General features: G+C 43.6%; 3 protein-coding genes across 7 annotated transcripts; 2 read left to right on the top strand and 1 right to left on the bottom strand.

Moving 5' to 3' along the window:
- Positions 1-59,888: 59,888 nt before the first annotated feature.
- On the bottom strand, positions 59,889-96,696 carry SPATA18 (spermatogenesis associated 18). Of its 5 annotated transcripts, none has more exons than XM_036020451.1 (14): positions 96,205-96,691; positions 84,086-84,191; positions 83,853-83,968; positions 82,246-82,358; positions 77,756-77,851; positions 75,596-75,943; positions 73,611-73,953; positions 71,462-71,620; positions 70,183-70,358; positions 66,319-66,442; positions 64,340-64,423; positions 61,904-61,949; positions 61,593-61,639; positions 59,889-61,556 (listed from the first exon to the last, which is right to left on the bottom strand). In XM_036020451.1, exons 1-13 carry the CDS (start codon positions 96,289-96,291, stop codon positions 61,632-61,634), a joined length of 1,806 nt encoding a protein of 601 aa, XP_035876344.1. In that variant the 5' UTR covers positions 96,292-96,691; the 3' UTR covers positions 59,889-61,556; positions 61,593-61,631. The 5 variants fall into 5 exon arrangements, 4 of the variants coding, with proteins under 4 accessions (XP_035876344.1, XP_035876349.1, XP_035876359.1 ...); XM_036020456.1 differs by having other exon boundaries at positions 59,889-61,639; positions 75,596-75,742; positions 75,791-75,943; XM_036020466.1 differs by adding an exon at positions 90,456-90,493 and having other exon boundaries at positions 59,889-61,639; positions 96,205-96,329.
- An 8,192-nt stretch (positions 96,697-104,888) lies between these two features.
- Positions 104,889-122,140, top strand: SGCB (sarcoglycan beta). The gene is made up of 6 exons (XM_028506857.2): positions 104,889-104,970; positions 110,280-110,489; positions 113,720-113,905; positions 114,556-114,747; positions 115,320-115,451; positions 118,976-122,140. The coding sequence occupies exons 1-6, from the start codon at positions 104,935-104,937 to the stop codon at positions 119,177-119,179; spliced, it is 960 nt and encodes a 319-aa protein (XP_028362658.1). The 5' UTR covers positions 104,889-104,934; the 3' UTR covers positions 119,180-122,140.
- A 2,078-nt stretch (positions 122,141-124,218) lies between these two features.
- Positions 124,219-143,913, top strand: LRRC66 (leucine rich repeat containing 66). The gene is made up of 4 exons (XM_028506179.2): positions 124,219-125,392; positions 132,655-132,824; positions 140,290-140,479; positions 141,671-143,913. Exons 1-4 carry the CDS (start codon positions 124,903-124,905, stop codon positions 143,719-143,721), a joined length of 2,901 nt encoding a protein of 966 aa, XP_028361980.2. The 5' UTR covers positions 124,219-124,902; the 3' UTR covers positions 143,722-143,913.
- The last annotated feature ends 266 nt before the right edge of the window (positions 143,914-144,179 follow it).

Genomic DNA, 144,179 nt, shown 5'->3' with positions numbered 1-144,179 from the left:
AAATCATATGGTACATGTTTTTTTCTGACTGGCTTATCTCACTTGCATAGTACCCTCCAAGTCCACCCATGCTGTCACCAAGAATAAGATTTCCTTCTTTTATAGAGCCAGGTAGTATTCCATCGTGTAAATGCTTCTTTAGCCACTCATCTACTGATGGGCACTTGGACTGTTTCCAAATCTTGGCTATTATAAATAATGCTGCATTGAACGTCGGGGTGCATATATTCTTTCAAATTAGTGCTTTGGGTTTCTTCACATGTATTCCCAGAAATGGAATCGATGGGCCGTAAGGCAGCTTCATTTTTAATATTTTGAGGTATCTCCATACTGATTCCCACAGCGGCTGCACGGGTCCACATCCCCACCAACAGTGCACTGGGGTTCCCTTTTACCTGCGTCCTCTCCTCACCAACATTTGCTGTTTCTTGATTTATTAATGATAGCCATTCTTACAGGCATGAGGTAATATCTCATTGTGTTTAAGACTTTATTATTTATTTTTAGAGAGGGGGAAAGGGAGAGAAACGTTGATCGGTTGTTTCTCATAAACACCTTGGCTAGGACCAAACCTGCAACCCGGGCATGTGCCTTGACTGGGGACCAAACGGGAGACATTTCGCTTTGCAGGACGAGGCGCAGTCAACTGAGCCACACCAGTCAGGGCTCACTGTGGTTTGAATTTGCGTTTTTCTGATGATTAGTGACGTTGATCTTTTATTATGTCTATTGGCCATCTGTGTATCCTCTTTGGAAAAGTGTCTATTCAGGTCCTTCACCCGTTTTTTAATTGGATTTTGTGTGTGTTGAGTTTATAAATTCTTTATAAATTTTGGATATTAACCCCTTATCAGATGTATCATTGACGAATATGTTCTCCCATTCGGTGGGGTGTCTTTTCATTTTGTTGATGCTTTTCTCTGCAGTTCACTTGGAATAGTGGTCTTTTCCTGCAAAAATTTGTGTTAATTGCATTTCTAACTCCTAGGACCTCCCAGATTTATTCATAGCAAATACTCCAATACATGCAACTACTGAATATCTCTTTTCACCCTGAAATCCAAAATCTAAAAAACAACATGGTGTCAGACTGCAATGAACAATGTGACCTAATGACTGTCCTCTGTCATAACTGCATGTGCGGTAACTCTCCCTTCATTTCTTATGTCTACTTGTAAAACTCTATTCTATGGCAATAAATCCCCCTTTTTCAAGCAACTGAAAACATTGTGCAAACTAAGGACAAAAGCATCCAAAATTTATATCTGAAATGTAAAGATGGACTATTCCAATTTTTTAAAGGAACTGTTCACTTTTGATTATAGAAATAATATATTTTATGGTTAAAAAGTACTAAAGTAACCAAAAATAAAAACAAGAAAATAGTCACTAATGATACAGATATAGTCATTTTTTAATACTATGGTGTCTTTATTTTCTACACAAACACACACACATAAAATATATGTATTATTATTTTTTCTGTCTCTTTTCACCTCTCTCTATATACAGGATGGGGAGAAAGTAGGTTTACAGTTGTTCATGTGGAAAATAATATAAGAATTAATAAATAAATACCAGTTTGCCTTCTTTTTGCTAAATATTCACAAAGCCTTGCCAATGCTTAACCACTAATTAGTCACCTTCAACATGCATCTAAATATCAGATTTCTTCTTTTCTTTATGGAGTTTGTTCTGGGAACTCCAGAACAAACGCTACAAACTGGTTGTAGTGTCAACTGCTTTCTGAAATGCAAGGTAGGAAGCAAAATTCTTCTTGCTTTCTTTTTTTACATCCATCATTGTTAAACATTAAAAGTGAGAAACATTTCAGACCCCTCATTTAATAACCTTAGGGATATAAACACATCGATTAGGGAGGGAAATATAAGATATTATGTAATTATACTAATGCATTATAGAGTATCATAATGTACTATGGGAGAATAAGGATAATAAACTGAAATATGGGTTCAACATAAATTTAGAAATAAAAATAAGGAGCACACACACAAAAAAACCAAAAAACACATCGATTAGCTTTGTTGAACTCGTCACTTGTTTTTCAGCCCAAATCTGTGGCAGAGCTGGTCACTAAGTGTGTCCTGTTCAGATGCCCATCGCTGTCATGTTCTGACCAGCAAACACTGACACTCAAAGGCCAATGGCCCCGTCAGAAGAAATCAGCCGTGAGCCCATCTCAGCCACCTCCTCTTGGCACTTCCAGGGAGTCTTGAACAACTGCTGTTAGAGTCAGTCCTCTAAGTAATTTTAATTTGCATCTTCTCATGATCATTTTTAGATTGCCAAGTCTTTTTGCCTGGACTCCAGGGGAATTTTTAAGAGGAAGTAACTAAGCTTCCCCATATTTGGGCCAGTACTGGCCAGCAGGAGACCTGGGCTTTGGTCCCAGTTTGCCACTGAACAGCTGTGTGACCTTGGCCAACACTCTTCACCTCTCTAGTCCTCAATTTCCTGGAGCTGATCTCTGAATTTCCTTTCAGCTTTAAAAATTGTTTTGACAGTGTAATTCAATTATGCAATAAAGTCTCAAATCTAGTTCATCTCTCTTTAGACTTATCCAAAGGTAGGAGAGGCAGGATGCATGCTTCCATTCATTCACCAGCCATTCGCTGGGCTTCTGCCATGTGCCAGACACTCTGCCAAGTGCTGGGGGCACAACGGAATATAATACAGACCCTGCCTCGAAGACCTTGCAGCCTACTGGGAGTTGGGGGTGCAGCTACCACAAAATCAGCAAGTATGATACAAGACTATGTTAGAGGGCCGCAGAGAGCTCAAGCGAAGCCTAGGAAAGGCCATGCAACTAACCTGGGAAGAGTCAGGGAAGGGTCCCTTGAGGAAGCAGTAATTAAACTGAATCTGCCGAGTGAGCAGAAGTAGAAAGGCAAAGAAGAGAAGTAGTGGCACATGCAAAAAACACAAAGGAATAAAAACAGCCTGGAAAGTACATGGGGCTCAGAGAAGGGCCAATAAGTTCTAGTTGAATGAACAAAGTGTACCAACTATTGAACAGCATTCTTACCCATTCTTTCAAGGAATCTGATTCTCCAAATGTTGCTAAATGGACGTGAGCTAACAATCTTATTATTTATTGAAACCTAGGTAATGTCCACCGTCACAATGACTCACGAGGGAGAACTTTCATTTTTCACACACCTATTTATAAAACTTTAAATCCCTTGGGTGGAGAATAGACTCTCTACCATATTCCACCTCTTAAACTTTCGCTGTTTCATGACTCCACCACCCAAGTGCTCAAAAGAGTGCTTCCTGGGCCCTGGCTGGCGTAGCTCAGTGGATTGAGCATGGACTGCGAACCAAAGTGTCGCAGGTTCTATTCCCAGTCAGGGTACATGCCTGGGTTGCAGGCCATGACCCCCAGCAACCACACATTGATGTCTCTCTCTCTCTCTCTCACTCTCTCTCTCTCTCCCCCTCCCTCCTTTCCCTCTCTAAAAATAAATAAACAAAAGAAAAAGTGCTCTCTGCACCCACTCCTGTCTGCTTTTCCTTTGTCATTGCTGAAGAGGGGGATCTATCGTACCAGCTCTGTTTCTTTTTTAAAGAAAAAAGAGCACTTCCTATAAAAGAACAAACACTGTATTTCTGGGAAGGATGTGATCCTTCTAATTGGATGAGAATGAGAGTCATAGCAACATGACTAAAGTAAACAGTCAAAAGAGAAACACAAGACCTATAGACAATGGCCTCCCATATTCTAAAATGTCTTTACAAGTTGTTCCTAGAGCTGACACCTTCATTGGGCCATGGGAGAAAACTGTAAAAGTCTTAAGCAGTCCACAGCTCTTCAGGAACCAGTTAAACTGCTACAGAATTGACCTGTGTACAGGAACTGTCTGGAACTTCAAATTAAAGGACCTTACATGACCTTTTATTGAGAACTAATGTCTTTTCAGGAAATTCAGCTGTAAGAAGGTGTTAACATCTTGGGAGAAAGAAGGTTGAAAAATGCACGCCGTCTATATCCTGAAAGAATAAAATTGTCACCTATAGGTTATGTAAGCCTTTATTCCCAGCATGTTTATGCAACTGCTATTAGGCTCAGTTCAGTGATTTTATTTAGCAGGGGGGGGGGATAAAACCCTGGAGAACCCACCAGGACTTCCCTGTGACACTCCTTTAAATGTTAGAAGGCATATTGCTCAAAGCAGGCATTTGCCAACCGATGGAGACACAAAAGAATGGGAACAACCACCAACCAGTACAGAAAAATTCGCCTGGAGATGTAACAAAAAGCCACAAGCAGCAAGTACACTAACACACAGCCTGGCAGCCTCTGCCGTCTCTCTGCACCCACTCCTGTCTGCTTTTCCTTTATCATTGCTGAAGAGGAGGATCTATCGTACCAGCAGTCACAACACATTATAGTGTCTGAAAAGACTCTCAAATCATTTTCTTTTAAAAACTATTTGATCTCACCCAGCTCCCATAGTACCAAAAATATGTATGAGTCATTAAAAATACATAAAACAATGTGAAGCTCAGGCATGCTTTGTTGCCGGCGTGATCTGTGATTTAAACTATTTCATACACGAACCATGAACACTTGTCAAAAGCATAATGTTTTGCAAAACGAAACACTTTCCCAATACATGTTCCCTGATCTGCACCAGAATTAACTTGAGTCTATTTACCTTTAAAATTAATCAGTAAAATATGGGAATTTGAAAAACCAAATGTGAATCATAGTCTCATTCTTTGGGTTTTATCAGGTAGATCAGAAGTTAATGTTCTTTCTTTTTCAAGGGAAGCATTCAAAAATATTACCTCCTTATGCCATCATCTTTGGTTTGAGGGAGCTCTTTATTCTTTTCCAAGGGCAGTGCGGATTGTTCTAGGCCCAGGGGTTCTTCAGTTCTCAGGAATGTAAAGGACCGAACTTGTCCTGAATGGGGATTCAAAGCCGCCCTCACCTCCAGCCTGGAAGGTTCTGGCATTGGGTTCTGTTTACTGACCGTCACCTCCTTCAGGGTACAAGAAAATCTCATTTTCTTTGAGAAAATCTCACATCCAGATGTGTACATTAGCGGGTGTTCAGTAACCATTTGCTGAATTAATTAATTTAATGGCAAAAGGAACACAAAAGCTCCAAATAAATTGAGAACAAAATAGTAATAATAATAATAATAATAACAACTAACATTTTTTGAGAGTTGCTAATGCCAGGCCATATTTTAAGTACTTTACATAGATAAGTTTGTTAATTCTATACAATCACCAAAGGAGGCAGATCCAGCTTCTATCCCCCAGTTCTCAGACGAGGGCAAGGAGCGCAAATAGGTTAGTAATTTACCCATGATAGTCAGGTTCATGAGTGACGAGTCTGGGAACCACTCCCCCAGGCAATCTGACTCCTGTCCACGTGACTAATGATGACAGCTATTAATTGCCATGTTTCCATGGAGTCCTTGGGCTCTAGTAACTTCTTCTATAAACCATTGCCCAGACTTTGGGGCTCTCCCCCATGACAGACCATCATAAATTCCCATGCCCCACATTTCAACAGAAAAGTTCTGGAGGGCATCTGAGGCCTAAGGATGGTGAGGTGACCCCAATCTTCACTGTAGGCATCACAGATACTAAACCCAGACGGTGAGCCAGGAAACAAGAATGCTCAGAGGCAATGAGGTTTCCAATCAAGCTGACACATAAGATTAACAGACACTTAGAATTCCACAGATTTAAACAGGAGGGGCAGGGCAGAGCCTGGCTAGAATCCCTGGATGGTTCGTATGGCCTCCCTGACAAGTGTCCACAATCCTGGCTGAGAGTCAGGAGGGAACTATGGGAGTAGAAGGGGTGGTTGCAATTAAGCCCCCAAAACAAAAGGAGCACATGAGCTGGGAGAGCAGGAGGAATTAAACTTCTAATCAAAGGGTTTGATTCACTCCAAGGTGCTCTACCCAGAGCCCAGCCCACTCTGAGAGCCGCTGCCTTCCCTGTCCCCCACCTTCATGTCTGGAGGCCCCTCACCCACCAGAGAAGAGAGAGGATGGATAACTCTGGGCAGGGCTATGTGTCAGTAGAGGAGGAAGCAATGGGATGAGAAAGACCGAGGAAAGCTGTCATGGAGGGAGAGAAAAGAGGAAAGGGAGAGAGTCCAGAAGGAATGTTCTCTGCTGACAGCATTTAAGAAGAATCCAGGGTCTGTCAGAACCCCGGGGAGGCCGACAGGCCAGCATGCTGTGAGCAGGTTAACCCGTAAACCCGCAGTGAAGAATGAATGGAACATTCTCAAGGTTGCAGGCATGGCGTTGAGCACTAGCAGGAAGGCCACCGTGCCACAGAAGACACTGCCAGTGTCATGCGACAAAGGGCGTGGTGAAGGCAACTCTGCTTTAGAGGGAGGGTATCAAGGAGAAGACCAACGCCCCCACGCTTATCTGTTTCCAGAGTTCTGAGGCCTTGGCTAAGTAAACCTGGAAGGGACTTTAGGAGGGAACAATGGGAGAGTAGTGAGAGAAACGGGATCAGGGCTCCTTCCTGCTTGTTGGGTAACTGTGCTTTTGAGACGGGGCTCCTGCTTCTAGAGGCCACAGGAGTCCTGAAAGGGAAAGTAATATTTTATCCTTTTAAGCATCAATATTATAATTAATTTCATTTATAGTTATAAAAGGGAACAATTGCTTATGTTGAAAAGTTGAAGATGTACAAAAATATATATAATGATGAATAGGTCTTTTTCTCCCATTGTTTTTTTCCCATCACACATTTCTTGTGTATCCACACAGAGATGGTCTATACATGTGCAACTGTACACGCGCATGTATACACATGGACACACATGAATATCTACCAGTAGAATACAGGTCAACTAGAACACCACATATGTTTATGTATATACTTATATAACATGTATATATACGATTTTTCTTTTAATGTAGTATGCTTTGTATATTCTTCCATTCTTTCCTTTTGTGTTTCACAGTGTATCTTTCAGCTTCTCCATTTCATTACAAACATGCCTCCCTCAGTCTTTTTAATGGCTGCATAATAGTCAATTATATAAATGTACAAAAATTACAATAATTTTTTGACCCTTGTAATTATATTGTCGCTAACCTTTTACCATTAAAAAATGGTGCAATGAACATATTTACATGCACTATATATGACTCTAACTGGGATAAATTCCTGAAAAATGAAGTTGTTGAGTCAAAGGCTTCGTATGCTATTTATAGATATAGCATATTTAATTTTGATAGAGATTGTATCCATTTGCACTCCCACTATCAAATTCTCCATTGTCCTACACTAACAAGATTGCATAATTAAAGATTTTATCTTTATCAATCTGATTTTTGAAAGATATATCTCATTTGAGTTATAAGCAGTGTTTTTCATCATGAACAAAGGTTAGGTCTTTTTGTATTTTAGAAGTTGGGGAAACATTTTTCTCTGTGAATTATGTGTTAACCTGCCTGCCCAGTTTTCTACTGGATGATGTGCCTCCCTCGTACCGGTCTGCAGGAACACTGCATCGAGAGAATCAGCTTTTGTGATATGAGCTGTAAATATAGTTTGGTTTTGGTCTTCTGACTTTGTTTATGGTGATTTTGCCATTAAGATTTTTTCTCAAACAAGTTGTATCTTTATATTCTATTTTTCTCCTGAAAAAATGCTGATTAATCAAAGCTTCCTGAGTGCTCAAAAGTTTGTTTATGAAAACTTGGACTAAAACACCCAAATAATATAAAGTTAATAAGATGTTGCTTGGATCTGACCTAAGCATACAATCATAATTGGACACATTTCTCCAAAAATGTGTATATCCTGGGAACAGCTTGAAGGATTCCATAAATAAGTATTGGAGTAATATTTAAAAATGTCTAATTTGGGACCAAATTTCAGTGTTCTTAAAGTACCTAAGTATTGAATCAGAAAAAAGTATTAATTTAGCAACAATAAAATTCTTATTAGTATAAAAAAATTACTTATAGAAGAGTCACAAGCTACAAGGCACACTAACAACTCACAGGGAAAAAAATCCCAAACCCTCAAATCTGCAAACAGCCAACTCCAAGCTAGTCTCAGACATTCCAGAAAGCTGCACCTTCCCAGAAGCCCTCATCTGACGGGCTGTACAGAGAAGCTTCTACTGAGAAGGGAAGGAAAAACCACCTCCAGAAACCAGGGCATCAGGCCCATGTGGTGTTTGACTTCATAAAGGCGTCTCAGTGATCTGTCCCCTGAGATGGGAAGAAAATGGAGTAACTCTGTTCCCCGGTTGTGAAAGCTGAGTGCTGTCCCAAAGCCAAGCCGAGGGAGGATACAGGAAGAAAGATACAGGCACTCTGGGCGACACAGGAAGGGCAAGAGGATTCCACAGGCTTGAATGGACCGCAGACCAACGCAGCAGGTCTTCAGAAAGGGAAAACATCTCTCCCCTCGACAGAGCTGCTCTGTTATCCTGGGAAGGCAGCCATCACTTAGCAAGCGCCCTCTCTTCCCAGCCTCTCCTTAAAGAAGGGTCGGAGTTTCAGCAAGGGAGCCACGTGTCTGTGACCTCACAGACCTCCAACAATGGTTTCTTTTTGTGCTTGGTCTTGTCCCAGATGCTCCCGGTTCCCTGGATGCCTTCCTGCTCAAGGACGGACCTTTGCCATCCTCCACGTTGACTTCCCTGGGGAGTTCCTTTCTAGGTCCTGTCAACTCCAGCCCTTGAGACGGCCTTTTGGTTTGTAGTCTCCATTCCAGTAGCTGGAAGGTGACAGGAAATCATATTGTGAACGAGAGCTGCTTTTCTCTCCCCTCAGCCAGTGTGAGAGCAGAAATGCGTTCTTTTTATGGCTTCACTCTGGATCAACGTGTCTATAACGTGGGCCAGTGAAAAGGCCGTAGAGTAGGCTCTGCTGTGGCCAAGGAGAGAGGAAACTTTCCAGAATCAATATAGATGTCTCATACCACCGGTTCTCACTTTCAGTGTTTTAGCCAGACTTTCTGCCTCTCTCCCTCTCTGCCCGCCCATTCATCTGGGAAGCACCGTGAGCTTCACAGAAGCGCGAGCATCTGAGAAATATCGGACCTGAGGCAGAGATAAATTATGCAGATGCTGTTGATAAACTGGGTCTCTAAAACCAGCTGTCTGTAGATATGCCAAAGCCTTGACTGAAACAAATGCACAGGCATTCTTCTTACAGATAAGGCAGAGAGACAGGGATGGTTTAAGTTTTTTCCAGGGTCATTTAGTTGCAAGTGGTGGAGCCAGGATCCTGAGCCAGGCCTCTTGACTGGATGCCATTTCCACAGTCCACATACGCAATGGTTCTGCAGACCCAACGGCACCTGCAGCCGCGGGCAACTCACAGTCCACAGGGTGGGGTTCTGCGAAAGGACTGCAGTGCCCTTTCTTCAACCAGACTCGGCGAGGGAATCATCACAGACACACACAGATGCATGCAAAACATCAAAGCATCACACACACAGTGCCTTTTCGAACTTCAGGTAGGAACGCAAACCCTTAAGCCCCTGAACATCTAACAAGTTGCACATCACCCTCCATAGCCAGGCCTGGGATGCTTTCAACAATATCAAATCACAGAATTTCAACCATTCATTTGTCTAAGACAGTGAAAAATTTTCACCAATCCTAAGAAGTTACCTTCACAAATACCTCTATTATAATTGCTCAGAGGCGTTTTCAGTTTTTAAGAATTACAGGGAGTTTAATAAACACTTGTTGCTGTTTGTCTTTTGACTTTAGTGACTCCCAGATGAGGCTTATCTTAAAAAAAATCCAGGAAAGGAAACATTACGGACTTTCGACTGAAAGGCAGGATTGAAAAGTTTGCTTTGCCTCACATCAAGTCTGGCCTTGGGAAGCAAGAGCTTTCCCTTCATTCTACATCTCGGTTTACTGCATCTTGACTACATTATTTTTTCTTGTGCTTGATTTAATCTTGTGTCGTTCATGCAGTAACATGCCGTACAGGCTGGTAGCCTAGGAGCAGTAGGCTTTGCATCCAGCCTAGGTGTGTAGTGGGCTCCACCATCAAGGTTTGTGTAAGTGTACTCTATGTCATTTGTGCAACAGTGGTATCACCTAGTGAAGCATTTCTCAGAGCACACTCCCACCGCTAAGTGGCACATTATTGCACATGTGCATGTGTAACGCAGGTAACCTAGAGCTCCCTTAGCAGTCAGTGCTTCTGCCTTCCCAGAGGTTTCTGCACAGGTACCCCTGTCTGTAGCGCACCTCTCAGCTCCTTCACAGCACTGTAACCCTCTGAAGACCTCTTCCTCCCTACCCAGACTAAACTTCACCTCTTCTTCTCAAAGGCTGCATTTAAGGAACTGCTAGAATCTTGCTTCTATCAGCCATTTGGGACACCACCCTAAGACAACCCTAAGAACCCTCCTTAGGACACCCAGGGTTCCATGAACATGAACAGGCCCATCAGCAGCATGTCGCTCCTCCAGCTGCCTTCACCGAGGGCGTCGTTTCCTTTCGGGAGCACAGCCGGGCCATGTCTGGAGATGAACACACCGACTGCTTCTTCCAAAATGTAGATGCGGTAAGCCAAGCCCTGCTGGCGTTGCAACTGTGAGCCACCCCGGCGCGCCTGACATTTCTATCTCAGGAGGGGACAGGCTCCATGACTTCTGGTTGAGACTCCAGATGTTCCACAAGAAGAGAAAGGGAAAGAGCTCCAATGGGACAGCCGAGCTGGGAGTGGGGGCATCTCCCATCCTAATCTCTGGGAGCCCTGCATAAAGCAGACCTGGCCGTGGGAGCCGGTCAGGACGTGCGGGAAGCCCAGGAGAGGGGGACCGAAGCTAACAGAAAGCAAATGTCTGCTTTGGCAGGGTCCGCAGCTGACGTCAGTTTATTTTCCTCTCCATTGTTAATGAAAAGAAAAAGTTATAACAAGGCAGCTCTGTGGAACATGCTAAATACAAAGACATTCTGTTTGCCTTTGATCATGTGTGCTTCCTCTGATAAGCAACATATGGCAGCAGCCTTCGCTGGCGACTGCAGCCAATTATCAGTTAGCATATCTCTTCCACAGAAGTTCATCTCCTGGGGAAGGAAGGGTCAAAGGACCAAGACAAGAGAGGTTACTCCAGCAAAGCCACAAAAATATGTTTGAATGTAATGAGCTTGATTCCATTTGTAAGACTGATGTCCCCAGATTTCCTAGGTTTCTTGTGTTACCCTTTAACATCCAAATGCAACGGCTTGGACCCCCACCCCATGTCCCAGGAAGTCTTCCCCAACCCCCGCCAGGGATTACCGGGGAATAGGGGCAGATTCTCCTTCCCTGGACCAGGCCAGGCTGCAGCCTTCGTTCTGATCATGACATTCAGCTCAACAGATGTCACCCTCTCTTGCTGGCCTACTTTTACGCCACGTTAAACATTTCTAAACCCTCTTTTTCCCCAAAAGAATCGCTAACCCAGAGTTATTGTGGATCACATGGTTTAACTAAAAGTTGGGGAAATGGGTCCTGGCCGGGTGCTCAGATGGTTAGAGCAGTGGTCCCCAACTTTTCTAGCACCAGGAACTCATTTTGTGGAAGACATTCTTCTTCGGAAAGGAGATGGGCAGGGACAGAGACAGGAGGCGGGACTCAGGGAGTAATGCCAGTGAAGCTTCGCTTATCCACCCACCACTCCCCTCCTGTTGTGTGGCCCCTAACAGGCCACAGACCCAGGGGCTGGGGACCCCTGAGTTACAGCATCGTCCCCATATGCCAAGGTTGTGAGTTCAATCCTTGGTCAGGGCACATATAAGAATCAACCAAGAATCCATAAATAAGTGGAACAACAAGTCCATGACTCTCTCTCTCTTTTACTCTCTCTCTCTAAACATCAGTAAATAAAAGTTGGGGAAACAGAAGGAGGAGATTTACAACACAGCATGGTAAAAGCCAACAGTTAAAAGTGTGTATTACACATCGCTTAGTCATACCCTGGGATAAGGATTTTTTTTCCTCTGGTCATCTTCTCTCCCTTAGATCACAGCTTGTCACCAATTTCTTGGCTTCCTCACGAGACCCTTCTCTCAGCTCTAGCTCCCAGCCTTAAACCTCGTAACCAGTGTTGGCTTTCTTACATAGAGTCACGCAGATCTGTTACCGCATGCACACACCCACGCACACTACTGTTCTCTAGACGTAACTTTGCATTTCCAAACACCCCGTAACTTCAGCGTGCTCTGCTGAACCAGGGACCACCACACTCCACGGCTCCACTGTTTGACAGCAGGACACCCTCACAGAAGCTTCCAGTTTTCAGAATTTCCCTTATCATGGTCATATTGTTTTTATTTTTTGGTGGTAAAATAAATATAACATAAAATTTCCCACTTTAACCACTTTTAATTGTGCTGTTCAGTGGCGTTAAGTACACATTCACATTGTTGCGCAGCCATAACTACTGTCCATCTTCAGGACGTTTTTGTCCTTCCAGATGACACTACTGTAACAGTAACTCCCTGTTCCCCACCTCCGAGCCCATCCCTGGTCATCAAAACTCTGCTGTCGGTCTCTGGGACGTTGACTCTAAGTGAAATAACACAATAGTTTTCTTTTCCTGTCTGTGTTTATTCACTTGCACAGCTTCCAGTTTCATCCAGGTTGTAGCACCTATGAGAATTTTGTTCCTTTTCAGGGTTGAATAATATTTCATTGTGTGTTTATATCCTTTTTTTTAACCCATTTATCCGTCAACAGACATTTGGGTTGTTCCCACATTTTGGCTCTTGTGAATAATGCTGCTATGAACGTTTGTTATACAGATATCTGTTCGAGTCCCTGCCCTCATTTCTGCTGGGCATATACCCAAAGGTGGCATTGCTCATCATGGTAATTCTATCTAGCTTTTCTAAGGAGCCACCATACTGGTTTCCATAGCAGCTGCACCCTTTTACACTCCTGCCAGCAAAAGTGCTCTGATTTCTCCACATCCTCTTTAATGCGTGTTGGTATTTTTATTTTGCAATAGCCATCTTTCTGTGTGTGAAGTGATGTCTCACTGTGGTTTTGATTTGGAGTTCCCTGATTATTGGTTCTGTGAGGCATCTGTTCCATAAGCTGTTGGCCACTTGTGTGTCTTGTTTAGAAAAATATCTGCTCAGGTTCCTTTGCCCACTTCTGAATTGGGTTGTTTGATTGTTGAGTTATAGTTTTTATATGTTCTGGCTATTAACCTCTATCACTTATATGATTTATAAGCATTTTCTCCTGTTCTGTATATTGTCTTTTCACTCTCTTGATGGTGTCATTTGATGTAGAAAATTTTTACATTTGATAAAGTTCAATTTATCTATTTTTTTCTTTTGTCATCTGTCCTCTTGGTGTCAATCCAACAATCATTGCCATGTTCAATGTTATGAAGATCTCTCCCTACATTTTCTCCTAAGAGTTTTATAGTTTTAACTCTTGTGTTTATGTCTTTGATCCATTTTCAGTTATTTTTTGTATATGGTGTTAGGTAAGGTGTATCTTCATTCTTTTGCATGTGAATACCCAGAACCATTTATTGAAAGACCGCCTTGTCCCCTTGAATGGTCTTGACACCGTGTTGAAAATCATTTCCCACACACGTGAGGCTTTATTTCTGAGCTCTCTGCTCTATTCCCTCGGTCTGTATAGCAGTACTGCGTTGCTTCAATTACTGCAGCTTTGAGGTAAGTTTTTGAAATCAGGACATGTGAGGCCTCCTCCTTCGTTCTAGTTTTTTTCAGATTGTTTTGGCTATTTGGGGGTCTCAAGATTCCACATGAATTTAAGGATGGGTTTTTCTATTTCTGAAAAAAAATCATTGGGATTTCATAAGATGTCATTGAATCTATAGATGTCTTTGGGTGGTTACATCCTTTCATTAGTTAGAAAGCTATGGGCTACAAGTACAGAAGCCCATCTCCAACTCCAGGGAAAGGACAGGACCCAGGTTGGGACAATCAGCTTCCTTTATCCCAGAATTCCCTTGACTCCTCCCTTGTGTCCCTAGGCTCACTTCCCTCGCAGTCACAAGCCACTAGTCAGGAGCAATGGAACTACTTGCCTGTCCCTTTTGTCTAGCAAGTTGGAAAGAAAACATATCCTCCAACCACAGAAGAAAAATTCCTTTCTACAATCTAATTGCACCTACTTAGCTGAGCTGCACAGCCAATTACCAGTCATGGCAAAGACAGATATCGATTGCTCAGTTCCTAAAACAAGCACGGGCATGAAGTGAAATTACTGCAGTTGGCTTAAAATAATCATTACACCATTGGAGAGAGAGATAGGGCCGGCCTTCTGAACTGTGCAAGGAGAGGGAAGATGCCTAGTAAAAATTAAAGTTCTATTGGAGGTGGAAAAATAGGGTGGATACTAGGTAGGCAACCAGTAGCCTCCCCTAGATTTCTGCCCTCAGAGATCTCCACGAGTGGGGCTGGAATGTGTGACTAATAAATGATTTATTCCTCTTGGTTGGAACAAGTCGTGAAATATTGTGGGAGCATACAGCTGTGGAATCAAAGGAGATTTTATTTAGCAATAGCAATGAATTGTGTAAAAATATTAAGGAATCTCTTAATTGATTAAACAACATCCAAATCCCCTGAATCCAAAACAAGAAGAACAATGTTTATGCCTCAAACTTAAGAAACAACATTTTGTTTAACTCAGAATGGAGGGGAACAATGATCATTACAATAATGAATTGTGAATGTAAGAATTGTGCGAATGATAATGAGTTTGTAGTTTTTCAAAACTACCTTCTATTTTCTCATTTGATCATGCTTAAATGTGCCACAAGTAAGGGACCATTCTGCCCATCTGATTTTTTAAATATTGTGTTTTTGTTGTTTATGCAGCTACCATTTCATGGAGGTACCAGCCTCCCCAAGATCGTTCTGATTTCCGCAGGCTGGTTGAGAACGAGGACGGAAAAAGCAAGGGCCACTTCTTTCAACTTGAGAAAGAAAGATGACCCACTTTTGTAAATCTTCCTAGAGCAATCAAATAAAACTAAGTAGTCTCATGTGCGTACAGACAATTTCCCCTTTTCCTGAAATAGTGAGTGCTTCTAAATTGGGAAGAAATTCATGGAATCTTTTTAAATTAACTTTATTTTTAAACATGATTTAATCGCATCTGACTCCAAATGTAGCCAAGCCAGTGTTTTCCTGTTAGCAACAAAATTAGAATAAAATACATCAGAAGCCTTCAGCGGAACAGAAATTGGTCATGAATGTGCTGCTGCTGAAAATAGTGCCCTCAGAACCCTCCCACTGAAGGAGGCACGGGTCGGGAGCTCTATCTAACTTTCAACACAGCATTCGGTTTGTCAGAAAGAAATCCTCAGAATGCTCATTTATTCCTTGTGCACCACACACAGCAAACGTCTTTAGAGTGTGTACTGTCCTTGTTGAATGACATTTACATTAAAGCAGGCCCAAAAGTCTCAATTCGGAAAGTCAAAAACACCATGAATTTATAACAGCCCGAGACAAATTAGGCCACCTACAGTTCAGAGAGTGTGCTCTTCAAGTTATTTTCAAACCTGAGTGCACTGGGAACAAATTAAAATTCCCAGGAAAAGCAGGTAGTTTTTACATCTCCAATGCATGCATCCTCCTGAAAACTCATTTCTTCAGCAGATGCAAAGGGCGGAACCACTGAGGGAAGGACCGTAATCGTCGCAGGGAGGACATTTCACAGCTTATGTTTCATTTCAATTATCTCTTTGCTTCCTGTGGAAGTTTGATTTATTACTGCTGTCAAAAAAACTCCTCCGTTTCCAGTAAGAAGCTGAAAAAGGCTGAGCCAGCCGCATCCCCAGTGTCCAAGGCTCCAGCCACATGGCATCTGAGAACACAGGAGCGAGCAAGTTCTGCTTTCCAGCTCCAGTTGAGGAAAGTCAAGCCTTCAGATTTTCCTTCCATCTCGTGGTCAGGCCCCTTTAGAAGCTCATACTTTAAAGTAACAGCTCCAGGAATATTATAAACCAATCAGCCAGAGACTATTTGAAAAAAGAATAAAGAACTCCCTCAAACTAAAGATGATGGCATGAGGAGGTCATGTTTTTTAATGTGTTTTCCTTGAAAAAGAAAGAGAATTAACTTTGGCCTGACCTGCCTGATAAAACCCAAAGAGTGAGAGTATGAAGCAGATTTAGGAAAAGAATCCAAATCCAAAATGCCCTAGAGTTTCAAGAAATAAACACGTTTTTTTCCAGGTGGGGAAAGATAGACATGTAAGGAAGAAAATCCGTATGCACAAATTTTCAATCTGAAAGCATTCTGGCTAAATAACGCCTCAGAAGTTTGTTCAGGAGACTTTATATCCCCATGTAATTAGAGCTACCAAGTTTCCAGGACACCTACAATTTTGCATTTTGTCTGGAAGTTTAGATTTTTATGTGTTCTTGAGAATATTGAGAAATGGTCTTAGTTTGGGGGTGTTTAGAGGAGACCATTCTTGAAGACCAGTAAACAGAAACCCTCAAGGGTTGTACAGGTGGTTCCAGAATCTCCGCTGCGTGCCTTTAGCAGGCAGTTGCCTGCACAGAACCCTTTCCTCCTCCTCCCTTCCTACCAGCTGAGGTCGAGTTTCTCTGATAGCAGACCCTGAGGCAAGGGTTTGGGGGGAGGACAAGCAGTTTGTTTGAGAGGCAATACCAGGACGCGCTGGCAGGAAGAAGTGACGCGGGAAGGGGAGGAGGTCAATACAGGCTGTATTAATGAGCCAGTTATCACTGTGGGCAGCTGGAGCTCAGTACCACTGGGGACCTAAATGACATGGGGTGGCCCATACCTTACGGTTTTACCACCAAGGGGCAACTTCTATTCTCATTTATCACCGAGGGAGGGCTGCTTCCGGGGGCATCAGTTCCTCAGCACCTTCCAGTCTGCGCCACCCATGAGCCAAGGAAACTCCTGTGAGCGAAATCCCTAGAGAAAGGAAATCCCAGAGAAATCCCTGGAGAGAGAAGCAGACACTTGCATGAGGAAACTGTCAGTGCAGATCAGAAACAGTGGGCAACAAGAAGATGAGGGTGGGTACCAATAATCCCTGCCACACTAAACAGCTCCAATCTTGTCCAGGTATCTACTCCCCGATACAACTGTTGCCTCGAGGAAATGAGTCACCTCCAGCCCCAAGAATGAGGGAGATGGATATGAAATCATCTCATTTATATTCACAGTGATTTCAGAAATGGACATGCAACTTAAGTCTGGACAATAAGATATGGGCAGAGGTCATCAGGACAGAAAGATAATTCAGAGAACATTTATTTCTCCTAAAATAGATGACTAAAAACAATGTCTCCCTTTTTCCTGCAAAATTGTCATGCCTGGAGATGAGTGCTGGAGCTGCTGCAGCCATTTTGCTACCTGAGGATGAAGCCAGCATTGAGGAGACAGGTAAAGAACCTATATCCTGACATCACTGAGCCCCTGAATCAACCAAGCCTAAATCCTGTCTTACTTCTGTACATACAATAAGGTACTGAATTCTCTAATGCTTAGGACAATGTGTTTGCAGTAGGCTGTTACCTGCAGTAAAAAGCATCCTTAACAATATTATCTATAGACTGAATAGGTAATATCAATTATTCATATAATTTCTATTATTTCCAGCCCTGTCATGATTGAAAAATATTCATTCACAATTGTTACTGAAGTATTAAACTATCCATCCCATTTACATCCTCAATCAAAAGACAACAGAAATACCACCAAGGGTAGAGAGTTTGTGAACATTTTTTATCTTAAAGGAGGATTGTTGTACTTGAAAGAATTAAAAAGTATGGCTGAAGATAATGAGAAATAAACTCTTTTGTGATTACAATACCAATCCATGGTTACTATTTATATAGGATTTCATCATTTATAAAGCATTTTCATACTCATTCATTGTCTCATTGCTTTCATATATTTGAGCTAGTATTTCTACTATTCCTGACTTCTGTATGATGAAACTAGTGGCCTGTTCATAGTCTTACATCTACTAAGAACTTGCTCCAAGTCTCAAACCCAGTTTCTCTGACTACGGTTACCAGGGTGTCTTCTCCTTGTGAAACCTGGTATCTGGAAAAACCTTACACATTCCATCCACAGTCCATACTGCTTAGAAAATCACACACCCCTTTTAGGGCACAAGGTTGCAATTCTATTAAGAAAGAAGACACCCAAATAGGATGCACAAGTAAAGCTCTAAGTCATCCTGGTAAGCACTTACAATTAAAAGCCCTGCTCTGAGGAGCGCTGCGTGTCTGACAGCCGCCAACTTGCCGTCAGGAAACCACATGTAGAGGGGGAAATTCTGTAAAGTTTTCAAACAAGCCAAATGTTTAACTTAAAGAGGGATATTTCTTCCTGATTTAGGCTCACCCTGTGTTTACATTTCTGCATAATTCTGTAATACTTCCATTTATTTGATTTTATTTTTTATTTTGTAATTCAAAGAGTATTATATGTTTGAAACACACAAGATGGAAAACAAAGAAAATGGTATTTTGGGTTTATTTTAATGCTTCTATTGACATTAAAGAAGGTGTGAATAAGTGCAAGCAGGCAGCATGTGCATCGATAAGAAGACTATATTATTACAAAGTCAATTCTTGTAACATTAATATATGAATTTAATATAATTTCCATTAAAATTTCAATAGGTTTCGGTTGTGTCAAAAAATTCTAAAGTTTATATCAGTCAGGATTAAGTTGAGTTTTTAGTAATAGAAAATCCCAAACAATGGTGAATAAAAGCCTATTTCTCTTAAGCAAACCTGGCCCAGATGTAAGGGGAGTGGGGTGGGAACAGTCCTTCCTGCATCTGGAAGCTTGGCTCCTGTCCTTTAGACGCCGTGCCCTGCCCAGCACACGGCCTCCACCCCTGGTCCAAGGTGGCTGCCCCCCTTCCAACAAGGACATCTGCAGGAGGAGAGGGAAGAGGAGGAGAAAGGACCTGCTCCTTTCCTTAAAGAACTCTTTCCAGAAGTTGAGCACAGCACTCCTACTTAGAATCCATTGGCCAGATATCAATCACATAGCTGCACTTAATTTTCAGGGAGATTTGGAATCTTAGTCACCAGTCTTGGAAGCTGTTGCTCACCTAAAAACAGGGGTTATTAACATAAAAGAAGGTGAGAATGGGTTTTGAAGGACTACTAGCTATGTCCATCGTATCTTTGTCTTCCATATATTAAATAACTACACCTGTTAAAATATGCACATAACTACCCTAGAATAAAATAACAGATAAATAGATAAAAAATATAAAGCTCAGGAGTATGTATGAATTTAGTACATGATTCGAAAAGGCAGTTGAAATTATAATCGTGGATGTAACAGCAATGACAATGAAACACTGCTGCCTTTAATGATATAAACATTTTATTGCAAAATTTCTATACACAAAAAGATCATAAAATAAAACAATATAAAATTAAAATTCAGAGGAAAAAATATAACCTATGGGTTGGGAAAAAGGCTTACTACTTTTAATATTTAAATAACCCTTAAAAAGTAGTGATGACAGACCTCCGCTTCCAGCTACAATGGAGCAGTGAGAGTCAGATTCACCCTCCCACACGCAGCCACCAGAAACCTAGACAGATACGTGAAACAACAGTTATCAGGACATCGTGTGACAAAGGACAGTGTCCGCAGGATACGAGAAACAAAAAAGGTTAGCCTTCAAATTGCCCCAGTTTACTCCCTTGAAGTCTCCTTTCTTTCTCCTTTAAGTAGGATAATTGGGTTGGGCAATACCTGGAATGGAAAAGTTTTCTTTTCTTCTGGTGTTGACAAAAAAAAAAAAGTAGATGGCAAATGCCCCCAAAGTCTCAGGAATTGCAATAAAAACCTGTCTCCATGCCCAAGACAGCAGTTGAGTTAGCTTTGGCCTGGACTTGGCCCTCAGGGTTTGGTCCGGGATCTGGCATGGAGAGCACACCCTCAGTCTGCAAGCACCTCCCCCAGGCCCAGAAAGGGGCTACACACCGCCAGCTCTCTCCTACTTGGGAGCTGCACTGCCCTTCTACCCCTGCCCCTGTTCTCCTCCCTCCCTCGACCAGCCAGTGCAAAGGGAAAGGAAGAGACACAAAAGGCCCTTCCCAGGAGTAAAAGCCACAAGCTCTCACATTTACGTGAGTCGGAAAGAACGCCTTACTTTCCAACCTGGTTAACCACAGGGTCCAAAAACAACCAATAAACATGTTTATGAATATTTTCCCTTGGCCTTCAGTCTCTCATAAGTACCATTGATTTATGGTGGAGAGTAGAGCTCAGAATCAAAACACTAGCTGCTTCACCTTGGTTTTTCATTCACTCACTCCTCCAACAAAGATTTATTGAGTGCTTACTATGAATCAAAAACACTATTGGAAATTCAACGCATACAAAATCGGACGTGCTCTTTTTCCTCCTGGAGCTTGTAGCTTAGCGCAAGAAAAACGCATGAATCAAATGATTGCACAGAATAATGAACAGTGTCACCAGCGATGGGCACAATGAGAATGTGCACAGTGCTGTGGGAGGGGCTAACATGTGAGTGGGGCAGGACCAATACTGGTGTTTTGTGCTTCTTACAGATACGAACATTTTAGAATACACAGTTATTCCATTTATGTGGATATCAATGGCACATGTGGTTCATCCAAACCTCGTAACTTTTAGTTGTGTGTTAACGGGATAGTATAATAAGAGATTTGGAATCCGAAGACCTGGATATGTGTTCCAGCTCTGCTCTTTATTAGACATGTACTCACAGGCAAGCTTTGAAGTCCTTTTCCCTATGTATAAAATACAAATAATAATACTCTGTCCCTCTTAAGTCACAGGTTTGTTGAAGAAATAAATAAGATGACATATGTGAAACCACCTATAAACTCTATATGGTTACAGAAAGATTCTTTTTTAAGACATATTTTTAATAACGTAGGATTATAAAGTACATATTTTGCCATTTATGTTTTCACTTAACCATATGAGGTGAGCATAATATATATCTAAAACTGTATCAATAATGTATTTTGGTTAGCCCTTTAACATTTTATTGTTTTATAGAAAGATTCATTTTTGTTTTTATCAATAATGCTTATATCCCGTGGCTTTGTCACGATCCAGGTGCACGAAGGACAACGTGGCAAGAGGACAACCTGGGCTTTCCTTCCCCAGATGGGAGGACGCCAGTGCCAGCCCTGTGTCCTTTCAAGTGAATCTGCTTTTCCTTTATTTGCCCATAAAAGTGGCATCCTCGGGGGAGGCCTGACTTTACTGCGTGGAAAGAAACCAAAGCAAAGGGGAGAACGGGGCTAAATGCAGCCTGCGGGCTTGGAGACTTGACTGCTGGCCGAGGGGGTAGGTGTGGGGACCCCGGGGGCCCGGGAGAGCTGCCTGAGATCTCCAGGGAGGAGATGTGGGGGCAGAGGGGAACACGAACCCCCGGCAGATCCCAGCTGGGAAATAAAATGGGTCAAGCCGAGAGCACTGCTCACTCACAAATCAAAGGACAATTCTCCGTGGGGCTGTCATCAGGATCAACCTGGACCCTGGCCAAAGGGAAAACAGAGAGGACTGCAGGACTTCCATTAGAATAAATCCACACAAGGAAGCAGCTCCTTTTCCCTAATGAGAAGATGGGGGTAGCAGCGTGGCCTTGGCCCATTCGGAATCATCTCGCTCGTTGCAGCACATTTCACAGAGTGATGGGTCTCCTCACACGTGCCTGGCAGCACCGAGCACAAGGGCTCATATTTGTTGTGTGGGTTCGATGGACTCCAACAACTAAGGTCAACCAGAAAACAATTAACTAATAACTACTTTCTGAGCACATGCCACGCCCAGTGGGCTCTGCTGGGTGTGTACAAGGTGCAACCGTAAAGCAGAGAGGCAAGGTTCCTTGCGTAGTTGGTGGGAGCAGGCCGGTTACTTTACAGTGTCCCTTCGTGCTTTGTCCATATCAAGGTCATTCGTGTTACAAAAGTTGGGAACCTCATTCAAAGACAAAATTCTCAAGAGCATCAAGAACCCTCCTCAGCCACCTTGGACATCATTTGCCGTTCCGGACTAAAGATCATCCTATTTTACAAATGAGGAAACTGAGGCATGCAGCTGCTGATGGAAGGCGGGTTCAAACTCAAGTGGGTTGCACCCCAGGGTTACACTGACTACCAGGACATTGTCTCTGTCACTAGAGAGCAGAGGACCTGGGAAGGAGGGCCTCTGAGTCATGTCCTTTAGCCTGAGAGCTCCACCCAGATAGATCTGAGCACACAGAAGCAGCAGTGCCCTGGTCCTTGGAAGCTGGAGCCCAGGCACCTTGGCTCTGACTTAGTGATGAAGCTGAGGGGACCCCTGTGCAGGTTCTGGGCTCAGGGGAGGCCCTTCCAGTGACCTGCCTCTCGTGATTCACTGCCGTCATCCAAACTTCCTCCATCTTGAATATTTCCTTCTTGAGTATCTGCAAGTTAGGAACATTTTAGCTGTGTTCCAGAAGACATTCCAACATCTGCAAACAATTGCTGGGGCCAGGAGTGTGTGACCTTCTGATTGGTTAGACGAATGGGTCACATGCCTATCCTTGTACCCAGAGGTCGGTCAAAGACACCCAAACCAACTGGAAGCTGTTACCAGAACAGAAGTTGTGGAACAAGGAAGCCACAACAGATGTTGGCTGGACAAAGGCCACAAAGGTCTACCACACTGACTGGTGACCAAGATACGTGTAGTCTCTCCCCTTTCAGCTGGGGGGCTGGCAGCCCAGGCCTAGAAATAAAAATAAAATAAACAGGAGCAGCAGACTTCCTCCTTGGCTTCCAGCAGAAGATAATTCCATGCTTTCTTTCTTTTTTGACTAACTTTAACACTGATAATCCCATTTATATTTTTTTTTCTCAAATAATTGTGTAGATTCTGGGTTGAGGGCTCGGAATAGAACATGTTTAGAAGTGACTTATTTAATCTGGGGATCATGGACATTTGTCATTTTTTTTTAATCCTCACCTGAGGATATGTGCATTGATTCCGGAGAGAGAGAGGAAGGGAGAAAGAAAGAGAGAGAAACATCAATGTGAGAGAGAAACATCAATCAGTTGCCACTCCCCTGGCTCCCTGCATACACCCCGATGGAGACGGAAACTGAAACCCAGGTATGTGCTCTGACTGGGAACCAAGCCCACCACTTTTGGTGGGACAGCATTCCAACCAACTGAACCACTTGGGACAACATTCCAACCAACTGAGCCACTTGGCAAAGGCTTGTCATTTTTAACCAGATTCTGCTTTCCACTGCTCCCCAGAGGCCACAGCTGGGTATACAACCTTGGCTCAGCCGCTAATACAGTCCTGCCAGGCTCTAGAGCATAGACAGAGGTGACCATGCTGTTGGTAAGCCACATCCAGCTCACAGAGCAGCCGTCATGTACCTGGCATTGGGCAGTACTGTCCTTAGACCCAGGCAACTGGAACTGTATCCCAGGCCCCAGTTTAGGGACCACCCTCCTGCCCCTTCTTTTGCTGTGCTCTTGCCCACTGAGCAAGGAATCTACAAGCCTAACGGGGCATGCTCATTCAGAACCTGAACTCTTTCCTTGCTTTCAATTCTGAAAGTACTCCAATTAGTACTCAGGTCCCCAGCTTTGTCCACCCAAATGACTCCAGGGTCATTTTCAGAACCTGTGCAGTCTTTTTCCCTGTTCCCTTCTCATCCCCTGAGATGAGACCACTCACACTTCTAGACCCAAAGGGTTGTCAGGAGAGGACTTCTACAGGAGACGCGGGTGGCGCCTGTACATTCAGACTGAAGCAGGACAGAGAGAAGGATGCCCTGGGGGTTGAAGGGCAGGAGCCAAGGGCTGTATTTCACCCCATGGAAGTCTAAGGAGTCAAAAATTCTAAACTTGAACTTGATCTTTCAGCTAATTATAAAAATGTATTTGTCAAGGAAGGAGGATTTAACATCTTTTACTTAATAGACTGCTTTCTTGATTTATAACTTACTTTTAATTTTTAAATATTTAGACTTATGGCACTGGGCCTCCACCTGTACACTTGCCCCAAGTCCTGCAGTTGTTCATAAAAGGCTTGGCTGCTGGTGCCAGAGGCTGCGTGGCAGGCGGGTCCTCACCGGATGGTTCCTGGGGCCTGGCCTCGCTCACATTCTCTGCCTGCCGAGTCCTTCTGCCGCCCGTCTTCCAAGCCTCAGTCTGTCTCCATGGCAGTAACTGCCTTTCAGTAATCTTCTCCTCCTCCTCCTTCTTCTTCCTCTTCTTCTTCTTCTTCTTCTTCTTCTATCAGGCAGAGTCATTTTCTCTTGAATGCAACTAAATACATCAAATGAAGGGGAAAAGATCTTCAGTGGCCTATGCAGTCAATGAAAAGCATGGAACCATCAGAAGTAAACACTTCTCTGCCTCTTTCCAGTATCCTTGCTCTCGATTTATGAAAACTCGAACCTTTCTAGCAGTCACGTGATCTGCTAGAGGAAGAGTGCCTGTTCTCTAGAATCACAGCCACAGTTCGAGGGCCTCTGGGGACTGTAATCCGCACAGCTGTGGGTCTGGGAAATATTGTTCTGACTGTTTCCAAACCAGACCTTAATCCTGAGTCGCCTTTGGGACTATTAATGCAAAGGATCGCTCTCCCATCATAAGGCCAGGCATCTCAACTCAGAGGATGTCTCAAAGGTGAAAAGTGAGACAGACTTAGATTCAGAAGAAAAAATCATTTATAAGAGCCTATGATGTCTTGGCAGGATCCCTCCAACCCAGATTTCAACTAAAATGTTAGGCTCTCTACGTCTTGTGACATGATGCATTCACGACCTCTGTCTTATGGCTTATTATAAACTATTCTAGAATCATAATCACACGCACACCACCACATACTTACACACAAGCACACACACACATTTTATGCAGGGGGAAGGCAAAGACCTTAGGGACAGTCGCCCTTGTGTTCATTGTGATTGATTGGTGGTAAGATTATAGACAATTTTTTCTTTCTGTTTATTTGTATTTCCTACTTTTTCAACAATAAGTAGATCATATTTGTATAATTGAAATCCAACAAGCATGAAAAATATAAAAAGGAATACTGGGAGAAAACAGTTCAAATCCTAAATTTGAGAATTTAAATTTTATACTACATACTCGATTAAGGCTCGTGAGTCTCCACTATTGATAAACTCAGCCAAAATCTTGTTAGTTTTATTTGTTAAGAACTTCAGAATTATAACAAACTCAAAGTTGTCCTGAAATCACCCCCTTACTTAGGTGTTAGTATTGCTTTCAAGAAGAGATTTAGTAAGCTTGTCTCTATTTTTGTGTGAATTATGTTGGCTGGAGTGTCTTTCCATTCTGTGGAGTTTCACTAAGGATCCCTGGAACCACTATAAACACACATCAGTACATCTCCCAATAGAGAACCTTTCTGGCCATTTCTCACGTAAAGGTCAGAAGCTGATGAAACCTGGACCTCACTTTTTCTTCCATTCAAACTCCGGGGACATCTTCACATAGAAAGCTTTTCTTTTCTCTTTCTCAATTCAAAGACTGTAATCATTGGCCAAAACTCATATGTTTATGATGAAAATATTTTATTTTATAAATTCTCAACCTAAATCGGCCTCATTGTACATAGGAACAAAAAGTCAGGATCCCCAATAAATTGGTGTTCTGTACAAAAGGAAAATGCAAAATCAGGCTCTAATATTATACAGCCTATAGAGTGTTCCATGTGGTACTCATTAGAGGGAGGAAGAAAAATTTGGGAGAATAAGTATCTGCAGAAGGTGGGCATAAGACAAGGCAAGGCTTTTTCACAGTTTCCTTCAAGCAGAAAGAGCTGGAAGTGGGAGGTATAAGAAGAGTCTGGTTAAGACCTTGCTTTTGGCCATCAGCAGATCTGGGTACAGACCCTAAGCTCACCATCTATTACTTAACTTTATGATCTAGAAGAAACTCCTTGGTCTTTCTGTGTCCTGATTTCTTCATCCATAAAAAAAAAGGAATTCTTATGGTATCCATTTCATAGTTCTTTTTTGTTTGCTTTTACATTTTTGTTTTGTTTTATTTTTGAGGATTAACTAAGATACAGCATGTAGAGTACCAGGCATCATGTCTGGAACATACTTCTCAATAAATGTTGGCCTTTCAAAGTCTGTCTGGGGAATACTTCCAGCCAACATGAAGTCACAGGAACCAGATTTACCCTCCTCCCTGGACAACTTAAAAAACAGACAAAGTATATAAAACAAAAATTTTCAAGGCATCGGACATCAGGCGACGAAGGACAGTGATCCCTCATTGATGAGAAACAAATGAACCAAGCCCTTTAATTTCCCCAGCTTACTACCTGGGAAGAGTTTCCAGACCACAGAGCAGGGATAGGGAACCCAAGTACAACCTGGCAATCTCTCCGTGTTGAAAAGACAGAGTTGAGAGTCTGGGAGGCCAAGGAGCATAGAGTTTCAGGGAAAAGTACTAAAGAAGAGGAATCTATACAGAGCGAGAACTCGGGAGGTCTGCAGAGGGTCCCCGAGGGTCTCCAGGTGAATTCTGATCAGCACACACCCATGTGGAAGCCACCCAAGGCCAGGGAAAGAACCCCTTCGGAAAGACAAGTACAAACCCCTCAAATCACACCAGGCCGGGAATAGCTCTTGTTCTTCCCAGCCAGAGTGGAAAAACCTCATAATTCATGGGCATTAGGTAGAGTACCTTGAAGGCTTTTGCCTCAATAATGTGATAAAATTAGCCCTACACTAAATGCTCTTTTGCTATCACCTAACAAAGTTTAAAAGCAAGCCCCAGGAGGATCAAATTGTTTACCAAGTAAGTTAATTAATGCATTAGCAAAACCAATATTATTCTTTCACAATTTCTGTAAGTTAGGAATCCAGGAGCAGCTTAGCCAGTTGGTTCCTGCTCAGGCTTGCCTGGGAGGCTGTAGCAAGCTGTTAGCTGGGGCTGCAGGATCAGAAGGCCTCACCGGACATGGAGCATCTACCTCCAGGATGATTCACTTACAACGCCTCTTATCCAGGAGCCTTGGTTCTTGCTGGCAGTTAGCAAGAGGACTCAACTCCTCAGTGCGTGAACCTCTCCATATGCTGGCTTGAGTGACCTAATGACATGATAAACCTACAGGCAGACTGATCAGGAATGTAAAAGAGAGGACAGATTGCCATTGTGAACAATGAGAGAGGTGACATCACTAAAGATTCTACAGCTACTCAAAGAAGAGTAAGGGAATATTATGAACCACACGATGCCGGCAAATTCAACAGCTTAGGTGTAATAGACAAATTCCTTGAAACAAACTCCTGATGTTCCCCCAAGAAGAAATAGGTAACCAGAATACTCTTGCATTTATTAAAGAAACCGAATTTTTAGTTTAAAAAATCTTCTCAAGAAGAAAATTCTAGAGTTAGATGACGTCACTGCAGAATTCTACCAGATATTTAGGAAATAAATAATTCTAATCCTACACAAACTCTTCCTGAAAATTGAAGGGGAGAGAATATTTCACAACTCATTTTATCAGGCCAGCATTCTGTTACCAACACTGAAGATAGGATAAGAAAAAATAAAACTGCAGATGAATGTCCTTCAGGAACATAGATCCAAGATTTTAAGAAATCTAAACTAAAACTCTGTGAAGAAGTAATATGTATTGACCCAGTGGGATTTACCCCAGGAATGAACATTGTTTTGACATTTCAAATCAATCACCAATAGTTCTATACAGCTGTATATACGTAGTTCACTGTTTTTATAAACTAAACATGAAAATGCATATAACCATTACAATAATAAGGAAAAAGCATTTGGGGAAATTCAACATCCCTTCTTGATAAAATCTCTCAGCAAACTATAAATACAAGGGAACTTCCTCAGCCTGAAAAAAGGCATCTACAAAACACTACAGCTAACATGACACATAATGGTTCAAGACTTACTGTTTTCCCTTCAAAATCAGGAACAAGATAAAGATTCCCACTCTTGCTTTTTCTAGCCAAAGTAATTAAGCAAGAAAAAATAAATAAATGGTATCCAGAGAATGAAGAAGGAAAATTGCTTTTATTTACAGATGACATGATTATGATTATCTGTAAAAAGCGCTCTATGAAATATACTCAAAAAAGGTATTAGAATTAATAAGTGGATTTTGCATGGTTATAGGACTCAAAGTAAATATTCAAAAATAAATGTTATTTCTATATACTAGAAAGAAATAATTGAGCTCTGGCTGGTGTGGCTCAGTGGATTGAGCACTGGCCTGCAAACCAAAGGGTCACCATTTCATTCCCAGTCAGGGCACATGCCTGGGTTGTAGGCCGGGTCCCCAGTAGAGGGCACGCAAGAGGCAACCACACATTGTTTCTCTCCCTCTCTCCCTCCCTTCCTCTGTCTCTAAAAATAAGTAAATAAAATCTTTTAAAAAAAGAAACAATTGAAAATTGACAAGTAGCACTTGTATAGTATCAGTGACAATAAAATACATAGCAATAATTCTGAAAAAAATACATGTAAAATCTGTGCACTGATAACTATGTAACACTGCTGAGAAAAATTAAAGATCTGCCCTGGCTGGTGTGGCTCAATGGGTTTAGTGCTGGCCTGCAAACCAAAGGGTCACAGGTTTAATTCCCAGTCAGGTACATGCCTGAGTTGTGGGCTAGGACCCTAGTAGGAGACACGCAAGAGGCAACCACACATTGACATTTCTCTCCCTCCCTTCCCTCTCTAAAAATAAACAAATAAAATCTTTTAAAAAATAAAGAAGATCTAAATAAGTGGAGAGATATACCATCTTTGTGAATTAGGCACACATTATTAATATGTTAATTCTGTTGGAATTAACCAACAAATTCTAATCAAAGCCCAACTAGCATTTTTGTAAAAACTGACAAGCGGATTCTAAAATTCATATGGAAACAACTTTGAATAATAAAAATAAATTTGGAAGACTTATACTATCTGACTTCAAAACTCATTAAAAACTCACAATAATTAAAACAGCATGCTATTAGTGTCCAAGTAAACAAAGATCAAGGGAACAAAACAAACCACAAAGACAGACCCACACATGGGTGTTTAACTGATTTTTGACAAATGTACAAGGGCAAACCAATCAGGAAAAGAGTATGTTCAACAGATATTTTTGGAACAATGAATATCCATATGCAAATAAAAATACACCAACTTGAATCCACACCTCACACCAAATACAAAAATTAACTCAAAATAGATCACAGAACTAAATGTAAATCCTAAAGCTGTCAAATTTACAGAAGAATATATTGGAGAAAATATTTTTAGCTGTGGGATGTAGGCAAGGATTTCTTAGACAACATCAAATGCATGAACCTTAAAATAATTAAAAATTATAACTTGATCTGTATTGAATTAGGAATCACTGTCCTCTGAAAGACACAATAAAGAAAATTTTTAAAAAACTCACAGATTGAGAGAAAATGTTTTCAAATGATATATGTGATAGAGCTTGCATCCACAATGTATTAAGAATCCTCAAAACTAAATAGTAAGAAAACAATTTAATTAAAAGTAAGTAAAAATTTTGAACAAAAACTACACTAAAGAGGACATACAGCTGGAAGGAAGGAAGGGAGGGAGGGAGAAAGGAAGGAAGGGAGGGAGGGAAGGCTCTGGTTTTCCAATGTATCCCACTGAGTTTTTTCATCTTGTAATACCTTCCTAATACAGATTAAAACTGTAAATAAGTTTATAGTGAGTATTACAATACTTTTATTGGTGTATTCCTCACAGATAATGACAAACTATTTTAAACATTTATCTGGTCTGCTCTTTTCCTGCCTTTCCCCCTGTTCCCAGCCCCTGTCCTCTCTTCTTTAGATCAAATACTAAATAGCAAATGTGAAAAGTCACTGGAAAGCAATGAGGAAATAAAATTTGCTATGTTTTCAAACAACAATTGTTTCATGCCAGAAGCCATATGAAAATGAATGGTTAACTGGACTTGATCACATTAAGTGAAAAAAGAAAAAATATCAAAATCATCGCATACACACACACAAAAATTATTAAATTTCACTATAGCACAACAAAATCCACATAATGCAGCAGAAAAATATTTGCCTATGGATGGCCACCTCACTGCAAGCAGATGCTGCCTTTAAACAATTTTAGACCAACAGTGGGTGAAGAGCTTCCTAAATATAATTTACATATGATATATATCATATATGGCATACAAATATATAACATACATGTGTGTACATTAATACGTTATCCAATGGTCCAGTGGCACAAATCCATTTTTTTAATCTGGATTCAATTTCCTCTTGATTTCCTTGAACTGTCTAATAAGATTCAAGTAATTGTGACCTTCATTATATCCCCAAACTGAATGAATTTGGCAGGGAATAAGTAGAACTTTGATTTTCTCATCAAGGTTATTATGTGCTATTTGTCTGTTTCTTCATCCTTCTGGCTCAAAATCTGTTTTACTAAAAAGACATACATGATATAGAGAAATTTTAACCAGGATTATCTCCTGGCAACCAGTGACCAAACATGATTACTAAACTTGTCAGTTGTTGATGTCTTAAAGAGCATTTGGAAGAAAGAGCATTTTTTTCCTTCCTTCATTTGCAACATAAAATTTTAAAGTGGACCCTGGAAGAATCATCTCCCGTCGACACTTCTGTTTTTATTTCCTCTGCGAATCTAGTGAAGATTACTACATTGCTGCTGAGATAACCAATATAAAAGGACAATTCTGATTTTGTTTTCTTAAATAGGTTAATTTTTCATAGGTGATTTTCTGTTTTCTTTTAAGAAATCAAATTTCAGCCCTGGCCAGTCGACTCACTTGGTTAGAGCATCGTCCCATATACCAAAAAGAGGTTGTGGGTTCAGTTCTCAATCAGGGCACATACCTAGATTTCGGGTTCAATCTCCAGTTGGGGCATGTACCTGGGGACCAACTGATATCTCCTTCTCTCTCTCTCTCCCTTCATCAATAAACATATCCTTGGGTGACAACTTAAAAATATTTTTTTAAAGAAAACAAATTTCATTGGCTTTTTCAGATGTAAAAAATTGCATCAATTTATCTTGAGCATGGATTCTTGCTAAAATCTCCTGGTTTTACAGCTCAGTTCCAAGCCGGCTGCATGGGTGTGGGGTCTGTGCAGCCTCACGGGGCCCCTCCCCTCCGAAGGACCTGAGCTTGGTTTAAGGCTCTGCTGTCACTATCCAACATCCTTAATCATTATTAAACAAGGGATCCCACATTTTTATTTTGTACCAGGCCCCCCAGATTATGTAGCTGGTCCTGCCCAGTTTACGTAATTGACCATCAAAGTTCAAGTGAAAGATCGGGCCTTGTGGAATGTAATAATAACAACAGAGAACATTTGTTGAGCCTTATGTGCTGTTCTGAGAACTTTATTGGTATTAACTCATCTGAGCATGGAGAAAAACCACCACAAGTAAGTGTCATTATTTGCCTCCTTTTACAAATGTGGAAATTAAAACACAGAGATTGATGACATTAATCACTCACTCACTTAACTGAGGGGCCGGAATTAGATCCCAGACAGCCCGGCTCCAGAGCCTGCTATGTTACAAGGCCTGAGAGCAGTTAAAGAAAACTGCAGGATCGCGGGGCTTCCCTAGCACAGTCTCCGCCCCTAGAAACTGGTGCACCCAGCCTTGTTTTTGGGCCTCTATTTCCCCTGTCCCCAACCCCCAACCCCACAGTTCCAGACACTATCTGGGTAACTGGTATGTTGTGAACATCTCATTTAGCAGAATGTATAGAATGCCCCCCCTTCTTTGATCCACCAAGCATCCCATCTGCAGTCTATCTACGGACCAAAGGATCACATTTTAATTCCTCTGGGAGCATCCATGCTGCTGTCAGTGCACCTGGGAGGTTTAAGGTTGATTTCCTAATTCATTTATTTGCTAACTCAGGAGACGCTCTTACTTCTTACATCTTATTTAAGGTGGGCTCAGTTCCTTGGCTGAACTAACAATGCAGTTTGCCCCATAAAACTTGCTCCAGCAGACTTCTAATTAGTTTGCCTTCTGTCAGCAATGGGGAAACCGGCTCCTGGACGCTAATATTTTTCAGGCAGGGAAAGTAATAAAATCTGGCAGTCAGCATGTATGAATAAAAACAAAGAGAGCAAGAAAGGAATTCCCATTTTGTGAGACATGGTAATAACTCAAGGCCAAAATGTCTATGTGGTAAGTGATTTATTTAAAAGTATTTTTAAACATATAAAAGAAGGTATGGCACAAATACCTCACTGGAGGAGATGACTGAAGGTGTTGGAAAGGTTTGCCAACGCATGCCCAGTAGGGACAGTGAGAAGAGTTTAGCCTGGTGGCCATGAGCTCTACTGGCCAAAGACCTGGCTTTAAATCCTGACTAGAACGTGAACTCTTAGGCAAAGCTTTCTTATGTGCAAAATGAACACTTACTATGTGCTAAGTGTTTTTGCTGAATTGTGGATACATAGAAGTGTCTGAAAAAAACCAACATGATGCCTAGCTGCACGGCGCCTGTGGTCAGGAGAGACCCTAACCGTGCACATGTATGGGATGTTGTAGCAGACAGACAGGAGCTCCAGCACCACTCTACACGCCACTCCTCCGAGGAGATGACCATCATCCGTCACCGAGGGCCCACACAACCGCCTGCACTGGGCTGTGTGTGTCTGGCTCCTGAGTCCTTACTCCCAATCACAGGGGTCACTCTTTGCTTAGGTATTCCTCAGGAGGGAAGTGTTAACTTCCTTCCAATATGCTGCATAGAGTATCGATTATGGCTTTATGCTGCTGTAACTCAATGTGCTTCTAACCTGGGTCATCGAGCCTGGGTTCCCTCTGTAGGGCAGTACCTCCAGCAACCTGTAGAAATGGGAAAGTGCATTTAAATCCCTTTGTGGATGAGTCACTGTCCACTGAGAGTCCAAGCTAAAAATGAGGCCCCATTATGAAAACATGTGTCATTTCCTAACACCGCCATCCATGTGCACTGACGCTCAGCAACTGTATGTATGCTGCCCAGTATCAGTAGGTGCACACGCACCAAGTGTTTAAGGTACCGTGAGCAATGAAGTCTCAGTAAGACATCTCCCGGAAGCATCAATTCGCTCAAAGATCTGAGAGGAGAACATGCGTGTGGCATTTTCATAGTCTTATGCATGTGAAGCTGTTTTATCAAAATCGGACTTTGAGAGTGCAGAAAACAACTCAATGCTGACCTAATGTGCAGTCGGTTCTCCACCATCCAACCCCGTTCCCCAGATTTAGGCTTGATAGAACATTTTATCCACTGACCAGCAGAACGCGTAGGAATTATTTGGGGACTCTTAAGATAAAACTGGAGCCCTCCAAGTTTCTTGCTTGTGAAAGTATACTTCCAGCTCCCTTTCCAGGCTCAGCACGCATGACATGGTAGGATCACATGTTAATTCTCTCCTGTCACTGGATGTTTCCATGAAAAATATGAGAAAAACATGGATCCAGTTTATTCTTGCGCACTCTGAGTTAATGATTCTCACAACACCAAAGAGGTTACATATTAGAACTTTCAGTCTACAGGAATCCTTAGAAACCCCCCATCTGGGGGTCTTAGGGGCCATGGCAGAGGATAAGGAGAGGCCAGGGGGAACAGCTCGCCACCCCCCCCGACACACACATTATCCCCTCTGCCTCCACCATTGCCCATTTTCTTCACCAACTATATCAACGGGATCCACTTTGATCTTATTTTTTCTATTTGCCTAGCATTTCCAGGGTAGATTTCATTTAAGGAAAAGATTCTAAAAAAAATGTTTGAAGGTAGCTGACCTGATCCAACCCTCTTATTTTGTCTAATATTACCAAAGTGACAACATGCCCCAACTCAGTCTCGGCCGCACAGACCGGAAGGCAGCAAGCAGCTAACGACAGGGACCCGGAGCAAGGCCTGCTTCAGAGGCTGGGCCAGAACCCCCAGGCTCCCTTACGCGACTGCCTCCAGGATCCTTCGACCAGGCGTCATGGGTTTCAAGTGGCATCTAACTTCCCAGAATTAGGAAGAAGGAGAGGTGAGCCTTTCCGAAGAGGACGCTCAGAAACTACTGGGCAAAACCCCAGCAGCTCCAACGCGGCCCTTCTTTCCTGTGGGAGCAGCCAGCACCTCCCTCCCTCTCTGCTGCTCCGTCCCCCTTCAGCACCCGGCCGCAGAGCAGGTGATAGGCGGAGTGTTTCCCTGGACTGCAGTCATCCATGTGCCATTGTTACGATTTTCATTTTACCTACATACCAACTGCTCTTTCATTTACTTAATGTTCTTTGTATCAGCTCATGTTTTAATGTCAGCCATGCCCTATGCAATAGTATCCATTAAATCATGAAAAAATATGTCTTTTTACTAAAACACCTTAAGCACAAAATTATTAAGTGAAACATTTTCACCTACACCAGATCACCCCCTGTGACTTTCTTAGAAAACACTGATCCAATTCAGTCACTCAGCAAACAGTCACCGAATCCTCGCTCTCTGGCAGGTGCTGTACTAGGTGTTGGGTATACAGAGGGGCTAAGGTGAGTGTGTTTTTTCTGGCTGAGATGATGTCAGTGGTGCTGAGGTCCCAGGTGCCTGATGAAATGCATGGGCCCTTGAGAGAATCAGCTTCAGTGGTGAGTGAGTGTGAGTGTGTGTGCGTGTTTTACACAAGCCATGTTACCATCATTCCTAGCAAAGAGTCATTGGCACAGGAGACTCTTGCCTGAAATAAGGTGTCAGATTCTCTGAAAGGGCTTTTGCAAAAGGAAAGAGAAAGCTCAAATCTCCATGAGACAGGAACGTAAGTGGCTGTTGAGGACTCGGTGTGCACCCCCCAAAGTCACATATTGAAGTCTTAGCCCCCAATGTGATGGTATCAGGAGGTGGGCCTTTGGGAGGGGATTGAGTAGTGAGGGTGGAGCCTGCAGGAATGGAAGTTGTGCCCTTAGAGAAAAGACCCCAATCTCTCTCACTCCTGCCACGTGAGGACACAGTGAGAAGCAGCTCATCTAGGAACCCAGAAGCAGGCTTCCAGCAGACACAGAATCTTTCTGTACCCGGATCCTGGACTTCCCAGCCTGCAGAGCTGTGAGAAATAAGTGTTTACAGTGACCCGCTTGATGGTTTTTCTGCCATAGCAGCCTGAACAGATAAAGCGAGTGGCTCAAATTCCCCCACTAGTCCCACTTTGATGTACCATAGCATTTACCACCCTGTTCAAAGTGTAGGCAAAATAATAATTATAATAACTATTATTATTCTTAAAAAGATTCCCCAGGCAACTGAAAAACGCTAGGTTATAAAAAAAAGATACGTCTTTCTTTACTGGGAAATTTCTCAGAGCTTTTGTGTACGTGTGTGTGCTAAAATGTCTTGTAGTTTTGCAAATGCAGAATATTGTTTGCCTTGTTTCAAAAATTACCTGACCGTGGAACTCTTTCCTGAGAACCATTTCATTGAACTTGAGTTCTGTGGAATGCACTTCAGGAAATATTATTCTGGAAACATCCTGCAGTGTCCTATCAGCCGAGATGGAAAGCCTTGGGAGGAGAGAGGCAGCAGCTTTGTCACTTTTCCCCTAGCCCTGGCCCACGGCTGGCAGAAAACCTCCCTAACACTGGGCCGCTGAGTAAGAGAGCTTCCCTGAGAGTTCGCATCTGCATGGCAGAATTGAAGGAGTGGGATAAGATAAGGAGAGAAAGGCCAGTGTATACCGCACACCCAGAGCCCCTAGGAGGTAGGAACTTCACCACACTCAAAGGGGTCGCCCACAGTCTGAGGCCAAAGAGAGGACAATCTGCTGGTGATGTCAGCTACACGCAGGCCATGTCCACTCGATGCTTACCTTCAGCAGCTAACAGTGTTCAGGGTTCTTCCCTGGGAACACTTCAAGGACTGAGTCAGGGTCGATGACTCTAAGTATTTTCTTAGGGCTAAGACTATAAATTCAGCTACAAAACTGGAAAATTTTCAACCCTACTTCTCCATAATGTGGGTGTGTGGGGTTTTTCAAATACTTTTCCAGTAAATTGCACACTGCTTGCCCACAGAAGTAAACATCAGGCCGAGGGCAGATGGTGAAAACACCAGGCCCTCGGAGTTTCTCCCTCAAAGGTCATTGAACTTCAGCCGCCGAGGCAAGCTCAGTGTGTGTGCCATATTTATTTCCAGGGCAACGCTTACTCCCAGTCCCACCAGCAAAGGTTATGCGTCATGCTTGGGTGTCTTGGGGCTTCATAAATTGTGATAAATGGAGTCAATATTCTTTTTCCAATGCAATTGAGCAACAGAAATCATTGCTCTCGGTAATAAAAAAATTAGAGTTGTTGACATGGACTCACTGGGCAGATGACAGGGTAATAGGCCCTTTCACAAGATTTCTCATTTAAGGCCCATGTTTCTCCAGCGCAGACTTAGGGGCCAGTTTAAGTGATTTTTTGCTATTCTGAGGGTCTCTGTGGATTAAAATATACCTCTCTTGTCAAGTTAAACTTTCCAATCTAAACAGCTTGTGATCTCAGCAGCTTGTGATACGGTCAAGCAAATCTGGTTTAAAAAAAAAAGGCCCAGGGGCATGGATGAGGGGTGACCTGACAGGACATGATAAGAAAAAGCCTCTGGTGTCATCAGGTCTGTAGACCGTCTAGAAAACAAAAGGCTGCCATCACTCCCCTCTGCAATATCAAGTTCCAGGTCCTCCATCGAGAGATGCAGCCGGTTTTCCGAGTCCTTAGCTCCCGGCTGGCCTCGTAACCTGCTCTGGCCAATCGGATGTGGAAGAAGTACCAGTGTTGAAGGTCTGGCAGACGTGCCCCCTCTCTGACCCTGGCCTCCACCGTGTGAACGAGCACAAAGGAGCCCGCTGGAGAACGAGAGCACACGTGGTCCATTGTCAGTCAGCCTGACTGTAGCAGCTGTAAACCCAGCTGGCCCCTGTAGCCCATGGTCCAAAAGCCCCCTATGACAAAGTCTAACCAAGGGGAACTTGTTGATCTGCAGCTGGCTGTAGATGCATGAGCAAGCCTAGCTGAGATCAGCCAGCCCTGGCCCAAGTCATGGGAACCACCCCGCTACCCGTTGACTATGAGCAGTGATATATAATTACCGCCTTTACTTATTGTGTTTTCCTTATTGCCACTAAGCTTTGGTGTGGCTTGGAATGTGGCAATAACTTTTACAAGCATTATCATCTTCATCATCAATAACCATCATTCATTTCTTTAAAATTCCAAAATATAATCTTCATTATATTTTTTCATTACCATTTAGTCCCATTATACCCCCTTCCCCTATCATTCACTTTAACATTCTTTTCCACATACCTTCTGATCCTATGCCCAGTCTCCCTTATTAATACATCTTGCATTAGTGGGGTACATTTGTTACAATTAATGAGCTAATATTAGTACATTATTAACTCAAGTCCATAGTTCTATTAAGGTTCACTATGTTGCACATTCTATGGGTTTTGACAAATGTGAGATGGCATGTATCCACTCTTACAGTATCACACAGAGGAGTGTCACCGCCCTAAAAATCCCCTCTGCTCCACTTACTCATCCCTCCTTCCCTCCCCCTGAACCCCTGGCAACCACGGACCTTTTTATTGTCTTTATAGTTTTGTCTTGCAGAATGTCATATACTTAGAATCATGATGTATGCATCCTTTTTAGATGGGCTTGTTTTTACATTTTCTATCTGTTTAGCACTGTGCTACCTTTCCTAAATTATCTTGCATAACCCTTAGCGTGCTGTTCTTGTGCTCCATTTACAGATGAGAAAGCTGAACTGGGAGAAGTCATTTGCCCCATGGACACACAGTTAGTATGTGCTGCAGTCTGAGAAACTCAGGCCTATCAGAATTTAGCACCAAAACCCTCACCTGGCGCAGGAGAACCTGCAAAGCGCTGACCCAGAGGCCACACTCAGACTGCTGCTTTGTTTCATTTGGCTCACCCACTGCTTTAAATACCAGAAAATGTCAGCTTTTCTTTAAAAATTATAGAGTTTGGCAAATGTAGGCTTGCGTTCTCACATGGCAATTATGTCAGTCAGCTCAGGCTGCCCCAACAAAATACCATAGACCAGGTGGCTTAAACAACACACCTTCATTTCTCATAGTTCCAGAGGCTGGCAGTTTGAGGTCAAGGTGCTAGCGGATTCATTTCCTAGCGAGAGCTCTTCTTGCCTTGCAGATGGCCAGCCACCTTCTCACTGTGTCCTCGCGACACCAGGACAGGGTGCTCTGGTCTCTTTTCATCTTCTTATAATGGCATTTGGTGCCTAATCACATCATGGGGGCTTTACCCTCACACCCTCATCTCTACCTCGTCACCTCTCAAAGGCTCCCACTCCACATATCATCACACCAGAGGTTAGAGCATTAACTATGACTTTGTTGACAAAACATTCAGTTCATAGCAGCAATAATTAGTTAAAGCTAAATAGCAGCTGCCCATTAGAGCATTAAATTTTCCTTCTCCAGGGTCTTCAGCACCTCCCCTTATTATATCGGACCTGGTCCTGTTTACTTATCTTAATTATCTCTCTGGCCCCACTAGAATTTGGGTTTTCACTGTACTCTCGCCCACAGAGATGTCACTGGCCCTAGCTGGGAGTCTTACAGGGAGAACATCAGCTTTAGCAGTAAATATAAAACAGCTCATCTGGATCTTGGAATAAAAAGTGACTAACTTTTTTGAGGTATCTCCATACTGCTTTCTATAGTGGCTGCACCAGTCTGCATTCCCACCAACAATGCAAAAGGTTCCCCTTTCTCACATTCTTGCCAGCACTTGTTGTTTGTTGATTTATTGATGATAGCCATTCTGACAGGTGTGCGGTGTTAACTCATTGTGGTTTTAATTTGCATTTCTTTGATGATTTGTGATGTTGACCATATTTTTATATGCCTATTGGCCATCTGTATGTTCTCTTTGAAGAAATGCCTATTCAGATCATTTGTCCATTTTTTAATTTGATTGTCTATTTCTTTGGTGTTGAGTTTTAAAAGTTCTTTAGAAATGGATCTGCCTTTTGACCCAGCAATCCCTTTTCTGGGAATATATCCAAAGGAACCCAAGATACTAATTTGAAAGAACATAAGCACCCCTATGTTCATCACAGCATTATTTATAATCACCAAGATATAGAAGCAGCCCAAGTGTCCATCAGTAGATGAGGGGATAAAACAACTATGGGACATTTACACAATGGAATACTACTTGGCTGTAACAAAGAAGAAAATTTTACCCTTTGCAACAGCATGGATGGACCTGGAAAACATTATGCTAAGTGAAATAAGCCAGTCAGAAAAAGACAAATACCATTTGATTTCACTCATATGTGGAATCTAATGAACAAACCAAACTAACAAACAATAGAAACAGACTCATAGATAGAGGGCAGGATGATAGCTATGATGGAGGGGGTTAGGAGGTGGAGAGATTGAGCTAAAAGGAAAAAGGACTCATGGACATGAAAAACAACATGGTGATTGCTTGGGGGAGAGGGTATAAGGGGGATAAATGGTAATGGAAAAAATACAATGAAAAAAAGTGACCAACATATCTTGCTGCCTTAGGACAGTGCTGAACACATGTGAAGTCCTGCGCTGGAATGTGGAGAACTTTAAACAAAATAATTGATAAGCTGCTCGGGCTGCTGTGGCTCAGTTGCTTGGGCGTCAGCCCGCAAACTAAAGGGTCGCTTGTTCGATTCCCAGTCAGGGCACATACATGGGTTGCAGGTTTGGTCTCTGGTCAGGGTGTGTGTGAAAGGCAGCCAACTGATGTTTCTCCCCTTCACACCAAAGTTTCTCTCCCTCTCTTTCCCCTCCCTTCCCTTCTCTCTAAAAGAAAAAATTAGAATTAAAATTTTAAAAAATGATAAGTTGGACTTCATTAAAATTAAACCCTTCTGCTCTGCAATAATATCAAAAGAATGAGATGACAACCACAGACTAGGAAAAAATACTTGCAAAAGGACACATCTGATAAAGGACCTAAAATATACAAACACTTAACCCTCAACAATAAGAAAACAAACAACCCAATTTTTAAAACAGGGCAAGACATTAACAAACACCTTACTAAAGAAGACATGCTGGACTTCCAGCCTAGGTACAGGCAGGCACAGGTAGATAAATCATGCCTCCTCGCACAACCAAAAGAAGGACAACAAAAAATTTAAAAACAAAAAATAACCAGAGCTACCAGAAAATTGAACAGTATGGAAGTCTGACAACCAAGGAGTTAAAGAAGAAACATTCATCCAGACTAGTTGGAGGGGTGAAGACGGGCAGCGGGGTGGAGAGGACTCCCAGCAAGGTGGCAGCTGGAGGAAGGCAAGGTGGCAGCTGGTGGAGCAGGCAGTCCCATTTGCATGCAGATAAACCTAGAGGAACAACTGGGGAGTGACACAGACCACACAACCCAGGCTTCCAGTACGGGGAAATAAAGCCTCAAAACTTCTGACTGAAAACACCTGTGGGGCTTCAGGTTGTAGGAGAAACTCCCAGCCTCACAGAAGAGTTTGTTGTAGAGACCCACAGGGACCTAGAACATACACAAAACCACCCACCTGGGAATCAGCACCAAAAGGGCTCAATTTACTTGTGTAGTGGGGGAAGTGACTGAAAGCCTGTGGAGAGATGGGCAAGCAGCATTGTTCCCTCTCAGATGCACCCCACCACACACACACACATACAGCACCGCAACGTAGGTTGCCCTACCTGGTGAACACCTAAGGCTCCACCCCTTACTGTGTAACAGGTGCTCTGAGACCCCCCCCAAAATGGCCTGAGTGAAAGAACAGATCAAAGCTCCAGAAAAAATACAACTAAGCAATGAATAGATAGCCAACCTATCAGATGCACAATTCAAAACACTGATAAGCAGGATGCTCACAGAAATGGTTGAGTGTGGTTGCAAAATAGAGGAAAAAATGAAGGCTATGAAAAGTGAAATAAAAGAAAATGCACAGTGAACCACCAGTGATGGGAAGGAAACCGGGACTCAAATCAACAGTTTGGACCAGAAGGAAGAAAGAAACATTCAACTAGAACAGAATGAAGAAACAAGAATTCAGAAAAATGAGGAGAGACTTGGGAACTTCCAGGACATCTTTAAACATTCTAACATCCTAATCATAGGGGTGCCAGAAGGAGAAGAGGAAGAGCAAGAAATTGAAAACTTATTTGAAAACATAATGAAGGAGAACTTCCCCAATCTGGCAAAGGAAATAGACTTCCAGAAAGTCCAGGAAGCTCAGAGAGTCCTAAAACAATTGGACCCAAGGAAGCACACACCAAGGTACATCATCATTAAGCTATCCAAGATTAAAGACAAAGAGGGAATCTTGAAAGCAACAAGAGGAAAGGAGAGAGTTACCTACAAAGAAGTGCCTGTAAGACTAATAGCTGATTTCTCAAAAGAAATCTTACAGGCAAGAAGGGGCTGGAAAGAAGTATTCCAAGTCATGAAAGGCAAGGACCTACATCCCAGATCACTCTATCCAGCAAAGCTTTCATTTAGAACGGAAGGGCAAATAAAGTGCTTCCCAGATACCGTCAAGTTAAAGGAGTTCATCATCACCAAGCCCTTATTATATGAAATGTGAAAGGGATTTATGTAAGAAAAAGATCTATAATATGAACAGTAAAATGACAACTAACTCATAACTAGCAAAAACAGAACCTAAAACAAAAACAAAAACAAACTAAGCAAACAACTAGAACAGGAACAGAATCTCAGAAATGGAGATCATATGGAGGGTTATCAGTGAAGAAGAGGAGGTGAGGAATTGGGGAAAAGGTACAGGAAATAAGCAGCATAAACGGTAAGTAGAAAATAGACAGGGGGAGGTTAGAACAGTATAGGAAATGGAGAAGCCAAAGAACTTATATGTATGACCCATGGACATGAACTAAAGGTTGGAGGGATGCAGGTGGGGGTGCTCAGGATGGAGGGGAGTAAAGGGAGAAAAATGGGACAACTGTAATAGCATAATCAATAACATATATTTAAAAGATAAAATAATAAAAAAGAAGATATATGGATAGCAAACAAGCATATGAAAGATGTTCTAGATCATGTCATTAAGAAAGTATAAATTTAAAAAACAGCAATATATCATGACACACCTGTTAGAATGGCCAAAATCCAGTGCACCAAATGCTAGGGAAGATGAAAAGCAACTGGAATTCTCATTCATTGCCAGTAGGGATGCAAAATGGTAGAGACACTTGAGAACGTGGTTTGGCAGTTTCTCATAAAACTAAATTTACTTTACCATACAATCCATCTATCGTGCTCCTTGGTATTTACAAAAAAAAAAGTTGAAGAGTTTTATTTACACAAAAACCTACACACAGATATTTGTAACAGCTTTATTCATAATTGCCAAATTTTGGAAGCAATCAAGATGTCACTCAGGGGGTGAGTGGATAAATGAATCATGGTACATCCAGACAATAGAATAGTAACAAGCACTACAAAGATATGAGCTATCAAGCTATCAAAAAGACATAGAGGAAACTTAAGTGCAGATTTCTAAGTGAAAGAAGCCAATCTGAAAAAGCTACATATTGTATGACAATCAGGAAAAGACAAAACTCTGGAGCCTTGGCTGGTGCAGCTCAGTTGGTTAGCATGCTCCCAACATGCCAACTGTGAGTTCGATCTCCAGTCAGGGCACATACAAGAAGTGATCAATGAATGCATCAATATGTGGAACAACAAATCTCTTTTTCTCTCTCTCAAATCAATTAATAAATTTAAAAAATAATTTAAAAAAAACTACGGAGACCATAAAAAGATCAGTGGTTACCAAGGGTGGGAGTGGGGAGATGAATAGGTAGCCTGTAGAGGATTTTTAGGGCAGTGAAAACACTCTGTATAATAGCATGATGGTGACTATATGTCATTATACATTTGCCCATACTTATAGAATCTACATCAGGAGTGAAGCCTTAGGTCAACTACAGACTTTAGGTGTTAATGATGTGTCATTGTAGTTTCATCCATGGTAAAAATGTACCATTCGGGTGAATGGTATTGATAATGAGGGAGACTGTGCATGTGTGACGTAGGGAGGAAGTGCTACCATTTGCAACAAGATACATGAACCTAGAAGACATGAAGCCAGTCTCAGAAGAACAAATGCTGTGTGACACCACCTATATGAGGTACCTAGAAACAGTCAGACTCACAGAAGCAGAGACTAGGATGATGGGTGTGAGAGGCTGAGCGAGAGGGGAATGAAGACATTCTTCGATGGCTATCAAGTTTCTGTTGTGCAAGATCGATACGTTCTAGAAACTGTGTAAAACAGTATCTATGGTTCACAATACAGTATTGTGCATTTTAAGACTGATCACATGTTAAGTTTTCTTACCCACCCCCCAAAAAAACCCCCAAAAGCGAATGAACATAAGGAAATTTGGGGAGATAATGGATAGTATGTTTAGTACTTTGGGTGTGGTCATGATATCATGGTGTGTGCATATCACATATATCATCAAGATGTATATATGAAATGTGTGCAATTTTTATATATCAATTATACCTCAATGAAGTTTTAAAAAGAATAAATTACTTAGTGGGTAACTTTGCACTGATCACTGTTCAGTGTGGTCGTGATGAGGCTCCCCCACACGAATCTGCAGATCTTTAGTGAGAGTTCTACTACAGTCCACAGCTGGGTATTTACAGCTGCTTTCGGGAGAAAGATCAAGAAGACCACCTCAATTTTGGAGTAATATGGGGCAGAGAAAATAGACACAGCACTAAGATACAAAGTACAAAACAGGACTTCAAAGGACACAGGAAATCAGAGCCAGAGGTGACAATGAATTTCAGAATCTCGGGTGGACATTGAAATTTATATCTTTATTTGGGGGTCTACGCTACTCTTACCCAGAACATAAGGGCCCAGAAAACCCCGGATGATGCCCAAGTTACACCACCATTGTGTTTAATCAAGGATTTCCTACTGAGGGTGGAGGGTATAAGGGAACTAAATGGTAATGGAAACAATACAATAAAGATTTAAAAAAAAGAATTTCCCACTGAAACCTCCCATCTGGTTCCATTCTCCCTGCCCCAGGCAGGGCCATGGGTAACTGACCTCAGTGGGGGCCATGATGTGTGTATTTTCCCAGCAGCCTCTGCAGTTAGAGAAGTTTGTAATTCAAGATTTGCATGAGTAGTTGTTTGAGAGAAAACGGAATCTGTTTAAGGTTTCTAGATGACCTGTGACAAACTAAATCTGTAATTTGCACTGCGATTTTTACTTTTAAACGTGTATCTTCAGAGTGCAGGACATTTTGCCATTGCTGACCTGGTGGGAAGTTTGACCTCAAGCTCTTGACACTGAGGACATTTCTCTAGACATTTTCATCAGTATTGTTACAGAACAAACAAGGGGGGCCTGGGACAATATACTATTATTGAAAGAAGGCCCCGGGTCCGTTATGTTTGCCTCCCTAGGAAAGACGTCTCTCAATGCCAGAGATTCATGAAAAGGAAAGGAAATGTTTATTTAATGTTATATAAACTTAAAGTAGTGACCTAATGTCTTTATCAAAAATCCTAAAGTCCCTTAAAAGACCCACAAACAGACACAGTCCTTCCTTCCTTCCCCCTTTGCCCAGTCCAGAGTACCGTATCTCAGGAAAGGAAATAGAAGTCCATGGCTCAGGCAGTCCTCTGGTTCTTCCCAGTTAGAACTCCATCTCGACTGGGAGACCTTTCTGGGCTCCGGGCACCCTCCGCTGAGTCACCGGAATCTCTGCTAAAACCAGATGGTGGTTCCCCCTTCTAAAGCTACGGAGGTCCCCACTCTGGCAAAGGCACGTGGTCCTCTCTCCCAGGGCCACGGGAGTCCCCACTCTGCCAGAGCCGCGTGGTTCTCTCTCTCCCAGGGCTGCGGGAGTCTCCACTCTACTAAAGCTGTGTGGTTCTCTCTCTCTCAGGGCCTCGGTCTTCTCTGCACTTTCACAGCCGCATGGTTCTCTCTCTCAGGGCTGCTCATGGTTCACCTATTCAATGGCTGCTGCATCTGGGTTTAAATCCCCGCACCAGTCTTCCTCTGCAGCCCCATTTCCGACTCCTCCTACACTTGGGCACACTTGCCCTCAATCTGCTGTCTTCTCCAGCTTTTCTGGTCGCCATCGTGGGTCTGGGCAGGTGTGGCCCCATGTCCTAGAGCCAATCATCTCCAAGCTCCCACGCAGGCGCTGTAACTCGGGGGACCTGCCCCCCAGTTACTTCTTGGTGGGGAAGTTACTTTCATTCCCCTGGCTCAGAGCACCACCACAGCTATTTAACATATCTAAGCGACCAGCCAAAGGCTATAGATGTTAAATGACCACAGCTGACGTTAGCTGCAAGGCTGTTGCTATACAAAACAGCTCTCAAAGGCCCTGCTCCACGTGTCCCTTCCCTCAACCCACACCCTGGCGGGGGGGGGGGGGGGATCTTAAAATCTCTTGGACACGTTGAGTTCTGGACCCCATTTCAATGCCTATTTGGGGTCCCCCCTCTTGGCTGCACCCTGTAACAATATGATATCAATATTGATGAATTTCATACACCATTTTCTCAGCACAAACTTAAGCCAGTGCACCAGTTTGGAGTTATATTCAGCTATGAAAAAACGGAGGCATGAAAAAAATAGTATATTGATCACAGTAGAACAACCATGTAAAAGAAGTCTGACAACAGGCTCTCCAGGAGTGACCCGGGGACTGTGTGTGGTCTTTAGGGCCCATGCCTCTCCCAACATCCCACTGCTGCACCCTCAGCCTGTGGCTTCTACCTTGAAAGTCCCATTGTAGTCTGAGGGCTGCTGGAAATCCAACTATGACAGGAGGGAATAAGGGAGATGAAGGACTTCTTTCTTCTTCTTAATGAACCTCTTCAGAAATCCTACCCACCACCTCTGCTTACACATCATTGGCCAGATCACAGACAAATGGTGCCCCTAACAGCAAGGGAGACTGGGAAATGTAGTTTTCAGCAGGGCACCTCACCCAGGCTTCCACTGAGAAAGTTGGGAAAGCAGATATTGAAGGTAACCTTAAATCTAACTAGACTGCTTTAATTCTTTTATTAGTATTGCATTTTTAAATTATCTCAAGAAAATGTTATTCTAGCCCAATTAATACTGCAGAAAGAGTAAAAATAGTATTTCACATAATTTGGAAACTTAAACAGCCCAGAGTATATAAAATGAAAATAAAAATGCTCACCCTTATTGCTTTCCTCAGAAGTCACTGCTATTAGACATTTCTCATATGTCCCTCCATGAAAAGCTTAATGTCTATTATATTCATGTCTTAGCCAATCGGGGAGGAAATAGAGAATAATGTGGTCAAAGAGAATCTTAGAGAAGCAGAGAAGAGAAGACCACAAGGAGTTTGGCACAAAGAGGCCCAAGTAGACAGAAAACACAAACAAAAGAAAAGCCTGCTCCGTCAGCCTAGAGGGATTTTGAGCTGAGAAAGTGGCTGGTCAGAAATATACCCCATCTCCCGACTCCTGGTTGGGTAAAAGGTAAGGTGGCTGAGTTAGGAGGACCTCTTGCCTTATAGGTTGTTTGAGATGAGCTGGGACCACTGTGCAAGGTAATCCTGTACCTCTGGTGCACGAGAGACAGCAGAGTGCAATGCCCAGGCAGGGAGAGGGTTCAGTTCACCCTGCGGAGCCCCGGGTCTCCTGTGTTCCCTCAGGGCTGGCTGAAACCAGCAGGTCTGTGTGGTGCCCACCTTCTTGGAAGAAACAAGTGCACCGCAGCCCCACTGCAGGCTACCCAGCCAAGACTAGAAACTGGATGGAGCACAGTGGGGCCTCCAAAGAAGAAAGATGGGGGGAAGGCAGGAAAAGGTCTCCAGACTCTGAGCCATCGGAGAAAGACTCAGCCACACATGGACAGCCTACAAACAGAAGGACATTCAAGGACAAGACCAGGCCAGCCATACTGCAAAGGACACAAGTTCTGCATACCACAAGTCCAAACAAGGTCAAAAGACCCCTTTCCTACAAGACCATGAGGTTGTGGAAGCCCATCTGCCATGCACTTGGATACCATCTTGGAGAAGAGTAGGGGAAAGAGGAAAGAAAACTGAAGCACTAAGAAATGATCCCATGAAACGCTGGATGAAACGTGAATAACTTTTACATTGGAGGCTGAGTTTTACGTTGGATTGGCTGAAGCAGTTCCCACTCCCCCCTTCCCACTTCCCAAGGGGACTGAGGATGAGAGGGGTTCTTGGGGCGGAGCTTAGCAGTCACGTGTAAATACAGACCCCTTCTCTGCATGTGGGATGAGGGAGAGGCCATTTGTGACTGGACCAGAACTGCTGAACTCGAATAATCTAAGGGTCGAAATGCTGTGCTCCCTTCCGTTACTGCTGTCCTGTTCGAGTCGCAGCTGACGCAGGTCTGGAGACGGGACTGCCTCCACTGAACAAAGAACAGAAGATAAAGGCTCTGGGTCATGAACTAGGGAGTGGCGGGACTGGAGGAAAGATCCAGTTCCTCCAGCTAGTTCTTTCCACAGACCAAATGAATGTGAAGGGCTCAAGATTCGCCACAAAAGACTGGAAACACGGCTTTTCTAGGCCAGTGGACACTGCGCTCTCAGCATACTGAGCTTTCTCAATCCAACCAGAGAGTAAGTCTTTGGACAAGAGAAGGTCCCACGTATCAGGGCCTGGGAGAAACAGCCCAGCTGCCCTCTGTCTCTGCTCTGTTCTCCCCAGGCATCCACAGAACTCTGTTAAAGCCCCAAGCCCCATTTCCCATTTCATTTTATGCCAAGGACAACTTGCTTACAGCTTTCTCAACTCCCCCAAGTCCTCACAACAACTCTATTGATCTGATTTAATTAAAATCAAGTCTTGAAAGAACTCACAATATTCCTTGTTCTTCCTTCCTCATTTATTAGAAAACTGCACACAGACCCAACCATATGCTGATCCAAATATTTATTTCTCCCTTCCTAAACCAGTTATACAGCCTGGAAGCTCTGAGACCTCATGTAACTTTTCCAGGGTCCAAAGGTTTGAGCTGCGTTCCCTTTAAGATGGCCTGGAAATCTAGCATTGAAATGATGTTTCTAAATCAGATTCTCTCAGTCTGTGGGCTCCAGCTGCTCGGGTTTCATGAGGATGACTTCTCAGGGCCTCTGGATCTTATTTCACATCGAGCTAGGTCTGGTCTTGATTAAAGTTGCAGTGAGGAAAGCATATGGTGGTCGGAGAGGCAGAGGCTGGTAATAAGCCCCTGCAGGCTCAGGCTAAAGAAAGTAAGAGCCCGTAAACCGTCTGCCCTTCATTGAAGTGGGGCTCCCAATGAAACACAAGCGGGCACCTTCGTTGTGTTTATGTATTTGAGTTAATTGAGATTTTAATTATTGAAAGTGAGTAAAGCCAGGCAAGGGATTTCGTGAACTAAGGATTAAAATAACACATCATCGAGGCCAGTGTTCTCCCAAGTCCCCCCATGGCCAGGCCTGTGGGGACTCTCGGCTGTCACACATGTTTGTGGAGGAGGCGGGGTGACGCTGAGCCCATTCGCATGTGACTAAGCTTGTGCATCTGCAGAGAGGAAGGGATGACACCTTCAGCTTTTGAATTCCCGTCAGGATGAGTCAACACACTTCTCCTAGGAAGGGCTGCCCTCTCACAGCAGCGGGGAGAACTAGCCACACGGAGAGCAAAGGGGGGCTGTCTTCCTGTCTTCAGAGCGCCAGGCCGGGCCAGGCCAGACCAGAAGGTACCCCGGGAACTCCCACAGATACAGTGTGGGGGGAGTCTCTGCACGGAGGCCTTGTGGCGGGAGGAACCGGTGCATGGGTTTTGTCTGAAATGCTCCTGAGTTCTTTATGCTGTAGGAGGAAAGCTTTGGAGCCAAAGTTACCTGACTTCATAAATGTGTTGCTTGTTTTAATGTAACAGTGTAGATCACCAATCTTCAACTTTTTCATCTCATGGCACACATAAACTATTTACTAAAATTTCGCAGCACACCAAAAAAAATTTTTTTGCTGATCTGACCAAAAAATAAATATAATTTTGACCGATTTATGAAATAAAATAAGAATAGTAATTACCTACCCTTTTTGCTCTGAAAGTGACTTTTAAAACAATCAGGTGCCTATACCTGTCTATAAGGATTTCTGGCACCAAGAATTAACCAATCAGATGCAACCTTATCATGGAGCTTCATGCTTTGTCCCCATGGGTGTCATTTTGCCTTCAAAGAACTTGAGGCTGGAAGAAACTATGGCGCACCACCCCTCCATGCATTTATTCAGTATTTCTTATCATCTAAACTAAAAGCTTAAGGAAGTCCAACAGAATTTTGATTTTTTTTTTTGTAAAGCCACTTGTAGTACTTTTGTTTAAATAACAGACGCTTGTTTTCTTTTGGAGGCGGCCTTGCTTTGATGACACCCTCGTTCATGCTAAGCCTGTGGCGTCTCAGGAGTGGTCCCAGGCCTCTTCCTCCAATTTTAAAAGTCAAAGAGGTGCATTACCACTGGTTAGAAGCACACACAGATCTGCAGGTTCATGGGGAAAAAGGAAAAATAAGCCTTATTTTGTTTTCAAAATTCTATTATCACAAATACGGCTATTTAGAAATCAAAAACTTAGCCCTGGCTGGCGTAGCTCAGTGGATTGAGCGTGGGCTCCGAACCAAAGTGTCGCAGGTTTGATTCCCAGTCAGGGTACATGCCTGGGTTGCAGGCCATAACCCCCAGCAACCACACATTGATGTTTCTCTCTCTCTCTCTCTATCTCCCTCCCTTCCCTCTCTAAAAATAAATAAATAAAATCTTTAAAAAAAGAAATCAAAAACTTCATTTAAACATACTCACATACAACATAGCTCTTGGAAAGGGGACAGTCAAAGAGAGGAGACTGAGTGGGACATCAGGATTGTCTCCAAATAGAATGTCTTTCCGATGTTGTGTTATAAAATTCTCATTGTCCTTCAAAGCCAAGGTCAATCAGGTGTACTGCACCATCCTGCAATTACTAAATTAAATCTTTCTGAGCCCACTGACCAGTACGCAGGGACCAAAGCCAAACAAGACGTTTTTCAGCAAGCTCCATCCCAGGATGCATGAAGGACTCACAGCCAGTGAGTGACAAACCCCCATCATCTGGGTTTCCCCAAGGACACGCCTGCCTAACCGACACAGAAATTCTCTTTCAGTGCAAATGTCAGAGACCCTAGTTTGCTCAAATAAAACAGTTCCTGCGTTATTGGATCTCTTTAAATTTTTATTCACTGTACCCTTGATAAAAAATACCCTTTATGTCCCTGACTGTAGCTCAGCCGGTTGAGCATCATCTTGCAAAGCGAAATGTTGCCAGTTCAGTTCTCAGTCAGGGCACATGCCTGGGTTGTGGGCCAGTCCCCAATTGGAGGTGTGTTAAGAGACAACATATTGAGGTTTCTCACCCTCTTTTTCTCCCTTCCTTCCCCTCTCTCTAAAAATAAATAGATAAATATGAAAGAAAGAAAGAAAGAAAGAAAGAAAGAAAGAAAGAAAGAGAAAGAAAGAAAGAAAGAAAGAAAGAAAGAAAGAAAGAAAGAAAGAAAGAAAGAAAGAAAGAAAGAAAGAAAGAAAGAAAGAAGAAAGAAGAGGGAGGGAGGGAGGGAGGGAAAGGAAATGATTGGAAGGAAGGAAGGAAAGAAAAAGAAAAGAAAGGAAGGAAGGAAGGAAGGAAGGAAGGAAGGAAGGAAGGAAGGAAGGAAGGAAGGAAGGAAGGAAGGAAGGACCAAGAACCCCTCTTATGTCCACCATAACTAAAGTCCTGGGATTCCATCCCATCGTCCACAGTGGCCTGAAGCACACCTAGAAATAAAAGGGAAGCGCATCGATCAGATCTATGTAATATAGTCCACATGAACAGAAACTGAAATCGGGCAAGTTCTTGTTATTTCTTAGATCTAGCACTTTTCATTGTTGTGGCTGCCCAGATAAGTTGCCGATAAACACAATCTCACTGATACCAGAAGCTGCTACCTTGGATTTGGTTCCGTTTCCATCTCATTCACTGAGGAGACACAGGTCACGAGACAACTCTCCGACCAGAGCCCGTGACAGGAGCTCCAGTGAGCGGGTCTGCAGGAAACCCAGAGCGGCCACCCAGAGCCCAGGCAAATGCGTCGTCAGTGTCAGTCTGCCTTTATTGCAAGTACTGACACTTCCTTCGTTCATCAAGGATTTTTTCATTAATTTTGATATTTTAAAAAATACTGCATTAAAATTTGATTTTATTACTGAGCTTATTTTGTACCCAATGCAATCGCATTCCTTGTTTCACCCTAATCCTAATTCTGGTCCATACTTCTCTTCCTAAAGAACCTCAGAAGAAAGGCAGAAGCCTAGTTTGAAGAGTATGGTTTCATGCTCCCTCATCAGGGGAACAGTCAAAACGGTTCTGATCATTTTGTCATATGCGAGCCTTTCCAGCAACTTGGAAGATGCCATCAAACCAATACTAAAGCTTCTTCTTTTTCTTACCCAGGTCTGCTGCCCACTGCCAGGCAAGGCTCTTCTCGTCACGGTCTACTCAGAGCTAATCAGGGCTGCAGCCAGCCAACCAGCAGCCAGCGATAGGGCCACCATTAAACAAAGAGCTCACACCAGAATCTAAGTTCGCTGTGTCCCTGTGCCTGCCATCTGGTGCAGTTTGGGTTATTTGTCTGTCTGTCTGTCTGTTTTTCATACTAACATTTGCTCCATGGAGGAAGCCATGCATTGACCTACATACACTCTGGTCCAAGCTCCTTGGAGCCTGACACTCTGAGTCACTGTGATCCAAATGCTCCCTGGGGCTGTGAAAAGCAAAGCCTGTACAGTTGAACGTGGACTCCTATCCGCACTTCTCCTTGCCTTGGGAGGGAGACACATGGCCAGTAGCAAAACTGTGAGACCTCCTTGACAACAGCCCCCTTCAACCTCTGCTTTTATCTCCATCCTGTGTCCTTGCATTTTCAACATTTGAAACTTTTCCTTTCTGTTTCCTGGATTGCCTCTGAGGCAAAGGTCCTGTTACACTTTTCTGGCTGAAAGATACCTTACCCGGGATCATTTCCACACTGCTGAAGTCATGCACAACATCTAGTTGTTAAAAATAAATACAAATAAGAACAGATGCTCGCAGCACTATTACAGCTCTGGGCTTGCTGAACACCTACGTATCGTCCTTGTTATTGACAATGAACCCACACCCAAGAAGTTCCCTTGCCTTTACCCTTCAGCAACGATACCCTAGAACCGTAGTATCTCTCGAGCTGCCACAAAAGTAGAGCCCCTTTGACAAAACTCTGACCCAGATGCCGTAGAAGCTAAAGAATTGGGTTTGAGGGCTTGGTGAGGGCGGGGGGCAGGAGGAAGAACTTTGTAAACTTTCGTGGAAAGATCGGTATTTTAACTTAAACTTAGGTGTGTGGTCATTGACAGGAGGCATATTTAACTGATCAAGTCACCGAGCCACTGACTGTCAGGACATCAATTTTAGAACCAATGTTGGCTGAAAAAATTATCTTGTTAAAAAATAACATAGAAAAAAAAGCAGGCTTATAGAAGTCAAATAAAAATCTGCATTTTTGGTGGGTGGGAGAGGGTGTGCAGGGTGGAGGGGAGTGAAGGGGGACATGGGACAACTGTAGTAGCATAATCAATAAAATATATTTTTTAAAATCTGCATTTTTGACAGGAAACATTTCTGTTTCTGCAGACATTTTTTAAAAGAAAGAAAATAGGCTTTTTAAAAATTCATGCCATAAGCTTTTTTCTCTTCATACAGAATTGTGGCTTTCCAAACACTCTAGCAATATTCTTCTGCTGAATCCCTGAAATTGCTTAGAGTTTCTTAGCAACATTATTCCATCTTCCACATGAAAACTAAAATATTTACTTGAAATAACCCTAAGGGTTTTTAAAACTGAGCTCCCTGCCCAGGACCTGGGGAGTCTGCGCCATGTGAAACACTAACAATTTGAAAAATATTGGAAATCTTAGAGGATCATTTAAAAAACCACCAGCTTCTCCTCTCCTATACTTAAGAACGAAGAGCTGTGTTGAAAACATTTAGTAACACACTGAATTGTGTCTCAATAAGAACACCAAGTTAATAAGATGATGGTGTGGGGCTGCACGAACGAGTTTGTTAATTAACACACACAAAACTTTTGTTCTAGCGGAGGAATTGCTCTCTGAGCCTTGGAGATCAGATACAAAACTCCCTTGTTAGGTAAAATGATATAGTTATTTAGCACTTCATATTTTTTACCATACTCTTTGTATCATATGCCTGGCCAGCCTCCATTAATTTAAATTATTCTCCAAATTTATGGAAAGCAATAAAACTAAGTTACAGATTTTATCTGAGGTATTGCTGTTGCTTTCTCAGTTTGCTCTGTACGCCCTTATTTCTTAAGCAACATTGCCATCTGGTGGCTAAGCCCATGCATTTCCCAGGGAAACTCCAGGCTTAAAATGAGCTACCGAGACCCTGACGGCACTAAGACTAGAATTGATTTCTGTCCCTAGAATTTCCTCCAACTGTGGATCTTGGTTAGAACAGGCGAGGTCATCCGAAGACATTTTATAACTTTAGTGTCCAAAGACCAATATTATTTTATTCTACATTGCCACCTTTGGCTATTTGAAGAAAAGCTGAATTCAGACAAGGAAAACATTAAGAAAAAATTTCGTCATCATTTCCATCCAAGTGTCTCTATTAGAATTATTAGCCCATGTGTTTCAAATCCTGGCACATCCAAACTTGACATTACACTTGGCCCTCCACTTCTCTCCTGGAGTTTTTTAAAACCTGCTTTTCAACTTAAACACTATAGTGATGAGAGATTCTGCTGGGCTCTAAAGAAGAAGAAAAAGTGCTTTAAGTTTTCATGAATAGGTATTGAAATAGGTTCATTTCCAATCTTTTCTTTGAGACATTTGGTACTTTGCAGAGTAAACGGAAGAGGCCAAATTTCTCTCCTCTGTTCAACGTTTGGGGAAATTCCAGCTGAGGTAGGCCACCTGTGAGGTCTAATATTTGGCTGTCAGGCTTTCTCACTCTATTTTAGACTTTTCTCTAGAGACTCATGTATGAATATTCATAAAGATGTTCCTACCTCTGAATCATCCAGGTGACTAGCTCCATTTGGCAGACGACCACAACCAGGCAAGACACGGTCGAGGGGGACTCATTATTCAGTATTCTAGCCATGACTCTCTCAGAGACCACGGTGAACACGGATCTACAGGGTGCACGGGAATGGCTTATGCACTCAGTAAGAAATATACATCCAGACAGCTCAACAAAGAAGCTGTCCAAATAGGAAACACAAGAGGAAATTTTTCACCTTTGGGGAATAAAATTAAATTGCTATTGTTTTTCATCCCTTTCTTTTATGGAAAAATCTAATTGTACAGCCCACGATTGGCCATATTTTTATATGGATGTATGCAGGTACAGAATGCACGCATTAAATTTTCAGTAATTTACCTATTACTGGAGTGGAGCAGATAATATAATATTCCTAGAGGCTTTTAAATAACACATAACATATGCAATAAGTTATTTATGCAATACTTTGCTAGTGGGTCATTAAAGCCAGATCCACATGAGTGTTTCACAGACTTATCTGCTGATATTAACAGATGCCCCTGGGGATTCTGATGCAGTGTACTTGCAGTGCAGTCCAATAATCTATCTGAAAAGCACGCCAAGTGAGTTTCATCACCAAACAAATCTGGGAAATACAAGTCAACATGTATATTGAAGTGACATAACATGTAAATAAAAGCATAGCTCTGACTTATTGGAAGTCTATAATTTAAAAATTGTCATTTTAATAACCCGAGTATTCAAAAATTTAGAAAACAATTAGTTGAGGTTTTCATAAAATTAATGCATTGTATGAATCAGGATATGAATGCACCTTTGTATGGAATGTTATTATGTTTTTGGTTTGAATAATATCCACTGGTCTCTTTCACTGATTCATAGTTACATTATTTAGGTGCTTATTTTTAAGAAGTGTAAATGAATGTGCATCAGGGGAATTAACTAGGAAAACAGAAACCCTGAACAAGGGAAAGTAGAAGGGAAATAGAAAGATGAGTGAAGATGCAAAGGTCTAACATAATATAAGATTTAAGGAAAATCAATGTCAGAGAAATAACACTGACAAATGTTAGGCTTAAGGGAATTTTACTTTATGGTACAAGTGATAGCAGGGTGAAGAAAATAAGACAAAAGGAAACAATAAGCAGACATAGAAAGAACAGGGATAAATAAGCAATTTCTTATTTCGGCCTTTTATTAACTAACTTAATAGATGAAAAGTCTTGTTACGTAATAAGAGTCAGGATTCTTCCTTCACTCGGAAAAACTGACAAACCCCAACTCCCAATGGTCAGCAGCATCTGCAATTCTAAAAAACTTAAACAGGTCCTATGGCAGCATTTCCTGCAACGGGTCTTCTAGAACAGGGCCTCCGCAAGAGCTGCACGGGAAGACAAGGCTCCACAGTGAGGAAAATGTGGAAACTGCCCCATATGGCTTCGTCCCTGAGGTTGCCCACGAGCAGTAGACTGAGCTCTGCAGAGTCCGGCGGAGATTTGTTCAACCCACTTTTTAACTCATTTTTCAGACCTACGTGACCACAGAATACTCTTTCAGTCCACACCTTATCAACACCCTGTAGAACCAGTGAAAGGAGTACAAGCTCAGTGTAACAAAATCGGGGTTTGAACTTTTGCTCCAACATTTACTAGGCTCATGACATAGGACAGGTTGGTTAGTAATGACCTTGAGCCTTAGCTTCTCCATCTGTAAAATGGGTTTACTCATATAAATTGCTTAACACGACGTTAAGGTTATTAGTATTCCACGGAGGATATTCTGGGAAAGTTAAGGTCATCTTAAACTTTCTGTCTGATTATCAATATAAAGTATATATATTAAATTATGCCATCACTCATAACACCCGGAAAACATTTATTTTTATAATCAGTGAAAATCTAAAAGTTTTTAGTTTATTTTTCCTTCCCTCTCCCCAACCCCATTCCTTCTGATTTTCCATTAAGCAATTTCAAATCAAACCAAGAAAGGTTAGAGGACAGTCACATCATGTCAAGGCCAGTGAGTCGCAGCAAACAGGTGTCATATAAACAACAGAATATACACGAATACAAGTGGGTCTTGGATCAAAAATGACCATGGTCTTAGCCTGTTCAAGCTGCTATAACAAAAAGGCCCTAGGCCCTAGGTGGCTTAGGCAACAAACATTTCTCACAATTTTGGAGGTGAGAAGATTGGGAAGTCCAAGGTCAAGTGCTAGTAGGTTTGGTGATGCCTCACTTCCTCCTTCATAAAAGTCCATCTTCTGCTGTGTTCTCACACGGTGGAAGAGGTGAGGGAGCCCTCAGGGTTCTCCTTTACAAGGACACTAATCTCATTCAGGAGGGCCCCACCCTCCTGGTGTAGTCACCTCCCTAAAGTCCCACCTCCAAATACCATCCCATCGGGTTCAGGGTAGGGGACACACATAGCTAGTGCACAGCAACCACTTCCAAGATGAAGCTGCCGTTTGGGAAGACAGAACTTCCACTGGCCAGTAGGACTGCTCATGCTGAACAGAGCGGTAGAATAGGTGGAAAAGCCCTCCCATGGCATGCCCCGCCAACCCCAGTCATGTCCCAAGGGCCCTAAGAGTTCCTCATCTCTCCCTTTATCCAGATGACTTTCAGAAAAGAATCTAAAACCTAATTCATACTATGGAGTTACTGCTCCAAGTCAGACATTCACACTCTAACATCCTTCAAAATCTGAAGTCTGAGGATAGCCCCAAAAGTGAACTGTCAGGGGTTTGCTAAGAAAGCATAAGTGGGGAAGCCGTCCTGGGAGGGCTCCTAAAATTATTTCTGTGGAAAGTATATTATTCTCTAACCTTGACAATGTGTCTTCTCTCATCATAATTAATGCCTCTTTCCCAAGGGTAAGAACAAAGTCCTCTATGTCCCCCCCGCCCCGTCATGTCTAGCCCATTAGTGAAGCTGCACTTGTGTTGTTTCTCATTCTTCTCATATGTTACATGAAGCTGGGAAACCTCCCTGAACGAGTTATCCCTCGGTGCTGGGTCTGCGCCTCCAGGAGACAGTGCTGCGGAAGACTGACTCAACCAGCTCTCCACGTCACTGGCTTCACGTGATCTCCCAACAGGAGGCCTTCCCAGGCATTGCCTGTCTTTCAGAGAGACCACAGGCCCACCCCGTAGGCGCACACTGCCCAGGAGCCCCGAGCACACTCTCCACAGCTGAAAGTCCTGCTTGCTATGGTCTCCCCAGGGCCTCGGGCAGTGCCTGGAGCCTCATTTAACAAGCATCAGCAAACGCTTCTTAAATGAACCAAGGATGAATGAACAAATAACGTGGTCCATTCTCACTTCAGCTCATGAGCCACCGAGCTGGGCCAGTCCTGAATCTGTTATGCCGAAGGCACGGCTCTGACACCAGTGCTAAGCCAGCTCCGACATCAGCTCTGTCTAAGAAGACAGAAGAGAAAACTGTAATGTCCCACCCCCAGCACTCGAACACCAGAAATCGATGGCAAAAGGGTCCCGTTCATCAACGACACTCAAGACAATAGTCTGATGACTAAAAACCTTTTCACATCACATTTCAATACATGATTTTGGTTGTATCACTAAAACTATGCCTTAAAGGCTATTGAAATAAAGCTATAACATAACCATTTTCATATTCTTTTGTTTCTCATCCAAGAGGAAACAGAGTTAGCTGCCCAATTTTGACATCTCATTGCCAGGGATACCATGGGAAGTATGATATTCATGCTGACACCCAGTAGGTAGTTTTCCAAAGTGTGAAACTGTCCCATCTTTACATTTAAAACCATTGGTCCTGCTTCATTTGCAAGGCCCCCGTTGCCTGCCTGCACCACAGCCAACACGCTTCGCTGCACTGGCATTGCAATGGCATGCAGCGAATGTCACCCTCGCAGTTCCCGGGCTCCCATTTCAATAACCTCATGTCGCTTTAATACTAGTTTCTTACGAATTCCACTTCACTTTACCCTTAAGTATAGACATGATGCCGTTCAAAATCATCCTACTAAGAAGTCTCTCACTCAACTCAAACCTTACAGAATGCCACTGACAGTGATCCGCCTCGTGCAGGACTTCCGGGGCGCCCGAGAGTGAGTGAGAACCGTCTGCATGCTGTCCTGTCACTGAGGAGCACAGCCAGGAGGTACGGCCCTGGTGCCGAAGTGTCGGAATCGATCCTATGAGTCTCTCCTGCCCATGCTCATTTCATTATTAATGACCCTAGGACCCTAGGCTCAGCAGATGTTTGCTAAAAGACTGAGTCACTCACCCATGGATTCCACGACTGAGTCACACCGAGTTACGCTCTCTGTGTAGCTCACCGCACTTCCATTATTATCTGGCATAACTTTCTTCTGTGGCAGGTATTTCCCCCTCCTCCGCATTCATGTATCTCAATGCTTCGGTTGATATGTGACATTTTCTGTTTTAAATGTGCTGTATGGCTCCATGTTTTCATTCTCCCATCATGCCCTGCTCTCTGTGACAGGGAAATCGCCAAGGGATGCACCCACTCATGACACCAAGCTCTGTCCCAGCGAGAGTCCCGCCCCCTATTGTCTCCCTGGTGCGTGTGCGGCACCTGGCACACGGGAGGGCACTCGCTGAAGGAATATTCCCGAGTGAATGCATGAATTTACCACCCACCCACCCAACCGACCAACCAACAAAAAAAAAGAACTGACGCCACAGGCCATAGAGGAACAAAAGAAAACAGGACAGAATGTTATTCTGAAATAGAAGGCCATGGGAGAAGCCTGCACGGTGCATTGGATGAACAGGTTCCTTCCTTATAACAATGGAGACATGTGGACCTGTTTGGGAGAGCAACTGAAATCATTCAGTGGAAGCTCCACGAAAGTGGGACGGTACGCCTCAGAGAGAGCATCCTGGCCGTGATGACAATGAACTGCGAGTGACATGAACTAAGCTAGCAATTAGGCTATGACAGGGAACTGTAGCAGTCACAGGGCTGGCCCAGACAGGGGTGCAGCCGGTATCTACTGAGGGAATTCCTGGCCCTACTTCAGGCCTCACAGAATGGAGACACCACCGAACCTGGGAATCTGGAAGGAGAGCATTCAATTACAAAGAACCTACAGATACAGAAGCACTCATTTTCTCGATTTTATTATTCTATATTAAACCGATAATACAGAAGCTATAATTTACCCAGATTGTGAAGTAACAGCTTTTCATTCTTCAAAGTCACTAAGGTTAAGGTGCATACCCGGGTGAAATGAGTACAGGTAGTCAGTCTCCTTCGTTTTTGTGGATTCTTTCTGAAAGTTATTCTAGAGCACTCACCACTCCCTGCTGTGGTTACAGTTCAGATCAGAGACTTGAGAAATAGCTTGTGGCCAGACAGGGTGCAGAGCAAATAAACTGAATACAGGTGACCTTTTCGCAAATCAGGCTATGCATTTCCACATTCAAATCCAAAAAAAAAAGAAAAAAGAAAGAAAATCTCATACATAAGCATTCTCTTTACTTAGTGAGACTTGAGAAATGACCTTTTACCATACAATGCAAAGTAATTGCTGCACGGTTTTAATATACACCAACTACTCTGGGAATGCATTTACTGTGTAAATGAGGGCCCATCTGTAAGATTTTGGTTCAAAACGTCACGAAGAGCTGCCCACCATTTCAGGAAATCATCCCCCATGACAACATTGTGAGTGACAGCGACTCTGCACACAGGTGAAGGCATCGGGTGACTTGATTTCATCTTCTAGGGTGGTTACACTCAAGCTTCTTGATCAAAATGCATTTTATTTTATTAAACAGTGACTTTCATTTTTTCTGCTTTATATTACAGTGAGGGTACTCTTATCCATTGTTTGAAAGGGTGTATGTACTATAAATCAATATTTGCATTTTATTTCATTTCAGAAAAGCCGGAATAAAATATGTTTAAGAAAGGGGAACTGACTCCAGGAGGGCCAGAAGAACCACTGATCCCACCCAGCCTTCTCTCTCTACCGTGAGCAAAGGCTCAGAGAGATGAAGTCATTTGCTTCAGGCCACAAAGCAAGCTAACAACCAACAGAGACTGGGGTTACCTGGGCACCCGGTTCTCCTGATATGCACTGCATTGCCTCAAAGTGGTCACTACATAGACACACAGGGAGGGGAAAACCGACCTCACACTTCAGAGCAACATGGTGACCATTAGACCCAAGGAGCAGGGACTGAGGCGGTCTCCTCTCCCTCGTCTCTAGGGACAAGACATTTTAGAGAAATTTGGGGGGTTTCCACCTGAAAAGCCTCCGGTGCCGGCTTTGGCACAGAACTGATGCGAACTGGGCTCTGGCCACTCAGAGTTTTCTCTCTAAAAGGCACGTGGTGACAGCAGTCCTTTGTAAGGCTATGTTTAAGGCCAGCTTCAAAGTTAAAAAAAAAAAAAAAAGCAAAAAAGACTACTACTTATCTTGAGAAAACCACATTCCATGATTATCTTGAACTTACAAGAGTTCAAGGACAGTGAGGAAAATGAAGGGATACGTGCTCAATTTAAACATCAATAAATGGTGCCCTAGTTTTAGGCCTTGAGTTTAGGTGTTTTTATGCAGACGCAGGTCAGAGGAGGCTCCACAAGTAGGTGGAGTAGGTAAAAGGGCAAGTTCCAGGTAACTTTTATACATAACGGGTACATTGACACTGCATGAAACATCCCCAAGAGATAAACGCAAGGTAATGAGCATTTATCTCATCGCTGGCTTCTACCCAAACCACTGCTCCACATTCAATGAAGCAAGAGAATTCTCTTACCTCGGCAGCTTCAACACACAGTACTCAGCAAAACCAACCGGGCGCTCCAAGGAGGAACAGAGAAGCGAGCCGATGACCCACAGTCTCTTACATCATCATCATCTCCATTTAGCCTGACGTCACCATCACTGCGACAGATTCCCCAACCCGAGGTTAGCGCTGTCCTCCACACCACAAGAGCCAATTAAAACACCCCATGTCATTTTCACGTTAAAGCTAATACCATCAATTGTAATGTTTACGATCAATGTGTGAACTACAATTTTTCCTCTCGAGTTTCGGACTCGACGTGGTCGAGGTTTTCCACTGTTGTTCACACCGTTGCCCTGAAAGGGCCTAGCGCTTGGCTGGTGGACTCTGCTTCGAACGAACGTGACCCTAAACACCTAGGCAATGGCTTTTATCAAATTAATGGAATTTGTATCTATAAAGTAAAATCAAATGCAATATATCTGAAGTTACAAATGCGTTAAGCCAAAGCATTTAACTCTCTGTGTGGAGTGGTACACAGAATTGCCTTTTCACATTATCTTAAGCGAGGCGAGAGGCAGATGCAGCAGGCAGATGGGCCGGGAGGCGGGCTGGCGGGCTGTTGCAAGTGTGCTGTCGCAAGTGTGCTGTCGCAAGTTTGCTGTCGCAGAGGAACCTGTCTGGTGGCTTTAAAACCCTAGGGAGGAAGAAAAAACGGAACCAGTTCATTGTTACGGTCACATTCTTAAGGGTTTCTTTTGAGAGGACCTCAGTGAAACAGGGCGCTCAGTCTAGGTTCCCGCCAATAAGACCTCTCCCTGGGAGGCTCCTCCCACGTCACCCCTGGGGCTTACTCAGATACCACCTGCCCAGAAATGAAAGGTGTGAGAAAGGAGCTTTAAATAATAATAATTTTTTTTAAAAAAGCAGAAAATTGTTCCATCTACACCGTCGCACTTACTTGGCAATCCACATCTTATCGGGGAAGGGCTCCGACTCCGAGGCAGCTGGAAAACAGGCAAGGAGAGTGGGGGTCACACAGCAGGCAGAGCTCAATGGGTGAGCCCTTCTGACCTTTTCCCCCTGAAGCCTCAGCTACACAGCTGCTCTGAGACACTTCAGGACTACAGCTTCCCCCACAAAGGCTGAGCACTGCGCTTCCTTGCTTACTTCCCGAAGTAATCAGGCACTCGATTTAGTTTAAATTATATCATCCATTAAAAGCTGGGCTCGGTGTCCCAGTGTTTTGTCGTTGCTGTCTCATGGTTGCTGAATACTTAGATCTGACGCTCAGTGGCCATCCTGAGTTCAAAGCTTTCCAGAAAAGGATTATTATTAACTAATTAAAGCTCAAACGGTCAAACACTGTCCAGCAGTGCCTTTTTATAAATTATCTCATGTGTCCAAAACACAGCCTGATTAAGCAGAGTCACTAGGCAGCCAGGAAAAAATCGTTTTTCAAATCCCACCTTTGCTTTCACTAAGCAGAAGCCACCACCTGTTCTGGGTCGAAATAACGGACCACAAGCGGCACTCTCGCTCTGAGCCCCCGAACACTGCGGCTCGGCACGCACAAAGGTGGAGCCGGGCTGGAGGCACGCCCTCAGCTAAGCCAAAGACCAGACTAACCAACAATGTTTGTATTTTACTTTGCAGGGCTACCAGTCTGGCTGTAAGGAGATGGTGGGAAGGGACAGAATTTGGGCAGCACTCTCACCTTTGAGGAGGTATTTTATTCTCCTCTGAAGTTTAATTACTTTGTTCTCCCTGGACACGTGGCCGGAAGGAGAAAGGAGGCGGGCCAAACACAGATAGGGGTTTATTAACAAGGGGCGGTGCCCAGGATTGCCTTCCTTCCAGGGAGGGTCCGAAGGTACCAGTTGCCGAGGATGTCAGCAGAGTAGGGGTCTACTTTGCTCTTTCTTCTGACGTGCCACTTCCTCTTAGACTGAGGAGAGCTGTGGCTCTGCCAGTATAAAATGCAAGATTTCCTTTGTGTTGATCAGGTTACTAAATGCACCATCCTTCTGCTTGTACTGACTGTAAATACTTAGTCCTGAACAAGAACAATTAAGTTTATATTAAAATCTCCAAAAGCAAAAGAACTGTGTCAGACTCATGCCTCTTCCATTCTCAGGCCATTTCCTTCATCTGGACTTTTTCTCCCCGACTTCCATGCTCACTGAAATTCTGCAAAATCCAGTCCCAACGCCCCCACACATCCCTTCCTCAGCACCAGGCCCAGAAGGCACCTCACCGCCTCTGACAAGCCTAGCACTTTCTGCCTCTTTCAGGAACCTAATCATATACCACCTTCAATTACTTTGTTTAAATCATGCTGATCTCCCTATGTTGAAACCCATGCAGGGAAGAGAACATGTTTTAGTTAACTTTTGTGTTCCATCTTCCGTGCCCCCCAATCTAGCATCCATCAGGTACAGAATACAGAATCAGACACGGACGTTACTAGATGTAATGCAGTGGGTGGAGTAACACTAGATGCTCACTGAACTCAGTGAGAGAGGGCGGTCTTATCACTGATAAGAGGGCAAGGGTTTTCGTGTTTGTTTTGCTGGGGCAGGGGACAGTCAGGCAGAAGTTTGGGGCTACAGCTGCTTCGTTAGAGATAATTTCGGAGAAGTGGACTGTTACCAGACGTGTTTCTCCTTCTCCACCACTCTCTCTAAAACACGATTGTAACATTTTTTACTTGAAGGAACAGCACATTGTTAGCCTGTCTGGTGTCCACATGCCACAGTCCAGCCCTGCATTTAAAAGACATTGACTAAATATTACTTGTTGAGTAACTCAACAATGGTGAACCGTAACAGTATTTTTAGTTTTCAGAGATATTACTGCTATTATTTTTTTCTTTGACAGACGTATTAATAATTCTCCCAAGAGCTGACATGAAAAGGGACTAATCTTATTCTTCTTACTTTTAAGCCGGGAGGAAAATTAATGCCTGCAATGCCTTTTATACAGTATTGAAATCCAGGTCATTTGAGCGATTTTCCCAAAGCACCCAGTAAGTTCCCGAGAGAGCGGGGACCCGTGCTGAGCCCAGCTGACCAAGGTGCCCCAGTTTCTGTTCCGAGGCCCCTAGTAGCCCAGTAACTGATATCTAGTGGCCCATTTTCTTTCAAAGACAAAAATAAAATGATGAAATAAGTAAAGTCTATCAGTCTTTCAACTAATTCAGAAAAAAAAAAACTACCTCTACTTCTTTCTAGATGACCAATTCCTTCAGCCAAGGTAGTATGCCAGATCAGTTTGGGGTTATCACAGCAGGTTTGCTTTCTACCTACAGACTTCTAACCGCCCCTTTCACAGGCTACCATTGAATTTTAACAGGTCAACCAGAGACGACATTGTGTAAAAATGGTTAGCTACGTACCGTGCTTAAACCAATATGGTTACGGGGGTAGATGGGACTTAAACTCCGGCTTCGACATCGGCTCACGGGTCTCACCGAATTCCACTAGAGTGAGAGAGAAAGAAAAGTAGGCAAGAGCTCATGCACACTCCCACGGCTTCAAACAGCACGCACATCCCACACAGAGAGGGGTTTGGTTGACCTGATCGCACTTGCCCGTTCCTGGGCATCAGCTCCTTTCATGTACCATAGTTGCCCAATATGTGACAATGACTTTACGATATTTCTCAAATAAAGTCCCCTCACACTGAACTTTGGGATATTCACAATCTTGGTGTTAGAAGAACTTCGTTTTGATGCCCCTTTTATACAGTATTGAAATCCAGGTCATTTGAGCGATTTCCCCAAAGCACCCAGTAAGTTCCCAAGAGAACGGGGACCCGTGCTGAGCCCAGCTGACCAAGGTGCCCCAGTTTCTGTTCCAAGAAACAGAATTCCTAAATTCCAACTTAGGAATTGTTACGAATTACACTGAGTTTGCAAGTGTTGGAGAAAGCAAGCTTCCCATGGGCAGGGATTTGAGTCTGTTTTGTTCGCTGCTGAACCTCCCGCCCCTGAGTCATAAATAACTGCAGAATTACTATTGTCAAATGAAGTGGATTGAGTGACTGAGCGAATCACCATTGCTGCCCGCCACGCCCTTAAATTAATGAGTAAGAAGAAAACTATATTCACTGTAATGAGATTTCACTAGTATTGTAAAAATCCTTGTTAAAAATTTCATTTTATTCAACCCGTTCCTTTTCCAAGTTCTTCCTTTTAGGGTATTCTTATTTGGTATTAGGAGTTTAAGCTTGGGTAGATGTTAGTGATATGCTTGATGGGAGAGAAGGAAATTAGAAGGTGATTGCTATGTGATGTAGAATATAATAGTGTCTGTTTCTACAGTAAGGGTTTCTTAAGGAAGAGTAACTACCATAGGGGCAAGAAGTGTGCGTTAGGAGCTCATTCGACATACAGCATGTGTGGCTCTCAGACCAACACACCCCAATTTCGATGGGCTTGACTTTCACTGCACAGAGTATGTTACTGAGATACTATCAGCTACAGTGGGCTACTTAAGCTGCAAAACCCCTTGTCTTAAGTTCTTTCAAAATACATGACTTCCCTTCTCCCCTATATGGGTGAAAAGCTGCACGAAGCGCATCCCCTATCCTCCAGCTCAGAGCGCAGGAACCGAAACCACCCTGCTGGCAGCTTTGATGGTGGCTGTGATGCAGACGGAGGAGCTTCACTTCATAATCTAATTAACTCTTTCTAGGAAGGGCAGGGTACACACTCTGTAATGTTCACTCTGAAGAATGTCCTCATGGCCACCACTTCCTACACCCAGTGTGCACAACAAAACACACACACACACTCAGACACTTGCATATCTAAGACTATTTTGAAGGTTGCCCAATTATTCCGCATATTCTACAACCAACGTACACAGGAAGAATCTCCCAATGATTGGCTCCTCTCTCCCCACCTCCTCTGCCCTCTTTTCCTCCACCCGTCCCCTCCCTACACATCATACTAAGGAGAGAAAAACTGGCCATATTCATTGTTTCTCCAAATGGAGAACTGACGATAAAAATTTGGCAAAATGTTTCCTGAAAGTTAATCACTTTTCAATGCTTATAGTTACAGAGGGCCTCTCATAACATGAGGTCAATGGGTTTTGCCCTTATAATAGCTTAATATTATCAGATAGGGGAGGGAGGTAGGACTAGCTTCATCTTATAGATAAAGCAACAAACATTGAAGTTACTGCCAGGAAATTATGAGGAATGATGGACAAATCAAATGAAAGAATCTGTTCTTTCCTCTCCTTTGTATGAAATCTTATCAAGCAACTCTTTAAGAACTTCTTTTATAGAATCTCTGGGTTTATAAATGTTCTCGAACTTGTGAATCAAACACTTGGGATGAATTGTCACTATGCAAGGCCACCGTACAAAAGCCCCTCTCCTGGTGACAGCTTCTCCCTTCATAATGACAGTGTCATTCTCCATGAGGGCAGGCCACACGTGATAGAAGACCAAGGGAGCACTGAAATCGGAGTCGTAGCTGCGGCGGTACCTGTGTCAAACACACAAAGGAAGGAGAAAGAGAAGTTAAGCAATTATGCAGCATGCCAGGGAGAAATGTCAGTGTACATTTCCATTGTGACTGCGCTCAGATCTAGATACATATGGGTCCTCATTCTCTTATTAAAGAGATGACTGTGGGCTCTTACAGTAGGAACCAGGGATAGCGAGGACCTGCACCGATGCACTAAGAACAAGTCATGTGAGACTAACCTTGGTCTTCTCTTCTCTGGATTATGCAATTTGCAATTCAGAGAAATACTAGAGACCATGTGAAGTCCCATTGGCTCCCTATAAGATTTCTCATGCTATCTTTGTGGACAAAATATAAGTGGATGATTAACTGAAGTCGGTGGGTTGGAAACTGGTTCAATGATCATATCCAAAAAGAGGTGCTTAATGGGTCGATGAGAACATGAAGGAAGGGGCAAAGGGCTGTCTGCCAATGCTGTGATGAACCAACATAGTCATCCACGGTTCGCATGGACTACAGAAAAATTGTTAAAAGGTGGGGAGTGGGTCAGAAAAAAAAACAACAGATGACAGTATCAAAAAATAGCTCAACTGCCTGGAAAAATAAGCTGAATCTAATAAGATACCATGTAATGTGGATGCCTAAGGGGGTCCTGCAACTGAATCTAGAAAGCATTTCACTACACAAATCGAGGTAATAAATGGCTTCATCACAGCCAAGGTAAAAATATAACAGATTTCAGTCGAACCCAAAATGAGTGCACAGTGTTATATGGCTGGAAAAACATAAAATTAGCTGAGTTAATAGAGACTAAGAATGGAAAGGGTGTTAGTCCCTCTAGACTGGTCCGTCCAGACCAGGCAACTGCTCTGGGTGTCGCCTTGGGAAGGAACGCGCTCACAAAAGCACGGAGCACAGGCCAAGGAAACAGTTCTGTTTGTCGAGAAATCTCCACACCCCCCACTTCATATGGGAAAAACCTGAAGGCATGGGGCCAGAAGAAGGAGATTTGATTAATTGCTTTTAAATGTATGAAAGGCTGCCAGAGTTTTAAAAAAAAAATGAAGAAGAAGAAGAATTAGACTTGTGCTGTGAAGTCCTAAGAGGTGGAACCAAACCCAGTCATTACGAGGAGCTCCAGTTTCCGCTCCACAGCCCGGCAGAAGTACAGTGCACACAGGGCCCCGAGAGGCCGTGTGTTCCCTCTGATTACCGGCATGCAAGCGGGGGGCCCGCCAGAGGTCTGCGAAATGTGCAGATTCCACAAACCAAGGCGGACGAGTGTTTGAATAGGACCATACGTTCTCTAAAGGAAAAGGGAAATTTTAAAAAGAGGATGCAGATATGTTCCGTAAGAGAACCAAAAGACCCAACAGCAGTGCTGTGTTCTAACATTCAGCTCTTCCTGGAGTAGAGGTACAGCGGGAGCGGTGATCTGAAAGAAACTAGAAATAAGGCAATGGCAAGGAAATGGGACAGGCTCTAAGGCGATCAGAAACACCATCGCTGCGATTTTCATAAGCCAAAGAGAGGTGCGTGGTCCCCACCATGCACAAGCTTGCAGGAGTAGGGGGCTGCCACGTCCCCGTGACTCTGCAGCCTGAAGGAAGACCCCAAGCTAACATTCCCTGAGCACGCACCAGGTGCCAGGCAGTGTCCTGAAGCACTTTATCTGCGTGATCTCAATGAACCTCTACAGCCCTAGACCGTAGGGGTTATTATTTCCCCCATTTGACAGAGAAGAAGCTAAGGAATGGAAAAATTAAATAACACTGGCAGGTTCTTCAGCTAATTCGTAGTGGAGCCAGGACCGGAACCCAGGCAGCTCCACACTGGAACCTCTGTCCTTAACCACTTGGCCTGCTCCCAGATAATCTCCAGCTAGAGCATAAGATCTCATGAAGTGTCAGCAAAGTGTTCTCAATTAATTTCATTTCTTCTAATTTATAAAGGAAACATTTACCATATAACACTTGGTAGAAGTCTAATGGTCCTAGATAAAAGGGTCTCGGGCAGTCACTTTCAAATGTCGGTGTGTGCAAAGCACACTCAGGCACTTCCTAAAATGCAGATTCCTCGGCCCCTTAAATCACAGATTCCCCAGACCTACTGCATAAAATAGCACTGGGTGTGTGATCCAGGAACCTGCATTTTCAGTAAATATCTTGAGCAATTCTGATGCAGGGAATCTATACACCATGCTTTGAGAAACCTGGCCTAAATAATGTAGTAAAAACCAATAAAAGCAAAAAAAATCTGATTTTTAAATGGGCAGGGAACCTGAATAGACATATTTCCAAAGAAGACATCCAGATGGCCAACAGGTACATTAAAAGATACAAGTCAAAACCACAATGAGACATCACCTCATACATATTAGAATGGCTACCACCACAAAGACAAGAAATAAGTTTCGGTGAGGATGTAAAGAAAACCGTTGCGCGTTGTTGGTGGGAACGTAAATTGGTGCACCACTCTGGAAAACAGTATGGAGCTTCCTTACTGTTAAAAAGATTAAAAATAGAACTAGCATATGATCCAGCAATTTCACTTCTGGGTATTTACCTGAAGAAAACAAAAACACAAATTCGAAAACATATATGCACCCTCATGTACATTGCAGCATTATTTACAACAGCCAAGATATGGAAACAACCTAAATGTCCATGGATAAAGAAGATGTGAGATTATATATATATCTATATATTTATTTATATATATATAAATAAAATTACTCAGCCATAAAAATAATGAAATCTTGCCAACAACATGGATGAGCCTTAAAGCCATTATGTTAAGAGATATAAGACAGAGAAAAACAAATACCATATAATCTCACTTATATGCAGAATCTAAAAAAAAACAAATAAAAATCAAGCTCATAAAGAAAGAAAACAGACCAGTGGTTGCCAGAGGCATTGGGAGGGAGCCAAATGGGTTAAGGAGGTCTCAAAAGACACAAACTTTCAATTCTAAAATAAGTAAGTCAGCCCTGGCTGGCGTAGCTCAATGGGTTGAGCGCGGGCTGCAAGCCAAAGTGTCGCAGGTTCGATTTCCAGGCTGGGTACATGACTAGGTTGCAGGCCATGACCCCCAGCAACCGCACATTGATGTTTCTCTCACTCTCTCTTTCTCCCTCCCTTCCCTCTCTAAAAATAAATAAATAAAATCTTTAATAAAAATAAAATAAATAAGTCAGGAGATTTAATATACAGCATACATGGTGACTATAGTTAATAATACTGTGCTGCATATTTGAAAGTTGATTTAAAAAAGTAGATCTTTAAAGTTCTCAGCACAAGAAAAAAATTTTGTAGCCATGCATAGTGACAGATGTTAGCTAGATATGTTGTGGTGAGCATTTTGCAATATGCACAAATATGGCATCATTATGTTGTACACCTGAAGCTAATATAAAGTTATATGTCAATTATACCTCAATAAAAAGTAATATGTATTTATATAGCACCTTTCTCTCACAATGTTCCAGAAAGCTTTTAGGTACTCATTAGGTCTCCCCAAGATCAATATGATCCATGAAAACCATATTTCCCCCTCTGAGTCACACTTGACCGGGAAGGAACAGGACCCCAGGAGACGGCCCCGTGCTATAGTGACACAGAAGGACGTGGCAGGGCCTGGAAACCAGGCAGTCTCTGTTGATTTGCTCACCCAGCGTTCTTTTCCCTAAATTGTTCCCAGGAAATAGAGACAAGACCACATTTATATCCCTTAGCTTCTGCTCCTATGTCTCTTACTTGGAATCATTAAAAACTTCTCCATCAGCCCCAAAGGCAATATCTAGGGGCGGCTCTAAAGTCTGCATTGCAAAGGCGATGCAGCATATCTCCTGGATGAAGTTACTGAGGAGGCAAAAGTCGACTTCTGGAGGGAATGAAATCTTGGGATTGACATTCATGGCTCGGATTACATCCTGAAAAACAGAAAGATGGCATCACCTTGTTACCAACCTATGACCAGAAACTCGGACAACCCTAAGGACATTAGGACGGATGGAGGAGGGTAAAGGAAATGGGAGTGAAGGCAGGTAAGCTGGGGAGGGAGTACATATGCTAACGGGAGGAAGCCTCATTAACCGGGAAGGAGGAGAGATGGCAGAGTACAAATGACACACTAAAGGCCAAAGTCTCAGAAAAATTAAAGAAAAAACCCTAAGTAGCTTTCACTTATTCTTTCTTTTTTTCCCTAAATTCTGGGCAAGTTATATGATGCACCAACACAGAACTCTGACTTGTTCATAATCTATAATAATAACAATTATAATAGATTGCTTTTATTAAGAGTTGACTACGTGCCAAGTTTTGTGTTAAGCAAATAATCTGCTTTCTTTCGTTTAATCCTCTCAAGAATGCTATAGGGTGGTGACCATCCCTGCTCCCGTTTGAAGATCAGAAAACTAAGGCACAGAGGGGTTGAGTAGATGTGTGAGGTCACACAGCTGGTAAGCAGCAAAGCCAGGATGCAAATCCCACACTGACTCTCCCAAAATCTTAGGCGCTGTGATTTCTATCTTCTGATCTTAAGGGCCCATCTAAGGCAGAGCTTTTCAATCCTCTTCATCTCATGCCACACACAAACTAATTACTAAAATCTACACCAAAAAAATTGTTTACCTATCTGACATTAAAAAAGGAAGTATAATTTTGATTCAGTCACACCAGATGACTATTGTTGTGTTGGCTGTTTTCATTTTTTTTAATTTGACAATCTAAGAGAAAAGAAGTCAGCACCCCTGACTGAATAGTCAGGTATTCAATGTTTTAAAAAATCTTGCAGCACACCAGTGTGCCACGACACACTAGCTCAAAATCGCTGATCTAAAGAATAGAACTACAGAGCTCAGAATATTCTCCCCCATACAGTGTGGGGGAAAGAAACAGCCAATATCGACTCGTTCTACAGAGTAAATCGGATGCGGCTCCTTCCTGCTCTTCCATTACAGAGACGAGGCACTGAATGGGTTTCTGGGTCATCAGTGTTCCCCACACCAGCCCCAGTAAGAGACCCAGCACTTACGTTGACACTGCTTTGGGAATCATATAGGTCAAGGTGGCAAATGATGTAGTCCGAGACAGCGTCATCGAAATCATTCGACCCTACGTAAGACGGTGACAAAGATTTCCTCACACGGATCTTGAAGTGTCTGAACGCCATTTTAGCTACATGGAATGCCTCCTGCACATAAAAATTGCAGCAGATTTATTTGGTGAGAGGAGGGGGGCAAAGAGGTCCAAAGCAAGGAATGAAGAAATTACATCCGTCAAAAATTCGACATCATAAGGGTAACTAAACACAGTTGGTCAAAACTATGTTCAATCTAGGAGAAAATGCATATCTCAATTTTGAAAAGTACGTAAATACATATACAACTGTCCATGTTCACTAATTTAAAGATAGTGGACCATCGTTCTGGTAATACGGAGTGCAGGACAGAAGTTCAAGGAAATAAATCATCTGTGGTTACATAAATACTTGGAAAATGCTAGCCTGTGCTATCATCCCACAGCAAAACCATATTACTGGTCAAAAAAATAAGAGAAAATTATCAATCTAGTGTTTGTTACACAGAGACACTAGAGTATTGGGCATATTTCCTGACATATACAACAGAAATTTATTTAGTGCCTGTTGTGTAGTCAGCACTGGGAAAACTTAGTTACACAGGAAAGACACGGCTTCTACGCTTACAGAACTTGAACCAACTCAGCCATTGATTCTCAAACCAGAGACTGGTAAGCTTTTTTCTTTAAGGAGCCAGATAGTACATATTGGGTTGGCCAAAAATGTTCGTTTGGTTTTTTCTATTAGATGGCTCTAGTAGCGCTTAGTAGTCTTTAACTTCATTCAAAACAATTTTGTCAGATTGTATTGTGACAGTTATCATGTCAGTGTGCATTTTTTTAAAAACTTAGCAAAATTCATGAATTTTGGTGTAGCCATTTTAATATGGAAGATGGAATGCAATAAGCAACATTTTCAGCATGTATATTTCAAGAAAGGTAAAAATGCAACTGAAATGCAAAAAAGATTTGTGCGGTGTACGGAGAAGGTGCTGTGACTGATCGAACGTGTCAAAAGTGGTTTGTGAAGTTTCGTGCTGGAGATTTCTCTCTGGACAATGCTCCACAGTCAGGTGGACCAGCTGAAGTTGATAGCGATCAAATCGAGACATTGAGAATGATCAACGTTCTACCACACAGGAGATAGCTGACATTCTCAAAATACCCAAATTAATAAAGTTACCGGTGAAATGAAAAATGTCTTTTATTTTGCAGAAAAAAACATATGGACTTTTTGGCCAACCCAATATTTTAATTTTTGCTGGTCACATTTTTTTTACATCCCTTTAAAATGTAAAACTATTCTTATACAATCTTAGCTCTCAGGTGGTATTTTTCTTAGAAATACAGATCATAGCCAGTTATTGTCTACCACAGGGGTGTCAAACTCATCTTCACAAAGGGCCACATCTTTAAAGGCAACCACAAGGCTGATGTGGCCCTTGGTGAAAATGAGTTTGACCAACACCTGGTCTACAGGTTCTAGTTTGCTGACCCTTAACATAAATTAATAAATATAGGATGAAGTGTAGTAGACACTGATAATTCTACTCTCATACCCAATGCCTGTTTTATTTAATATTTAATTGTTCTCATTATGGACCCAATATCTCAATATGGTACCAAAGGAACAAACTCATTTGCTTTGGGAATTAGGATTATATATATGAGCACTTTTTAATCTGCCATACTCAAGTAGCTGATATGGTAGCAGTTTCAGTAACTACTCTTCTGATTTTTCTAAGAATGGAAGGAAATCAATCAAATGATATTCATTAGCAATAATATGCCCACTGGGGAGATTCTGTGCAAATCAAAGTCTCATCCAAGATTGTCCTACAGTTATAAATAGTACAAAAGTGTCTAGTCAATATCAATAATAATACAAATGAATATTTACTGATTCTGAAAAATGGTTCATCCCAAATGTTTGCAATGGAAGGACTGGGAAAGAGGGAGGAAGGGGAACACATGGAAATCACACCCTCTTGCAGGGACCTCAGGGTCTACCAGTTTTTTTAAGCTGTACTGTTCAGTTTACCAAACTGCGTTCTCCCTGCTGCGCCCAAGAGCCGCTGGGGCGAGGCCAGAGTGTCGTCACATACCACTGTGGCGATGTAGATGATCCGCTGCACCGTCTCGGCCTTGTCGATGCATTGCCGCAGCAGGCACTGCGCGTCCAGGCGGGCCTGGGAGTAGGCATCGCTGAACCGGGACACGAGGGCAGCCTTGCGCGCCGCACTGGATAGTTTGGCGCGATTCGGAGACGGGGTCCTGACCTTTACCACTGCGGTGGAGGGGCTACCTGGCCGGCTGTGGCTGCGACTGCGGCTTGGGCTGCGGCTACGGCTGCGGGTGCGGCTGCGGCTGCGGGTGCGGCTGCGGCTGCGGCTGCGGCTGTGGCTGCGGCTGCGAGGGACAGGACTTGGAGACCGGCTCCTGGTGGACCTGTTGGTAAGCAAGAATCAGCAGGGAAGCCCTCTGATTCACTTCTCTGTCCTTCTAGGACTCTGCTTCTCCTACATCAGCTGTAAATACTTGGGAGCACTGGGCCCTCTGGCCCAAAAGCAGTGGCTCCAGGACGCCCCCACCAGGCCTGTGGGAAGCACTGCGTCTCCACAAGGCCTCAAATGTGACCACAGCCGTGAAACAAGACTCTCCGTTTCCATGGTGACTTAGAATCGATGAGGCACTTGCACTCACTGGGCACCTCAAATTATCCTTTAAGCAGCCCTGTGAGGCCAGCATTGATTGTTGGCCATTTTTCAGATGAGGAACTTGAAGCTCAGAACAGTTAACTGGCTGTCCTGGAGTAACACAGCTAGTAAGAGCCAGAGTTAAAGTAGTCAGATTTTCTTTATTTCATACCCCAGCCTTGGGGAGCCTTATGGTATAAAATGAGATGAACACGGAACAATGAGAACGAAGGTCTGTGTTGTAGCTCCAGCTCTACCACCTCACAGCAGGGGGAGTGGTTGCAATCACTTCTCCTCTCCAGAGCCTCAGTTTTTACCTGCATCATTTTTGCTGGGCTGGGGGTGGGGGTGGGGTGGGAGTTGGAAGATCAGGTGAGCTAATACTTGGCAGTACTTGGTGAATTGGAAAGCATAATATCTATAAAACGTTCATAGCTACCAAATACAACAGAAATTATCACACTAGCCCAACGACAATGTTCCCCCCGCCCCCCCTCCCAAAAAAGGGAAGTGTTGTAGAAGAAACTATGGGGCATAAGGTAGTGCAAAGTGGACTCTGAAGGGGTGGGGGGAGCCCTCATTAATAGTATTTGTCAATTTCCATGGTGCAAAAAATACTCCAACCATGGCCAATCTCAAGCATAAAGGCCGAGAATACATCCTCAGGAGCCGGTACAAGCCAGCAGCAGCACAACATGAGAAGGAGTGATTCCCGAAAATGAAAGACTGAGGTGACATTTAGAGGAATGGGGACCTGGCTTGGGGGTGGCTTTAATAACTTGAATTGGGGCTTGTTATCAGGCTGGGGAGAGGGGGGTTAGAAAGAAAAGGGAAAATGTAATGACTCCAAAGACAAACAAACAGCCTAGTCTGTCTTCACCCAACACTGCCGGAATGACGTGTCTTAATGTCTGTGCGTGCGTAGTGAGGGATTTCCCAAAACACTTACCTACTCTTTCCTCAAACAAACCTGTAAAAAGGAAATAGCCTACAGTAAAATGACAGTTAGTCATCTAAGACTCTTGGGCCTTAAGAGAACAGGACCCTCATTTCATGGAACATTCTTGCAATATGGGTACCCCCTCTTGCCTTGCAGGCCCCGTCTGTCTAGTTTCAATCCAAAGAACTTCCCTTTCTCAGACCTCTCCGCTTCATTCCTTAGGCTCCAATGTCAGCCCCAAGTCAATTAGTGCCCAAGTACTGGCCACCCACTAGGTGGTTTCTCTCTCTGGAAAGGTACAGTTAGAGAAAACAAACACCTTACATTTCAAAGCTTCCCATATTGTAGGGGTATGGATTCAAAGATGTCATTTTACTTTTTTTTTCCCCCAAACCAGGCTTTTATCACAAACAAAAGGAACTTAAATGAAAAGCTCTGTGAGAATGTGCCGGACCTTCCTTGGAGTACAGATTTTTCAGCAGACAGAACAGCGATCTCGTCCTTCAGCGTTCGGAGCTGTTTCTCATAATCAGATATCACTTCTGAGTCAGACTTGTCGGAGCTGCGCTTGTCGGAGCTGTCCGAGCCCCGCTTGTCCGACCTTTCCAAGATGCGCCTGTCTGACCTTTCCGAGATGCGCCTGTCTGACCGGTCCGCACCGCGCTTGTCGGAGCCGAGATCCTTCGTTCTTCTCTGCTCAGGGGTCCTAGGCTCAGCGCGCAGCTCTGCGGTCCTACGCACCGAGATCCTATTCGCTGCATTTCTGTGGCGGGACTCCTCCTGGGCTTGAAGAGATTTAAGCCTGAACAAGAAAAAAAAATTAAAGAAAGAAAAGAGAGGGAAGAAGGAAAGGTAATAAGCAACAGTTGGCACATTTAAAATAAAAGCTACTCTACTTCGTATGCCATTATTGCATTGGAAAACTCGAATGAAAATACGCAGGAACAAACCAAATTAGCAAAGAGTAGACTCGCCAGGTCAGGGAGCCACTCCGTGTCTGCAGCTTGCATTGGAAAAGGCTCTTGAACAAGAGTTACATATGCAGATCCTCTAGCAAAAGCAGAGTGGGCCTGTGGTCATACTGTTCTAGGTTGGACTGATACTAACTGCACAAAATTCTAGAAGCATTTGTCCAAAAGCCAGGCAAAGATATTATCTCTGAAGATAGACTATGGGGGGAAATGACAATGGAAATTGAATATCATGCACAATACTGGGTAGAAGTGTGTACGTATGACAGAAACAAACAAAGCTTTAGAAATGAAATTGGCATCCTCGTAAAGATACAAAGAGGTACGGCCATCACCAGACAGGAGCGAAAGCCGTAAGAAGAGGACCTGCTGGGAGGAAAACGACAGCGGTGTAAGATGACAAGGGAAGGGGTAAGACTGAGAAGCATGGGGAGATGCTAAAAATGCAGCAGCGGGATTAAAAGCTGTGCTAGAAACAGCAAAGAACAGAATCACTGGGTAATCTGATCATTGCATTTGAGCGGGTATATCAGATAGGAATAAGCGATTGAAATGATGAGGGGGAGACAGAAGTGGAAAGCAGAATGGTGCTCCAAGCTGTAATTTAGGGGTTTGCTGAAGAAATCAAAACAATCGGAATATGTGTGAAGACAATAGAATGGTATTCGTATGGAAATATATATATATATTTCTTTTTTTTAAAGATTTTAGTTATTTATTTTTTTTAGAGAGGGAAGGGAGGGAGAAGGAGAGAGAGAGAGAGAAATCAATGTGCAGTTGCTGGGGGTCATGGCCTGCAACCCAGGCATGTGCCCTGACTGGGAATTGAACCTGCGACACTTTGGTTCGCAGCCCACGCTCAATCCACTGAGCTATGCCAGCCAGGGTTAGAAATATATATATATATATTTCCATATGAATATATATATATTCATATATATATATATATTCAAATATATATTTTTATATATGTAAATATATATATATTACACATATGGGTTTTAATACATTTTCCACTTGCTCTTTTTGGGGTGAAAATATCAAAATGAAAACCAAGGAAGGATCAGTATTTATCTTTCCCTTCTAGAAATTTATCTTTAGAAAATAGTCTGAAATTTAAACTAAGATTTGCCACAGAAATCATCACAATGTTATTTCCAATGTTGAAAAGTGTATCAGAGTAAATAGTCAATCTTAGGGAAATACCAGAATGATGGAATACAATGCACCCATTCAAAACTAAGTTCTGCAGCAGTTTGGTTTTTTTTTTCATTAGTGATAGAGAAAAATAATGTTAAGTGAACAAATAAGGTCCAAAATTGTAAACTTACACTTACTTTGTAGTCTTAACTCTATTTCTAATGTATGAATTGGAAGAAATATCCAATGGTAACAATAACTGGTTCTAGAATTAAGAAAAGGTTTCTAGTTTCCTTTATATTACATTGTACTTTGGAAATTCTCTTTAGTAGACAGGTAACGTTTTTATAGCAAGAAAAATATATAAAACACTAATAAAAGTATTGTTCCCTTTCCTCTTTGATTGTGAACAGATTCTTTCATATTGTAATGGAACACCAAAAAAGCTAAATTCAAAGATTAATCAGTGGGCTGCAATAATCCTGTCATTTTTTTTTCCTTACTGCTTTTTTAGCTGATTTATTTCCTCCTCTGCAGCCAAAAGGGATATGGCCGATCTGTTCTTGGTTGCTTCAAGAGGCTTTGCGCTTTCAGCCAGACTGTAAGAGAAATCAGTAACTAAAGACAGATTTTCCAAAACTGGCAGACTTTCTAAATCAAGGCATAGGTTCTCTCTCGGGAACTTTTGGCATACGATACAAATTCGACATAAACAAGATCAAATTATAAGACATCTGCATTCAATCAGATGACATTGGAAATGTTATGGTGCACTTAGATGCAAAAGCATGCTAGCGTCTTTCCTGTGTCAAACACAAAGAAGTTATAAAGCTACAACCCCCTAAAAGACTATGTAGTAAAGTTGTTCAATTCCTCCTTCTCACCCTCCTAATCCGTCTGCTTTAATTACACCAGGTGTCCAGGTTGCCTCGCTCTATAAGGTCTTCATTTTCTGCAATATATTACTGCCTCTTCTGATTACTTGGCACAGTAAAGTTGAATTTGACTTAATTTTCCCAGAATTCCTAAATGTTAAAAAAATTATTTGCCCACCTATACAGTGCTCCATAATTACACCTGACTACAGCCTATCCTGTGTGTTTCTGCCTCTGACTTCCATCCCTTATTAAGCACGAGTTTCCTGAGTTTTTCACATAACTCGGTCACTGTGAGTTGTAATGACTCTCCCCACTGCAGGCAAATCATAGTAAATGCACTATTTCTTTAAGCCTACCTAAATTTAAAAGGAAACTGGAATGTCCTGGATGACAGTGGACGAAGACCAATGGTTCTCAGTTAAGTTGTCCTCGTGCTGTGAGAGATCATGCGTTGGCAAAGGAGTCTCGACTTAGGGGACCCTACTTCCCTAGAACATCTGGACTCTTTCGTCACAGTAGTCCTGAGGCTGAGAGAGAGAGACACTGCCACCGCGACCCACACAACAGGTCCTCATCCTCCGAGAGCCACTCCCCAGGCCGCCCTTGAGCCCTCCCCTTCTCCTGAGCTCCTGCAGCACTCGGCTCACGCCGGCAGTATCACCACAGACACACTGTGCACTGCTCGAGGACAAAGACTTCATTTTATTCATCTCTTTATCCCCGGCACCTAAAAAAGTGCCTGTCACATAGTAGATATATTTTTTAAAAACCCAAAAATGAGTGATCAAAATGTCTAAAGCCTGAAATAAAGCCATAGAAGCAGTAACTCCACAATAGGCCTACTGCAAGTTGCAAGGAGATTGTTGTAATCTAGTTCAAATGTGAATGTGTTTGAGGTTTTTAAAAATATTTATGGAAAAATGAACACTTTAGAGAGAGAAAACTGTAGAAAAAAATTAAATGAACAAAGTGGGCTAAGAAATGAAGGAGGAGAAAGCAGGAATAAAGCAGGTTTTTCCTTCCAAAACATGGCATATACATGTGAACACATATACACATAAGCAAACATACATGCTAATTTGGTGCCCTTGGATGACATACAGAGAGAAGAAGGGGAGGTACATTCATGTGCCAAGAATTGTTTTAAGCATATGAATATTTACTTAAATTCTTGTTATGGATTTATTCTTTCATTAAGCAAATTATTGAAAATTTATTATGCACCAGGCATGGCGCTGGGTGCTGCAGATACAACAGTGTTAAAACCTCAGTACAAGGAAGTAACCCTCGGGAGTTTCCAGTCCACCGGCTTACAAATATGCTAGCGATTTTTTGAAGGCTCCAAATCGTGGGAAGTGCAATTCCTAACTGTGAAAGAGAATTTGAGGAAAGAAAAAGGAAAGACCTTTTGATGTATAGTGGTCACGAACAGACTCTGAGAAAGTCACACTTAAGCTGAGGCCTGAAGAACGAGCAGGACCCAGCCACACAAGCGGCCAGCGGGAGACTTCCATGTCTCTGAAGGACACAGGCAAAGGCCTCGCAGGGGAGCAGCAGCAGACGGCAGACGAGGTGCGGGCAGTCTGGCATGAGGGTGACGTGAGAGGCAGGGTCAGATCACTCAAAGCTGCAGAGCCCCAGGAAGGCTACTCACAGCTTTCAAGTGTGGCAATGACATAATACAATAAAAATATACCTATATTTTCTCTGTGAGAAATGGCTTGCAGTAGCCAAGAATGGAAACAGGGAAACCAGTTGGAAGGCAATGAGTTGAGGCAAGAGGTATCAGAAGTCTGAACCAGGGCAGTAAAATAGAAAAAAAAGGAGGGGGGGACAAGTGTGAGAGATGCTTAGGAAGCAGATTCAACTAGATAGTCTAATTGATTAGGACATAGGAAATGCAGAAAAGTGAGATTCCTAACCAGAGTCCAGGCATAAAATCGAACAGACTTCCTCTGTCTGGAGTTCGTCAGTCCTGGGCAGACCTGAGCCATTCAGCACTGCGCCGGAATGTGCACCTTCGGAACTGAGTCACAACCAAGCTGGTCTCCACAAGGTCAGACAGGGGCACCTCCTTGGGTGGGTCACTCGTTCCACAGCAGGTAGCACCCTGGCCTTAGAGACAAGTAGGCAGAGCAGGAGAGGGAGCGGGGAGCTGACTACCACAGAAGGTGTGAGGCCTTAAATAAAAATAGAATATGAATCACAAGTGGGTTCATAAAACAAAGCAAACAAAAAACCCTAGGAAATTCGGAGAAAAGCAACAAGCACTTTCCTGTGTGCAACTTTCAGATGGACGGTGGGGGACAGGGATGTATAGATAGTGAAGGAGAAAACACACACAGATGATCGAGCAAACAGGGCAAAGCTATATGGAAGGGTATATGGGTGTTCTTAGTACTCTTATTGCAAATTTTCTGTATTTCATATTACTTGCAAATTAGAAGTTTCAAAAATGCATGCAGTCATAGTTTCTCAGTCCGAGATGCCCCTTATAGCTAACTACAGAACTATAGTGACAAGAGAGGGAGGGAGGAATTCCTGGCTCCTATTGGGGCAGGCAAAGGAGAGAACCAGCACAACCTCGAAGCAGCAAGAGGCAAATGGAGGCACCTAGTCAGCAGTGGCAGTGGCCAGTCAATGCCCCAGAGACCTAACCACACAAGCCACAGCGCGGCACCCATTAGCACAAGGCTTTAGTGCCCCGATGGAACTGCTTTGTGCAAGAACCCAGCAGGCAGTACAAGACCAAAGCCTCTCTCCCCCAGCACCAGGAGGACAGGCAAGCACCCCTCTGCCCCTAGATGTCAGTCTGAGGAAGGAAGAGGGCAACGAGACCCCTGGAGAGGGCACACAGGGCCCCTGATGAAAGTCTGGACTTGCAATTAACTGAGTATTTACACAAAAGGAACTACAACAAACCAGAAAAGAAGGAGCAAACCTAAGGATTTTCCTCACCCCACTCCAAATCAGCTGATGTTGGCTAAACTAGGTTGTAGAAATTCAGAGGAATTGTGCTTTTTATACCTTACATTTGCCAACTATGACTGTTGCAGCTATAGAACTGCTCGTGGGTGAAGGTTCCAATTAGAATAGTGAACGGGGGTGTGTGGAGGGGCACACAGAGTGCACACAAAGAGAAAGGTCTGGAGTCAAATACACCCAAATATTAACAGCGACAAGACAATGGGTGACTTGCACTTCTATCCTCTTATTTGTTGTGTGCAATTTGAGCAAGAAACCTGTGTTTTCTAATCGGGCAAAACAAAATCGGTAGAGATGTTTGCCTTAGGAAGAAATCTTGTCAGAGAACAAGGCAGAAGGCCACGCCCTATCCCATCAGAAGCCCAAACTACTGAAAAAAGAATTCCTTGCTGCCCCGCCCAGGTCAACAGTGGATCGATGCCGTAGGAGGAGGAAACGCCTTACTGATTGATGGTGTTTTGTTAGGCACGTCAAATGCAGTTTCATGCATGTATGAATCCCTTCCTCAAGTACAACCCAAAGTTAGCCATTTTCTTTGCAGGGATTCCTCCAGCTTGCTACCCTGGTTTTGTACACAGCATGAATCTGACATCTGTTGCCACCTGGCACTGCTTAACTTTTTTTAAATACATTTTTATAACTAATGGTTATTCCAGACTCTTGAATTGCTCATCATTTAAAGAGCCTGATCACTCAGTCTCACCCCCAGACGAGTGCAGCTCACAGACAAACGCAATCTGCTTCATCTTGCTTCCTCTCCTAGTTTTCCTATCTGCCCTCCTTAACCCGTTCCCTCTGCATCTTTTCTTATTCTTCTCCCTAAAAAGTAGATTTTTCGTGTAACAATCTTCCTCTGTTTATAAATGTGGGCCAATAAGGGGCCTGTGGAAAGGAAGGAGCTCCAGGGATGGAGCTAAGAGAACCTGGGCCGTAGGGACCATAACACACTGGGGAAACGCTGGCCCCAGATTCACAGACACCAACTCCACAGACACACACACACACACACACACACACACACCGTATTTATTATTAGCAAACAATTGTACATGCTTGTCCTTTCAAACTTAAAAATTAAAGTGAAGAACGAACAACTCTTTTTGGAAAAAGATAACTTGCATTCCTCTTACTCGTCTTGAACCTGGTTGAGTTGGCTGCGAGTCGCGCTCAGCTCCGAGTCTAACTGCTGCAAGTCCCGATCCCGAGCACCAGACTCCTTCTGTCTTTCCTTATCAAACGTGTCCTGGGAAGATACGCGCATCAAAAAATAGTCTGAGCACATGAAACAACGTGGCCAGACTACACAGGTATGATGCTGCACAAAGGAAGCCAAGCACAAAATAAAGAGTACGTAATGTGTGGGTCCATTTGCAGGAAGTCCTAGGGCAGACAAAAGTGGCCTGGAATGGAAAAATCAGAAGGGCGGCTGCCCTGGGTGCGGGGACAGGCCTGAGGAGTGGCACAGGAATGCCCCGGAGTGGGGGAAATGTTTTATATCTTAGTAGGGTTGTGAGTTACATGGAAATAATATGCATTTGTCAAAATTCATCAACCTATGGCTGTCACTGTAGGTAAATTATACCTCAAGTTAAAAAAAAGACATTTAAATATCATCCTATATCTCTATATTCAGAATAACATGCATAGTAGGTAAAAATTAAGAAGCATATGAAAATCCCCAGGGGAAAAAATTACTTAAAGACAACTCATGTTTACAGAAAATTTACAACATGTAAGTTACCTCTCATGCTTATCACATTTAATTCTCCCAATGACCCCCTTAGGCAGCAAAAACATTGCCCCCCATTTAGCACACAAAGACACTAAGACATGACAGGTTAGACAACCTACCCGGGACCATAGAAGAGGGACAAGAATTCTGTCCAGTGACCCCCTAACAGAAACCCTTCAGCCATCACCACCTGAGGCCCCCTTACTTAGAATAACCTGCTCAGCACGCCTCCACTTAGAAAGACATTTATGGAGATCCATGTAGACATTTAAAATCAAGGTCACTAATGTTTTGCTTACCCAGATACAATTTGAACAATGATTAAATTTTTAAAAAAATTTAAAAAATAAAAAATAAAATAATTATCAAATAAAGTTAACAAAATATTAAACAAACAAAAAAAACCTAAAAATAATAATGCCAATGTCTTAAGCAAGGTGTATGTTCTCCAGTCTGATCTTCAGCTGCTAAAACACTGACCCTGTCCATGGAAGCCACCCAGATCGGCCACTAATTAGGATGCCCTTTATCGATCGACCAGAATTGAGCTTTCTTCTTATCTTGAATTTTCCAATTAATTTTATTTCACTCTTTCAGAATACTGAGCTTTTCTTATCTAATAATCTCTTTCTCTTCTGGGCCCCCGGGGTACCCCAACTGTCTGCGTGACTATTTTTGTCTTTTAAAAGTTACTATTGAATGCCTAGTGTGGGCCGAGCAGTGCACCACACAGAGATCATCCCCAAGCCCTTTCCACAGCTGGGGAAGCCGGGGCTCATTGACTGGCCTCCTCACACCACTAGAAAGTAAGCAAACCTGATGTTTGAATCCAGGTCTGTCTGAAGAGAAAACTCAATCCAATATATACCATACTACTCACCTTTTATACCTGTGTCCCAATTTCCCAAAGTAGAGTTGAGCCCCTCTCCAGGTCAAAACCTGTGTTTGAGTTCCCGGAGCCTGATCAAGGTGCTGAAAGGCAAGGGGAACCTTTGGCATCCATACCTGCAGAGAGGGGACCTTGCTGTCAACAGGCTTTCCCATGGAAGCAGCAGTGAAGGAGGCCTCCAGCCACGGCAGAAGGCGCGATTTGATTACTTGCACACCGTCATAATGTCCTCCTAAAACAACCCACAGTCAGGTCAGCGAGTGTGGTCCCACCACCCCGACTCAGTCAGAGACCACAAAGAAAAGATTTTAAAAAGGGATTGGCGGGGGCGGGCACAGGATATTCTCACCTTCTTGAGCTGTTATAGTGAGGATTCCAAAGAGTTGTCCCTGTATCCTGGCAACTTGTTCGATGAATTCAAGGCAAAGACTTAGGTTTTGATCACACGAGTTTGTCTGCAAAGCCAAAACAGTTGACATCACTTCAGCTCTTCACTCCCACCGCAGGCAGACGAGGGCCTCGCTCTACACCCTCCGTGGGCTCCCAGGGAAGACGCTGCTGTGCATTCACCCTTTCCTCCTGGACACACAGCTGGAATGTCTCTCCAGCTTCCCTAGCAGTTTGTAGGGCCATGTGACGGAGCTCGGGTCCGTGGGATGGGAAGTGATGTGTGCCACTTTGGGGGGTGGCCCAGAAGAAATCCTCTTGTGGGACTCTCTTTTCTTTCTTTTCCCATCCGCCAGCCAATGGCAGAAGACCCCAACGGCATAGAGATGGTGAAGCCGCAGGGTTTGGGAGGCAGCTCATTGAACACTTACAATGAAGGTTACATGATTGAGAAAGTTTATTTGTGGGTGTCAAGCCACTGTGGTTGGGGGCAAGGGGTCATTTTAATAGCAATAGCCCTGACTCCCTATTCAATGGAATACTGAAACAAAAGTTCCTTTGTAAAGTGAATAAACCCTTTGTAATACAGTAAAAATCATTGCTTCCTAATTTTCCTGCTTTATTGGTTCTTGTCCTCTACCTAAGTTCGATACTTATATAAAGAATGCTACTTGCTAACAGGGAAAATGTGCTGCTGGGTTGAGGACACAATGGAGAATGAGGCACAAGAAGATGGCCCAGGCCATATGGCACACGCAGACATGTGGGGGAGGCAGCGGGGTAGACAGTTACCCTGCGGTGGAGCAGCAGGTCTTCCCAGAGCAGTGAGCAGGGGTCTACTCAAGAGCCCATCGTCAGGGAAAGTCAGGGAAGGCCTCCTGCTGAGAGGAGGTGAAATCTAAGTGAGAAGAAATTAAGCAGACTTCGGGAAAGGGGTGGTTTGAGTGGCTGTGGGACATTCTAAGCAATAAGAGCAGAACGTGAAGAAGCCAAGAGGTTGTAGTTCTTTTATTTTCCTGGTTTTGTTATCTCCTTGGTGAGTTTCTACTGTTTCCTCGTTAGCTAAACCTCTAAATGAGTCTAATGCTAAAGGAAGGGACCCAACCGTAAGCAATCGACAAATTATGTGGGTATAGAAATGCACAGACTGCTGTGTCATCTGAGGCCATAATAAGTGCAGTGAGCACTATGAGCCCCAAGACCGGAAGTGGGTCACAAGGAGGATAGAAACTAGAATGAATAGGAAGAGTTTAGATGACCTCTAAGGAAAAGTTTACAACAAAAACGCATACCTGTGTCAACAAGAGAAGTGCTTCCAACAGGCAGTGAGCTCCCCGTGGACAGACGCAGTGCCTGCCCTGGTCACTCACTATTGTATTTCTAGCCCTGCATTCTGGAGTCTCCATACATGCAAACACAATTCGTACTGGATGGACGAGTGAATATAAGATGATTCACTCGTTTGGGTTTATTACATATCTCCTAAGTGCCAGGCACTATTCATGCCTTATATATACAAGCTCCATTAATCCCCACAATGTACACTCTAAGATAGGAGTACCATTATTACTGTCCCCGTCTTCAGATGAGAAAACTGAGATGCATAGAGGTTAAATAACTTGCCCAAGGTTACTTAGCTAATAAAATGTCAGAACTGAGATCAGAACCCAAGTTTGCTAGTTCCAGACCCCATGCTCTTAACCCCTAAACTGTACTGACCTTCGGGTGGTGATTGGTGCTGGGAGTAGAGGGAGGACTGGAGGACGTGACAAAGAGTGAGTGGGGAGGGCGGCAAGGAAGGCCTCTCCGAGGAGGAGTCACTGAGCTGTCCCGAGTGCAGAGGCTAGAGAAGGAGCGTGTCGGGCTATGGGAACAGCAGGGGCAAAAGCCCCTTGGCAGAAAGGAATCTGACAACCTTGAGAACCAAAGTCGGAAGTCAGAGGGGTTGGCAGGACAGATCCCAGGGGGCCTTGCAGGCCTGGCAAGAAGTTGGATGGAATGGACTCGTCATAACCCAGGGAGGGCTACTGGTTTACCTTCCGAGCCCGGTAAATTCTACCTGGTGACAAGCTCTTCATAGCACTTATTTCTGTGGGCCATTTGTTTCTCTGTCTTATCCCCTATCCCCTTCTCCGAAGACTGTGTGGTTTGGTTTGGTTTTTTAAAATGATTTTGCCTTTCTCTGTATCAATTGCCACTAGTACACACAGCTCATTGAGGTGCCCAAAAATAGTTGATGGATGAGTGAATAAATAAGTGAGTGACTTAACATACTTTGGAGCACACAGCTGAAACAGCTACCTCCATTTCTGTCTTGCTGACCCGGCAGCTCCTCGCCCTTGCTGTTTCACTCTTGCATTCACAGCACTGACCTTCAGTTCCCCTTGCAGTCTTCTGCCCCCTGGCTAGACCATGCCACGTGCTAAGGGGACACAGATGGGCATGGGAGTCCAGCAGACCTGAAGGAGTGTCCCCGCTCCACCACTTGTCACAAGTTCTGTGTGGTGCCGCACAGGTTACCTCTCTGAGCCCATCTCCTATCCAAAAATGAGGGTAGAGAATGCCTTGCAGAGAGTTAGGAGAATTAAATCAGAATAATGCATATTCAGCGCCTCAGACAAATTCAATAATTTGTACCTACGAGGTGGCATTCAGTGTTTAAAGGGGCGATCAGTTTAGAAATAAGGCAGGCCATGGTTCCAATCTGGTTCTTCACTTATTAGCTGCATTCCCTTAGATAAGAAATGTCTCATATGAGCCTCTGTTTGTTCTATTTAGGAGGAGGTTGATCTCACGAGCTAACCTAGGTGCAGAGTAGAGGAGATGCATAATAATTAGAAGGATCTTTGTGCTATGATTACTATACGCTCCTATGCCTTGCCCAGTGCCCGGTACAAAGTAAGTGCCCAAAGGAATGTTTGTCAAGTGTTTGAGTGTGCAACTTAAATAACAGAAGAGAACACACTGTCAGACAGTTCCTGTTCCCAAGACATGTCACAACACGCTGCAGCCTCTAACACAGCGCACTGCACAAGAAACTCACGGTTCAGTAGGGTCACGGTACCGAACACATACTCACGCAGGATAAATAAAGGTATGAACTGATTATACTGTCTCCTCGTTCCAAAGCACAGACTCTCTAGTTTCTTCATTCACAGATCACTGAGTTCCTACTATATGTAAGGCCTTGGGCTGGCAGCTCAGGACACAGAGTCACATTTTTAAAAAATAATAATAATAAATGTTGCCTGGTGTCAAGGAGCTCGCCAGCTGGGGAAGCGGGATGGAAAATGGGAAACATACAGGGGTTAAATAATTACCTGAGAGTTTATTAAGCGTTCTAGGTGGATAGCAAGCTACTGAGGAGACAAATATCACAGTCGTGACAGGTGAGGGGCAAGAACTTAGGGTATTTCGGGAGGAGGAACAGCAGGTACCAAGGAAGAAACAAGGTATATTACAGGGGAAAGTGGAAGACAGGGTCCAGGGACCAGACAATGAAAGACTGAATGTGTCACACGGCCCCTGGGCCACGCGGGTTTGACAGGGCCAGTGAGGGGCATGGCATGGCCAGATCTGCTTTGCATCTTACAAAGTGCAGTCTGGCAGGAGCAGGCCCGATGGAGTTTGCACTAGAGAGCCTGCCTGGCAGGAAGGCAGGCAGATTTAACCATCTGGCCGAGAGACGCCGAGGGCTGTGGAGATGCCAGGGTCCCCTAAAGGTCTTTCCCAGCCCCATATCACATCTGTGTCTACCAAGGTCCCACTGATGTGAGCATTCCTGAGGAGGAAGTCAGGAGGTTTGGAAACAGGTAAGAGGTGTAAGAGGGATGCTGCTGCTTGGGGAACAGTTTAGGGGAACAGCAGGACCTTCGGATGAAGATGCCCAGTCATACTGCCTAGTAATTACTGGGCACCAACTCTACGGCAGCCAGGCACTGTGCTAAGAGGTTTAGACACACTGTTTCACTGAATCCTCAAAACAGCCCTACAAATTGGATACCATCCATCATCCCAAATGCATTAATGAGGACAACATGGATCTTAAATTCGAAAGAGACAGTGTTTGAGCTGAAACCTAAACCCATTCTTGCAGCCTCTGACACTGGAGCCAAGGTCTCAACGATAATGCTTTACCCACACAGTTGGAAAATCATTCTGGATGGAGGAAGAGAGGCGGGGTTAGAGGCACGGTTTTGGAAGCCATCAGCCGGTGAGCCGTGGAGGCCACAGGCATAGATGAGATCACCAGGGAGAGTACAGACTGGGGAGAGGGCTGAGGGCAATTTTGCTAATTCAGAAGTGGGCTAAGGAGGAATGGCCAGTGAATGAAAAGCAAAACAAGAGCAGTAAGGACCAAGGACATCCAGGAAGGAAGACAAAGAAGAGTCAGGAAGGCAAGAAAGGAGATGGTTTCTTCTCTACTTTGCTCACCCATTTATGCTCAAAACAAGGCTTTAGGGATGGGGCCACTGTGTGCTGGATGCTTGGGACTCAATAATGAAGGAAATATTCTCTTGCCCTCAAGAAATCTGTAGTCTAAGATAAACACGTCAATAAATGCAAAGCCAGGCACTACTTGCTATGAAAAAGGTTGGACCAGATTTCGGGAGTGAGGCTCAGAGGAGGAAGTGGTCAGAAGCCACAAGAATCAGCAAAGCCTTCACCCAAGGAGCTCTGTGGGCTCCTGCTCCAAGAAACTCTAATTGCTCCTTGAGCAATTGCAAACAACATTGAGAACCACAGCATCAGTGGGAAGTGAAAGCAATGGAGAAAGTCTCAACCAGCCCTCCTACCTAAGAAAAACTAAGAGAAAACAAAGTATACGACAATTACTAAAAATGAGATTTCTGAAATCTTTGCTTCAGGTACATATGCATAAAGGTATGTGTGCCATGTCGTGAAGTAAAATGCATTGGCTTCTGTGGGTGAGTTTTAAAAACTCTGCCCTAGGGGACAGTGCTTTGCCCCATGTTGAGAATCACTGGTCTAGGCGATGAGGGGGCATAAAAACAATCCCTCAAACAGTTGTATCAACGTTGACTGGGAGGTGGACACAGAGGAAGGCAGGGAACTCAGTGGGCATATGCCATGTCATAGGCGTGGAATTTAAACAAGTAACCTTCAGATTATCTAGTGGCTTCACACGGATAGGAAAGCCAGAAGTAACAGAAAGGAGTAGAATGTCCAGGAATACAGCCACCAGCACTAGTAACAAAAAGAAAACCCCCAGAGATGAGCTGCTCACCTCCTTTTGTAACCACAATGACTGTAAAAATACTGTGAGTCCTGTTAGGGGAAGAATTCTCTGGACAGCATGAAGCTATTTTTGCAACCAAGTTCACCTGCAATCGCCCTAGACACATCAGGAATCGGGGTTTCCCACACAGTTAAGAATAAGAGCAACTGCATTGGAAGGGGAAAGTGGGAGGTGTTTGACAAATGTTTAAGAGGTAGAGCCCTCAGGGCATGATGAACTCATTTCATCAGGACAGAGAGGGAAGGGCCCAGGTTTCTAACCTGGGCCACAGGCAGAGATTGCGATGCCATTGCCCAACCAGAGGCCACGAGGAGAGACAGCCACAGAGATAGTGGAGGGGATCACTGGTCCCATGTGCTTTGGGTTGGGCTGGAGGATGTGCAGTTTCCACAGGCAGCTGTCTGGAAGACAGGTGAGGCAGGAGCCCTGGAGAAAGGCCCATGCCGGAGATATATTTGAGAGTCACCAGCTTCTGGGAAGCAGCTAAAGGCATACGTAAGATTTGGTAAGACGTGTCTATTGCTACAGAGAAATCAAGCAGAAAAAGGGCTAGGAGAAAAGAGGTTGGATTTGACTGACCACCAGGTGGCTTCTGGTGACTGCTAGAGAACCGTTCCAGCAGAACAAAGAGGGAGAGGAAGTTCCTCTCCCTTCCAGGGCTGAGGAACAATAGCAATTGAAGAAGTGAAGACAATGAGGACAGAAAGATGGGTTATGCTTTGAAGTAGTTTCATGGTATGGGGAAGGAGAGCAACGGGACAGGAGCTCTGTCCCCATCGCTTCAGTGTCTCCACTCTCTGACCCAAACAGAAGACCTGTGCCTAAATGTTGCCCCATTTCCAAGGCCCTTCCGAAAATGGCTCCACACAGCTCATCCAGCCTCACCTCCCTCACGCGACCCTCGCCCCTCCAGTCACTATCCTGCTTTGCCACGCACACAGCCAGTGTGCCCCAGCACGGCCTCCCCTCCTCCCATGCCTTTCGCTTCCCCCTGAGCAGCTTTGGCCTTATTAACATTTCCCGCCACGAGAGCCTGGTCATCCACGCCTCTCTACGAGGGGTTGTCTCCTACCTGTGGTTCTATTCCTAACCTTGAATCTCCTCCACAGCCTGAGAAGGTGAGAGAAAATTTTTCATCACAAAATGAACCCAATTTGTCACTAAACATTTGTGATCAACTTGCGAACCTTGGTTTAAATCCATCCATTTCGGCACAAAATACAGTTATTTCCACTTTAAGGAACGTTAGTCTCACACAACAAAATACGCTTCGTATACAAGAATGAAATAGTACATTCCTTTAAAATATGAATGCTATTACATTAAATGGTTCGTTTGACATTTTTATGTTTAAAAAATACTTTTTCAAAAAAATTATTTTACATACCTGTAAAATATTTATTACTTGTATTATTTTACATATAGCAAGACTACCATTTCAAAATGCCAGTGAGAGAATTCGCAGAAGAGGAAGGGTAAGGGACCTTCATCAGCGAGTGCAAACGAGCCTGGAGGGGCAGCGTTCTGCCGCAGGCCCCTGCTGCTGGTCGCGGAAACTCGCACATAGAAAACAGAAGCCCTAACACCCACCCTCTCTGTTTCCCAGTGTCCAGGGTGCGTACACTGGGGCAAGGGTGGGCTGGCAGGAAATGGACACGGCAAGTAAATGGAATTTCCTTACACCTTCCCTTCCTCTGCAGGAGATGAGACAAGGGACTTGGCAAGCAGAAGGCCTAGCTTCAAACCCAAGTTCCACCCTTTCCAGGGGAGTGACCTTGGGCAGGCCAGCTGCCCTCCTAAGGTTTGGTCTCCTCATCTGTAAAATGTGGAAAATAAAACCTGCCATTTCACAGGTTCTTATAAGACTTCAAGGCAATAATGCATGCAGAGTGCTTTGAACGCTTCTGAGGGCTCTTTCTATGCTGGTTATAACAGGCTCCACCTGCTCCCCTAACATAGCCTTCCAAGTGCCTCTGTTCTCAGAGCAGCCTGGCTGGCTTTGCACACCGCCACTCCCGCCACAGCAACATTTTAAAACCAAGATACTGGCTTTTAGCTATAAGCTGAAGTAGACTTATACGTGCCCTGATAATTTAACAAAAGCTTCTATGTAGGCTTCTCCACTGGGTTTTAGTGTATTTACCCCTAGTAAATATTCCCAATGGATGTCTTCCATTATTTATTCTTCTTAAATATTAAACAATTATCTTTACATTAACGAGTTTGTCCAAGATGCAAATAAGAAAAGGCAAATTAAAAAGTTGATAGCCCCTCTGTTAAAAATAAATATTCTGCCCTAACCCCTTGTCAATATCTCTCATAGCCATGACTTCGTCATTAGTAAGCGGGGCAGGTAGGACAGCACCAATCATCTATGTATGTCGTGTGCTCTCCATTTCTCAGGCTCCCTTGCAAGAGACTGGAGCCACACAACTAACTCTGGCCAAGGGGCGATGCGTGGAAGGGATGTGCGTGATGCAAAAGCAGCGTTAGGTTCCTTGCTCTCTCTCTTCCTCTGCAGACCTTCGAGGTCCTATAATGAGATGGCTGCTGCCCCAGATGGAGGCCCCGAACCCAAGCCAGTGATGGAGAGAGCTGCCATCAGACTTTGCATGGACGAAAAATCAATCTCTGTATGTGGACACACTAAGGTTTGGGGTTTTATTCATCACTGCAGCTTAGTCCGTCTAGTAAAGAGATTAACATCCTAAATGGAAGAAAAATGTTCTCCATAAATTTACTGGAATCCTCAAGAATGTAGAAGTATGTTGACTAAGGGGGAGGGGCAGAGGCAGGCAGGGAGTCTGTTTGAAGACACCATAGCAACTGTAATGACCTTTTGTACTAAGCATCAGGCACATCTTGGCAGAGAGGCAGCCTCTGGTTCAACCACCAGAGTATTCTAAAGCAAACAGAGGAGACACCTCTTTAAGAGTTCCTTTTTAGTGTGCTGACATTTAGTATTCTGTTTTCACTTGTTAGTGAATATTTCTGTAACACAAGAGGAGGGTAATGCTAAAGGAAGCATTACCCGGCCGGCCTTACCGCCCCCACTCACTCGTTAAATATTCAAAAATTTCCAGCCTGTAATGTCGTGGGGTCTATTATTTTACTTTAAGACATATAATCCTATCTTAGGGATGAGGTTATCAAGGACATAATAAATTCTTAGCAACTGCCACTATAATTTCATAAAGCACATTTTTGAGTAATAAATCTCAGAGCATCTGACCAAAGTTAACTCCTTAGTCCACAGAACTCTGAGTGGAAATAAAAGCATCTCAGAGAGGAGAGAGTGTCAGCCCAGAACTGACCTCCTCCAGGTACTGCTAACATGGCCAGGAGGCTAATTTCTCTTCTCCTCCTAACATCCCCATGGAGCAATGACGTGGTTATTTGACCCTTTTACTGCTGACAAATGAATGACACCGTGCAGATGCTGCACACATTAGAGACACTGGGGGCAGCACCCTCTTACCTGATCCTTAAGGACTATCCTCAGAGGCTTTGACCTTGTTAATTAAATGTGCCAGCATAGTCTACAAGGCTGACTCATATCTTCTCTCGCCTAATGTATCTCCCAGCCCTGTCCGTTCTCCCTAGAATTTCCAGTGTCCCCATTATGCAACAGATAGAGCGACCTTTCCAAAATGTAATCCAAACACATGTCCTCCCTGTACAATGCATTTAGTTTCTCCCCACTGCCCTCAGGATCAAGTCCTAACTCCTGAATATACCACCCAAGGCCTTCCACCCTCTTCCCCACCCCACCCCACCTTCTAAGCCTCATCTCACCCCCACTCCCTGCCCTGAGCAACACATTCACAGGTCCCCCACATATGCCAGCTTTTTCACAACTCCCTTTTTGCACATGCTCTTCCTCTATCCTTCGTTTTCTTCTCCAATTAGAAGTTCATCATTAAGATGCACTTGACATGTCTATTCCCAGCACCTAGCACAGACAGGTGCATCGTAAGCTCTGAAAAACATGTTTGTTGAATGAGTAAGTTAACAAATGTGCACTGCAAGAAGTTTAGAGTGTCTAACCCAAACCTTTACACAGAACAGAAGCTCAACAACCACTTGTTGAATGAATCATTAAACTCTTTATAATTGACTCAGTTTACAATGGATTCTCTATGGTCTTTCACCAACATTCTCAATAACCACGAAGGAGGACAACAGTTCCGAAAGTCATGTGTTCACACCAAGCCGTCCCTGAACATCCAGTGGAATCCGAGTTTTAAAGGCTAAGTAATGCAATAATCCACCATCTCTTTCAAAACTAAAAGAAAATGAGTTCTCAATGTTTTATCGTTGTTTTTATGATTTGTTCCAATAACCACTTTACTGGACAGTATAACCAGAGAACATGCCTGTCATCACAGAAAGTTCTACTGGGCAGCTTTGCTCTGGAAAGAACAAGGCGGCCAGTACTGCTGGGGTGGATTGAGCAAGGAGGAGAGAGCAGACGAGGCCACAGAGTTTAAAGGAGCACGGTTGTGTAGGAGCTTGACAGCCTTTGCAGAAACATGAGCCCTGATTTCCAGTAAGACAGGAAATCTGGAGGGTTTTGCCAGAGGGGTAAGTTGGCCTTTAGAAGCATCACTTTGGGTCATTATTTGTGTAATGATCCAGATGAAAAAAATGATCAAAGGTGGGCACGGGTGGTAGCAGCAGAAGTGATCAAAACACTCAGGTTCCCTGTGAATGTAGATGCTGGTACCAACAGATGATGCTCGTGAAAGGATGTGGCATGTGTCATGATGAAGACAATTAAGGTAGAAAAGAGGTCAGGTTGGGGGCAGGGAGAGGCTAAGGTCGGGTTTAGACTGATTTGACTTTGAGATGACAACACAACTGAAGACGTCCAATGGTCAATCAGAGACCAGAGAGCCCGGATGAGGACAGAGCCTGAATATGGGTGAGATTCGTCAGCAACCATGCAAGAGATGAAGCAGGAATGGAGGTCAAAGGGAAGAGTTCCAAAGTCTGGCCCTTGAAGAACAGCCCCTAGAGGGGAGTGGGCAAGGCAAGGAGACAAATAAATCACTAGAGCCTCCGAAGAACGGGAGTGTCAACAGTCAAATGTGACCGAGTTGCCAGAGAGTTGAAGAGAAATGATGTTGCCCAGGAAATGGACAATTTGGAAGGCACTGCCCTCTGAAAGTGCGTCTCTGCTATATGGGGGCCGGGGTGGGTAGAAGGCATGGGGGATTCGAGGGAGAGAAGCTAGGCTGAAACCGTGCAGTGAGAACAGGGGGATGGGAGGGACTGTTGTTCGTGGGAAACAAAAGAACAGTAAACTTTGATACTTCTTAGCACTTACAGGTAGTTTCTAAAACAATCATTTAATTGGGCCCAGCCAAACATTATAGTTATTTGTGTTAAATGTCTTCTGACAAACTGAATATACTTTCTAGCATTCAGTTTATTTAGGCCACAGGGCAATAAAAATTTTTTGTAAGAGGTCACTTTAAGGGCGGTAAATATCCGTATTATGATTTGTTACTCTTGAGCTTCTGAGACTAGGTGGCAAGTAGGCAAGTTTAAAGGTGGAGGGGTGGAGGGGAGGGGCTTTTGTGATAAGGTAAGTTTTAATTTCCTGCAATCTTGGAGAAGGAAAAGTCAGTGCTGTTTCTTTCAAAGTCAACAAAGGGGGTAAACACTAAAGACTAGGAAGGAAGGCTATGGAGAAAGCCGTAGCTGTTGAGTTTCCATCCACCAGGATCTCTGGTTAAAGGGTGAATGGGAAAGCCCAAGGGACTCAGGACAGCAGCCAGTTGCATTTTTCCTGGTGGGATGTTAGAAAAAAGCTGATGTAGACTCAAAAGACTGAGATCTGAAAAAGAACTTGGTGTATTATCTAGTCCAGTCTCTCCCATTTAACAGGTGAGGTACCAGGACTCAGAGAGGTTAGGTAAAATGGCCCCAGGTCATTGAGCTAGTTCTTTGCGGAACCAGACCTAGATCCTAGGGTCCCCAGCTCTGCCTGCCTTGCCATTCTACTTGCTATTAAGAGTGGAACTGCCCTATTTAAGACGGACAGACCAAATGCAAAGCACATTCAGCACTGAGCTCTACCTTCTGTGTGGGGGTGAGTAATGGGAGCCTTCGTGGGGGTGGAGAGTAAAAAGGCTTGAAGAGCGCCCTGGGTTTGAGGACGGAATATTGGCCTCTCACAAACATCTGGGCAGCAGGCCTTCTGAAAGCGGCCTTGGTGTTGAAACCGTGCCTACAAGCCATGCGGACCAGTGAAACTGGCAACGTTGACAAGTGACCGCCTCACTCACTTCTGGGTAATACATACTGGGTGTATTTTTAATAAAAATCTATTCTGATACACCCCCTGGATATCCTCACAGTGGGAGACTTGCGGAGGAGCAGGAGGAGGGCTGTAGTAAAAACTAATTCGAGATGGCAGCAGGAGGGTGGATTGCTGGCGGAAGGAATGAGAGGGAGAGTGGCGGACTTGAGCGTCGCGGAGGTGGATCGAAGGTCTTTCCCGTTGTTAGGGCCACCAGCGTCCTTGGTTACTACTAAAGGAAGGGATTGCGCTCTCCACGGCTGCACTCCGAGTCCGGCGCTCTGCAGGCTGCACATCCCCAGCGCTGCCTGGCGTCGCGGGAAGAAAAGGGCTCCAGCAAACACGTGCCCTTCCTTCCTTCCCCGTGATCCCGGGAGGACGCTGGGTCCCAGTTAGAAACCACCACCGCCTGGGCTTTGCAAAGCAGCCACCCCATGCCAGGCCTAACAAACCCCCGGCTGTGCAAGGAACTAGAGGGAGAGCGAGCGCCCGGTGGTCTCCAACCCTGACTCACATTGTACTCCCTCAGCCAGCGCTCCAGGTTGTCGTGCATCGTTCGTAAAGATTCGCTGGAGATCAGTTTCCTTAGATTTTCCGCCATCGCTCGCTTTTCTGCTCGTCCCGGACGTAGGAGATGGAGACGTGGAGGGGACAAGTCGGTGGCCTCCGCAGGACCGCGGGGTGATTAGGCGGGCTGGATGTTATCTTTCTGCGGGGCTCAGAGCGCGGCCGATGTTTCCATCCTCCCCCTCGGGTGGGACCGGGCAGGGTTCGGGAAGCCGGGGGGAGGTGCCCTGGGCCACAGCCGCCGCGCTTCATCCGCTGCCCGGCGCGGTCTCCTGGCTCCCCCGCGGCCTCCGTGAGCCCAGGCCATAAATACCCAAGCGATTATTAAACAAACCTTGACGTGGGCGGGCGGCTGCTAGGGACGCGCACGGGGCACCTTGGCAACGCCAAGTCGCTGCGCTGCCCCGGCAGCCCTCTGGCTTTCCTCTGGGGCCTCGGGCACCCACGGGGCGTGCAATGTTGCTGCTGCTGCAGCTACTGCTCTGTCTCCTCCTGCTGCTCCTGCTGATGCTGCTGGCTGAAGGCGAGCGCGCCCCCTGCCACTGAGACTCCTGCGTGCGCTGGGGGCTGGAGGACGACGCCCAGGCTACCTGCAGATGGCAGCTGTGCCAGACGGTCTCCAGTGTGAGATGGAGGGGCGGGGGTCAGCTGAAGGCCTCCCGTCTAGAAAAAGCAAAGGTTTTTTTCTCCGTAGAAGTTTTCCATTACGAAAGAAGCATGTTTGGTCCTTTTATTCTTTCACTTCTCAGGCCTTTAAAAATTCATTTATAACACCTGGAGCTTGCCTGTATGATTCTTGCTTTTAACTACAATTTCCGTTCTTCATGCTTCTACCTTTTGCAAGGTTCACGGCCCACTGGGAGGGTGCCCAAGGCAATAGATTTTAGTTCCCAGATGTTCACAAATTAAAGTTAATCCCTCGGGATTGGACAAGAGTTGGTGGTATAATTTTAGAATCATTGAACACTTTAAGTTCCCATTTAGTAATTCTGAATTCTCTAATTGAGATTTTGTGAAAGTTCAGACTTGGTCTGACACTACTTCAAAAATTCGTAGTAAGCCATATCGATAGTTTGAACTACTTAAGAAACGAAACCATTTCAACCATCGTTAAGCACTTTGGAAGCCCGTATTTTATACACCATCAATGATGTACTGATTGCAAATCCTCCTTTTCTATTCATTAAAACATTAAGTGCTCAGCTTGCTAAACATTTTAATTCAGTTCCATTTCCTTAGGTACTTGAAATTATGTGAACATGCATATGTCCAAATGCTGTAAAATTCAGAATTTTCACCTTCTTGTTTCTATTTCTGTTAATTACAGTGGTTTTACTGTCCTCTAATTAAAAAGAGAGGCTCATTTCTGGGACCTGTATTCCTACTATTTTCTGCAGACCACAAAATAATTGTAATGGTACATAACATATGTTATTTTATCATAGTAATTACTAAAGTAAAAAAAAATCACAAAAATCCCATTAAATATTTATTAGATGCTCTTTTCCTTTAAAAATATATAAAGAAGGAGGAAGGAATGGAGAAAAACTTCACAAATTTCTTAATGTGGAGCCAATTATTTCATATTTCAATAGGCAATTGGAATCCTGAACAATCCTATTTACATCTTCATAAAAGACAAGTTAGAATATTATGTCAGATTAGGGATTAAATCTCCCTTGCTGTGGGCACTTTAACCTCTAATCCTTGGTTTCATCATCTTCACAGAAGGATAATAGTTCTTACCTCACAGAATTATAATATACTAATTCATGTGAAGTAGTAAGCACAGTGCTTGGTATATACTGTGTTTCATAAATGCTGTGATCACTATTACTATAAACGTGATTATATTTAGCAAAAAATAAGTTGGAAACACTCTAAATCTCAACAATAAGGTAATGGTTGAGCCAATCATTTAATGAAAAGTTGCAAAATAAAAATCTTATGATTGAAGAATATTTAGAATCTAGGAATTCTTACAATATTGGGTTAGCCAAAAAGTCCATTTGTTTTTTTTTTTCTGTAAATGGCTCTACTAGCACTTAGTTGTCTTTAACTTCATTGGAAACAGTTTTGTTGCATTGTATCATGACAGCTGTCATATCAGTGTGCATGTTTTAAAAGACTTATGAAAATTGGTGAATTTTTATGTAGCTATTTTACTATTGAAAATGGAAAGAAATACACAACACTTTCAGCATATTATGTTTTATTATTTCAAAAAAAATGAAAATGCAACTGAAATGCAAAAACAAAAAAAGATTTGTGCAGTGTTCGGAGAATGTGCTGTGACTGATGGAGCATGTCAAATGGTTCCCACGGGAGATTTCTCGCTGGATGATGCTCCGCAGTTGGGTAGAACAGTTGAAGTTGATTAATGTCTCCAGTTGACACATTCATTGAGAACAATCAACATTCTACCATGCAGGAGATAACCAACATACTCAAAATATCCAGATCAATAAAGTTATTGATGAAAATGAAATACGTGTCTTTTATTCTAAGGAAAAACTGAACGGACTTTTTGGCCAACCCAGTATCTTAGAGAAGTTGAAAGGACAACTACTGAATAGCCTGGAATATGGGCACTCCTGCTTTCTCTCTGCCAATAGTGGTTTTTCATGGCCTCACATAACTGTCTAATCATTCTGAGCTCGGTTTTTTCCTATTTACATAATAAAAACACAGACTAAATGAGTTCTGAGATCTCTTGCAGTTGCGACATTCTTTAATGTTAGTTTTCTGTGTCTTTTAACATACTGGTTAAGGTTCAGATTGAGCAAATCTTGCCCTTTGTTTCAATTTTTGGTTCACAGTTCTGTTTAAGTCAAGCCTTGATTCTGAGAGCATTAGCTAATCATCAAAAGTTAAGCATCTTTCTTGAGTCCAATTTATTCTGCAGGCTTGCTGGAATAACTAATACACCTTATCTTCAAGAAATAAACAAGGTATTTCTCCATAGTTGCACTTTAAGTCAATTTAAACCCAGCTCAAACTGATAAAAATCTTTCCAACTCCTTTAACCTGTCAGAGCTGATCACTCTCATATTTATGTTTTGTGTTTTTTAAGAGTCAGACATTGCTAATACTGTTGCAATTATCACAAAATATTGTACTTATTTGTCTGCCTCTGATACAAGCTTGTGAACTTCTTGAAGAAAAGAGGCTTTTTAGCTCTGTATCTCAGCACCTGCAACTAGGCCCTTTGTACAAGTTTGTGAAACTGAATTGTAACATAAGGGGAAGAAAGGAAGGGAGGAGGAAGGGAGGGAGGAGGAAGGGAGGGAGGAGGAAGGGAGGGAGGAGATGATTGGCTCCTTGTATCTGATGTCACAATCCCTCTGAGTTTGAAGAAAGCAAACTTAATAGACAGCTGGTGTTCTGTGGCGTCATAATTCTCTCACCTAGCCAGCAGCCATGTGTTCTGGAGAAGTGTAATGTGTCAAACACCTGGATGGAATAGGCTTTCCGAAAGTATCCTCGTTTTATCCACTCTGAATTTTACCTACCTTGGTCAACTGGTGTGGGATTTTAGGAAGCCAACAGAAGATGAACAGAATCCACTCAGTGAAGTGAGAGCTGTGAACGTGGTTTCATGCTTCACCAAACATAAACATATGCAATGAGCCACAAGGATATGTGGTGGGATCCTCACCAGGATATCCAGTTCTTCCACACTAAGGACAGTGTGGCCAAAGAATAATCCGTCCTGCTCTGGCGGGATGCTTTCCCAGGCACCCAATCCTCTTCCGTGTGTGCCGCACTATTCTTGTAGCTTGCTCCTTTGGCTCAGGGCCTCTGTTACTATTTGAAGAAAGTCTTTTAGCTTTGCTGGCCCACTTGCATGAAGTTTTCTCTAAATGCAGTTTTTATGGGTGGTATTGCTAAGGCACTTTCCTTGTAGGTAGCGAAACACTAGTTTGTCCATTTACTCAGTGTTCTGTAACCTGTCTGCTCTCTTTTTCCAGTTTGCTGGCTTCATTGGGTACTTTCTGTTCTTTGCCACACCAGAAGGGAAAGATTTTTTTAAAACCCACCCACTGGAGAAAGAAACTACGTTGACCCTTGAACAAAGTGGTGGTTAGGGGTGCTGGCCCCTGCAAAGTCGAAAATTTGTGTAACTTTTGACTTCCCCAAAAACTTAACTACTAATAGCCTAGTATTGACCAGTCCCTTACCAATAACATAGAGAGTTGATTAACATATTTGTATGTTATATGTATTACATAGTATATTATTACAGTAAAGTAAGCCAGAGAAAAGAAAATGTTAAGAAAATCATAAGGCAGAGAAAATAAATTTACAGTACTGTATGTATTTATTGAAAAAAATCTGCATATAAGTGGACCCACACAGTGCAAATCCATGTCCATGGGTAAACGGCAATTGGCAGGGATCTGAGCTGAAGGCAGGTTCTACCACCAGACAGAAGCAGGGATGTTGTTTTCTGCGTAATAATAACAAGCATTCCAGCTGGTCCGATGGTGTTGGGTTTTCAGAACTCAACTAAAGTTAGTGCCAATAATAAGCATTCCCTGCTCACAGTAACAGTTCAGATTTTTTCTGGAAAATTACATCATACCCACTATTGACTAAACCACAAAACAAGAGGACATTTTTTAATATATCACAACCCTATCACTTTAGCACCCAAATAAACTATAGAACATTTGTAGCAAACAGAGATGAGAAGGAAATCAAAATAGATTTAGTGGGATTTCTAGGGCCACAAGATAGCCCTCCTATTTCAAACCAGGTTCCCATCATTACAGTTAGTGCAAAAAAGAAGGCACTCTTGCTCTCATTTTTTTTCAGCTCTGCCAGCCAAATGCACAGCAAATACACACCTGGCTCCATGGAAACGGTCACCGAGTGGGTGAGCCTGGACACGCACAGTGAGCTACTGCAAAGGTGCAGTGGGCAGGACTTACACTGTAAGATGCCCTGAAACTCCCCAGGAGAGGGACATGGGACAGCATGAGGGCAGTCCTAGGAGGAAGGATGTTGAAATAGATCTTTCCAGCACATTTCACAAACATTTACTAAACTTCCACTGTGGCAGAAACATCTGCCTTCATCATAAAACACCATTAGACTCAATGCCTGCTCCCTAGGCCGCACAGTCTGTCCGGGACAGAGAGACACAGCCATGGTTCAGTGATGCAGCAAATTACATCAGAGTAAACACAAAATTCTGTGGAAACACTGACCCTCCCCTTACCTCCTCCTCCATTCGCCTGAAGAGAGGGTCAGAGAAAGTGATATAGAGAGCCAGTTCTGGAAGGATAGAGTTCTCCAGGAAGAGAAGAGAAAATGGAATAGGCCGGACAGTAGCAAGAGGCATGGACTCGCGTGAGATGCAGGGAATGGTGGACGCCAGTCCGATGGGCAATAGAATCAGAGGGAAGACTGGAGAGACAGTCCTGGGTTCGGCTGCGATGGGTCTTACATATCAGGCTCAGAAAGTGATATTTATTTTGTAGGCAATGGGGAAGCAGCAAAAAACTGTAAAGAGATAAATAGTATGTTCTGGTCTCTCTACTGTATCATGTTGGAGGTCCTGGAGGCTAACTTTGGAGGAGGCAGGACTGGACCCGGGGAGAACACTTAGGAGAGATGAGAGTTAATGAGATTCTTCTCTGGGGTAATGCATGGTGAGCATTAGAGTGGGCACATGTCCACTTAGGTATGAATATTTTTTAATCAAAAGGAAAAAATTATTCCAATATTTACCCATCAAAGTTACTAAGCACATATTATATACTGTGTGCAAATGTGTTCAGGAGTTGGAGCAACAGAAATAGTAACACACTGCCCTTCCTTTGTAATGAGTTTTCCAGGGGCAAAGCACATGCATGTGTGAAAGATGAAATAATGTAAGATAGTGTTTTATTAGGTATCAAATGGGAGTCATAGGCAGTTAAAGAGGTGGGGGGGGGGGCAATGATTGGCTGTAATTGTCGGGAGAAGGTGGGACTGAGGTTATTGAGGTTATTAGACCTTAAAGATTAATGGAATTTGGGGGAGGAATTTGAGACAGATGGGCAAGTAAACAAGTTTCAGTAGAGTGGGATAAATGTGACAATAGAGACATGCTTGGGGATCACAGAGAGGTACACAGAAATCAGAAGTTTGTGATGAGGGGAAAGATTACAGGCTTTCCAGAAGACATTCCTTGAGCTGAGTTTCAGTGGACAAGTAGGAGAATGGCTAGCTGAAAGAGAGAAATATGCACATATGGAAAGGCACAGAGACCGTGACAACCTGCTGCGTTCAGGCAAACACATGGAAACTGCAAATATTGCACGTGGCTGAAGTGAAGAATGAGCATGCGGGCCCTGGCCAGGAAGCTCAGTTGGTTAGAGCATCACCCTTCTACACCAAGGTTGAGGGTTTGATTCCCAGTGAGAGCACATCTAAGAATCAGCCAATGAATGCATAAGTAAGTGAAACAACACTTTGATGTTTCCGTCTCCCTTCCCCTCTCTCTAAAAATCAATAAATGATTTTTTTTAATTTTTAAAAAGAATGAGTTTGTGGAAGGGGCAGGAAAAGAGGCTAAAAAGAGGTAGAAGGAAACCACAAAAATAAAGGGCCTTATATACTAATATAAGGAGTGTAATTTTTATCATAAAAGGTGCTGGAGGATTTTAAAGCTTCCAGGAGAGGAGTGACATGATCTGACTGGTATTCTAGAGAGATCATACTGGAAATAGCCTAGAATGACTTTGAGGTTTCTGACTGGATGGTGGTGTCACTCACTAAGGGACTTCACAAAGAGTGGATCAGGGGAAAGGTTATGAGTTCCGTTTTGAAAGATGCTGAGCATGAAGTGTGAATTAAGTTCTTAGGGGCTGCTGTAACAAATGACCACACACTTGATGACTTCAAACAACCGAGATACGTTCTCTCACAGTTCTGAAAGCTACAAGTCAGGAGTCAGCAGGGTTTGTTCCTTCTGGACGCTCAGGGGGAGAGGCATCTGCTCTACGGCTCTCTCCCACCTTCTGGTGCCACGCCTTCACATCCCTTGCCTTGTAGACACTTCACCCCAATCCCTGCCTCTATGTCTACCTCATGCTGTCCTCCACATGTGTCCCTGTCCTCTCCTCTTCTTTTGAGGACACCAGTCATTAGATTTAGGGCCCACTGGCATCCAGGGTGATTTATTTTGAGATCCTTAACTTCACTACATCTGCAAAGACCCTATTTCCAAATAACATCCCTTTCACAGGTACCAGGGTTGGACTTGTATATATCATTTGGGGACATTCTTCAACCCACTATAAAGTGAATCAAGGGATAACTGTCTTCAACACCTAACTAGTACTCTCACTTTGGTTTGCACATCTAACTGCTAATAATATGCAACAGGCCAAAGAAAATGCGGACTTAAATATTCTTATATGATAGAAAGAGCAAAGACTTTAATCAGGTGGATCTAGGTTCCATCCTGGCTCTTTATTAGTCGTAAACTTGGTTAGCCTTTTAACTTGTATGAGTCTTGATTTCTTCATTTGTAAAATGGGGATAATATGATTTATCCCATATGACTGTGGGGAGAATTAAAGAGGCACTGCCAGGTACACAGTAGTCTGTAAATATTATTTCAGAAAAAAAGTTTGATGATAATATATTTTGAAAAGACCACATGAGCCAAAGTAGGGGGAGAGAAGGGAAAAGTTTTTGAGGGGCTTATTATGCAACCGATTATCTGTTTAAAATTCACAGCAATCCTCTGATGTAAGTAGGCTGAGCAGTGAAATAATGGCTCCAGACATCAAAAAGCAAAACTGATATAGTTCCTAGAGAAAGGTTTTGCCAGCTAGTCTCTTTGGTGCTTCCTGCTGAATTAGGCAACCCTAGGGCCCAAAGGTGCTTATTAGAAGTGGTTTCAGCTCCCTGAGAAACAGTTTTTGCTCCTTAGTTGCTATTGCCCTCACTACATTAAAAACAAAAACAGACAAACAAACAAAAAACCAAGAGGATTACTGGATCATACTGAGGACCAGGAACAAGGAATGCGTACTCAAGTGACTTGTGCATTTGGGTGCTTCCTGGTGGGCAGCATATCTGTTAAATTAGGTTCCCTGGGATGTACGACCCCCAATGCCACAGAAGAAAGCATGAGACTTTATGGGTCCTCCGAAGGTAAGAAGCATCCCTGAATGGCTGTCTTCCTTGAGGACTTTTGTTTTGAAGTTTTTAGCTAGTTAATTGGCGATTTCTTACCTCCTGTTCACATTGTCACCCCTGTCTTCGCCCACGTGTACTCTCAAAAATGCACCTTTCCAGCCCAGCCTGAAGACTTGGGCCGGTGACCTAACGAGAATGCCCAGCCCGGGATGGCACCAGCCCTGCATGACCAGGAAAGGAGGGGACAGGGAGAGGCGTCCTCGTGCCCTTTTGGGAGAATCCAGAGGTGGCCCAGGTCGCGAGGAATCCCCGTGTGCGTGAGAAAATGTTCCCGGGGTCACAGTCCCTTGGTGCAGGGGATGACAGAGCGTGTGCGCTTGCAGCTCGAAGAGGTTCCAAAGCCCACTCCCTCCGCGGGGTAGCAGGAGAGCGGTGAGCGGCCGGCCCGCTCCCGCCCCCGGCTCCAGGGCGCAGGCGCAGGCGCTCGGGGTGCAGCCGCGGCGGCGGGGCAGGCGGTGGCGGCAGCGGGCGCTGGAAGATGGCGGCAGCAGCGGCTGCTGCGGCGGCCGAGCAGGTCTGTGAGCCCCGCCGCGGCCGGGGGCTGGAGGGGCAGGCGCGCCGGGGTCCTGCCGCTGGGACCCGCTGAGTGCTGGCTGGTGGGGGGCAGGGGCGCGCGGGCGGGCTGAGGCTGGGCGCATTGGAGCCTGGCTCAGCAGGGCAGGGCAGGGCTGGGCTGGGCGGGGCGGGGCGGGAGGAGCTGTCCGCACCCAGGATGCTGGCAAAGGCCGGGAGGCACCCCGGGCCGGGGCTCCGGAGCAGGGACGGGGAGCAAGTCGCTGCCCTGGGCCTTGCCTGGCTGTCCCTCGGCCTGGAGTGCAGGGGTCGCTGTGATGAGTCCGGACCCGGCGTGGCAGCCAGGAGCCTGCGCCAGGGCGCGCCCCGTTCCGTGGCTAGCGAAGATGCGGGTAAAAATAGCCTCAGCCCGAGGCTCCCCTGACTGCAGCCAAGAAACAGTCAGCTGTCGCCCGGTGTCCGCTCGCGGCCACGTCTTGTTTCTGCCACCCACTACAGGGATATGCAGACGTCCAGGCGTCGTCTGCGCTTTGGTTTTTGGAGCGTTAGTCACCAATATAAAACTGCCTCCTGTCCGACTAGTTTAAAAGAATTTTTTAAAATGCTTTATCTAGTATTTCCTGATCTGCATTGTGATCTTGTAACTTAGAATATGTGTATGTAAATATATGTAAATATATGTACTTATAGTTACTAGGGTGATCTCATAACAAAAATAATTTTCATGATCACATTTTTTTCCTTTTAACTGGTATTTTCCTTTTAGGAAAAAAACAACTATGATGAGCTAGTTTCTTTTGAAAATGTCCTATTCTTATACATTGTTTAAAAAATACGAATCAAGTAACCAACATTGTTTCCAGAAAATCTTTTTTTTTTTTCTGGAAAGATTTTCTTAGGTAATTAACAGCTTTCAGAGACCTATTAGATAGATAGATACATACATACATACATACATATATCACTGGAGGAGTCATTCTAATGGATATAAAACATAGAAGACACAAAATCTGCCTTCAGGGAGCTTAAAGTCAAATTGCCTAACAAATGCAGAACAATCAGCTAAAGACAATAGGCAAGCTACAGGTTGTAACAGTAGAACAGAGTAGAGTAGAATAAATAGAATAGAATGGAGTAGAATAAATAGAATAGAATAGAATAGAATAGAATAGGTAAAAGAAGACAAAGCTTGGAGTTGTTGAGATTAAAATTGTTCTTTGACTTTCCTGATTTCCCTCCTAATTTATCAGCCTCTGTTTTAAATAGTTCTTTTTGAGTCTTCATCACCTATTGATGTTCTTGAGGTTCCACCAAGGTTTTACTCTTGCTTTGCACATAAACCAGCAGTGTGACCCATCCGTCCATCTCCACTTCAAAGTTACGCATCTATGTCTCTAGCCCTGAATTTAACTGCCATTTTCCAGGGGCAGTTCACACTCACAATGTTCAAAACTGGATTGTACTATGTTTGCTATTAAAAGGGCTACAACCATTCATTCTCCTAGTTAACCAGCCAGGAACTTGGAATCCGGGCCAGCTTAGGGGTGCTCAGAAGGGACCCGCACTTTTTCTAATGCTGTGCTGTCCCAGGCTTGGTGTTTGAACAAAGAACCCCACGTTGTCCCTTTTCATTCAGATCCCACTAGCTCTGCAACAGGTTCTACCAGGCAGTGACCTCAGATCCCACTTGGTCTTGTTCACATCCAGTCCTTCACCAGGTCCTGTCAGTCCTGCCTCGTCACACCTCTGCCCGGCCTTCTTTTCATGTCCCACGCAAAAGCTCGGTCAGGCCCTCATTTGGGACTGTTAGAGAAGCCTGTTGTTGCTATCTTCAACCCTAAACTCTTCTATTCCAGCTCATCTCCTTTTTGGGTTGATTTTGCTATAATGCGAATCTGATTGTGTCACTAACATACCTTAAATTTTTGGTAGTTCCCCATCACTGTAAAGATGAAGTCCATTGTTCTTGACATGGTGCTTATGTCCATTCATTTCCTGGCCTCTGACAACATCTCTGACCTCATTTTCCCCCATTCCTGTACTTATCCTCTTCACCACCCACATGAAGCTACAAAACTAGTTTGCCCAGACATATTTGTTGCCAGAATTTCCATGCTGTTCCTTCTGCCTAGAATCCCTTTCTCTGCACTTTTTGCCTGGCTAACACCTGTTTATCTGGTTCAAGATACAACTGAAACCTCAAATTGTCTTGAAAACCTTCAACCGATGCCCCTGCTCACTAAGTACAATTGCACTCCCCACATGTACCCTTTCGGTGTCCTGTGCACTGCTTCACTGTGGCACTCGCTGTGTTGAAGTGCAGATGGTTCTGACCTTGTCTGACTACCCTACTTGCTTGCAAATTCGTTGTGGGTAGGTGCTATATCTTGCTCACCTTGGCAGTCTAAGCGTCTGGCATATAGTCACTCTTCAGTAACTGTTAAATGCACCCAGTGAATATAATGACGCACACGAGCTGGCGGAGAAGTGTAAAGAATGCATGCAGCAGGGGTGAGTTCTGCCCTGCCCTCCTTCATGTAGACCTGTATTCAACCTGGTGAAGATTCAAATTGCCCACCTACCGGCACTGTCACAAGTGTCTATGACAATTAGAAGAAAGCACACCTCTCAAGGTACTTTACTACGTTCAGGGAAAACTATCAAGATGGGTATGCAACGCCAAGACATCCTCAGTGCCAGCGCACCTCACAGTGTGGCGCCGCATGCAGCTGCGCAACCTCCACAACTGCGCTCGGCATTCTGCTTTGTGAAAAAACTCTGCGAGTAGCTTGAATTATCTTCTACCCAGCCTTCCTTACTGCTTTGTGGAATTTTACAATTTTTATCTACCACGTTGCTCGCCATGATTATTCCTGTCTTTTTCTACAAGCTATCAAGCACCCTGCTGCCCCTGACATGAGATGAGCTTGCCTTTAACAGTCTTAGGAAAAAGAAGAATGTTTGCCCTTCCTCCCGTGAACCATTTCAGTGACGTGGGAGCCCAACCTTGAAGACTGCTCTTTCTCCTGTACTCCGTCACTTCGCTGCTCCCGCAGGGTCTCGTTTCCCACATTGCCCTGCTCTGCTTTGAGATCTTCGGTCTGCCTCTCTTGACGTGTTTCCCTCTGCCATGAACCATGCAAGTCCTCCCCCAAACTGGGGGAGGGAGAAAAGGTACTAAATCAAGAGAAGCACGATCCTCCTCTGACAGTGCATAAGTCTTTGGATATAATCTTCTTCCTTTGCTCCCCCTCTTCTTCCAGACTCGAAAATAGATGTGTGCTATGCTGGCATATTTTCCAGGCTATTTACCAATTTGCTATACGAAGTTCATCTTTGAAAGTTATGGAGGCACTTCCTAAAGAAGTCAAGTTCAGCAACACTGTACATCCCAGATTCTTCTTACCATTCATTGCATTTCTTATTTTTCCTTTGTTTCTGCACATTTAGTTTCTCAATATTACGTCGCACAGATGTAACTTACCTCAAAGCTGAGGGCTCTCAAACCTGTATCTCTAGTCCCAATGGGCTAATATCCCCCTGCATCCTTCCCGCCGCCTTTGAGTCATGTGGTCATTTCTGATTCTGTTCAAATGCCACATGCAGTACCTCCTGCCTCCTTTACTCCCCATATTGAGCTAGTCACCATTTAGTAGACACGAGACTCTCTTTCTTGACGTGGCTACAAGTTCAGTGGACTTTTCTCTTGAAGCATATTTTTTATTTGCCCTTTCTCATCCCATCCTAGTTCAGGACTTCATTACCACAAACCTCTATTCCTGCAACATCCCAACAGCCTATTTCCTAGCTCTCCTACAAATGCCCCCACATTTAGCGCCCTGAAACATGCCATTCTTGTTCAAAAACTTCCAGTGACCCCCAATCAAACAGACATAGACTAGCATTTGCACCGAGCAGTGCAAGAATGTTCACAAGCTACCCTTCTTTTCCTACTTTATTCTCCCTGAATTGCCAGATCCTACCAAGCTCCTCCAGCCGGTTCCCCTGACAACGCCAAGCCATCCTGTCTCTCCCCCCATTAAACTCCACAGCATGTGCTGTCTATACTATTGATTCTGGCACCTGACCTTACAGAATGCTCGACTGCACTACTCTTTTATGTACCCACGTCACATTTGTAATGTCTAGATGGTAAGGATCCTGTCCTGTATTTCTTTCGTTTTCCTATTTATGGTGTTGATGTTTAAGCATAACGTGCTTAATGATAAATGCCTACTCAATAAATGAACTTTCTGAGAGCTCGAAAGCACATGTACGTCGGGCAGTATCCACTCCTACCCGTTCCCTTTGTGTTGGTGAGGTACCAGGTTAACACCTAACGTGTTGTGCAGCCGTAGTGCACGTCAGCTTCTCGAACTTTCTGGTCCTGGGTCCTGCTTATACTCCTAAAAATTACTGAGGATCCCTAAGAGCTTTTGTTTACATGGGTTATAGCCATTGATATTTACCGTATTAGAAATTAAAACTGAAAAAGATTTTAACACAGGAATACACAAAGCACAATTTCTTGAGCTGTTAGAGCAGCGATGTCATCACACGTGGGCATGGAGCCTCTCCACTGTGCCTTCATGAGAGGAGAGTGAAAAGGGGAAATCACATCTTAGCGTTATTTTGGAAATAGTTTTCACCCTCCAGACCCCTGAGAGGGTTCAGGGGACCCCTCCACGACTCCCCAGCCCACACTCTAAAAACTGCCGGTCTAGGGCAATGTTAACTTAGCCAGTTTTTAGTTTTGATAAATAACAAAGTCTGCCAGCCTTTCCAAATTCTTTTCATGTAAATGGAAACATATATAATTAAAAATAACAATAAATATATAAAGGGCCCATGGACAAAGACAAAGCGGAAGGAGGAGGGTGGGGGGCAGTGGGTGGGTGGGGGGAAGTGGTGGCAGGAAAATGGAGACAACTGTACTTGGAAAACAATAAAAAGGATATTAAAATACTACTAATAAATCAGTAATAAAAAAAAATTGCCCACTATAGAATGTATATGTCCACTCTTCCCCCAAATGAGCTAACCATACGCTTTGCTAAAGTAGGACAATTCAAAGCAGAGAGGGGAAATGAGCTATCACATGGTCTCACCGAGAGTTCTCTACCCCCCGCCCCCCAACACCGTGATCAGTGTCCATGCTTGGAGCCTGAGACCCAACGTGATCTGAAGTTTGTTCGTGGAAAATGCATCCTTGACCAAGTCAGCTTTCTTGGGTTACAAACATGCACTTAATAAGCGAATGTATCAAAAAGAGAGCGTGTAGCTGTTCCAACATGTTGTACTTTGTTTTAGCAAAGCTCCAATGGCCCTGTAAAGAAGTCCATGCGTGAGAAGGCTGTCGAGAGAAGGAACGTCAATAAAGAGCACAACAGTAACTTCAAAGCCGGGTATATTCCGATCGACGAGGATCGCCTCCACAAAACGGGCCTGAGAGGGAGGAAGGGCAACCTGGCCATCTGCGTGATTGTGCTCTTGTTCATCCTGGCTGTCATCAACCTGACTGTGAGTGCGGAGTGCAGACTGTGGTTTTTCGTTACGCGGGGAGTTTTCTTCCGTTTGTCGGAGACATCGTGGGCTTTGTTCCTATCTTGTCTTTTGGGACCCTCTTACTTCCTGCTTCCTGAACATGTTGTATCTCATACTGAGTATATATGCATATACATTAGCACACTAAAACTACTATTCACTGTATTTAAAAAAAAAACGTGTTCGTGGATTCTTCCCTTTAAAGGTCTTTTAAAAGGTTAGAATCAACACAGTAGAAGAGGCCTTTGCCGAAATGATTTTACTGCTTCACCGCTCCTAAAAAAATATAACCCTTTCTCTTTTTGGTCAGTTTTTTCCACACTTAGTCTTGTCTTCCCAGCTAGAGCTGTAAAGTTGTAAACCCGTGGGTGGCAGTGAGGGATGACATCTTACCGTCTTAAATCTCTGCCGTCAAAGAGGAAGCGTCTGGGATGCTGACTTACACAGAAGTGCTGGGGACGTGGCGTGTTGCCTTTTTCAAAGATACTTGCTTTTTTATGAAGGAACACTTTTAATCTAAGCGTATAACTATCTGAGGGTTAAATTTTCAGAGAGTGATTGTTGGTACACCTAAGACTCTGAACATGGACTTCAGCAGTTCTAAGGTGATATAGCTTATTTTTGTACTTCTAATACTTTCAAGCCAGTCCTTTGTGTGTATGTACAACTAAAACTCTGTCTAATTTTTTACTTAAAAAGAGCTGGTACTATAAATAGCTTAGGAGCACATATTCCAAAGCTGTTTTATTTTGTTAATTTATCTTATTGGAAACTTTTGATGAAGGTGGCAGATTAGAGCCATTTTCATTCCATTTCTCTCTAAAAAAAGCTCATCCCATCCCACATAAAATGTCTGTATCTTCCAAGAAATATCTTGGAAGAAAGTGGGAGGCAACCGAAACCCTAAATCATAATGTACACAGGCAGAAACGGGGAGGGGGGGCAGCACACGACTCACCAGAGGAAAGAAGCGGCTGTGTGTGCTGGGGAGGGGTGGCAGGTGTGCTGGTGGAAGTGCCTTGCGGAATCCCGAGAAGCTTCAGGACTGAGATGCACAGGAACTTGGGAAAGCAAGGGTGAGGTGAGAATTGAAAACAGAGCTTGCTTGAAAAATCTGTAGAAGGAGCCGTGAGATCCCTGGCCTCCCCCTCCCTTCCAGCCAGCAGTCAGACAGCCCTCCTCACCCCACTCGAGGAAACACGGAACTGGAGAGGCTCCTCACCGCCTGAGGCTCTTCCACGGAGAGGCCGGGAAGTCTGAATCCTGAGTACCAAGATTGCCTTCCCAGGCTCCCTCATCCTCATCCTCCACCTCCAGCTCCCTGGCACCACACTTATATCCCCTGGGCAAGAGACTGAAGCTCCTCCGGAGAGACCGAGACACCTAGGGGAAAGAGCTGAAGATGCTCACGCTTGGCAGGTCCCAGAGAAAAGGCATGAGAGGCCTCAGTCACAAGCCCACCCCACACAGAACTTGCTGTGGACTTTTTGCAGCCTCACTGTTAGTTAGGAACACAGAGCCTCCAGGGATCAATATTTTTTTTTTGGAAAGCTCCCAGAACTGAAAAATGATAGCGATAAAAAAACATCCAAACCATGGGGAAAGTAGGAATGCAAGAAGATAAACAAATCACAGAAAACTTAAAAAAAAAAACCTAAAATCAGTATCTTCAGAGAAAAGAGGATATTGCATCCATGAAAGAAGGAGCAATTAAAGAATAAGGAACTCACAGAACTAGATAGATAGATAGATAGATAGATAGATAGATAGATAGATATTAGAAGACAAAGAAAAGAAAAGGAACTCTTCCGGAAAGTTTAACAACATTAAGAATTAATCCAAGAACTGTAACATTCTGTTAATAGGTGTTTCAGAAAGAGAGAAGAGGGAACAAACACACTGAGGAGAAAGTTTTCAAACAAGTAAACTAAGAAAACTTCCTAGAACAGATTGAAAGTACCATACGGGTCCAGCGTAACATGCAGAAAAGACTCCTGCTGAGGCCGTGTCTGTGAAATTGACCCAGGAGTAAAGGGAAGACCCTAAAACCTTCCAGAGGAAAAGAAACAGGTTGTGTATACAGAATAGAACATCAGAGTGGCATCAGACCCATCAAACGCTGCACTGGAAACTGGAAGGTACGTAAGCAAGGACCTTCACAATTTGGAGAGAAAACAGTTTCAAATCTAGAAACATACACAAAGCTAGTCTGTTGTCAGATGTGAGGGATTATAAAGACATTTTTTAGACATGAACACTCTCAAAACTTTTTACTTCACGTACATTCTGTCTAAGGAAGCCACGGGAGGATGTGCTCCACCAAAAGGAGGTACCAGAGCACGAACGTTGAAGACAAGGACACGGGACACGGGATCTGCAGGGAGAAGGACTACAGGAGGCCCCAGCGCAAAATTGAAGGACAGGTTCCCGGCCACAGCTGTGCAGCGGACCCCCAGTGGGGTCCAGATCGCATCCTGAGGAGACAGGGGCTCCTGGGAGAGAAAAATAGCACTCCTAAGTTCTCTGAGAGGTTTGGACTTCTAGACCATTTTATTGGGAGACATTTGACAAAAATGTTGGAGAGTTTGAAAAGAATTAGTCAGATTTTCAAAGAAACTAAGCAAATGAAGGGAAGACTATTGAACTCAGAGAGACACACAAAGTACCAGAAAGCAACTGCTGTCATAGTATTGTACTGGGCTCAGCAGTGAATAGTATTTACCTGGTCATAAACTGAAAATGCTAAACGTGGATTCAACCAGAATTAGAGCCTGAAGCTGGGGGAGAAGAAATATAAAGGAGCTAAAATTCTTACCTGTTACAATAGAAAATGAATGGATTAAAACCTAAAATTGATGAGAGAAGAAGCGATGCACAGATATTATTTTAAAAGATGAAGATAAATTCCATGCAAAATCGGTAACACTGCTGAAGGGGTTGCCTCTGGGCGAGAGAGGGAGGGTGGGAGAAATACATGGCTCTTTCCCTCTCACAGACCTTGCAGCCCTTCCAGCCTCCAGGTGTGCATGCGTAAGGTCCTGATAGACGGGAACCAGTCCTGTTTGTACGTGGAAAACCCACTGATTAAGTTCATCTCACGCGGAAACACTTTAAGAAGTTTTAACCTTTGATTGTTCCTCCAGCGTGTTTCCCGATCCTGGTCAGTGTTGGCTGCCCACTAACAGCGGGCTCGGGTCCCTTTGCAGATCACCCTGGTCATCTGGGCGGTGATCCGCATCGGCCCCAACGGCTGCGACAGCATGGAGTTCCACGAGAGCGGCCTGCTGCGGTTCAAGCAGGTGTCGGACATGGGAGTCATCCACCCGCTCTACAAGAGCACGGTCGGGGGCAGGCGGAACGAGAATCTGGTCATCACCGGCAACAACCAGCCTGTAAGCCACCATGCTTAATTGAGGGGCACGAGGGAAAAGTTTTTCATGAACAAACTAATCTGATAGTTGGAAGTGGATATTTTCCTTTAGAGAAAAATTCATGAATATATTTAATGTCATTGTTGGTTTTACAACTTATTAATGTTAGATGTTTTCTTAATATTCTAGGTTTTGTTCATGGTCACTTGTTCTGTGATAGATATAATTACTATAGAATGCATAGTTTATTCCTTCTGTATACAAAAAAACACCATTTTTAAAAGTACCTTCCCCGGTTAGAATACCCTGTAGTTTCCGGGAGTCTAGAAGAGAATGTGCCAGTGTAGCCCGGGCAGCCCCCGGCGACAGGCAGCTGTAGCTCAGGATTTTAACCGCGGAGAACCTCAAGGAGGTGCCCTTGCCTTCCCTGCCCGTCGCGGGCCTCCAGGCCTCTGGTCTGTGCGCCCTGCGTTTGCACAGAGCGGTACAGCAAACAAGTATGTGAGCCCCCGCGTCAAAGAATTGTTCTGCCAAGTGGGTGGAGGGGGACAGATAGACACAGTTAAACTTATCTGAGATTAGTCTGATATTGTACACTGTCCTTATAACGTTCTTGGTGAATTTCAAAGTATTCTTTGAAAACATAATCACAATAAAGTGTTTTTCTGAAGATTGTTTTTCAGCAAGGAACAACAAAACTCAGTGTAGAAAAGAACAAAACTTCTATTACAAGTGACATCGGTATGCAGTTTTTTGACCCAAGGACTCAAAATATTTTATTCAGCACAGACTATGAAACTCATGAGTTTCATTTGCCGAGTGGAGTGAAAAGTTTGAATGTTCAAAAAGCATCTACGGAGAGGGTATGATGTATTTTCTTTGCTTTATTAATGGGAGAGGGTTACTGTCTAAAGCAGCTGTTCTCAACCTTTTTCATCTCATGACACACAAAAACTAATTATTAAAATTCAGCAGCACACCAAAAAATATATATATTTTGCTAATCTGACAAAAAATAGAGGTATACTTTTGCTTCATTCACACCAGATGGTTTTGGTTGTGTTGGCTGTTGTCATTTTTTTATTTGACAGTCTAACAGGAAAGAAGTCAGTGCCCCTGACTGAATAGTCAGGTATTCAATGCTTTTACAATTCTTGTGGCACTCCAGTTGAAAATTGCTGGTCTAAAGGTACAAAGGGGGAGGGGATTTTTACCATTTCATGGTGGCTCAAAAGGAACTCCAGAAGAGTGGACAGGATGAGTTCTAGGTGCGTGGTGGTGGTCGAGTCCTCTCTTCACCTCAGCATCTGTAAAACGTGAATGAAAGCCTTTGCCCTGCATGTGTCATGGTTGAAACTCCTGTGCCTCTGTCTCTGAGAGTAATTCTCACTTTAATTTAGAAACCCTTTTCACTACTTTTCTTTTGAAATTTCAGATTACCAGCAATGCGACCAGTGATCTAAATATAAAAGTCGACGGACGTGCCGTAGTGCGTGGAAATGAAGGGGTGTTCATTATGGGCAAAACCATTGAGTTTCACGTGGGTGGTAACGTGGAGTTAAAAGCAGTGAGTATTTTTCTTTAATTTTAAGAGAATTATTAGATTCTTGGGTACATAAATCTGTATGTGAAATAGTGTATTAAACTATTAAATAGTGTATTAAATTATTAAAAATGGTATTGTAGTTGTATATTTTTTGATATGGAAAGATGTTCAAAATGGGTTGTGAAGTGAAAGTTACCAAATAATTTGTGAAATAACTCATTTTTATTTTGCAGAACAGATGTATGTTTATAAAATCTGGAAGGGCATGCCAAATGTCAACAATGGTTAGCTATGGGTAGCAGGATAACAGATAACTTTTATTTTTATTTTATTTCTGCTTGCCTGTCATTTTTAAATGAGTTTTTTAAAAGTTTATGTGATGATGCCTGTATTATTATAAAATCCAAAAACCAAAACCAAAACAACAAAACTTTTAAAAGATAATTCTAGAATACCAAAGTAAGTATACATTCTGTGAAGTTGTTTGGTTTGTTTTCAATTAAAGATTTTTCATATCCCACCCAGGCTGGTGTGGCTCAGTGGATTCAATGCTGGCCTGCGAACCAAAGGGTCGCTGGTTTAATGCCCAGTCAGGGCACATGCCTGGGTTGCGGGTCAGGTCCCCAGCAGCAGGTACACAAGAGGCAACCACACACTGATGTTTCTGTCTCTCTCTTTCTCCCTCCCTTCTCCTCTCTCTAAAAATAAATAAATAAAATATTTTTTAAAGATTTAAAAAGAGAAGATTTTTCATATCCCTTTCTGGATATATATCCAGTGATGTGAAAATCAATTAGCAAATGTATAAAAATGTAATTTTATTTATACATTTGTTACTAAATTCTAAATGGAAAAGATTTTGCATGTATTCTAGCTTTTAATAAGTGAGACTTTCCCTGGCTGGCATAGCTCAGTGGATTGAGCACGGGCTGCAAACCAAAGTTTTGCAGGTTCGATTCCCAGTCAGGTCACATGCCTGGGTTGCAGGCCATGGCCTCCAGCAACCGCACATTGATGTTTCTCTCTCTCTTTCTCCTTCCCTTCCCTCTCTAAAAATAAATAAATAAAATCTTTTTTAAAAAGTGAGACTTTCTTTGTGCTTCACACATTATATCTGAATTTTAAAAGGTACATATTTCATGCAAGGGAGCCATAAGTCTGAACAAGTCCTACCTGCTCACAATTCTGGTCAAAGCATGTTTATTCAAGGTGTCTTTTGTTACCTGCTATATGCTACTTAATTAAATCTAATTAACTTTTTTTTTACCAAGCATTGAATGACAAAAGTGCACTTAAACCAAAGGACTTTTATAATAATTTCTTTCCTTTATTTAAATGTAATTGTATAGTTCTTAGAAAAAAAATTTTAAAAATTAAGTTCTTTCACTTTCATAAACTGCTTTTTCTCCCTGAAGTACATATTTCAATCTCTAAGTAAAGAAAATGAACATAAAATGTGATTCTTGCCAGAAATTCAGTCGCAACACTGTTTTTTCGTACGCTGCATTAGGAAGCCGTTCCTCTAGGAAAACAGAGTTGAATGGTCCCCGTGCGGCTGCGGTTCTCTACACCAGAAACGCAGCAAAAAAGCAACAGAGGTGACAGATTTGTACCTAGCCGTTAGCACGTTGCCTAAAGCTTTCATCTTTTCCACCTGGGAAGTCTACCTGTTGTTAATGTGAAAATATTGAAATACTTTGAAATGCATTTATACACGTATCAGTTTTTCCATAGTTAAAGAAATAGAAGTCAGTATTGAAAAGATAATTATCTTTGTGATTCCGTGAATAGTAGTGATTATGTTTAAGTGTATAGGTAGTCACTAGGAAGAATTTTATCGAACTGCTTTAAAAGTAACTGGTATAGCAATTTAAAGAAAATAATGTTAAGTGACCACAAGATGGCAGCATTGGAACAAAATTGGAAACTTCACAGAATTCTATTTAGTCCTGGTCGATGAGCTATTTTCATTACTTCATAACCAGGTTTTCTCATTGCTTTAAATGTCCGCTATAAACTCATGAGTCTCAGATTTGGAATTTCTGCTTTTATCTCTCTTTTGAACTAAGATTCACATATCCAACTACCTTCTTACCTTCCCCACTTTAATATTTAATAGGCATCTCAACCTCAGCAATACTAAAATCTTCATATTCTCCCTCCCTCCCCAAACATTCATGTCTCCCAGGGTCCCCAGGTGGTTCCTATCAGCCCATCACCAAAACCCTCAGGCTCTGCTACCACCACGGCCACCGTGACATACACCACAGCAGGTTCCTGCCTGTGCTGTTGGAGCAGCCTCCTAAGTGGTGCCTGCTTCCTCCTGCACCCTTGTCGTCAGTTCTGTAGGCAGCATCCACAGTGATCCTTTTTGAAAGGTCACATCACTTCCCTGTTCAGGGCCCTCCACATGGCTTCCCTCGGGTTCAGGATACAGTTCAAGGCCCATTCACTGGCCTGACACATCTGCCCCCTCGCTATTTCTTTGGCCCATCCCTGACCAGTCTACCCTCTCACTCTCTCTGCTTCAGCCACACCAGCCTCCTGCTCATTCCTGACCCCCCGGCACAGCTGCACCGTGGTGCCTGTGGGTGTGTGGGTTCCTCTGCCCAGAATGCTTTTCCCCCCTGTCACGCACGTGGCTTTCTCCTGCTGGTGACCCAGTGTCTGTTGGACAGGGAACTTATCAGAGAGGCCTTCCTTGACCAGGCCGTGTAAAGCACAACCCCCACCTGGGCACTCCCTCTCTCCTCGCCCTGACTTACTTTCCTCAGATGATGTCCTGTGTGTGTGACTGTCCGTGTATGTATTGTCTGCCCCGCCCCACTTAAATGTCAGTGGTGGGAAGACTCGGGCTTTGCCTGTCTGCTGACTACTGCTGTACCCCAGCACCTAGGATGCTGTCTGCCACGACGTAGCAGATGTTGCATCATTATTGGTTGCATGAATGAAAAGGAGAAAAGGAAAAAGAGGAAAGAAGGGGGAGAGGGGCTTAGGCGTTCCCAAAAAGAAAGGGCCTCCAGGACAAGGGTGTTCCCGGCGCACTGGGCCTGAGGAGGGGACCCTGCGGGCAGCTTCCAGGGAGGAGCGCCCGGCCTTCGGAATTCCCTGGTGCGAGTCCTCATTCTTGGTCTTGCGAAGGCATTGGACATGAAAGTTAATTTTCTCTGGGAAAGAATGTTTTTTCTTACCATCCTCAGAAACTTATCAATCAGTAACTTTGTTCATACTCTCTTACAAAGCAAATAAAAGGGTCTGAGACTTCATTAGATCAGCCTTATGATGCACTTAGGCATTTTGATGTAAATTTGACTAATTGAGAAGTAAACTGCGTTACAGGTATATTGGTAAACATTATGAACTATTACTAAGAGGTTACTAATCTTGACATCAGTTTTGTTTTCTTCACTGTTGTTTTGGTCATGCTGGTTCACTCTTTCTTACTGCCTCCTTTTCTTGTTAATATTCCCGTAAGTTTTGTTTATTAAATGTGTTGTGTATCCATTTGTGGAGGTGACCAGATTGAATTATTATTCTCTCAACAGGAAAACAGCATCATCCTCAACGGAACCGTGACGGTCAGCACGACCCGCCTGCCGAGCTCCTCCGGCGGGGACCCGCTGGCGGCCGGCGAGTGGGTGCGCTACAAGCTCTGCGTGTGTGCCGACGGCACGCTCTTCAAAGTCCCAGTGACCGCCCAGAACATGGGCTGCCAGGTCGCAGACAACCCCTGTGGGAGCGCCCATTGAAGGTCCAGAGAGGTCCCCGATGCGTTCATGTCGTGACTTGACATTTTTTAAGAGTATGCATGCAATTATGTTTTTCCCAAGTTTGTGATAACTGGTGATTATTTTATCTGCAGAGCACTACTGTACCTATTACGTAATCTCCATATTTAAAATATTGTCAGAAAGCCTAAATTCTAGTACCTTGCATTGAGTTGCACTGATCTTCACATTACTCTTCGCTAAGATAATGATCAGAAGTGAATAAAATCAAAATTAATCTTTTAAAAAGTGTTCTTAAAATTCCACTATGTCTTGTGCAAAAGGGCTGAAGCAATGGGTCTGTCTCACTGCCGATAAGCTGTTGGTAACCAACGGGCATGAGCCACTCCCGACGCTGAAGGGCGCACACCAGTGTGTGCTATGTGCTCTGCCTTTCGCTTTCTAAGAGGAAAGACAGACTTGTAGTGCATTGACTTTCGGCCGTATCCTCAAACACAAGTGAAGTCATTAAAGAGCTTCACGGATGTGAGACAGTAAGAAACTGTGGTCCCTTAGTTCTGCACTAGGATGAAAATACTCTAACAGAATGTTTACTCATTAAATATGAACACATGCTAAGTGTTCACAAGGTGGCGGGAGTTAAAACACCATCCTAGCTTTACCTTCTAGGCAGTGAGGACAGCTGTCACTTGTTAAGCGTCTGGCCACCCTCAGCATTGTCCTGGCATCGCATGTACCGTGTGCTGTGGCTCTCGTTCTCACCAGAGTTCGTGCATAGGTGTCCTTATCGCAGTTGTGCCGTCAGGAAACGGAGGGTCAGCAAGTTCAGAAACTTGCCTGATGTCACATAGAAAGTAGCAGAGATGGGACTCAAATCCAGGTGTACCTGCTTCCAAATACCTTGTTATTTTCACTGTCTGCATTAGTTTTAATTATTTAAAACTGTACGAGATCAACAGACTCATTTAAACATATAGATAAGAATCAAACAAAGCAGGTATGCTTACTCTAGTTTAAAAAAATAAATAAATAAACCGATCAATCTCACATAAAAAAAAAAAAGTGGCCTATCCCTGTCAGATTTTAAATGATCCTAAGCCAATTCCAAAATGTTCTATCAGACACAGGGAGGTCAACTTGGCCTAGTGATGGGTTAACCCATTTCTGACCGATGGGCATGCATGGCTCACTGGAACACCTCAGCTGGGGAAAAGAGTTGCCAAAATATTTATCCCCTCAGCCCTCAGGACAACACAGTGAGAATTAGGGAGACCATGACCCCAGGAAGTCCACTGGCCAGGAATGGCCTGGTGGGTTCACCCTGGCATGCACCATAAAAATATTAGCTTTTTAAACTGTGTCATGCCCTGACAACAGTTGGGAAGCCCTGGACTAAAAGGGCACTCGTGCAGCAAGTAACACAAGTAATTTCTGAGTATGAGAATTGATCTCTCTGCATCATCACATCATACTGATTTACCTCTCTCAAATCAGCGACTTTCAGTGTACTTTATATTTGACTTGAAAGGAACACTCTGGTATTACTAAGACACGCACAGTATCAGGGACAGGGACGTCGGAGCGGTGTGCTGTCAGGAAGCGGCAGTGGTCAAGCGTATGCTCAGCCTGCACTCCAGTGTAACAGCGTTCCGTCATGGTCACTGCGAACTGCGTAGATAGGAAAGTGCAAAAACAATTTGCATTCAGCATGGCCACGGTACTGTTTGATAGCAAAACCACATGTCTTTGGGACCGTAGACCACAACAGAGGCCGACGTACTATGTGACACTGAGTGCAGTTTTTAAATGAAGATAAAGTGGAATTTATGACCTCTGAGTGTTATTCGTTGTAGCAATATTCAGAATCTATTTTCATATAATCAGTACCATTTAATTTCTGAATGATATTCAGAAAAAATTCATTGAAATGTTCTTTTAGATGTTTAGTATACTTTTAAATTTTACATTTGTTACCTGTCTGCTCTATTTAGATTTGTTTTGAAAATTTAACTATTTTACAAAAACTACAGAACACTATGTTACAACATATTTATTGAATGTAATTCATGAAATAATCTATTTTTACTTCCCTTTGAGAGGTAACTTGTGTTCTTGATAAATTTCCATTAAGTGCTTTTAACACAAGAGGATATATTCACGTTTTCATAAAACTGATTGTTAAGGTAACAGGTATAGTATTTGAGGACACTTTGAAGTTTGTCTTTGCCTTTTCCCTGAAATGTAGACGTGGAATTCACAGGGAAGCAGACGGAGAACAAACCATCTATTTTACCTGTGACCTGTCCTGCATAACAGTAAAGCTTCCACTACTCGTTCTCACCACCAGGTGGCACTTTTCTACAAAGTGAAATGTTAACTTTTCTCTCTGTGCCAGTTGTCGCTCCCCTGCACTGAGCACAGATGTGACAAGCAGCAGACTGGGGGAGAAGGATGACAAAGACAGGATCCCAGGTGATGGGGGCAGGCACACCCCTGTTTAAGTCAGAGTGGCACCTCAGAAGTGGTGCAGTGGTCACAGAGACCCTTGAGATGAAAGCAAGATGCTTTAGCGGCTGTCCAGGGAGTAGGTAGGAACGTGAAAGACAACACAGGGTGGGGACTGCCTGTATATGGTCTGTAATACCTAAAATATACTTATTTGTATTCTTTTTACAAATTTTGTAAAACAAATTTTGTGCAATAGCTCTGATGATCAAAGGTGGGAGTCCTATGTAGTTTTGAATGAGTGTTCTTAAGAGGGTAAGAATGATCCGGTGCTAAATCTGCCAAAAAAGAGACCACTGATATGCCAATAATTTTAGTGGTCTTTTCAAAAGTGCTGAGGAGGCAAAGGTTACAAATTATGTCATACAAACATAAACCGATTAATCTGATATAGATTGCTAACTTTGAGTTTCAGTTAATTCAGTTTGTAACAACTATTAATGACCACTGTTTACAATAAAGATTCTTTCCATTGTTTGCTGTTAATTTTTTAATAAAACACAAGCAGGTTTTTATTTAATCATACAAACATGACGGATTTAAATATAGCTTGGGACTGAGACACCATGGGTATTAACGTAATCCCTCTGGAATCCCAGAGCTCAGATTTAGAAGTTGTGCATCCCCACCCACCCTCTGCGCATTGCAGGAGGCCTTTCTCCCTCCGGTGGCCGTTCCAGGGGTGTCCCGGGGAAATACGCACCCTGTCACTGTGGCAAGAGGCCAGAGCTGGGTGGTGAAAGGGTGAAGGTTTGCCATGGGGCAGGCTCCCTGGGCAGGTGGGTGGAGCCTCACAGGCTCAGGTCTAAATTCCTACCTGACTTGCTCCAGATAGAGAGAGACCCACTGGGGAACTACGGTACCTAAAGATAAGGTATGCCTTAGAAACAGTGTGACCGCTGTGTTCTTTCCACATCGTATCAGAAACAGCCTCTTCTGCTTTTTTTCTTCTAATTGTTTTCACTTACCTTCCTTTTACTTCCTGTTTTTTCTGCTGCCTTCTCCCTCTCTCACTGTCCGGCACCCACGCACACCCAGTATTTCCAATTGCTTCCTCATACTTCAGCTTGACTATGTCCATTTAAAGGTTTATGTTTTACCTGATTGTTTTCAATTTTCTCATAAAATTTTCCCGAAGTTCTGAGGCTTCTTACCTAATACATATGAGCTTATATATAGTATATATCATTTTTCTTTAATAGCTTTTACTTTAGAACATAAGTTCATCATTACCTAGCTGTTTTGAACTCAAGTGTATTAGTTAATGTATAGATCTCTTCAACTTAGAAGGAACCAGGTCAATGAAAACCTTTAACTTATGTCCCCTTAAGAATAAGTATTTTTAACCACATTTCTTTTCAATAATTCAATGAATTATTGTATTTTTGTCTATGATATTGTTATGTTAACTTGGTGGTGTACAGTTGCATATAAAATGATTGCAGCTTTCAATTATAGAAATGATATCTTTCCAACAAGAAATTAATTCAGTTTCTGGTATTGTGTAAGAGCCACACTATAAAAACAGTCACTTCTGCACGCTCTAGGGCACCGTTGCAGTTCGTGGCTACGTGTACCTGAATTTAGATGCCCTTCAAAACATGGAGAACTGGCCTTGTGTGAAACCAAAGTTTAGAAGTTACATGGTCAATTTTATTCACTCCATTCATTCATCCAAGCGTGATGGAAAATGTTCACATATCCGATAAATCATGTGGAAATCATGGCCCATACCTAGTAGGAGCTTACTATCTCTTGGGGAGTTTAAAACAGACACAAAACAAAGAAATAGCAATGCAGGGTAATATTGATATTCTGTCAAACTAAATGTTACTAAAATGCCTATTGTTAGTGATGCGTTCCTCCATTCAGTAAATATCTACTGAAAGATTTCTGAAAAGACAAAATAGAAGCTAAAGCCAGGAAAAAACAAAAACAAAAACAAAAACGGGTCTTCAGGCCATAGGATTTGAGCGGGCTGTGTAGGATGCAGGCTGAGGGAAGGAAAGGGCGTTGAGCTTGGAGCTGGAAACGGACTGACAGCTGACTTCAGCGTGGGGCACATGCGTACAGTGCTGAGCACGGCCTCCTCGCGCAGCGGCTCTCGGGGATTCCTGTGCTCACAGGTCAGCTCGGTGATGCGAAGCCCTGAGGCCACCCAGGGAAGGCCCGTGGACTCCAGGCACTAAGGAACCCTTTGAGGGTTTTGGGTGAGGGAATGAAATGAGGAAAATAGTGTTATGGGGAAATAACCCTTTGGAATCTTGTAAGATGGGCCAGAAGAAGGAAAATCAAGAGGCGGTGGCAGGAGAAACTACCTAGTGATGAATTAAAATGGTATCATCAGAACAGTCGGGAAGGGACAGGTTGTTGCAAGCCTGCATACTGAATAATGTGCTTCTTTACACAGTGTGTGCTTCTCACACTGGAATGGGAGCGTACAAATGGAATGTAGTCACTAAAATGAGTCATGAAAATTTACTTTTCAAAAATTGTTGTGTGATATTTAGCCATTGAGCTGTATTAATATTGTTTTAAAACTTTTAATTGCTTCTCAAAAATTTTTGGTGACGAAGGCACTTGCTGTTTCCGTATCTTATTACATCTTCATGGTTCTGAGGCAGAGCACCCTTCTGCAATCCACTTTATTTACGTTGGGTATGTCTACATGATTTCCAAAGGATTTGGTAAGTCTCAGAGACAAAGCTTGTAGTTCTTCTAGTCATTAACAAGAAAACATAAAGAATCTCTTGTTTGAGTTGGACTTTCCACCCATACAGTTCCACCGCTCAGTGTAACTGGAGTCACTCACGTAATAAACTGTGTGGTTGATTACACTGTTGTAGATAATAGACTCTGCACTCATGACCAGCAGGGAGGCAGAGACGTATTTAGTATTGGTAGGTTCCCCTCACTGCAAGGCAGACCGCAGCGCCAATGGTCCTGGAGAAGCAGACATAGAGGTGAGGCCCGAGTGCATATGTCTTTTCTGAAAATCTGGGGGTGTCCTCTCTTTAGAATGGGACATAAACGTAATTTTATACTCCGGCTGTACCATTTTTGGTAGCTACACTTTAATGCCATTAGTTCTAAGAAATCTCTAAACATTCACTTAAATTGGCAATCAAGGCAAGGTAATTTTCCTCAATCTTACATTGAAAAGTAAGTTTTCTGCTTATTTGCTGTTTTTACATGAGTTACAATAAATAAGTCAATTCATTTTCCTTCCTCCAGGCATTATGAAAAACCTGTGTTTCAGAGTCCTTACCATGGCTGTAGGTCTTTATTTTACTGGAGCAATGGCAACCCCACCAAGAAAACACAGTATTGTTTTCAGTGCCACGTGCCAGTGGGATGGATATCTCCTGACAGACTGTTCCTTCACGGGGAAGCACGATATTCCTGGTGACGCGTCACAGACGGCAGCCACAGCCGGTGTGAGTCTCCTTAGGGTTCTCTTACAACCTCCCACGGACAAAGAAGGACAGACTATAAAACATCTGGACCTCAGTAACAATCTCATATCGACAATAACCTTGAGCTCCCTTGCACATTTACACACTTTGGAAATAGTAAACCTCAGCCACAATGCCATCCGCTCCATCTCACTGGATCTACCCCATCCTAAGTCCTCGAGGGCGAAATGCCCCAGAAGCAGCTGGAGAAACGGGCTTCCATATCTAAAGTTGCTCATTCTTCAAGGAAATAAACTCGGTGACATTCCCAAGGGTAAGTACTAGACCAGCAATGAGTACATGGAAAGTTAATGTTTTATGTCAGCGAGAATGCCGTGTTCGCTTTCAGTTTTGAGGCAATGGATGAAAGTACAACTGTTGGATCCAAGCAAATATAATAATCCAAGGAGTTTCTTCATGGCACTGGGAGTTAAAAACTGTGGAATTTATAGTGAAAGCTATTTAAATGTCTCATTAATGTTATGTTGATTTGTCGAGAAACACTAGGAAGTATTTAAGGGCTAAATAATAATGCATAATTTTAAATTACCTACTTTGATTACCATTTATTTGTGACTAAATATAGAAAAGCACTGAGAAATAACTAGTTCAGGTACTTTCAGTGTGTAACACAATTTAAATCTATTGCCATATTTATAATTTTCTTTTAGAATATATTTTGCTTTTACTTATCCAGTTGTCCTCCAAGTATAGACTAGAAATATGCTATTATTATATATTACTACATAATCTTTCTTATTATCAAGTCAAAATCAGAATTCCTTATCCTGGTTTCTTATAGGATACTCCACATATCCTCCTGTTATAATAAATTCTCATCCATTCTGACATTCAATAACCTACATGTTGGAGTTCCTTAACTAATCCACCAATGGTTTATTTAGAAAATGTATCAGGTTCATCAGCCAGAGCTTCCTTTGCCCTTTTTATAGCCAGAGAGCTAGACGATTTTTTTTTTCCTTGTTTGCTGTCCGCCTTGGTCGCTATTTGCTAAGTGCCTACTTTATATAAGATACTACATGCTAAAAAAGAAAGTGCAAGCATATTGTTTTTTCATCCCAATTATGCATATTTAGTCTTCCTCAGTTTTCACTTTTCATATTTTTTTTAAATTTTTTGCTCTTTCTCCAATTTCTAGCCTTGTTTTAAGCATCACTTTGACATACATAGTAGCCCGAAGGGGTGCAGGATCCGCCCAGCCCCGTCCTCACATCAGCAGGACGGTCAGAGAGGGGAGGAGTCTTCTCTCCCTGATCTTTTCCGGGAAAGCGGTGGGCAGTATTTTCAGTGTAAAGTGTAAAGTAATCACACTTATTTCACAATTGTTATTGTACTGTTCTTGTTATAAAAAGGAATACCTGTTATTTCTAGAACATTAAAATTTGAAGAAAAATTTTAAGGGAAAAATTAAAGTCCTTCATGTAACATATATTCTTTAAGTTTATTCTTTATGTCTATATATATGTATTATTTCAAATTGGATTATACTTTCTATATTTCATAACTCATATTTTTATATCACAGAATATTTTGAATACTTTTAATCTAAGCAACCTTATAAATAATATTTTAAATACTTTCTATATTATAACTGATTTAATCAAACATTTAGGTTATTTCCTTTTTGCTTTTTGTTCCTCCTTGATGAACATCATTATAGCTATACATATGCAGGCAATGTAACTGTTTTTAACTAGTATAGTAGATGTGTATCTCAACCCACAGATTCAAGTGTACTAGAGAAATGCTCTTCCATTGTCTGTAACTTAACATGGTTTCTGATTCTGAGCCCACATTCCACTAGGATCAGTTGGGGGTGGGGTGTAGGGTACTCGTACTTAACACCAATCTTGCGTGAGCTTTCCTCTGCCTTTTCCCAGATTCGTACCACCGCCCTGGGATCTGACACCCTGACAAGGCATCAAAATGTGTGTGTCCATACGCATCCGTCTGTCCCTCACCCCGTTAGTCACAGAACACTTCTTTTCAGCCTTTCAGTTTGGAGAAAATCCTTCCCCTTGTTTGTCTCTTCAAAATCCTCTGTCTAGTTCTAGAAATTCCCTTCCTACAAAAGTTAGGCCTTTTGGAAAACAAAAGCCAGAAAGACCGTGAACTCCTCTGCTTTGTGCCTTGCGATGTGCCCCCACCCCCACCACCCCCGCCCCAGGACAGTTTACACAGATGGAGCTTTCTGCGTGAATGGAGGGCAAGGGAAAGAGTGAGACAGAGAGGATAAAAGATGAATACTTCAAATATGATCCCACCGCATGAGTAAATAGGAAAGTGCTATCTCCTTAAGGCAGATGAAGTCCCCAGAGGTGATTACAGGTTAGGGCAAATACAATTCTGTTTGGGGACCAAATATCCCTACCAAATGCAGGTACAGCCCCACCTCCCTTTTCTCAGTTAAACTTGGCATCCCAAAATATCAGGGGAAATGTTACACGTGCAAAGGAAAAAGAAAAGAAGTGAAATGACGAATTCAGTGTCTGAAATGCTATTAGAATTCTAGCGAATGAAACTGCAGAGAGACGGGAGAAGCAGACAGGTGACGGGCCAGCGTGTGCCCCGACTCTAACTGGATACAATGCGGAGTTCCTTTACCTACAGCATTGTGATAGGAATTATTTTCCCAAAAGCGACACACATTTCCAGTTTTTACTAAATTGAGTCCCTTTTGCCATCCCCTCCCATTTTATGATTCAGCAACTATGGCTGAATAACTCTGACTTTAAAATCCCACTTTGAAGGAAAAAGCAGATGAGCGGGAGGGGCTTCCTAGAATGAGTGGCGAGCTCACTCCGACAGTCCCTTTGTTCCTTTCGACTCCTCCACTCTAAGCCCATTTAAAGGCAGCACCTGGATAATGCGGATGCCCTCATAGAACTGTGGTGAGGAATAAAGAAAAAGGGCATTTCAAGAACCTAATTTAACATAGTATTTGGCATACTAAACAGTAGCTGTTAAAATATATGAAAATGCTTTGTAACCTTGTAGGGTAGTTTGCAAATATTAGTTATTATTACTCTGTGGTGCAAACGGAGACTAAGTTTATTCAGAAACAAGCACTACATCTGTTTTTGTCGGAATCTCGAGCTGGCTTTTAGAGTGTTACAGGACCACTGCAGTGGGTGGGACTCCTCACCCGCTATGGTTCACGCGCCAGGCAACACTTGTGTCTGACCATGTATGTAGGTGCTTGCTCTTATCTAAAACAACTCAGAGATATCTCGGAAAGCAGCAACCAAGCCGCTGGCCTTGCAGCACACGTGTACTTTTTTTTATAAATCGTGTCCTGCGTGCCTTACAACGGTGACAGTTTACAGAGCCAACAAAAAGTCGCTTTTGCTCAGGAACGCCCACTTTTGTGAGGGCGAAATCACACTGACTAACCCGCTGTCAGCCCCCTGTCTTCAGGGTCAGCTGTGATGCCCCCAACAAGCTCCAGGCTGGGGAAGTGCCCGGAGGAGGTGCCAACCAGTGCAATTTACAAGACAGAAGCCAGCCGTGAATTTCAGCCTCATGATCACTCTCCCCTCTCCCATAGTTTTGGAGTACAGTGTCAATAATGGAGAATCAGTTTTAAACATTTAAAACAGCGAAGTGGGTCTCCAGTTAAACTGTCCCACCTTCATCAAGCAGTATCGTCAGCCTGCGGGCAGCAGGCTGCCTAGAAACCTTCCAGGGCCCATATCTTACTGGGATTCCAGTTAGGTTGACACACCAGATGGGACAGCCTGGAATTAACCAACATGCTAAACTTCAGAACTCAAGAGTTAAATGTGTTAGAAATGAGACAAAATAATACCTGACTTTGAAATCGGTGGAGTGAAAAAAAAAACATAATCATGTATTGTGAAAACAAAAGTACAGGGTACTTTTCATCTGTAGGGAATTAGGGATTTTATCCTGACTGCTACTGGATAATGGAAATACAAATAACCAATGTTTTCAAAATCAGTTCAAGTTGTAAAGCAACAAAATGAATGAATGTGTATTATTAAGCAAGAGGGCAATGTCTTTGGCTAACCTCTATTGATTTGACCACATGAAGGGCTGGCCTTATCAATAAATATCTAGGGCCATTCCAAATTCTATTCCAATTCTTAATACTCTTTGAACTTGAAGCCATGACCCCTAAATATTACTGTTCTGCGCTCCCAGGTGTCATACTTGGGAGAACATTTAAGATTTTCAGAGTCCAAAGCAATATTTCTAAGGCAGTGTAATGTCTCTGCACACCTTCTGTGGCCTTTTTTCTAATAAACACTGAGATAATTTCTTGGAAGCAATAAAACTGCTTCTGGCTACTTAAATGCAAAGGCTAATCAAATTCCTGCCTCCTGTGGCCTATGTGGTCATCAGAAAGCAATTCAATAAATAATTCCATCTCCCAAAAGGGCCTCCTTATTTCCTTCCCAACATTTGACTCTCTTGAAACACAGAATCTACCCTCTGATATCCAAGCTCCAGCCAATGGGCTTCCTAACCTTTTTCACTCACCTGAATACCCACCCCTTCAACATTGATTCACCATGCAACATTTTAAAAGAACAAATTTTCCCCCACTCAGAACGGCAGCCAAGTATCATGGAAAAGTCCTTAAATTTCCTAACTCCCTCTTGAGAGACCCCAAACAATGAAAGTCTTACCTCTGATACCCTTTGGACCAACAAGCTAACCAGGGTGTGTTGTTTCTGTAACAGTGTTGTTTGCAACAGTATTGTTTGTAACAGGGTTGTTTGGCAGAAGCAAGAGAGCAGCCCCCATCACACGAGCACATTTCGCACCTTTGCTCACATCGTGTCTGCTAACATCTCACTGGCCAAAGCAAGTCACAGGGCCAAACTCAGCGGGATGGGGAAGTGTATTCTGCTCACAGTAAAGTGAATATTTGCTGAACAATAATCTAAACTGTTACACCTGGCTTCCACTGAGCTCAAATACTTGAAGATCAAAGTAATCAAAGATAGATTTCTGTTCCACCTGTGAGAAATGATTTTTAAGGGTGGAAACTCAGGCCTGAAGGCCTCAGGTGGTACTTCCTGATTCCCATCAAAAGTCACAAACAGAGCTGGAGTAAAACAAGATCTTAAGCACCCTATTCGCTATATGATGCAGGTGTTGTAGAATCACTAAACAATTCCCAATACCTTTGGCAACTTTATGTATTCCATGGCCCAATACTATTCTCTTGGGCAGAGAGCCCTGCCCCTAGCCTCCTTTTCCCTTTTCTAAACTCAAGTTATCTTTCAGAGCCTGACCTTCTTCTCCCTTTCCTTCCTCTCCCTCTCCCGCTTCTCCTTCTCCTCCTCCCTCTTCTTTTCCTCCTTTTTTTGGTAAAAAAAATGTGCATGGTTAAATGGGAATGAATGCTTAAGAGATCCGAGTTTCAATCCCAGCTCTACAGCTCTACCCACCGTGATTTAGGGCAAGTCCTTAACTTGCTGCACCTCAGTTTTGCAATTTGCAAAATGGTAATAACCCCCAGGGCTTTGTGAGGATTAAAAGGAGATGTTTGTGAGATGCTCAGAGCATAAAAAGAGCATGCAATTAAACTGGGGTTTTAAAATAAGTTCTTCCTTCTACTCCAAAGCTAGATGTGGCCTCCCCCGCACTGAACTCCTGGGGTACAGATTCAATTCTATGAAGCACTGAGAAGGTGCAGGAGCCGTGCATTCTCAGGCTGGCATGGTTCAGGCAGGTAACACAAATATGTCAAGGAAACAATAGCTGCTCTCATATTGGTGTCTTGCATTGCATTTTTTTTCACAAACCCATATGTTTGCCTATTAAAGCACCTAGGAACACTCTTTGCCCCTCAAGGAAATGTTTTTTTTTTTCCGGGGGGAAATCCTGAAGTGCCTGAGACCAGCACTCGGCAATGGCTAATTTACCACCCAACACGGAAACACTTCCTACTATCATATGCCAACCAAATACCAGCCTTGGTTGTCTCCCATGCTTTAAAACCACGCTGCTTCTTGGCCTGTCCTTTGTCTTCCTGCTTTTAACAGAGACGCGAGTGCACAGAAGCCATACTTCTTCTGTCCGCGCACGCCCCATCTGAAACAGGTGGGCTTCCCTCCGCTCCAGCCAAACGTCGCCCTGTGCCAGCTGGAACTTCCAATTTTTTGAGAGAAGCTACAAATGCAGTTTTTTCATATTGAATCTTATTGTCGGCTCAATAATTTTTAAATAGCCACGCAGGCTCAACACTGTGACCTCGGGCTAACTGGATGCAGTCTCTGTTCACAAAGACTGAACTTCCCTGAAGGGCCTGACCATCTGACGGAGAGGACGGCTGGATGGCGGGGGCATCGCTGCCTCGTATAATGAGTAACTTTCTCTAGGTGCTATCACTCAACCAGACGAGGATTCTGCGCTATATTTGTCTTCAGCCCCAAACACGTTGCTCATGATATTTTGATTGCATCGTTGTCCTAAGGACCGCAGACTTAGTCTGCACAGCTGAAATGAACATATGATAGCATAGATGTACAACCATTCCAATTAAGTCATCGCCTTTCTGCATAATCAGTCTCACAGTAAGTACCTTGAGGACAGCAGGCAAGGAATAAACCCTTCTGGAATGGAACCAACTTGATCTGCTATGTAGCAGTTGGTTCAAGACACAGAAACATGTGAGAGCAGAGCAGAAGGCTGTGTAAAAATGCAGGGCTTCCTCGCGGGACTCAGATGGCAAATGAAAGTTGGAAGACTGCTGTGACTGGCACCTCGTTCCCCAGCTTTCTTTTTGGTGCCACATGGGCCTCCTGCTTCCTCCCTGGCATCGGGAAGAGACAAAAAGGCAGAGACCACAACTCAATTAGATGATCTGGCCAGAACGCAAAATCTAGGTAGAACCGAACTACCTTTAAAAAAATACAAAAATGTCTAGAAAATAGTTATAACATCAACAATGAGTGGATCGAAGAAAGGATATAGCTACAAAATAGACCAAGAGCATCTTAAAACTCAGACTTCATTCATATCAATAAGTCATCAAATAATTATTCCATTTTACCCACTGTTCCATCAAATAAATGTTTACTAACTCTTCAAAGTTAGATTTTTAAAATTGATGCTTTTATTATGAATAAAATTAGCACATGTTCATTGAAAGAAAGAAATGGAAGGTGTGTACAGCAAAAATAGTTTCCTTCCTTCTCCAACCCCTCGTCCCCCACCACCCTGTTCCTAAGTGTCAGTACTGCCCACGGCTTAGCTCACTTCCCTCCAGGCCTCTTTCCCTGCTCATTCGGCATTCACCCTGCACGGGAGCTGTTCTTACCCGAGTGCAGCAACTTAACACTCTCCTGTTATGCAGCCGTGTGGCTCTACCCGGCATTCTTGACGACTGTGTAGTATTTTATAGTATTGACATGCCATGTTTTGTTGAACCTCTTCTCTCTTGAGAGCCTCTTAGGTTGTCTCTCATCTTTCACCTTAGCAAGCAATGCTGCAGTCAATACTCACCAGTTTATATTTTAATTTGCTATTTGATTTTACTAGGACTGTGGAAACTGAAGTCCTTGCAGAGTTTGGATCTGTCCTTCAACAGGATATCGCAAGTTGGTGTGTCTGATTTTCACAACTGCCTGCCACTGGAGAACCTCTATTTAAGGAGCAACAAGATATTCAGAATTCATCCAGAAGCCTTCAAGGACCTCAAAAAATTACAGGTTATAAAATCAGTTTTATAATATTTCAAATACGCAGACATGTGGGCAATTACCTTAGAAGAATATTTGAAGAGTTTCTTCATGTCTAGTAGTACTGACTCTTCGCCAAAAAATGTTAAGTCTATTTTAAGATTCCCCTAAGTTCGCTGAAGTCCCTCTTGCCTTGAAAATCAGAGTTCTCCGTAACGGACATGAATTGTACTCAAACCTAACACTCAGCAGCAACCACCAGCACATTCTTTTCCTAAATCAAATTAAGCCCAACTCCAAGTCTCCACTTGCCAGTTGGTGAGAAACCACACCTTTGGCTGCGAGGGCAGGCTGAGGGCCTGAGGGCCGGCCCCCCTGCAGTCTGGAGCACCTGCGGAGGCTCCTCTGCTCCACACGGGTGGGTGCTGACCTGCCCAGGGATGCTTTGGCCTCTGAGGGCCAATGACCTTGTGGCTTCCACCCCCAACCTGGGCCTGGGATAACAAAAATGACCATGATAAAAGCTCCTTCTCCTACAGCACTTCCCACAAGCCACACACTGTTCCAAATGCCAGCTCCCTCCTGGCGGCTTGAGGGCACCCTGGCAGCACCAAGCAGTTAACCTCACGAAGGTGTATGGTGAGGTGAAGGCGGGGAGCCCACCCCCAGGGCTCTGCTCTAGTTTTGGCGGCTTCTGTCCTTCTCCTCCAGATGAGTTCCTCCACCCTCTTCCTTCTCGGGGGATGTTGCAAAGTCTCCCCTGCCTGCCCCTCTAGAAACACCAGGGTGGCCTCCAGTGCAGCCCCTGGATGCAGGAACCTGCATCACACGCCCCCTTCTCCCCACAGGCCGGGGTCATCCCGCAGAAACAGAATGTGAGCCACGTGGGCAGCGTTATATGTTCTAGTAACTAGATTTTAAAGTAAATGTAAGCAGATGAATTTCATTGTAGTAATTAATGTTAACCCCATGTACCCAAATATTACCTTTTACACACATAATCAAGATAAAAGTTACAGACTTCCAGCCAGGATGGAGGCTGGAAGGCTGGATGTAGGCAGACACACTGTGCCTCCTTGCACAACCAAAACAAGGGCAAACACAAATTTAAAAACAAAAAACAACCAGAACTGCCAGAAAATCAAACTGTATGGAAATCCGACAACTAAGGAGTTAAAGAAGACACATTCATCCAGACTGGTAGGAGGGGCGGAGATGGGCAGCCGGGGTAGAGAGGACCCTCAGCAAGACTGCAGCTGGCGGACCAAGCGAGGCGATGGCTAGAGGACCGGGTGGTCTCACATTCACGTGAAGATAAACAGGGAGGAACAATGGAGGACTGAAGCAGACCTCGCAACCCAGGGTTCCAGCTCAGGGAAATAAAGCCTCAAAACCTCTGACTGAAAACACCTGTGGGGCTTCAAGCTGCAGGAGAAACTCCCAGCCTCACAGGAGACTTCACTGGAGAGACCCACAGGGTCCTAGAACGTAAACAAAACCACCCACCTGGGAATCAGCACCAGCAGGGCCAATTTGCTTGTGGTTAGTGGAGGAGGTGACTGAAAGCCAGTGAGAGCTGAGCAAGGGGCAGTGTTCCTTCTCTGACCCCTCCCCCACATATAGCGCCACAAGGCAGCAACATGGGTTGCCCTGACTGGTAAATATCTAAGGCTCCACCCCTTACAATGTAACAGGTGCACTGATACAAAAAAAATATGGCCCAAATGAAAGAACAGATTAAGGCTCCAGAAAAAATACAACTAAACAATGAAGAGATAGCCAACCTATTAGATGCACAGTTCAAAACACCAGTAATCAGAATGCTCACAGAAATGGTTGAGTAGGCTTGCAAAATGGAGGAAAAAGTGAAGGCTATGAAAAGTTAAATAAAGGAAAATGCACAGGGAACTAATAGTGATGGGAAGGAAACCAGGACTCAAATCAACGATTTGGAGCAGAAGGAAGAAAGAAACATTAAACCAGAACAGAATGAAGGGACAAGAATTCAGAAAAATGAGGAGAGGCTTAGGAACCTCCAGGACATCTTTAAACAGTTTCACATCTGAATCATAGGGGTGCCAGAGGGAGAAGAGGAAGAGCAAGAAATTGAAAACTTATTTGAACAAATAATGAAGGAGAACTTCCCCAATCTGGCAAAGAAAATAGACTTCCAGGAAGTCCAGGGAGCCCAGAGAGTCCCAAAGAAGTTGGACCCAGGGAAGTACACACCAAGGCACATCATAATTACATTACCCAAGATTAACGATAAGGAGAGAATCTTGAAAACAGCAAGAGAAAAGGAGACATTTACCTACAAAGGAGCTCCCACAAGACAGCTGATTTCTCAAAAGAAACCTTACAGGCCAGAAGGGGCTGGAAAGAAGTACTCAAAGTCGTGAAAGGCAGGGACCTACATCCAAGATGACTCTATCCAGTAAAGCTATCATTTAGAATGGAAGGGCAGATAAAGTGCTTCCCGGATAAGGTCAAGTTAAAGGAGTTCATCATCATCAAACCCTTACTATATGAGATGTTAAAGGGACTTATCTAAGAAAAAGAAGATAAAAATATGAACAGTAAAATGACAACAAACTTACAACTATCAACAACCAAACCTAAAAATACAAAAACAAAAACAAACTGAGCAAACAACTAGAACAGGAACAGAACCACAGAAATGGAGATCACATGGAGGGTTATCAGTGGGGAAGAGGAGGGGGGAGAATGGGGTGGGGGTGAAAAGTTACAGGGAATAAGAAGCATAAATTGCCTACAAAATAGGTGATGTTAAGAATAGTACAGGAAATGTAGAGCCGAAGAATTTATATGTACACTCATGGACATGAACTAAGGGTGGGGGGAATGCTGGTGGGAGGGGGTGCAGGGTGGAGGGGAATGAAGGGGGGGAATGGGACAACCGTAACAGCATAATCAATAAAATGTATTTTTTAAAGATAAAAACTATGTTACATTCTCTTTTTCACACAAAGTCTTCAAACCTGGTGTGTACTTTACACTTACCACCCGTCCCAGTTTGGACTAGCCACACTTTCATGCTCCATAGCCACATGGGGCTCACAGCCGTCGTATCTGACAGCATCAGCACAGACAGCAGGTGCTCTCCCAGGCTCAGGTAAAGGGATATTCGAGCACACCTGCCAGGTGACTCTCCGGCTCCCCGCACTCAACCAGAACAACCCCTTGCTCCTTCCTGGATCAAAAGGAGACACATGAAGCTGTGGTGAGGGGGGTGGACTCCGGAGCCAGCTACCTGGGTTTAAACCTGGACTCTGCCACTTGCCAGCCACGCAATTGTGGGCAAGTTACCAAGTCCTCCCGTGCCTCAACTTTCTCATCTGTAAAATGGAGACAGCTCGGTTCCTTTCTCGTAGAGTGTTGTGACAAATGTTTTAATGCATATAAAACGCTTCAAACAGTACTTGGAATATAGTAAGCTCTTATAAATGTAGACTGCATATAGGAATTCTAACATGACCACAGTACCCTGCTTTTTTCACATACAAATCTGATTGTTCCACTTTGCATTTAAAATGTTCCTCAGCTTTCACAAGGGCCTTGCTGCTGCCTCTCTGACTGGCAGACCTTTTGTCCAGAAGAGCTAACTCTTACTAATTCTGTTTTTAAAATATTTTATTATTTATTTGTAGAGAGGGAAAGAGAGGAAGAAAGAGAGGGAGAGAAACATCAATGTGTGGTTGCCTCTCACACACCCCCTACTGGGGACTGGGCCTGCAACCCAGGCATGTGCCCTGACTGGGAATTGAACCTGTGACTCTTTGGTTCATAGGCCAGCACTCAATCCACTGAGCCACACCAGCCAGACTTAGTAATTCTCCTGACGCCACTTCCTCAAGAAAGCCTTTCCTAGCATCCCGATTGAATTAGTTGCCCTTCTATATATGCTTATAATAAGATATGCTTTTTTTCACATTCCACTTATCTAACTGAAATTAAGTTTTAAGCATGGTTAGTGGTTAATGCCTATACCCCCATAAACTTCCACTGGATGGTGAGCTCTTTAAGGACATACTCTGCGTTTATTCTGTTTCCTAGTGCTTAGCATATGTCTAATGCATAGTACATATTTTAACACACTTTCTGAAAAAAGGAATGAATGAATGAATAATGATCATGGATAGGCGTGTTAACTACCTATTGCTGCGTAACAAATTGTTACAGACTAAGTAGTCTAAAACCACATACATATATCATCTCACGATTCTGGGGGGCTCAGGAATTCAGGCAAGGCTCAGCTGGGCCCACTGCCAAGGGCCTCTCAAGAGGCTTCAATCGAAGTGTTGGCCAGGGCTAGAGCCTCGCCTGAAGGCCCCGCTGGGAAGTATCTATTTCCAAGCTCATGTGGAAATGAAGGGGAAACCTTCATTCAGTGCCTTGTGGGCTGTTGACTGAGGGCTCAGCTGCTTACTGGCAGCCTAAGCCTGCCCTCAGTTCTGTGCCCCGTGGGCCTCTCCCCGGCGCAGTTCACAGCATGGCAGCTTGCAGCAGAGCCCAAGGAGGGAGCCTGCTCATAGGAAGAACGTTACAGTTTCAAGTCATGTTAATCATTGAAGTGATATCCATTTGCTTCTGCCATAGTCTGACGGTTAGAACCAAGTCACAAGCTCTGCCTACACACAGGGGGAGGAGATTTCTCAAGGGCACCAATACCAGGAGGCAGGATCAATGGGGACTGACTTAGAATCTGCCGAATTATCAGAGCAGATGAGAAAGACTGCTTAGCTTGGCACTGCCTCCCAACTCACCACAAACAGGTTGTCAGATTGCCCGGGGACCTCATTCAGTATATTGTGTACTGATTATAAGTACATTTGCATCTGTAATTGCCTTAAGTCTGTTTTATTTTCTATGCATTTGTATTGTGCTTTATAAGTCTTCTGCAGCTCACAGGTAATAGATGTTGCAGGCAATCTAAAAAACAATCCCAAGAACGTTTTCAATCATCTGTAATTCTTGATTCACCTGAACTGCCCAGAATTATGCAATTTCTCCTTCTCTATTATTCCTTTTATATGCTTGGTAATAACTTAAAAACTGGTTTTGGAACAGGATGAACACATTTGGTACCAGAAAGCTGCATATTAAAATAGATATTTTCCCCCCTCAGGAGGTGTAGTTACTACTCACACAATGCAATACATCTTCCCATGTCAGAATCTTCCTAGAAGCCAGACAGAGTTTTCAAATCATGAATTCATCATCATGTTCAGATAGAATAAATTAAGTTTCACTGGCATTTCAAATTAGCATCCCTTTTCTTAATCTTATTCCCTCCTCCTTGGAGTCAGTGGTTTGTGTAGTGACTGACATGTGCGTCTCCCAGGCTTTCTGCCGCGTGCACTCCTGCCCGGTGATGGAGGATGGCTCTTCCGTAGCCATATTGGACTCTTCTGTTTTAATCTTTTCTCAGGAATTATTTCCCTTGAATTATCGTATTAGTTTTCTGGCCTCTCTCCAGCTTTGCTTTCATGTCAATGATTTGTAATATCATAACTGCTGGAATGGAAAAAAATGCAGACAGGCACTAACAAGAAAATAACTACCTGAAAAACATGACAACGTTTCACTCTGCTGTGGAAGAGGGGTACTCGAGAAAATTGTTGGTCCTACACAAGGCCAGGCCAACGCAAAGTTTTGGGGGTTTTTTTCTTCCCAATTCCAGTCTCCTACTTCCTACTTTTAGCAACCCTCTTTTGGAAGCTGAGACTGCTTGGTTACTCAGCACGGGAAAGGTCACCCTCATTACTTGTGTTCGGGGAGAACTCTGATTCTGTAGGGACTGGTCTTGGTGACGATGCTGTTGGATTGGTCATTCGGCTCAGCTCTTAGGAATTTATGTAACCCAATATAACAATGCTGCTCCCCCCCACCCTGATGTTTATAAAACAATCAAACTATGCAAATTCAGCCTCTCTGGTTACCTAGCCCTCTGTTTATATTTCAGCAAGATTTTCACTATTTCTTTTACGATTTTCCCTTCTAATAGCCATCTTCTCCTTCCCAAACTCCAAGATCCCACTCTAGAGCCTCATGCTCCAGGCCTCCCGCACCCAGCCCCTCGCTCCAGGGCAGCTGGAGCTCAGGCTCCAGGAGGGCGTGTTGTGGATGAGAGGGCACATGGAGAGGCCCGCTCAGATTTCACTCCTGCCCTTTCTTTCCTTCATTCCTCCCTCCACTGTTTACGGAGCACCTGCCATGAGCCACACCCTATTTACTAGGGCTTTGTGGGATACACTGTGTGCTCTAGCCTAGTTTTCTCCTCTGTAAAAAAAAAAAAAAAAAAAAAAAAAGGGAATGAGGAAATTCTTACAGATTTTAGGTTTTTATTTTAGAGCAAGGGAAAGAGAGAGAGAAAAACGTTGCTTGCCTCTTGTGTGTGCTCTGAATGGGGAATGAACCCACAGCCCAGGCACATGCCCTGACTGGGATCTGAACCAACGATCCTTCACTTTGCAGGACAATGCCCAAGCAATTAAACCACACTGGTCAGGGTGGACAACAAGGAATCTGTTGTGAGGTTTAGAGATAATGTATGGAAAGCACCCAGGAAGATGCCTGGCACACAGCTGTGCTCTCCCTGCTCCCTCATGCCCCTGCCATGCCCACATTCAGTGGGTCCTTCTCTGTGAGTCCAGTGCTACCGAGTCCTCTTTGTTCCCTGGGCTCCCCTTCCTTTTTTATTAGACTGAAAAATTAGTCATCTCGTACATATTGAGTAGCGTGGATGCAGAGAAATGTACTACTGCCCTTGATGCAAAAGATCTCTCCGTGCTACTTCGGGCCAGCCACGGTTCTGTGTTTTATGTTCTCATCATTCAGTATCTTCTGCCACTCTCTCTCTTTCTCTTGTTTTTAATCCTCACCCAAGAATATGTTTATTGAGTTTAGTGAGAGAGAGACATTAATCCATTGCTTCCCGTATGTGCCTGACCAGTGATCAAACCTGCAGCCCAGGCCCGTACCCTGACCAGGAATCAAACCCCAAAACTTCTGGTACACAGGATGCCACTGCAACCAACTGAGCCATCTGGCCAGGGCTTTTCTGCCACGTTCAAGATCACCGTGATTCTAGATATTTTAGACCCGGTATCTAATTCTAGACCTTGAAAACAATGGGGAGTCTAGGTTTTATCTAACAGTACCAATTACAACTCATAGGAAAGAAGGAAGGGAAAATGGTTGGGCGTCTAATACAGGCACCATAATACTTAAAGCTTTTGGGTACATTTAATCCAGACAACAGCCTTGGCCGGTAGGCTCATGGAGAGTTAACGACCTGCTGAGGCCCACAGAACTGTCAGAGACAAAGCAGAGATTTAATCCCAGGAGGCTCTGACTCTCCAATCAGTGCTAACTTCTTATTGCTGCCATAAAGACATAAGCAATATCTGTATCTTATTTATTGTCTCTACATCTTTATTCATGGACTGTCCTTAACTTGTTTCTGCTCGAGCAGGTCCTAGACCTCAGTGGCAACGCCCTGACCGCCATCCTGCCGATGATGGCCATCGCTCTAGGACTTCCCCGTCTGGACGCTGACTTGGCAGATAACCGATGGCAGTGTGACGATAGCGTGGCGGCTTTCCAAAACTTCATTTCTGAATCCTGGAGGAGAAAGTGGGATGAAATTTGCAACAACTCTATAGGTACCTCTTCTATCTGAAAGGGAGTGAAAAAAATGGCTGAACGGAACTAAAAAAGAAAAACAACGAAAAATGTGGTCCTATTTGAGACAATGAGGTTGAGAGCGGTGGTGACCCACAGCCCCGCGCAGCCTCGGGCTGCGTGTATTGCAGGACGGCCGTTGGCACCTGACTCCTTCCTTCAGTTCATGGGTGGTTTTCCTTACGTGGTCGAAGAAACCCAGGTCAACCGCCTCAGGAACCACTGGATGTGGTCAAATTCAGAAATTTATAAAGAGAGAATTTTGCCCTGAAGACCACCAAATGTCACATTTTTAATCCCAATTCTTAATGAATAATCAAAGAAAGAAGTTTTAAAACTTGAAACATGATCATCTAGAATATTTGCTAACACTCTAAAAATATAATCCTATACAGAAACAAAAAACACATATTTCAAAAGTATATATATATATTTTGGCTTGTTCCCTGCCACTCTCTCAAAGTTGAACATTCTGGAAAGTTTTTTCCACTGTTATCTTGGAACTGTTCATCTCTGACTCCTAACTGGAAGGTGGGGGAGAAAGTCAGATTTTTTTTAATGAGCCCTGGAGTCTCTCTGTTCAGGAATGACATTAGAGTAGAAACTTGGCCACACTACCAGGTGTGGAAGAAACACACAAAGACCAGAGAGCCGTCTTCAGGTTGTTGGCCACACTGGTTTCTTTCCTCTCTAGAAATCACACTTGGCCTTCCGAGTGTGAAGGGCAGAATGTCAGGAGGCAGCAGAGAACCCTGGGTTTCTTTGCTGTTACCAACCCCGGGGAATGGTGAGGAAATGCTGAGGCGGATTTTGCAGAGTGCTGATGCGGTGTTCTCACAAAGGTGCAGCGGGTTAGGATATGGAAAAAGGAGAGGCAATGAGGCTATGCCTCCAGTCTGGCTTCTCTCCTCCCGTGGGTAGCCATCTCGGTCAGGAAGCCTAAGAAACACACACCTCCAGGGCCGGTGAGCAGCAGACATAAGCCTGGCTGGCATGTGTAAACGTGCACAGGGCCACAGACATTCGGCCGGCACCAGACCATCAATCCATCACTTAAGCTGCTTCTCATTATGTCACATGTACTTTAAAGACAGCTAGATAAGGAGGGGGACTCACAGAGCTTTTGAAACCACTGGACTCTCATCTCAATGTGTTTTACCCCTCTCTTTCAGGGAACGAGGAGGCATCCTGGCAGACTCCCAAACGCAGAGTTTCCAGGGAGATCCAGCTTCCTCACACTAATCTGAATCACACGAAAAGCCTCATAAGGAACAAGGCGGTGAGGCCCCAGGAAGGAACGTACGGGCACTTTTCCACCCTGGGGAAGAAGGACCACGCAGGCTCTGATACCCCTGAGCAGCGGAGACGGCCCCCAAGATGGGTGAGGAGCACACAGGACGTGCAAGCGGCCAGTGGGGAGGAAGCCACCTCCCAGGACCTCGCGCTGGCCGTCTGCTTAGCCGTGTTCATCACGTTCTTCGTGGCTTTCTGCCTGGGGGCTTTCGCAAGGCCTTATATTGACAGACTGTGGCAACAGAGACACAGAAAGAAACAACCAAGTTCAGACTATGCATATTACAACGAGGGCTACAACGACATGGAAGCTGCTGGGAACATCCAGCGTCCAAGGGTGGATCTGCACCGTGCTTGGGGTCCAAACCTCCATGAGAGCCAAGACCCTTTCTCAGGGATAGAGGCCTGCCCACAGTCTGCCTTCATTCCTGATAGATGCCTGGGAATGAGCAGAAAGGAGCCCGGCAGCAGGCAGAGCAGGGAACAAGCCAGGGATGACACTGGGGCGGAAAGGCGGAAGGATGCTATGCTTCCAAATGGCAGCGCAGCCTGTTCTGCTGTCCGTGGACCGCCAAATGCAGCCAGCAACGCACCCATGTCAGCAGAACAGGACTACCTCTGCAGGAGAGCTATTGTTGGAGAAATCAATTATGAAACCGAGGCCCCAGAATATTCTCTCGGTCAGTATTCACCGGGGGCCCCTGTGACAGCTGGCAGATCACAAACTGGCTCTGGCTCAGTCCATAAGGGTGGGAGTGAGTTAGACGCACCGCTGTCGAGAGACACGACAGCCGCTCTCCCTAAAACACGGACACATGCAAAAGCACAGAGGACTGGAGAGAATGAGGGGAGAGGGAGCACCGAAGGGTTGCCTTCGGAGTCTTCTAAGGACATGCCAGCGAGCACTTCTGTTAGTGTGCTGAACCCACAGGAGCAGCAACTCAAGGGAGCCAGTGCTGAGGGAGAATACTTCACCTACTACTGTCCGGCCACACTCAGTGACCTGGCGGACACGGACCCGTCCCCGCCGGGCTCTCCTCCAAGGTGGGGTGATGACCCGCCTACCACTCCTGCTAACCAGGAACCAGTGCAGATACCCGCCCCTTGGGACACACAGCACGAGCTGGACGTCAACTACGACTCTGATTCTGATGAAGGGTCTTTGTTTACTCTAAGTTCCACAAGTTCAGAAGATGGAAGAAATGCGTCTGAAGAACAGGCGGATGGTGAGGAGAGTCGTAGAACCAGCGAGGCCCAGGGGGACGAGGACTCAGGGGTGAGGAAGGGCAACGTGACACCATTCGAGAGTCTTGAGGACGACATCACCTTCCAGAAGAGTCAGGAGAAACGTGAGCATCAGGAGGATCTTTTCGAAAAACCTGTCACTTCTGGCTCAGACTCTGGTCTGTATGAGAGTCATCTGGAAAGTGCCACCAACACCAACAAATTTGAGAACCCGTCGACCTTGCCCGGGTCACTGGGCAACCGTCCTTCCAGGGAGGAGATCCCAGACACGTTCGTTTCCGATTACATGTCCGCTCTCCAGTCTGAAGCAGTAGAGTGGCAGTGCTCACTTGCAGACCTAGAATTTTCCAATGTGGATGCTTTACCACAAACACCACCATGTCCTGCTGAAGTTCCCTCGGATCCTGATAAGGTTGCCTGTTGTGAAAGAGACTGGGACAGTTGTACACAGGAACATTTCATGGAGGGAACAGACACAGACCCAAACAATGTTCCCTTCCAGATCCCTGCAGGGGAACACTTACGACCCTCCCAACATGGTTCTGAAGACAGCAGCATGCGTTCCAACCCACTGGATACTGACGCAAATGAGGACCATGATTCCAGAGAGATTATAAACCAAACACAGTTGTTACCTTTCTGTGGTGATGAGCTAGCTCTTCAGTATGAAAGAGGAGGGGAATAATTTGAAAAGGGTTCTAAGATCCAGGTACCATTATTACAAGAGCTTCCAAATAAAACCCGTTCACTAAGAACTCAAGCCCTTCAACGATGAAGATTGGGGTAAATATTCAAAGGAGAATCAGTTGCAATTAAAAAAAAGATAATTCTGCCCTGGCTGGTGTGGCTCAGTGGATTGAGCACTGGCTTGTAAACCAAAGGGTCACTCACCAGTTTGATTCCCAGTCAGGGCATATGCCTGGGTTGCAGGCCAGGTTACCAGCTGGGGGGTGTGTGAGAGGCAACCACACACTGATGTTTCGCTTTCTCTTCCTCCCTCCCTTCCCCTCTCTTTAAAAATAACTAAAATCTTTTTTAAAAATGAAAAAAATCATTCTAACTTCTAGGCTCAAATGCAGACCCAGAGCAGCTCCCGATGGGGGCTGACTGTGGAGGTGAGAACCAGCTCTGCTATGACAAAAC

Source organism: Phyllostomus discolor, chromosome 1 (assembly GCF_004126475.2).
Source record: "Phyllostomus discolor isolate MPI-MPIP mPhyDis1 chromosome 1, mPhyDis1.pri.v3, whole genome shotgun sequence".
Lineage (NCBI taxonomy): Eukaryota > Metazoa > Chordata > Mammalia > Chiroptera > Phyllostomidae > Phyllostomus > Phyllostomus discolor.
The sequence above is the reverse complement of the archived record's forward strand: the minus strand, read 5'-3'. Positions and strand labels throughout refer to the sequence as shown.

What these genes read in the sequence shown, in the direction of transcription:
- SGCB (XM_028506857.2), top strand. Translation starts at nt 104,935, where the DNA reads ATGGCGGCAGCAGCGGCTGCTGCGGCGGCCGAGCAG. An exon ending in CTGCTGCGGCGGCCGAGCAG is followed by an intron (nt 104,971 to 110,279) that starts GTCTGTGAGCCC and finishes ACTTTGTTTTAG; the next exon opens with CAAAGCTCCAATGGCCCTGT. An exon ending in TCACCGGCAACAACCAGCCT is followed by an intron (nt 113,906 to 114,555) that starts GTAAGCCACCAT and finishes GTTTTTCTGAAG; the next exon opens with ATTGTTTTTCAGCAAGGAAC.
- SPATA18 (XM_036020451.1), bottom strand. Translation starts at nt 96,291, where the DNA reads ATGGCGGAAAATCTAAGGAAACTGATCTCCAGCGAATCTTTACGAACG. An exon ending in GCTGGCTGAGGGAGTACAAT is followed by an intron (nt 84,192 to 96,204) that starts GTGAGTCAGGGT and finishes TTGGCTTTGCAG; the next exon opens with ACAAACTCGTGTGATCAAAA. An exon ending in ATAAATCAGCTAAAAAAGCA is followed by an intron (nt 75,944 to 77,755) that starts GTAAGGAAAAAA and finishes TTTCTTGTTCAG; the next exon opens with GCTTAAATCTCTTCAAGCCC.
- LRRC66 (XM_028506179.2), top strand. Translation starts at nt 124,903, where the DNA reads ATGAAAAACCTGTGTTTCAGAGTCCTTACCATGGCTGTAGGTCTTTAT. An exon ending in ACTCGGTGACATTCCCAAGG is followed by an intron (nt 125,393 to 132,654) that starts GTAAGTACTAGA and finishes TGATTTTACTAG; the next exon opens with GACTGTGGAAACTGAAGTCC. An exon ending in AATTTGCAACAACTCTATAG is followed by an intron (nt 140,480 to 141,670) that starts GTACCTCTTCTA and finishes CCTCTCTTTCAG; the next exon opens with GGAACGAGGAGGCATCCTGG.